The following is a 143114-nucleotide window of genomic DNA, read 5'->3' as shown; positions in this document are numbered from 1 at the left end:
GATGACTCAAGACCTCCTTGGCTTTACAATGGTTATGATGCTTTTATTCTTATCCCTTTATAGGCATTTGGGTTCACCAAAAGAAGACCCTATTCCACCCATTTTCGTCCTTAACTCAATGTATATTTCCAACTTCACCACAACAAATGGAGAACTTGATGCCACTTGGGACGCCAAGTTCACGGTCATGAACACCAACGTGTCATCCATCTACTTCAGAAACATTGATTTCAACATATTCTACAAACAAAACCCAGAAGATGCTCTTTCTGCTGCCTCTTCATACCCTTTTTACTTGGACAGTGGGGAGTACGTGAAACTGCACTTGAAGTTTACCACAAATGCAGGGACGGGGTTGGATGATGATCAACCATTTGTGAAGAATCAGTTAGTGGAGGAGATAGGCAGAGATAGGGTCAAATATGGGTCTTTGAGTTTTGGGATACAAATGAAGGTTCAAGCAATTTACTATGGAGAAACATGGGTGTCGGATGTCGTGATGAGTCCTCATTGTGAGGACTTGATGGTACAGTTTCTGCCTGATAAGGGTTCAGCAAGGTTAGTCAACCCTAATAGGAACTTCTCGGTTCCAATTGAATGGAAACCATTCTCATTCTTTTAAGTTGGATAAGTAGGTTGGAAAAATGTGTAAAATTGAAAAAGTAGCTCCACGAAAATTGTATCCCTTTGAAGAGGTTGTATATATGCAGAATTTTCATTTGGAATTCTTCGTTCACTATAGTAATTTTCACATTATATATATACATGGTTACAATTCCATTGAGGATGAAATTAATCAAAGAAACTCGTGAGCTTTCTTAAGATCAATCAAGTAAAATACTACTACCTCCGTTCTTTATTAACTGTTTACTTTGAAGAAAAAAATTTGTCCTTATATATATATGTCTATATACTTAGCATTTCAAGAAAACATTAAATAATGTTTTTCCTAATAGTACCCTTATAGTAATAATAAATGAGGAAAGATAAAACACATTTTGAAGGGTAAAGTAGGAAACCAAAATAATACTTTCTGAAAATTAACAAAATTAATTACACTCCTTAATATGTGTTTTTTATCTCTTCGATCGGACAGTTAAATAGGAACGGAGGTAGTATTAAGCAAGGAGATACTCATAATCTTATTAGGGGTTGTTGAGTTGTGGATTGGCAATTCACATTGGTCATTTAGACAATCTTATCTTATTATCAAATTTAATACCAATGTTAAATATATAACCTTGAGTTGAGTTGAACCACAAGTTGGGTTAACATAAAGAAATATAAGTTGTACCACAAGTTACTCAATAAAAATTAAAACCATATCGGATAGCAAACGCTTATACATACTACCTCAGGTCTTATTTATAAGAAAATATATTAGTTTAAGAAAATATATTTAATTTAGTTTAAATGTACTACCTCCGTTCCTTATTAATTGTTTACTTTAAAAAAAAATTTTTATATTATTTGTCCAATTAGAGTTTCAAGAAAGCATTAAATGATATTTTTCCAAGCATTAAAAAAGTGGGAAGGAGAGAGAATAATTATTGATAAACATTTTGAGAAATGTTAAAAGACATGAAGGTTTTGTGTCACGACAGGGCACGAACCAATAATACGGTGACACGTGTAAACTTTTTGAACCTCTCTCTTCCTCTTCGTTTTTTTTTACCTCATTTCTTACTTTTGATTTTTTTTTTTAATTTCAACCTCTCACCTTCCGGACCATTCTTCTTGGATCCGTTTTCTTATTTTGAGACAAAAAATCCTTAGATCTACATCAAGCACTGCCTAATCGCACGTCGAACCACTGTTATCAGCATTCGTGAGCTTGCTGGAACCTCTTCCATTCCATCATCGTGGAGCAACTCTAAGGTTGGGGCTGAGAATTTGTGTTGAGCCGTGACAGAGGTGAGATAGGGTGGTTTAGTGGCTGGTTGGTGGAAGTGGTTATGATAGTGTGTTGTTACTTTTGGTTGTCTGCATTTTTTCAAAAACAACCTGATGTCGAAGCAGATGTTGTAACATCGTGCTGTGACATTTGTCCCTGCGGATCTGCTGTGTGTTTGACTGGTTTTTCTAGAAGCTTTGGATTGATTTCGTGATAATCAAGTTAGGGTTATTGAAGAAGCTTCTATTTGTTATCTGGAATATAATATATTGGAATCAAATCTGCTGAAGAAGATTTGATTTGGTTTAAATTGTGAAAGTTGTTATCTTTTGTTCAAATCTTATTTGATAAGATTTGTTACTGGTTTAAAAGATTTGTTCCAGATCTGTTTTGTGGACTCTATTTTTGTGCAAGCCCATTGAAGATCAAGGCATGTTGAATAACGACTATTTAAGGAGTGTTAACCCTAGTTGTTAAGCGTGCCTTGGGCACCCAAGGATTGGGTTTTAGGATTGTATTTTGTGAGTCCTTGTTCTGTTATTTTGTACACCACTCTTCTGCCTCCATTGATCTTCATATGGCATAGAGTTGACCTGTTTTAGTTGAGTTGTAATCTCTTCAAACATGTGTTGATTATTGTTACCAATCACTGTGGCAGTGATTGAGAGAAAGTGAGAGAGGCTCTCATACTTAGGTCGATATACTAAGTAGAAAAACACTGGGTAGATTAGGAAAAGAACTATGAACTGAGGTGTTCATGAGTGTCTGTAGTTCCTAAATCTTGATATAGTGGATTTCCTTTCTTTGGGCGAAGCCCTCCAGATGTAGGTGATGTTGCACCGAACTGGGTTAACAATTCTCTGTGTTCTTTATTGTTTTTGTTGATTTAATATTGTGCTGCACATCAGTTGTCGAACCGGTTGTCACAGCATCGCGTTCGACATCTGTCCTGTGCGAGAACCGTAATTTTATAGTGGTTCTTGTGATGGGTGTTACGACAGAGACTGTGACTAATGGAGGTAAAGAAAGCTAAGGTTCCTTGGCCCGGTTTGGTGGATGGCAGCTGCTATAGGAAGAAAGATCCAGATCTCCTCGGTTGGTTATGATGAGTTGGAAGAAGAACACTGTGTGGCACTCTCCCGTTTTTTCATATTATTTTATTTTAAAATAAATCCTTATCAAGTCGTGCATCTCGTGCATATTCACCTCGTGCCATATAGCAGTGCTCGGACATTTTACTAGTTAGAATTAATAAGGGTATCATTAGAAAAAAATAATTAATATACCACAAACTTTCATTTGGTTCTTATAAAAAGGATCAAGATTAATTTTTCTTCTCTTTAGTTCTTATAAATAGAACCGGAGGTAGTATTTCATATTAAATAATGATGAATATGAAAAGCACAATTAAATAAAAAGAAGTGTTTCATCTATAAAATGGATGGAGCATCTTAAAAACGCTAACCATCGATTGGAACATCAACATCATGATTGAGAACCCTAACGACAAACTGTGAGGAATTTTCTCTGATTTCAAGGTGAAATTGGCGCGAGTAATCGACGCTGTTGCGGTGAGTTTGATTTCGAATTTCGAGATGGATAAGAAGGAGGGGAGAACCTAATATGCACCATTTTTAGGTGGTGTAATTTTACACCACCTACTTTGACTGGGTATAGTAGGTCAACACATTATATTTTTTAAGAAAAAACATCATTAAAAATTTTTCATATATTAAATATCTTTAAAAAAAGATGTGTTGACCTGTTATAGTAGGTTAAAAAAAGTGGTCTAAAATTAGACCACTTTAAAAGTGGTCCACATTAGGGGTCACCAAGAAGGAGAATAAACAATTGATGTGAGTGCGTCATCAAACGCGGCGAACGACATGTCATTTCAGAAGTTAGACTTGAATTTGTGGCCAAGGAGAGAGAAAGTGGGTCTATCATGTTTGGGTTGAGCGTCTCTTCGATGACGGCGTTTAATTCTATCTCGCTTTCCACAAGAAACGCGTTGGTGCTTGCGGTTTATCAAGGGTTGAAGGTTGTGTCTTAGAATAACACTGGGTCTGACACGTTGGATAATGAGGGCAATTCTGTTAACGACCAACTTTTAATGTGAAAAATAAATGCATTTCAAATTCTATTAAATAATGAGGGCAATGTTAATTGCCAACTTTTAATGTATAATGTTAAATATTACTACTATATATAGACTTGGGGGAAGGGTGGTTCAATAGGTGAGCTAAGGGAAATGAAGGGATTTACATAGTGAAATATCAGGGTTCAAATCATGGCGAAGGAACTAATTTACTACTACCTCCAGTTTATTTATAAGAAACAAAAAAAATCACATAGTTTAAGAAATGTAGTTAAACTAGTTAAAATGCATTAAATTTGTCTTGAATTAAAATAAGCTTCTGAAATTACCCTTTATTATTAGTGTTGGAAAGTATGAAGTAAATAAAATATAATTAACGAGACACATTTTACTAGTTAGAATTAATAGGGTATCATTGGAAAAAAATAATTAACATAGCACAAACTTTAATTTGGTTCTTATGAAAACGACCAAGATTTTTCTTCTCTTTAATTCTTATAAATATTACCGGAAGTAGTAACAATTAACAAGTAACATTTACCTATAAAATAAACTATATATAAACTTGAGGGCGCGTCTAATATGGTCAAAGAAATTTTTGTGTAACATTGCACAACCCAGCAAATTGTCCATTTTACCCTTATTTCAAAAATTAATTCCATCTTCATCCTTCCCATCATCTTAAACCCAAACCCAGATCTGCCTTCACCACAAAATACATCTTCATCCTTCCATTTTTTTTTCTCACCTTCATGCTCATCTCTAACAACCAAAACCCAGAATTTTTTTTTTATTCTTTCACCTCCTCCCTTCCTCCACCACCAGAATCCCTCCCTTCCTCCACCTCCTCTCCCCAACAACCACCTCAAAATCTGCTCGCCGTTTCAGATCTGGCTTCACCACAAGCACACATCTCTTCATCTGCCTACTCTCCACCACCCTCCCTTCACCACAACCACCACAAGATCTGTTTCCCCCACCACCCCAGTCACCAGCAACGGAGCCGCACCCCCATAGCCACAACCCTCCTCGCTCTCACCTTCTACGCTGCCTCTGCTGCCTCCGTTCGACGCCGACGACCTTCCTCGAATCGGCAAGGAGCGTGGAAGTGCGGTGGTGGCGCGGTTGCAGATGAGTGGCGTGGGAGGAACAGAGAGAGTATGCGACTGGGAAGGAGGAGTGGAGCGCGGTGGCGATGCAACAGATCTGACGAGGTGTGTGGCGGTGGCAAGCAGAGGAGCGTGGTGGTGGCGATTTTGAAGGGAGGAAGGGAGGTGGTGGTGGTCACGATGGTTGAGAAGGAGGTGATGGTGGGTGGGTTGGGGGTTGGTTCTGGATTTCCTGGGTTTTGAAGAAAAGAGGAGTGGAAAAGCTATGCTTGCTTTCTTTCCCCTTGTCAATTGACTTGCTTATTTTCATGGTTTTGAACAGAAAAACCATGTTTGGATTGTGAAATTTTTATTTAAAGCTTTCATTTTATACCGTGCAACAATTGATGAAACACAGTTTAATAGGGACCCTTTAATGGTTGATTTGTTTGCATCTAAATTCTGAGGTAACGTTGCCATGACAAAATCAAATAAATGAATTGAATGAAGAGTTAGGTAGAAAAAGAAGCTTGAGGTTGGGGTTTGATGTTTTTCTTAAACTGGATTTGGGTGGGATGATTTGGGTTGAAGTAGATGAAGATGAAGGGAAGGATATAGATGGGATTAAATTTTTAAGTAAGGGTAAAAATGACAATTTGTTTGGTTGTGTAAAGTTGCACAAAGCTATTTTTGTGCATATTAGATTTTCCCTAAACTTGATTAAATATTTTACTTGTCTTTTTTTTTTTTGAAATTCTACTCAGTTAGTTTTATTTGAGTTTTGTCTGTAGAACTCCAAAAGCGGTGCAAGGTAAGTTTAGGAATTGTACAAGTTCCAAGAAGATCTCTAAAAGGGGCCCTGGGGGTACTAACCTAGGGATCTGAATTTCGTCCTTAATTTCAGCGCAAGAGCATGAACGCACACATTTCAATTCAATATCTTTTTTTATGGAAGCTGGCCCTATAATTCATATATCTCGCTGGGCCATATACCAAATAGAATAGTAGTTATATGGCTGCACCAAATGAAGACAAAGAAAATAATGACCAATAATATGCAGTGCTAATTGAAAATTGAAACTAACCGGCCAGTTTGAAAATTCCTTACAGATACAGCATTTTGCCCGAGTAAAGATATGTGATATGTCTACCTACCCCATGGATTGAACAAAAGTTGTTTTTAAACAATTAAGAATCGAAATTAAGAAGACGCACTGTTAATAATTAGCTAGTGAAAGAAGGTATACAAAATAATGGCAATAACTGGGTAATTCAGCCTGTAGAGTGGGCTAAATCATTATTTTGGACGAATAAGATAAAAAAATATTGCATAGTAGTTGTGAAATGCACCAATTACAATATTTTCCTTATTTTCTCTTCTTTTTGAGGAATTTATCATTTTCTCGTGCTTTTGGGCTGCTCTATGTGAAGTTTCTGTACTGTGCCCACCGACAAGTTTTTCTTCCATCCATTAATTAAAAAGAAAGCTAAACGTGAGCATGTGGTAATGAATACTCGCTCCGTTCCTAAATAACTAATACTATTTCAAGCTAAATTTTATTTTTAATTATTAGCCACTTTAGAAAGTTCAAAAGAGCATTAATTATACTTTATCAGTTGTACCTTTCATTTATTGGTGGTAGAAAAGTTGAAAAGTTAGAATTAATATTAGAGATAAAAGGTATAGTAGGAAGTTAGATTGTAATTTTAATAAAACAAGAACATTAATTGCTATTTTTTAATATTTGTGCAACAACCTTAAAGTGTCAGTTATTTAGGAACGGAGGGAGTAATGTTTCTTTCACACCTCTCTTAGGTGGAAAAAGGTGGAATGAGAAGAGAGATATGAAGAAAAGAATAGGAATAATGTTGTATTAACATCTCTTGAAGGTGAAATGAGGTGGAATAGAGAGAGTTAGATAGGAAGAAAATGAAAAGAAAGAGAGAGAAAAGTATGATATGTAATAGATAATAAGATGAGAGAGATAAAAATAAAAATATATGGAAATGAAGTGTTTTGAAAATGAGGTGTGTGTATATATCATTGTTGAAAGAAAAGTAAGAAATAGAAAGTATGAAATGTGATAGATGATAAAAAAACAGATATATAAATAAAAATATGTGGAAATGAAGTGTTTAAAAAATGAAGTGTGTACATATTATTATTGTGCGGTAATAGATATATATAATTCAAACTATATCGGTGATAGGTCACATCAATTAATGGATGAACCTGAATGAGGTCTTAATTTTTGTTTTATTGGTTGGCTCATTGGCTTTGACAATAGAGCTTAATGTATTTATATGTACGAAGGTCATCGAGAAAATAATTAGAAAATTTATAAAAATAAAGTAAATTTGGGCATTGTGAATATTCATATATGGTTGATGATGATGTAATGGTGTATATATTTACTTGAATTATAAACTATTCTTACACCAAACCACATCTTTCAAAGTTCAGGCAGCTAAGTAGCTAACTACTGCGTGAGACATACAGCACGGCAGCAGTGTGTAAATTTGGCTGCGAATATTAATCCTTTCAAAAAAGTTAATATGAACTTGACTAACAAGCAGAGGTTGTTTACATTTGATTTTCAAAGAAGAATTGCCCCGTTGCTGCTTCAATATAATGGTTTCGAGCTACTTTCTACAACTATTCTACCATATAATAATATTTTAATATTTTATGAATAAATTGAGAACGAAAATGTGCACCTCTTTTAAGCTTTTCATTAGTTAAAACTTAAAAATTTTAGAATATATACTGAAAGGGCCTTTGAGCAAAAGACAAAGAAAAAAGTGAGAAGGTCTGCAACCACAGTTAATTTTGGTCTCTTTACTACTTTGGCTAGTTATCTTCGTTGTTATTGATTTAAATACTGGATGGCTGAAATCGCACATAGTTTGTAGTGGATGATCTTGATCCACAATGGAAATAGAGTTCGAATTTTTCTTCCTTCCGCCTATGTGATCGATGCATTGAATATTCACTAAACTTATGTATATTCTACCTTGGTGCTGCATGTATATTTTCAAACCTCATTCAGAAAAAAAACAAAACATGGTCGGTACCAAAGTGGCTGAGCTGGGAGCTTTTCTGTCATAAGTGGGCCCTAATATAAAGTGTCGTTAGGATGTTATTTTCATTGCGTATTGATTCATTTACCATTTAATTACTTTATCTTTCCTCACATTTTCACTCATAATCTATTTTTATCATTCTCTTCAGCTCATATTACAACAACTATTATACATGTCCCCGAGAGTTAGTTCAAGTGGTAAGAGCTAGGGGACATAAGGGTGGGGAGGGGAAGGTTCAGGGTTTGAATTCTGGAAGGGAACTTTGAAGGGAATTTCTAACTTACTAACAACTAACCACTAACATTTGTCTATAAAAAAAAATAACTATTATATTTATCATTTTTCTCATTTTTTCCTTACTTGATTAGGTGAGGGTGTGTATGGAGCATCGAGGAATCATTATCTTTCCCAAACCAAACATCCAAAAGATCCTTTGATTAATGAACATAAATTAATTATAAACTTTAATTTTTTATTCATGTGAGATCATGATAAATTGAAAGAAAAAAAAGACAATTATGATTGTTGTTTAATTTTATTTATGTTTTTTTTACGTCGGAAATATAAATTGTACTCTCAAAGGATTGATCTATGAACCTCCCCTACATAACTCATATATTGCCTAACTCTTACCACTTGAGCTATCATTCAAAGATATTTTACGTCTTGTTTTGATAAAATGTTTTTTTTTAACTTCACTTCAACTATAATGGTAATAATAATAATAATATTATAAGTGCATAGTTTTCTTTTTGTCTAAATCCAAGCTTGTTGATAAAGTTAATAATCTAATTAACCAAATACTTTAAATAATAATCATGTAAAAAATAATGAATAATTATATTTTCATACCTCATTTTTGAACTGTAGAGAGATGAAAGGAGATAGAGATATGAAAAAATGAGAGAGAAAATAAAGATGTGATGATATGTGATTTAATTGATAAAAGATAGAGAAATAAATAAAAAAATAAAGGTGAATTCTGTGGTACCTGTGAGAAAATGTGGGTGTGGTGCCTCCATTTGGTTTATCAAATAGAAAAGAGACATCTGGCAATTATTATATCAAATTTTTTATTTTCCATCAATTTCCGTTTATTCTATAAATTCAAAATAATTTATGATATTAATTTTGAAAAGGGTTTTTTAGCAATTGTTAGAGAGTTGCTTCTGGTTAATATGAGTTTTTACCATGAGGGAGATTTAGTTTGAAGAATGAAACAACATTGTTGGTTCATATTCTATTGTTCTTGGTTCATCCTCAACACACCAGTAAACCCTAATCTCATACTTCTTCATCTTCAATTCTTCATCTTTCAGAAAGGAGGACCCAAATATCACATTTTTCCTCTTTCATTTTGGTTCTCTTTCACCGATCAAGTGCTATTGGTGGTTCATCTTCCTTAGTATTTGAAATCTGCTGCTCTGCAACTTCTTCTTCTCTCTCCCTCTCTCGTTAATTTCAAGCTTTTTTTTGTCAACAAAGTAAAGATTGTATTAAAGTGGGGAGTACTAAGGAGACTTCAAACCCAATACAACAAGGAAGAAAAAAGGAGAGAAAGAGATGAAAGGGGATTATATACAAGAATGATGACAGAGCACAAGGTACACATCTTCCCTGCAACAAATACAATCATAAATCTGTCCAAACACCCCATCTCCCTTTAGGAATGGAAAGAGGTCACAAAACAGGCCTAAAAAAAACGCAGACATTCCTCACATCAATGCCCACACACCACTTGCACCTTCACACAATTGCAAGCCAACAGAAACAGGGCACAGACATTGCAGACCACAGTAACCATTATAGAGCTTATTACCCAAAATTTCCATAAATACCAAGACTTTAATTCACAAATCTTCAGCAAGAGAGTTAAAAATGATAAAAATCAAAACTTTAATATAAAAATGGAAGACCCAGATGATAAAAATCAAAACTTTAATATCAAATCTGTACAGAAACGGAGGAAAACAAAATGGGTCACCCGGAAATTGTAAATGGGCATTAAAAATCCGAAATCAAATAGAAAACTGAAAAAAGGGGTCGCATGAAAACGGAAAAAACAAATGGGTTAACACTAGTTGGGAAGAAAAAAAATAGAGGAAACAATTTATTTGATAAAACCAGTCTTTAGATACAGAGAATAAGGTCGTGGGTGGTGAGGTTCTGTGATGGTAGTCGTGAGGCTCTGGCCGTGGGTGAATGTGTTTGAGGTGGTCGTGGAGGATCTGCTATGGTGGTGCGAGGCTCTGAGACACCAGCTTGACGGCGCAACAATGGACGACTTCTAGGTTAGGCGGGGCAGTAGCTAGGGTTATTGTGTGGAAGTGTTAGTGAACATTTTTACAGTGGTAACTGATTTAGTTAGGGACAAGTTGGCAAATATATAAACTTTTTTTTCTAAAATAATATTATTTAAAAATCATTTCAGGATAAATGGAAAAAACACATCATTTAATACATGTTTTGTTGTTATTGGTCCAACTAGGCAGAGGCATCATACCTGCATCTGAGAGGAGGCACCACAGCAGGCACCAAAAATAAAATAGAAAAGAGGCGAAGGTGAATTAATAATACACATGGTCTCCTCCAAAGTGAAGGATTTCCGGTGCTCCTTGTTTGAATGGTCAATGAACCCATGTATGTGTATTTCTCAAGTCTAAATTTGATGTAGCCATATGTAGGGGATTATGCAGTTTGTGTTTGTTTGCTGCAGTTTTTATTAGGTTCTCTTAGTGTTTCTTTCCCTTGACTCTTTCCTCTCCTATGTATTGGGTTCTAGTAACCCTTCCTAGCTTTAATACATTTCATAGCTTATTAAAAAAAATACATATGTTTTGTAATAGCTTATTCACTTTTTTACGTCTTTTGCCTACTTTGTATCTTTGTAAGTTTGATGGTTTTACGAAACGTAAAGCATCCTTTGTTGACTTGGCAAGCATAAACAATAATGAGACCATGCCATCATTCAAATGGACTAGAACTAAACAAAGAAACATGACAAGAATTGAAATAAAAGTTTCTAATCCAGCTTGCTACTCATATATAATAAGCAAATTGGCCTAGACAATTTGTATTCATTTTATATAATACACTCTTTTGCTACGTAACATGATCTTATCATATCTTATGATCAAACTGAAATTTTTTATATTTACTTATAATAAATCAACTAATAATACTTTGTCGACACTTATTTTCCATTTATACATGGGTTATGAGATAAATTTTAAAAAATTAAATAAGTAAATATGATATGTAATGTAATAAAAAATGTAGAAAGAAATAGAAAAAAAATATCAAAATCAGATGAGAACAAAATGAAGTGCCAATAAATCTTTACTAGGACCTCCAAAGTGATAAGCGATAAATTATTTCTCACTTTTGTGTCCACCATTTTTTCTCACTAAAATTGTCCACCATTTCTCACTTCTATCATATACTCAACTTCACTCCCAAACTCTGAATTCCTACTCCTCCAAAACCAGCTTTTCTATACTCTCTTTTTCTTTCTCTCACTCCCTCTCTAGTGCATTGAAAGAAACTTCTACCGCCACTAGCTCCACCGTGCAGGATGTCGGTGAAGACGTGCGACCACCACAAGGGGAAGAAGAAGAAAATCTTCCGGCGAATCTTCTGGGGCATCGTGATCTTCCTCTTCATCGTCCTCGTAACAATCCTAATCATCTGGGCAATCCTGAAGCCCAATAAACCCACCTTCACACTCCAAGACGTAACCGTCTACGCCTTCAACGCCACAATGGCCAACTTCCTCACCTCCAACTTCCAAGTCACGCTCTCCGCCCGCAACCCCAACGACAAGATCGGCGTCTACTACGACCGCCTTGACGCCTACATCACCTACCAGAGCCAGCAAGTCACCTACCGCACCGCCATCCCTCCGTCGTACCAGGGCCACAAGGAGATGGACGTTTGGTCCCCGTTTGTATACGGCACCAACGTCCCGGTGGCTCCCTACAATTTTGTTACTCTAAGCCAGGACCAGGCCAACGGTAACGTCCTCGTCACCGTTAAAGTTGACGGCAAGGTTCGATGGAAGGTCGGCGCTTTTGTCACCGGCCACTACCACCTCAACGTCCGGTGCCCTGCTTTTATTACCTTCGGCGCCAGAAGCAACGGCGTCGCCGTTGGTGATAGCGGCGCCGTTAAGTATCAGCTCGTCCAGCGCTGCTCCGTCAGCGTCTGATTGATTAGTTGGTTGAACTTCCGTCAACGCCGTTAAGTTTTCTATCACTTGGAACTTCCCCTGTTTTGCTCTGTTCTGCTCTGTTCCTTGGTATTAGTATTTACATACGGTCTTAATTTCTATTCTACGTATTTCTTCTGTATTGATTTGTCTTTAGCTATTATGTACGTAAATTTATTGGGGTATTTTGGAATTGTACATTTTAATTACTACTATAGAATAAAATTGCACTTGGAGGAATTCATATTGGAATTTGATGAAGGAGAAAGACATGTACTATAGCGAAATTACACTTTGTAACACGGCTATTTGATTAAGATGAAATAAATTAGAACCTATTTCATAAGTTTGTGTCAAATTGGATGAAAATCAGTTTGTGATGAATTGGCTTTTGCTTTCTTCTAATTCTCTCGAGAATACTCATGAATTATTCGAGTTTTATTTGGCTTGAATTTTTATTAGGAGATACAGGAACTCATGAGTCATGGAAACAATACATTAAGATAACCATGGTGCATTTTTTATTCTCTTTTCTTGGTTATGATGTGTATTTCCTTGTCTATATTCTCCTGGGCTTGTATTATTATAGAATCAATAATGAAGAGTAAATTATTTGTAAAAATGTAGTAATGAATTTCCTAATGTAAACTAATTAGGACATGCGCACTTAGAAGTTAAGGTCAATGATTGGAGGATTTGTTTACATTGGTTTCACATGGAATGACATGGTATAGTGGTGGTTCTTTTCATCACCCTTACCTACCTTGCCAATTTATTAATAATGGTGTGAAAAAAAGGGTTTGGTTATGTCATGGCTAGAAATGGATGGTTTTCATGTTGATTTATGCAGACAATCAAACCAGAGGTTGGACAACTCAACAGAACACATGCATGCTTAACTAGCATTAGGTAGTTTGAAGGCATGTGGTAGATCTGCACCGTCAGGGGAAGCTTCTTAATTTGATTCGTCAACACTCAAAAACGGCCACCATGTGCATGTTACTTTGATTACGACTCATGACGACGCTCCACTCGATTCTCAATTTCTCATCAAGCAATATTCATTCTGAATTTAGGCCTCTCCTCCATACATAGGAACGTTACCCATGTATTATTGTATTTCCCTTGCTTCTAACATACGTAATTATCAATCACATGTTCTCCCTGTGTTTGGTAGACCATATGCATAAGATAAATGTTTGGTACACCCCATTAAGGGTGTTTAGACACCTAGGGAGAGAAAGCAACATAATAGAGAGAATAAAATAAATGTGATATATAATGTGATATGATTAAAAATAACATAATACATATTTAGATTGAGTGTTTCAATTCATAACCTCATCTTGCTTGCTAGTATACTCCAAAATTGTTCATTTTGTTTTGATAGAGAGAAAGTAGCGTCACATAACTTTGCTAGTACGCTTCATGGAAACGAACTATGATAATCGTGGCTTGCATTTTGAAACTTTAGAGGAAATAATGCAAAGGTGGAACTATGAGGAAACAAAATTAAACCAGCAAGGGGACGTGGCAAGAGGTGGCTAGAGACTGTCATGTGGTGGTCGGATGAACACCATGGATCTCCGTGGTGAGACCCGACAATGAAGTGGCAGCAAGGCGAAGACTAACACAATGGAACCAACAAAGGCTAAAGCAACAGAGTGTGGGAGGAGAGGGTGGAGATGAATAGGGGAAACCTAGATTAAAAACAAAAAACGCTTATTTAGTATAAAAAAACATTAAAACCACCTAGTGTGGTAGAAACCCACATATTGTGTGTGTTGGGGGGGGGGATACCTCTCTAGTGGAGGAGGGAAACCCTTAAGAGAAAGAAGCCACCGAGGGGGTGGCGGCACTAGCTGGATTTAGGTGTGCAAACCCTAGCAAACAAAGCATGAAAGACGAATAGGGTGGCGATGGTGGAGGGTTGTGGTGGTGGCTTATACATCACACTCTTATCATGCATTATCCATTATCTATATGGTGAATTAAATAAGTCATCATTTTAATGTATAAGAGGTGATTGATATATAACTTTATACAATACAATGTTAGCACCAAACAATGGATAAGTCCATTAATATATTGTATAAGCTTATACTATTATGTCTAATATGACGTGTCAAATTTAAAGGATTGATTTGGAAATAAACTCAAAAAATTTGTGTAAAAAAAATCAAAAAATTTGTATTTTATGTTTTCCTATATACATCTGAAAGATTAAAATGGTTTTGGTATATTGATTTAAAACATAATACATTAGAAAAAAAAGGAATTAAATGTAACTAGGATTAGAAAAAAATTAAATAGATGATGCACGTATTTATAAAAGAAAGACAATTAAAAGAGAAATTATGAAAATGTCTGATGAGAAATATGACGACAAAATTCTCTTATTTCATTCGTGCATAGCGCGGGATCAATACTAGTACTCTTATTATTATTAGGTTAAACTGCACTTTTTGTCCCCGACTTTTTCGAAACGTGTGATTTTCGTCCTTAACAAAAAAAATTAGCAGTTATTGTCCCCCACTTCTACTGTCGTTTGCACTTTTAATTTTCTGTCCAACTCCCGTTAAAAAACTAACGTTTTAAGCTTTAAAAAATTAATTAAAAAACAAAAAATAAAAAGCCTAGAAACTTATGATCTTCATCTTCTATCTCTCTATTATCTTCGTCGTCTTCAAACCCAAAATTCATGAAAAATCAAAAAACCCCAAATTAAAGAATCTCATATGCAAATAAACTAAAACCTTCATCCATCAATAATGCCCATGAATTAAATTGGACACCAACTTATCTATGTATATATATATGTAAAGGAGACTTGAGTTTTTTGCACTTCTTTACATTAAATGAATTAAATAGAGAAACATTTCATTTGTATTAATACTTTTAATAATACAATTAAAAACTATGTAAAATTTATCAAGTCACACATTTCCTTTGTATTAATACCTTTAATAGTAAAATTAAAAACTAAATAAAATTTCTTAAGTCATAATCTATTCAACTACCTACTAAATTGTAAAAGTCATTTTGAACCTTTGTATTAAGTACATTAAATTAAAATATCAAAAATGAATAAAAAAATATTAAAAATGAATAATAAATATCTTAATAAAAAATTGATTTAAAAATATATATGTGTGGATGCTTGATTTCCCTTAAGCAATGTCTCAGGTTCGAGTTTTGTGGATGAAAAAACCTCTCTGAGAGAGTTAACTCAACATGATGTGAAAATTCTCGGCTCGAGCAGGATTGCCTATATAGGAGGATACCTCTGAAAAAGAATAGATGTAAGCACAAAAAAAAAGAGTTGAAAATTATTTGTTTGTGGTAGGAAGTTTAACATGAGTTAATATAATGATTTAAAAAATATTTGTTTTTACATAAAAAAAAATTAGTCATTTCTATTTTTATTTTTTAATTTAATTAACGTAAGAAAATTCATTAAATACATTAAGAAGTAAAAGCGTCCTACATTTGTATTAAAATACATGAAGCAATAGTAAAGATTTTAATAACTTTTTTTTAATCTGGTTTTAATTTTCTGGGTTTTGAAGAAGAGTGATGAAGAAGATGTGGAAAGAAGAAATGAAGATGAAATTTTTTTGAGTTTTCTAATTTTTTTATTAATTTTTTTCCAAGAAACCTATAAGTTTCTGGACGGAAGATCAAAGTTGCTAACGGAGAATAAATTGGGGTACTAACCTAAAATGCAATTTAATTTTATTAGGGATCAAAATTGTGCGAAAGGTAAAAGTGAGGGACCAAATATTCAATTAAGCCTAATAAAATGAAAAAAACAAAAAAAATTATATTGTCAAAATCTAATCCAATACCTACATTAATTAATAATATTTATAAACTTGGAAATTGACTAAAAAATTTCATTAGTGAAGAATATCAAGAATTAAACTTGATTTAGAACAAAATAATATTATCAATAAATAATTTAGATAAAATCGTTTCAATTTAAAAATGACACTATTAGACATTTACTATTAACTATAATGTATGTTGTCTTATTTGAAAAAATAATCTTCATATAATTTTTTGATCTTATTATATATTAGTAAAAACGATTTTGAGGAAGCTTAATAGAGAAAAATAATTATGACCAAATTTGAATAAATTTAAGTTAATCTATTTAAGTTATATCATATTATAGTTGTAAAAGTTAAAATTACTTTATTTTTCTCGGTTTTGAAAAGTGTAAACCATTTTCGGAAATTGTGGTTGACCCTTCCAAAATATGACTTTCTCGGTAAAAGGTATAAAAATATGTTCATACAAGTTATTTGATGGTATTAAAAACTTATTTGACTGAATTATTTTTCATATTATTAAATAAAAAATCATTAATTTTTAAAATTATTCAAGGTTAATTAATAAATATTAATTATTAAATTTGAGTAATATTAGTTATTTATACAAAGAGAACTCTAATACTATTTACTAAAATGTCTTTTTTTTGAAATTATTGAAATTTCTATACACAATTATTATATTTTATTTTATAATAATAAGAATATTTTAATATTTATGTATTAATTTAAACTATAATCAATTTTATATAATGTTGTAAATAAACCCGTACAACGTGTTAGTTATTTCTACTAGCTGAATACCCGTGCACTGCACGGGTGACTTTATCATTAAAATTGTCTAGCATTTTTTTTTAAGTTTTGTAATTTTAATTGCACAAATATTTTTTAAAGAACTTTTTTATTGCATAAATTTATAAATGTTTGTTAGAAATATATATTTAATGAATTAAACCGTTAAAAAATTTAGTTTTTTTTATGAGTTTATATATTAATATTTTCTTAAAAATAATAGATGTTAATGTTAATTTGGAAAGATCTTTAGGATGATAATTTTACGTGTGATATTTAAATTTAATATCATAATAATAAAAGAAATAAAATTAAGGGGTTAGAATGATAAATTTTCTTGGTAATTATTTTCATAGTTATCAATATATAAAATTGGTGTGACCTGCATTTATTCATAAGAGGAGCCCGTTTTGTCGTTTGCTGACCACGTTAAGTTCCGTAGAGGACGAACAGGGGCTTGATTTGCTTGTGTGAACAACTTTTAAAATAATATATACATTTCTTTTGTTGAATTTATAATATTTTTTTGGTACATCGGAAAGATAAATTACACTTGCGAGAGATTGATCCCAGAACCTTTCTAGCACTTACCACTTAAGCTAACATAATATGATGAAAAAATAAAATAAATTAAAAGGTAAGTTGTTTCTTAATTTGATTTTCTAGGATAAAGTTTATTTTCGAAAATGAAATATATATATATATATATATATATATATAATCTAATGTTGAGAAACAACCCCTCTCAACATGGGTAAAGTAACTAAGTCAACAGAATGCCGACCAAAAATCCAGCTACTACAACAAAATCCTCCACCACTAAAAAACCCACAAGCATGCAACCATGCTTTAACACCCAAATCAACAACCCCTAATGTCACCGTCTACACTCTAGGAGAGTCCCCATTTGAAATCGTAGACAGCGATAGGTTCAACTGGATGGTATCCTATCAAGTCACACGACACCTGCAAAATAGATCTAACTTAGCTATGCAAACCAAAGGACCCAAGATTCTAGGATAAAGTTCGTTGACTATTTCTAAAATAAGGCAGAGTTTATTGTATAGGATTACTTTTTGGCAAAGCAAATAATTATAGGACTTCATATTCGAATTTTTAATAACTTTTTTAGTAATAACATTTGTTGTTTTTTTAAAGGTAACATTTGTTGTTAAAAGTGTTAAAAACATTATAATTTTTTATGTTCTTCGTAAGTTTTTTCAATATCTTTTTTGATTAATTTTAATAAATTTTATTTAAAATATAATGTGTAAGAGTTTAAATATGCCTTTAATCGTAAAACCTTCCATATTTTTTTCTAATGGACATGTTTTTTAGAAATAAATTTTATTAGGGTAAAGTAAAGCTTCTTTATTCAGAAAATAAATCGGATGACCCTCCTCAACCCATGCATGAACATAATTACATAAAGCTAACTTTGATATACAGTTTGCCACCACATTAACGAACAACTTCGCATGAACCAAACTGCAGGAGGCTAAAACTCGACTAAAGTCCAAAAAATCCTCCACAATCATCCGCGAGTAGGAGCGTGATGCCACTGGTGACTTCCGCCCATCCTTCAAGAAAAGACTATATGTTTCCAAAACTAGAGATGAAAACCCCGACAGATAGCAAATATGAATATCCCATTTCAAGAACAGGCTCTCGGCTAGCATAGGATCCAACATAAGTCATATCACGCTAAAGTCATTATCTAACTCTAATAATCGATTATAATTAGGTAGAAACCAGCAAAATACATGATAGATTTTGTCTAATATTAACACTTGAATCTATTTTTTTAATAATTGTTGAAGCATTGAATTAAGTAATCTCATATATTTTATCATTTATAAAAAAATTGATAGTATATTTAAATCATTTCATATAATTTTTAAGTATTATTTAACAAATACCAAAAACTCAAAAACATAGAATTTTTAAAGTTAGTAGTATGAGACATAGATCACATCTATAAATTAAATTAAATCCTAAAGTATAATATTATAATATTGAAATCGTTCATGGTATTGGAATTGAAAAAAAAATGTATGTGGAGAAATAATAGACCTTGGAGACAAATGTTTAAAATATTAATTTAAAAGATAAAACACACTATCTCATGGGTAAGAGAAGAAAATAAATGTACACATGCACCTATTGAAATTGAAGAAACGATTGAGTGTTGTCATTCACTAAAAGGCGAATAAGAAGAAGTGGAGAAAAACATGTGTATAGGAGAAAAGGATGTGAAAGTCTCTATCTCATCAGCTTTTAAAATATTGATGATGATTTATTTAGTCCATTAATTTAAAGAATTTTAGAGAACCTTTGGTTTTAATTAAAATATTTTCTAATTTACTAATGAATACTTGTGTTTTAAACTTGAATATTTTTTTCACCAAAACAAATTTGAATCTTTTTCAAATTCGAATTATATTAAGTCATAACCTTCCTTTTATAGCTTTCATATTTATTAATTATTATATTTTAAGCGTAAATAAAAATAAAAATATAATTATCTCTTAAATATAAATATTCATTAATTAAGGACATTCATGTAAAAAATTAAGTTAACAAACAAATTAAAATTTACAGTCTAACTATAAAAAGTATGAAAAATGTTTATGATTCATGAACCAAGACTCGGTTAAGGAGAGAGTTATAAATCTAGCTATTTTATTATCAAGATGAACATTCATAATATAATAAGTCATCCCTATTTTATAGAGGTGTCTAACCCTAGATACATGGATTTAGAATTGCTCATACAAACATAATCCGCCCATAAGTGGGTGGGTCACCTAAACCTATAAAAACATATATCGCTATGATAAGATAAATAATACATGAATCGCTAACATCACGTAAGAAATACATAAATAGTGTGAGACCACCCATATATGGAATAGGATGATTGAGTCATGATTAATGGTTCGCCACATGTGAGATGGCTCGCATGATAAGGATTTGCTCACCAAGTAAGCAGGGTCACACGCCAGGTAGTAAGACCGCTCGCCTTGTAGTGCTAGAGTCGCCCAATTAACAAAAAAATGTAAATATGAATTTCATTGTTCATATAAATTAAAGTAAAATCTAGGAAGTATGAATTAAGAAAGAGATAATTCAGTTATATTTATTCCATGAAAATATTGAAAAACATGTTGCACTTTCCATGTGTTAATGAACATCTAAAACAACACAAACCAACAAAAGATCAAAATTTTACAAAGAGAAAGCAACAATACTCATAATAGTGAAATAGGAAGATGAAGATTTCGGATGTGAAATGCAAAAGTAAAATATAAAAAGTGCACATAACCTTTTCTGCAAAGAAACTCACCTCTCTATCCATCTCACAAATGCATTCTTTCCAACCTTGTCTCACAATGTATCAGACCTTTCATTGAAAGCGTCAAAACATCCCTCAAGCTCTCATGCCAACAATTTTTAAAATAAGTTGAGAAAACATTAGTCTGAATAAAAAAAAAGAGTTAAAAAGGGATTAGAACAATTGATAAACTTACTCATGCAATATATATATTTTTTTTAGAAAGCAGAAGTATACTCATGCAATATATAGCACCAGAAGAAGACAAAGATGAAGTTGGATGAACCTTTCAAACTGACGACATAAAGGAGGTTGAAGAAACAAACTGTGAGAGATTAACGTATTTGTAAAGATAAAAAGAGAGGAAATATTTTATTTTTGGTACAGATATGTTTTTACAATAAAATATTCACAAATATTGCACTTTTTTATATATGATGGACATATTCAAAGTTAAGAAAAAATCAAAAATTTACGGATGGATGGGGTGGATATATATTTTTTTAATGCAGATTTAATATTGAATATGTATTCAAAGTTAAGAGAAAACACAATAAAAAAAAAAGTTAAGAGAAAACAAAATTTTACAAATTTAATATTGAATATGTATTCAAAGTTAAGAAAAAATAAAATCTTGCAGATTTAATATTGAATAACAAAATTAGATTTAGGCTTAATTGCAACTTTGGTCCCCGACGTTTACCAATGCCACAATTTTGGTCCCCCACCTAATTTAATTACATGGATGGTCCCCGACGTTGTAGGCCGTGTGCAACGGTAGTCCTACCGTTTATTTCTTAATGGAGGAGGTTTACGTGGACGTCCAGTTGGAGAGAGAAATGAGGTATGAGGAGAGAGGGAAGCACGTGAGTATCACGTGACCCTTATCTGAACTCATTATACCCAAACCCCTGACCTCCCTGGAACGAAGAAGGTAACGCGATTTAGATCCCTAGGATTTCAGATTTGGGTATAATGAGTTCATATAAGGTTCACGTGAATTCACGTGATACTCACGTGCTTCCCTCTCTCCTCAGATCTCCTTTTTCTCTCCAACTAGACGTCCACGTAAGCCTCTTCCATTAAGAAATAAACGGTAGGACTAACGTTGCACACGACCTACAACATCGGGGACCATCCATGTAATTAAATTAAGTGGGGGACCAAAATCGTGGCATTGGTAAACGTCGGGGACCAAAGTTGTAATTAAGCCTTAGATTTAATATTGAATCACAAAATTTGTATATTTTTTATTGGGATGATATGCGGGTGACACGTTGCAAAACCAAACACAATAAAAAAAAAGTTAAGAGAAAACAAAATCTTTCAGATTTAACATTGAATATGTATTCAAAGTTAAGAAAAAACAAAATCTTGCATATTTTTTTTTTGCTTTCAAAAATCTTGCATATTTAATATTGAATAACAAAATTTGTATATTTTTTAATGGGATGATATGGGGGTGAACCGTGGCAAAACTTCTAGAAAAAAACCTTTCTTTAGTATATTATATAGATAGTTAAAAATATTTTAAGTAAACTCATGCGTTGCAAAGGTATTATATCTAGTTATCATGTATAACACAATTTATTCGGAACCCAAAAGTTATCAACTGCTTCAAAAAAAGGTTATACATCATGGCAAACTAAAAATAGGGAAGTGTTATAAAGCACGACAGAAAGTGGCACTAATATGCACGATTAGTTTAAATTTGTGATGTTTGACCAATCACCCATGGGTCAAAGAATGTAAAAATTGGAAAAACAAAATAAACAAAATAACTAAACACCGAACATGTAGTGGTCGTGCGTTGTTCGTCTATGTACTGGTAGTAAGGTTATTAATCTCTAAAGATAATTACCTAATCTCGTGGAGGGGAGGTAATTTCGTAATGTAATATCGTAACATAATTTCGTAAGAGATTATCCATGCAAAAATAATACTTTTAAAACCATATATAATAATGATGAAATCACACTAATAGTAATAAAAATTATTCAAATCATCCAACAACGACAATTAAAACCATGCAAAAAATTAACAAATATCCAAATTTAAGGTACGTAAGTCATAACAAATTAATGAAATATCAATATAAATTATGATAAATGTAAGACAAGAACAAATAGGTCACTAGAAGTTATGTTAGTGGAACGAACAATGGTTGTGAATGCAAGAATGAGGATTGATTTTGTTAAAAACCTTAAATTAGTGGCTTAAATATTTGAAATGCCCATGTACTACTCATTTTTTAATATTTTAGACCAAGTAAGCTAATCTCGTAATCTCGTGATATTACAAGAGATTAAGAGATATCTCTAGAGATCATCTGAGATATGAAAAAATAGTTATTACTCCATGCTGATCTCATTTTTGGTACCTGATATGGTAATCTCTTACGAGATATCTTTAGCGATTGACAACAATCGTGGAGATTATTCAAGAACCAATTAAATTAATCAACGTCTAATAGAGAAATCATAAATTAAAAGGACGTAAAATATAGAGTTTAATTTTAATGCACTGATAGCAGTGTTTTAAGACTCGGCTCGGTCATCGACTCAGTGAGGGTACTGAGTTAATGAGTCATTGATTCGATTGCTTAACTCGGTATATATTAAAAAATATATAAAAATGTCCATTGCAATGTAAAGTTAAAATAATAATAATAATAATAAAAGACGAGTCTTTATCATCAATATCGGCATGGTATAGTGGTTAAGTCTTTGCCATATTTCCTTCAGGTTCCGTGATCGAACTCCTCTGGTACTGGTTTTTGAAATATTTCAGGTTTTTATTATCTCTAATCAAATGTTGTTAACAGAATATGGGGAAAAAATGAAAAGCCCACTCTAATCAAGCTAGTAACCAACTATTGTGGACAAAATTTAAAACAAAAAGTGAAAGGCCCACTGTATTAATTAATAACTTGTTAGGAAAAGAAAAGCCCACAAAATTAAGGAAAATAATTACCAAAAAAAAGGGTGACTCACCGGTCTGATCGAGCTAATCATCGAACTGGCCGGTTCAAACCGGTTCCAGTCGAGTGGCATGCACAACCGATCAGATGTGACACTCGGACCGGTCTAGTCACCGAGTTCCGGCCTAACCGGTCAGACCGGCCTGTCTGAGTCGAGTTTTAAAACACTGACTGATAGTGTAAGATTGACAACAATGGTTGAGATTATTCAAGAACCAATTAAATTAATCAACGTCGACCATCATTATCCAAGAAACTCATTAGAGTTTCTAATTTAAATTTTGGTAATGTCCCGTCATTTAAACCACTTTAATCAACTCTACTCACTTTTTACTCAAACCCAGCAACTCTAAAAAGTTTCTAAAATGGACCCCACAATATACCTCACTTTTTATAGTTTTATTATTTATATTTCATTTTAATTAATTCTTGTTTTTTATTTATTTTTTAATCATTAAATTTGGAAGAGAAACTTTGAGCAAAGCAAAGAAACTTTGGAGCAAAGTTGCTTGTCACGTGGAGAAACTTCATTTTCTGCAACAGTTAAGAAACTTTATTTCAGATGACGTTACAAAGAAACTCACAAAGTTTCTTTGTTGCAGATGCTCTAATAGAGAAATCATAAAAGGACGTAAAATATATACTCTAATTTTAATGCACTGATAGTGTAAAGTTTTACATCGTCAACCATCATATGTCAAATATATGTCATATCAGTCAATTTATTTAAATAAAAAATCTATCATTTTCACATTCACGAAATCTAACGATTGACGGTATAAAAAAAATTTACACCATCAGTGCATGAAACTTTTTCTCTCACTAACATTTTTTTGCTTTTTGCAACAGTTCAAAAGTGTAGCCAAAGATACGGAAAATGTTTCATAAATTTATGCAACAGTTTTCGATTGTCTCATATTCCGGCGTTACCTATTACTTTTAGCAACAAATTCTCGTACTCTATTGACCCTATGAAAAAACGTAACCTATTGTGTGAAATAGGCAAAAATTATCACGTCATAACTGATCCCCATTATAAAATAAGGAACAATATTTATTTAGTGTTGTGAAAAATTGTGTTGCCTAAAATAAATTCTTTATGGCAACATGCACAAACTGATCCCTGATGTATTTTAGACAATACTTTTGGCCTATTGTATAAAGTCATAAACCAATGTTACCAAAAACATGAAATGGTATAGTGTGTAAAATACATGAGTGGTCTTAAATCACTCATGAGCATAAATTAATCCAATCTTAATTGGACAAACAGAAATTAAGATTAGTATGTATAGAATTTCTTAATTTTCTTTTATAATCATTCATATTGGTCCAGTGGTTTTAAATGCCTCATTTGTGTTATTTTAAATAAATTTTCAGGTCGAAGAAAGTCTAACACAAACTTGTTTACTTTAACTCTATAATCATATTGGCCTTATCTATAGATAGTTTTATTTTAATTTACTAGCCTATAAGTTTGTGTCAATTTAGTTTTGTTATTATGGAACATGCCTTTATATAAATATGCTAATAGACCAAACTAGGCTCTCAACAAAGCCAGGCTAGGCATAGGAAAACCTATTAGATAGACAATATGCTAAACTTATGACTTGAATTTTTTAAGCAGATTAGACTTATTTATGTTAAGTCTAAACCAATTTATTTTTACCCAATTTAGAGTTAAAAATTTGTCTTTATAACTTAGAAACTTCAAAATTCCCTTCTTTAATATCCAAATAGGACATTATGGATTAAGTCATTTGAGATTTCCTCAACAAATACATTCCCATCAATTACTCTAACCCAAACACCCTTTAAAAGTTTTACTGGTGCAAAAAAGATACATTGGACTTCATGGGAACAGGTTTGCAAGAATTCCAAGCTTGGTGGCCTCGGTTTGGGTTTCTTAAGCTGGCGCAATAAGGCTTTGCTTCTTAAATGACTATGGAGATTCGGAAACTAAAGGCAAACCTTATAGAGAAAAGTCATTTGTGTCATAATCATGTTTTTGCATTCTCAAGCGGAAAGCATTAGGCAGTTTTCTCCAATTCTACAAGATATTCTCAAAGTAGCACTGGAAGATACCTTGATTGCCAAAGCCTTTAGGGATGGATGTTTTTGCAGTTTGGGATCAGGTCAAAATATTCGCTTCTGGGTGGACTCTTGGGTTGGCCTAGAGCCCTTACACATTCAATTTCTGAGGCTGTTTGCCCTAGCTTTGGTTTCATAAGACAATTTTTTGGCTGGAAAACGTGAGTCCTTGTTGTTATGTACGAAATGATCAACAGGGTGATCCCGTGCCGCGAAGAGAATAAATTAATTTGGACGGGAAACGTTTCTGGCCTGTTTTCAGTGAAAGGGCTATTGATGTATGTGGAACCAAAGTAGTTCAATTCTTTTGGAAATTGCTTGAGAATCGCATAGTTACCCAATCTAATTTATTGGTGTGTGGTGTCCTCATTGAGAATGGTGGGACGTGTGGTTTCTGTGGACTGGAAATAGAAACCTCGACTCACCTTATGCTGCTTTGCTCTATATCCGGGAGAACGAGAAGGAGTACTATGGTGCTTTCCAAAAGGCATCCAAAATTTGATGCTAGAGTGGCCTGAGTTACGAAAGAAGACTGATAGCTTCCTTTGGGTCCCTTACTCCATTTTCTGGTCCATTGGGTTAGAAAGAAACCAGGTTTTATTCAATATATCAGTCCATCTGTTTTGAAATTTACATCTATCTAGAATATCTTCATGGGTTCATGGATGGTGGAAAAAGTGTATGTTCTCATCCTATGATATTGCTCAACACTTTGGTGATATTAGAATCAAACCTCCCTCCCCTAAAATTCGTTCAAGTATATGGAATGCCCCAGAGTTGAGTTTACTTAAAGTTAACGCCGATGGCTCCTCGAAAGGCAACCCTAGGCCTAGTGGGGCAGATGAAGTGATCCGGAATCATGCTAAGGAATTTGTAGGCTGCTTCTCAGAGGCTTTGGGAATTAGATGGGTCTGTGAAGCAGATGTAATCGCCATCCTTAAAGCCCTTCAATTCTACAAGGAACATGTTCTTCGCCACCTTGTGATCGAATGTGACTCCACACTAGCAGTGGGTTGGACCAACAAAAGCTAACAAACCTTGGAAGCTAGGAAACGAACTGGACATGATTGATATCTTAAGAGAGGTACTGGAAGTCGTGGTGGTGATACACTTCTTCAGAGAAGCTAATTCCATTGCAGATCACCTAGCCAAATCTAGAGTGGAGGAGATCGACTCCTCTTAGTGTTTTCTTTGGTCCAAGCACAACTTGATTATGCTAGTTTTTGTTAGCAGCTTTTATTTTGCTTTTGTTTATGCTACTCTATTGTGTTTTTTGATCCTGTTTTGCTTCTTGTTCCTGTGCCTACTTGAGAGGGATGGTCTCAAGGTTCTTATCTTCAATATAATAATTTTGTTATTTCAAAAAAAAATTAACCTTTTTAATTTTTATTTATAGTTTTTCCAAAGCATAAAATATTTATTTATAGTTTTGGTTCATTTGTTGTTGTCTTATATCACACATCCTCATGTCTTAATATTAATTAATTTCCAATAAATGATTTTTACTCGATTCAAACTTCTTACCAAGAAGTAACTTATTTAGACGTATTGAACAGTTTTACATTAATTTGAAAATAATCAAATAAACATTTATATAGAATAATACAATCAACACTCTAACCTGAGTTCTGAGATATAGAGTTCATCCTAAGTCCTAACCCAAATGAAACATGTAACAATGACAAGATGTTCATCCACTCGCCACTAAAATTTTTCTACATAAAGGCTAAGCGATAAAGACGCGTATTTATTTTCTGAAAATGTAAACGGGATCAAACGTCAAAGTTTTGGACCAGTATGATCATAATCACAACACGAATTGGGTGCTAAAAATGGTAACCCAAGCATTAAGCAAGCCATATATATACTCCTGTGGAGAATTTTTCTTAATTTCTTAAGATATTTTGTTCCTTCGTGGTTGTTTCTGGCCAGTGAAACTTTGCACTGGTCAACACACAATCCCCTGTTTGATCATTTCTTTTTACTAGTCATCAAAATTGAATTTGGCCTCATCAAAAACGCGCACGTACTCACAAACGCGTTAATTTACATAGAATTTTCAATGCTTTCCTTATCTATATATACTCACCACTCTTTCTTCCTCATCACCATCAAATCAAATCAAACCAAATCCTCTATTGCAATTCACAACTTCTCTACAAATATTTTCTGTTCCATTCATTCATTCATCACTCAACTCAACAGTAAACATGGGCAATGACCAACAGCCGTTGAACGGCGCCTACTACGGCCCTGCCATTCCGCCGTCAGGGCAACCACGCCAAAGCCACCACCGCGGCAGAAGCTGTTTCTGCTGCCTCTTCGGCGTCTTATGGAAGATTCTCATAACACTAATCGTCCTTGTTGGCCTCGCAGTTCTCATCTTCTATCTCATAGTTCAACCCCGCCCCTTCAAATTCTACGTCAATGAAGCCAAATTAACTCAATTCGACTACACCAACAACACACTCCGCTACAACATGGCTCTCAACTTCACTGCACGCAACCCCAACAAGAAACTCAGCATCTACTACGACAAAGTGGAGGCTTTAGCATACTATGAGGATTCCAGGTTCGCCAGTGATGATGTCATCACCCACCTGAACTCATTCCGGCAGTACAAGAAGAGCAGCAGCCCCATGAGCGCCACATTCTCCGGCGAACGAGTGATGCTACTCGACAGTGATCAGCTTTCAGAATTAAGCAAAGACAAGAGTGCTGGTGTTTATGACATCTTTGTGAGGCTCAACTTCAGGATCAGGTTCAGGCTCGGGGATTTGATATCCGGCGACTACAAGCCTAAGGTCAAATGTGATCTCAAGGTTCCCTTCAGTAACAATGCGACCTCCACTTTCTTTGCGGTTACCAAGTGCGATGTTGATTTCTGGAACTGAGTATTGGACTTTTCTCCATCTATGCACACTTGGAATTTTCTTCCTTCCTTTACCCATTCTTTTCGATCGGTTCTGGATTATACATTTGTCATTTTTTTATTCATTCCCTAATAATTATATGATGTAATATATACATTTTCATGCAATAAATTTTCTTATAAATAGTTCCATACATGTCAAGTTGGAGAGCATACAAATGAGTATCATCAAGTATCCAAATAAATCCAAAGTAGATCATCCAAATTTACACTCATTCTTTGCTCAGTAACCCACGAATTTGCTTCTTTATAAGCATGTTCTACTGAAATACAATGCATTTCTACCTTGATAAGATCAATAAGATTCAAATTCTTTAAGAGCTCAAGGCCTAATTTCCTTAAAGCAGACCCATCCTAGCTACCGCTAAAGTGGAGCTAGTCACTCTCAATAACAATTCTCTTAAACTGAATTGTCAGCAAAATAAAAGCGCATTGGAGACCACAGGATATGATTACTATCTTGTCATATCTTATCATGTCCTGACCACCAAACAAACCCTTACACATGATAGAGAAGATAGGATAAGGGATATGATAGTGTTATCTTGTTGTTACATTGTTGTCTGCATTTTGTCAAAAACAACCTGATGTCGAAGCAGATGCCTTGACATCTGATTTCGTGAAGCTAGGACATCAGTCCTTTGCTTGGAACGTGATGTGGGCCCTTGAAAATCTTATGAAGATATGTTTTTTAAAGTTACTTGAGGTTCAAGTAGCTGTACCAGAATGGTTTTAATTGTGGGTTGTTATTTGTTGAAACAATCTCTATTAAAAGATTGGTTTCTATCTTTACGTTTGAATTTGGCAACAATATCTTGAAGATTCAGTTTTGATTTGTTGCTGCAATCTGTTACTTCAGCCCAAGAAAACCCTAGTGCCCAAGCCACTGCTGCTAAAGTTTATAAAAGGACAAAGAACTAAAGCTTAAAAAATCACCGAAGCTAATAGAGAGAGATCAAGTGTTTTAGGGTTGTTCATTGTTCTTTGTCCTTATTTCTTGTGAACAAACTTTGCTCCCTGATTCTATAAAGCAAAGTTGTGTTCTATGTTCTTTGATTCTACAAACTCTGATTGTTGATTGTTTGTTACCAATCACTGCGGCAGTGATTGAGAGAAAGGGAGAGGAGGGGCTCTCATACTTAGGTTGAGATACTAAGTAGAAATACACTGTGTAGATTAGGAAGTGAACTATGAACTGTGGTGTTCATGAGTGTCTGTAATTCCTGAATCTTGAGATAGTGGATTTCCTTTCTTTGGGTGCGAACCCTCCAAACGTAGGTGAAAGTTTTTTACTAAACTGGGTTACCAATCCTCTGTATTCTTCTTTTTTAATTTGCTGGTTTTGTTACTGTTAGTCAATTGTCGAACCGGTTGTCCCAGCATCGCGTTCGACATCTGTCCTGTGCGAGAACCGTAATTACAGTTATCATATCTTGCTGGCGCAACAAGCAACATATTACAACATGATGGGATTACTGCTATCATATCATGTCTGATTATCCTGTCCACCAAACGAGCCCTAAGATTACAAAACAGATAGTATATATATATATATATATATATATATATATATATATATACATACACGCATGTGTGTGTGTGTTTTCTTATTTCTCATTGTTCATGAAGTGAACTTTGGAAAGACCTGGCTTTTACTTGCCTATATATGTGTCAACAAAACTAACTTAATTTCCTTAATTAGCACAAGTATCCAAGTGTGGGATCATGTATTTAACTCGTTCTGGTTGATACTTACATAGTAACTCCATGTTATGGACTTATGGATAGTACTTTCCTTGTTGAGAGTGATTAATTTACGGTCCTCTAAATTGTGATTAAATGGAGTAAGTCATCACCATTTTTGCATTAATAGTTAATGTTAGCGTTAGTCGTAGTCGATGCTAAATAGAGTTAATTTATACTACTGGTGTTAACTTTTAGGAATTTGCATCGGCATATGTCTCTGCGAGTGATAAAGGTTTTTTCCTTGTTAGTACTACTTTTGAACTAAACCCTTATGATTCAATCATAGCAAAGCAGATACGGGTTTATCGTCCTCAGGGATTGTGTGAACATTAGTTCCACCAGTTAAACATTGATCTGAGCGGATACAAAGATGTTTGATAAATTGTTTTTGTGATTTTGAATATAAAAGAAAACAGTAAAAGAAGGTTTACTGAGGTAACAAAGAAGAAAACGTATTTAGATATGTCGTCACCTAATCCTTTGATTGTTTTCAACTCAAACACTTATGTAATGGTTCATTTCACTTATGATGCCGAGAGCTATCCACCTAACTATCCCTAGCCTAGGTGAATCTATCAGTTGGAATTCCTAGACGTAATCCCTTACCATCTAGAAAACCCAAAAGGAATAATATAACTCAAGTTCTCTCTCAAAGACATTCCCAATGACCAATCTATCCTAGGCTTGCGAATCTCCGTTCTCACCCGGAAACTCCTGTTAGAACTCAGAACCCCACCTGTCACGTGGAAATCCACTATTGCTCTTACCTAAGATATTCTCACCTTAAGACAATTGGTTCAGTGATTGGTTTCTCTCTTGAACCGGACATGCATTTATCTCCCGATCTCATGCTAGTCCTCGGAAATCTAACGCAAATCACTGATACTTGAAGCACATAAAGCAAAACTTTAACACACAAATTGTGACCTAAGACATAGGTGTTCTACCTTCATTGAACTAAGCATACACTAATTCATATCAACCTTCCGATCTATTTATAAATTAGTGAACTCTTTTGATTATCAATTGATTGGTTAGAAGCATGAAGCATAGAAAGAAACACCATACATGAAAGATTATCATTTACATTCATGAAAAGAGTTTACAACAAATCAAAGAATCAAGTTTCAATAATCTAAATACAAAAATAGAAACAACATGTACAAGGGATAAGGAAGAAGAGATGAAACCCAGAAGAACGACGAAGGATCTACGGCGATGGAAGCTTTCCCAAGCTTTCCATCGCCTCCGAGAGGTTGTCACGGTCCTTCGGCGGTCGCCGCCACGCTCCGGAGCTTCAATCTTTCAATCCTAGACCCAGGGACCCTTCCTCCATGAAGCCCAGCCTCCTATGAATGTTTTAGGGAGGAAAAAATGGAAGAGATATGGAAGAGATTTCGTGGTCTGGCCTTTTATAGAATTTCTGGCCGACCTTAGTTGGCTCAAGCCAAGCTAAGTTGGCTCGAGCGAACCTTTCTTCATGCTGAAGTAGTTAAGACCGCCTTCAGTCCGCTCAAGCTAACTCAAGTTAGCTCAAGCGAACTATGCTGAAAATCTACTGTAAAGTGGTGGCTTGAGCCAACTTTTGAGCGAACTCTTTCCTTTGCTTATTTTTCAGCTCTGTTTCCAGTCCGCTCAAGCTAAATTTGAGCCAACTTTCCTCACTTTATTTTCTTGCTCAAGATTCAAGCCTTCTTCAAGTGATCATCTTACTCCTACATCAAAATTAAGACATTAAATATTAAAAGCATAATATTTACATTATTTTTATGCTAAGACTAAATATTTTCTAAGCAAGCTACTTTGGGGATAAAATGATCAACAATGCAAGCATACTAGTCAAATAAGTGCCTATAATGATAATGAAAAACACGTAAAAATTGCACTTATCAGCGAGTTGAGTCAGCTTTGAGTCGGCTAACCCGATGTTAATACATAGCTTTGACCCTTTTAACATTCATGCAACGCCGACATTAAGTCGGCGTTAAAATAGATGTAGAGTTATTTTTGACTTGTTACTGTTAGTTTTATAGGCGTCTGTTTTTTATTAACGCTAATCGACAAGCTTGTTGTGCGAATTTGTGGCTGAGACTGCTATTCGAAAATGCATGCATATTTTGTAATCAATTTATTATAAGAAATGTAATTATTGATATGGATTCCTCCCTCGCAGTTGGATGGGTTAATGAGAAGCAAAATCACCCTTGAAAGATGCTAAATGAGTTGAACAAAATTGATCATCGATCTAAGAAAGGATCGACATTGGATATATTGAGATGGTCCGCATCATTCGGGAGAAAAATAAATTGGCTGACTACCGGGCCGAGCAAGGGGGGATAGAACCCCCAAGTTATGGACTTATAAATTAATGGAAATCAAGCATAACTCTATAATACACATTTGAGAGGGATGTTCCCAAGTCTGCTCAATCTTTAATAAATTTAGGGCCCGTTTGGTACGTTGTATAGTATAAGGCCTGATAGTATAAGACCAGATTGTATTAGGCCCGATAGGATAAGGTCTGATAAAATTTTAATATTATACAACGTTTGGTCATACACTGTATAATGTGGTAGTGGTGGTATTGGAAGGTGATTGATGTATAAGCGTTTATACAATACAATGTGAGCATCAAACAATGTATAAGCTCATAATGTATTGAATAAACTTATACTATCACGTCTAATACGGTGTACCAAACGAGTCATTACGCTTTTGTTGTTTAAAAAGAAACACAAAATGACAGCGGCATAATTTGCTATAAATTAGGTTATCTATGTAATTCAAGTGTGTAATTTTTCCTCATTTTAAGTAGCCAATGATGTTCAAGATAAATGATTTTTTATTTTTATAAATAATTCTTTTAGCATTGCTATTAAACACGATTATTGAGCCCACAATACGACATGATCAAATTCATGACAAATCAAAATTTTAAATAATATAATAAAAAAATATGATGCTAAAAAATGAAACCTGAAAGTATAAAGACATACAAGGTCGTGCCTTGTTTGTCGCGTAGAACAACATTTTCCTAATTCTTTGGTGCACTAACATTAAGTTTTTTTGAAAGAACTAAGATGATGTTAAGTTACCGATATAAGTAATACACAAAAATTACCCACAAACTCAATATAAATATGTTAAAAGAATGGTAATGAATTCCTCTTCTTAAAATCGATCTTCAAGTGTATATAAAAAATGAATGCTTATTCCCGTACAGGGGGCGGGCTAGTGGATACATTAAATTAAAAATGGCGACAAGGCTGACTCCAACAGCCGTATGAATTTTTCTTGTTTCCCTTGTTCGTGGTTGTTTCTGGTTTCTGGTTGTGAGTTGTGGCAGCGTAAAGTAAACTCGTTCGACAATCTACATCAACTTTGCATCGGTCAACACATTGAAGCTAGCTGCATTCATCAATACCCTTATAGTGGCAAGTAATTTAATTTAATTAGGCAAATGTCCAAACGCGCAGACTTAATTATTCGATCATTCTTAACCGCGTCCTACTCCTATATCCAATTATATATTATATATTAATGGCTGCCTTCAATACTTCTACTTCTATATATACGAACCACTACCTTCAAACCAAATCAAATCAAGTCCTCTCTATTACAATTCATCACAACTTCTCTTCATCTCAACCTTCACTAATTTTCTCCGCATCACATCACACTCACATATAATCTTGTGTTCAACTCATTGATCATCAGTAGTGCTCAAGATTTTCAGACATGGCCAATGACCAACAGCCGTTGAACGGCGCCTACTACGGCCCCGCCATTCCGCCGTCAGGGCAACCACGCCACAGCCACCATCGTGGCAGAAGCTGCTTCTGCTGCCTCTTCGGCGTCTTCTGGAAGATTCTCATAACACTCATCGTCCTGGTTGGCCTCGTAATTCTCATCTTCTATCTCATAGTTCAACCCCGCCCCTTCAAATTCTATGTCAATGAAGCCAAATTAACCGAATTCAACTACACCAACAACTCCCTCCGCTACAACATGGTGCTCAACTTCACCGCCCGCAACCCCAACAAGAAACTCAATATTTACTACGACAAGGTGGAAGCTTTAGCATTCTACGAGGATTCCAGGTTCGCCAGTGATGATAAAGTCATCACCCACATGAACTCATTCCGTCAATACAAGAAGAGCAGCAGCCCCATGAGCGCCACTTTCTCAGGCCAGCATGTGATGGTGCTCGACAGTGATCAGCTTTCAGAGTTAAGCAAAGATAAGAGTGCTCATGTTTATGACATTTATGTGAAGCTTCACTTCAGGATCAGGTTCAGGCTCGGGGATTTCATATTCAATAACGACCTCAAGCCCAAGGTCAAATGTGATCTCAAGGTTCCCTTGGATTCTAATGCTACCTTCACTTTCTTTGCGGTTACCAAGTGCGATGTTGATTTCTGGAACTGAGTATTGGACTTTTCTTCATTTTGTTTTGTTTTTCTTTGTTTAATTCGTACTTCTAATAATACTTGAATGTGATTCTTTTATTTTATTCTTCATTCTTTGATTGTATGATGTGTGTAGAGCAATAAAACTTCAGATTTTGTATTCTAGTATATTGTCTATTGTTTTAATTTATGGTTCGACTTCAAAACAGATAAAGTCTCTCTCTGTTTTCTTATATATTGCTTAATTCTTCAGTTCTCACGTTACCATCTCCTAAGAGAGAAAAAAGAAGAAGAAAAAAAACTCATCTAATCCTTAGCCAATAGTTCAATTTTCAATATTTTTAAAGACTCATCGGATCCTTAAGCATTAGTCAATAGTTCAATTTCTGGGCAGTGTTTATGTAGAATGATTTGTTGGTCGAGTTTTACTTACTTAATATGATATTTGAATTTCAATAGGATTAATTAATCTCATGACGGACGGCAGTGAGATAAATTAGAGACTCATCTAATCCAATTGTGTTGGGTGTTTGTTTTTCTTGGTAAAGTTTGAATTTTTGTCTAAGTTTGATTTTTTTAGCTAGGTCGTGACCAAAATCAGAGCTTGAATATGAGTGGTTATGGTGAAATCCGGTGAGAATAGGAGAAGAAGGTTTGAGTCGAGAAGAAAATCTAACATTTTAGATTAAATTATGGTTCCTTTAAAATTCGTAAAATTGGTTTTAGTACCTCAATGACATGTCACTCATCACTCCATCTCTCACATGATGTGGCAAGGGATGTAAGCTTGCCACAAAGTCACTCATCGGATACATGAGCAACTCAAACTCGTTGATGACTAAAATTTAAAAAAAAAATCAAAAGTTAAAGGACCAAAATGTACCTTTTCTCCAATGAGGGACTAAATTTGGATGATGGTATAGTTTGAAGGATCGACCAGAGTTAACCTAAAAATAAGTTATAAAATATGCTCGATCCTCAATCGGAGTTGACATAAAAACTAGATATATAGTTAATCATAATAATAATAATAATAATAATAATAATAATAATCTTATATCTCGTCTTTTATTTTTCTTCATTGCCTTTAGTTTTGTGTTTTACGGGGCTCTGACAGAACTTTTACTAAGGAGGTTAATCACTATTGCGGATAGTATTAGTGACGATTAATAATTTAGTTACTATTACGAATTTGTAATAGTGCCGATTTACTTGAGATGCTTGTTTAGCTTTTGACAGAGTCGATAGTTCACTGAAAATAGGGGTAACAGAGCAAGTGAATGACAAGATTTTCAAGAAAATTAGGCTTGAGTCTTAGTTTTCATGTCAAGTATGCTTTATTTTTTTATAATTTTTGCTTGTGTTTTTGTGTCCGCATGTTATGTTGGATTGTGAATTTGTGAGTAAGCAAACTAGCTATGTGTTATGAATTATGATGTTTCCTTTGGTAGCATTGCCATAGAAGGAAAAATATAATCCATCAAGGAGAGAACGTAGCAAAGTTAATCAGAGAAAAACAAAGGAAAATCAACACACAAAAAGGCCTTTTTGTGATTGTTTTTTTAGCCCATTTTCACTTGTAGCACATTGTTTATTGCTTTATGGAGTTTTATTTTCTATCTATTTGATCATTTTGATGTAAGTGTCTAACAATTCATTTAAAAAGAAAAACTTATGGAATATGGATGACCGACCCCTTCCACAGTTCAACCTTCTCTGCCTATTTAATTAAACTTCACATCAAAGCCATTAATTAACATTAAAAATTATCCATGTATAATAAATTAATAATCACCCAGGAAATTAACATGAAAATATCTACCAAAAAAAAAAAGGAAATTAACATGAAAATGAAAGCATACAATAGTCAATGCCTGTGGAAGTTAGCAGGTTGGGAAGTTTCAAGGAAACAGCCTTGTGTAGACGGCAAACGGTGAAATTGTACACGGCTACACGCGCCGCGCGCACAGTTAACAAGCAATCCAAAAGCAAGCGCGTTTTAAGAAGAAATCAGAAAAAATTGAACTACTCCCACGACCCCACAAGCCGTAAAAACAACGCGCTTTTTCAACTTCACCTCTTCATTTCCTTCATCTATAAATCAAAATTCCCAATTCCAATTATCACAACAAAACAAAGCCTCTTGCATTTCCATTAAATTTTTTAATTAAATTCACTCATAACTGAAACTCTGCCCGCTTTTCAATTCATCCACCATGTCAAACCTGAACGGAGCTTATTACGGCCCCGCCGTCCCTCCGCCCAAAAAAACCTACCACCGCCCAAGCCGAGGCGGCGGCGGATGCTTCGAGTGCTGCTGCGGCTGCATCTTCAGCCTCATCTTCAAACTCATCTTCACCGCCCTCATCATCATCGGCATCGCCGTCCTCATCTTCTGGCTCATCGTCCGCCCCAACGTCGTGAAGTTCCACGTCACCGACGCCACGCTCACGCAGTTCAACTTCACCGGAAACAACACGCTCAACTACGATCTCACCCTCAACATCACCGTCCGCAACCCAAACAAGCGCCTCGGGATCTACTACGACTACATCGAAGCGCGTGCGATGTACCAAGACGTTAGGTTTGATACCGAATTCTTCGATCGGTTCTACCAGGGACACAAGAAAACCAACGTGATCAGTCGCCAGTTTAAGGGTACGCATGTGGTGCCGCTCGGTGCTGAGGAGACGAAGGAGTTGAATAAGGATAAGGAAGATGGGGTTTATGGGATTGATGTGAAGATGTATCTGAAGGTGAGATTCAAATTGGGCGTTTTCAAGACCAAGACGCTTAAGCCCAAGGTTACTTGTGAGCTGCGCGTTCCTCTGAAATCCGCCGGTGGCGGTGGTGGTGGTGGTGGCTTTGAAGTCACCAAGTGCGACTGGGATCGTTGATGGATTTAATGGCGCCGCCGTTATCATACCCGACCCGACCCGATTCTATATCATCTTTTGGTTTGACTTTGACTCTTGATGCGATATATTTGTTTATTGGTTAGAGTTTTTGGCCATTCAGGGATTTGAGTACACATTATATTATGATTATTATGCATTTCATTATAGTATCATCCTCTGAGGCTCTGACTCATTCCATTAGGTGGAGGGGATTTTTAAATTTTGGTATCTTACTACTTGTTATTTGTTCATAAATAAATATATATGATTTTATTTCTTCTCTTTCGTAAACTTGTTTCCCAAGTTGCTTGTGATTGCCAAGTGAATTTATAGATTGTTTTGTTAGTTAGAAAGTAAGCATACTTTACTTGATATATTCAAAAAAATTAAAGTAAGTGGATTGATGGAGTGATTGAATATTAAGTTGATTGACGTAGTGATTGAGATCTTTATCTATTAAATAAATGGTTCAGACAATCAGGTGATTTCAACTCTTCAAAATAAGAAAATAATACTCTATTTATACAAATATCTATTGAAAGTAATGAAATTAAATTGTCTTTAACAATATAAGTTAATGTACTTGGAAATTTTAAAAGAAATTGTCTTTAACAATATAAGTTAATGTACTTGGAAATTTTAAAAGACGCAAGCTACCCGGCCTATGCGAAGCCTTTATCTTGAGAATCTACCAACTTCAGCCTTTAAGAAAGCTGTAATGGATGACTTCAATAATCTCTTGCTATATGTTGGTGTACATCATATCCAACAAGCTCAACCGTGTATCAGCTGCACTGTGAGTTTGTAGCGCAAAATGTGAAAATTTAGTTTTACCCCTATGATGCAATGGGTTTGAGTTGTTTGTTTCCTTACAGCTGAGGATGCATCAATTGCTCTTTCTTTTGATGGCAGTGTACTGTGTGGCTCTGTTGTGAAAATTAGACGCCCTAAAAGTGGACAATGATAATACAAATTTAATCAAGCTATAAGTTTAAAGTTGTCATGCATTTGACTGAAGAATGCATATGGAAATTAAAACAAGACAGTTACAAAATTTATTTGTCTTTATAACTGTATAGTGGTTATAGAATTCAAGCACACCATCAAATAAAAAATTGGGTAACTAATAAATTTATTAGCCTTGATTGCCATGGTAAAACATTGAAAGAAAAGTGGTGAGTAAAATAATATTTATTAATTGGGGCTAGGAAATTTGTTATGCTATAGAGCATTATGCAATTCAAGAGTAAGTTCTAAAGACCTTAAGAGCAGTTGAAGGTGAAATAATAGCAGCATCAAGTGTACAGATTATTTAAGGTCTCAGTCAGTCAAGGGCATTTATTCTAGGTAAGCTCCTCTCTACTATTATTGATCAAATTCCCTTTGCAGGTAAGACATTGAGTTGAAGAAGTGAAAGAGGGGAGAGGGATGTGCCTTGGTGAAAAAGCAAGAGCTTGGAGCTGCTAAGAAGAAAATAGTAGAGAATCGTGAGATGATCTACAATAGGACTAAGCAGTGCATGAAGGAGTGCAATGAGAAAGAAAGGGAAATGATTCAATTGAAAGGCTGATTTTATGTTGATCCTAATGATAAGTTGTCTCTTATTTATTATTGGAGGATTTTGCAGCTATTGCGTTTGAGACAGATTTTTAATGTTTTTTTTATTGAAGTTAACAAACCAACAATGAAAATGCTGCATAATGCATAGTTGAGCCCAAATATGAAGAGTTTAGGTATGGAAAGTTGAACCAACAGAGAAGATATGGAAAGTTGAACAAGCAAATAATTGCTCTGGCTGATAACTCTGTTATTGAGGGGGCTCTGGGTAAGTATGGCATTATGAGACCTTATCCATGAGATCATGATTGGTGGACTTCATTTTAAGGAGGCAAACAACCTTCCTTCGACCATTTTAGCTTAAGGCTCCTTTGGGGCACTTGAAGAAGAAAAGGAACCACTATGTTGAAGGGGGTGATGTCGAAATCAGAGAGAATGAATTAAACTGTAGTAATTAATTAGGGCTAATAAATCTTTAAAAGGCTTTAGAATAAGATTAAACAATTTTGTATTTGAAATTTTGGAAATAGCACTTTTTTGGCTTTCAAAAATCATTTTGCTAAGACTGAATTTGTTTTTCATATTTTAAGTGTACGTGATGAGTTTCATATGTTATTATATGTCTATGAACATTAATAATATAAACATGAAAACTACTGGCTAAAATTTATTTATAAATGGTCAAAATTCAATGATTAATGACAAATAATCATAAAATTAGAACAAAAAACTATGATGAATGTGTTGTATAAGGAATAAAAAAATAGAAATAAAAATTTCAATAACTAAAATAAAGATTAAAGGCTAAATAGCACTTTTGGTCCCCCACGTTTCAAAAATGTGCAATCTTAATCCCCCACGTTTAAAAATAGCATAATGGTACCTCAACGTTTAGCTCCGTTAGCAGTTTTGGTCCCTAAGCTAATTTGCCGTTAGAAACTTAACGTTTTTGTTTGACATGGCATTTTTTTTTTCTGATGTGGCATTCAGACATAACATGTGAGGATCACGTGAGTCTTATCCTAACCTAATCCATTCCCAATTGCAACTTGGTTCCAAATCGCGACGGTGACGACCAAATCGAGAGGAACGAAGCCCGGCGGTCGTGAAGGAACTGCGATTGCGAGTGTGAGAAGACGGTTTCTGGGTAAGAAGGTCATCGGTGGTGAGAAGGTGGTCCGAAGGCAAAATCGAGAGGAAGGAAATGGCGACCGACAAAAAAGGTGTGTCGAAGAAGACCCCTCGAAGGCCAAAGAAGAAAACTCCGACAAAAGAGACGGTGGTCCCAGAGACGGTGGTCCCAGAGAAGATGGTCCCAGAGAAAACTCCGTTTTCAAAATTGGACTTTTGGCTCAATGGAGATTTGCCCGCAAACTATGTTTCCAGGTATATATTTTATCCTTTTCTCTATCTTGTGAGTCATGGTTGTTGAAGGATTTAAGTGCATTGATGTATATTATTTAAGTAGGTGCCTTTCCTAGTCAGATTCTCTATCCTTTTCTCTGCTTTGTGCTTGCATGTGGTCCACGAGATTCCCTCTTCCACTAAAGTTTACAAAGTTTATTGTATTCTATTGTATTGTCTCTTCTGCAGGCCTACTGCTCCCCATAAGATAACCATGAGTGTGTATCATGGGGGTGAATTGACATTTGACCCAACTATGCCCTATCCAAGTGGGCTTTGCGAAGTCTGGCATCCGTATGATGTGGATCTCATTTCATCCATTGAATTGGGTAAGATTGTAAAATACCTGGGATATGCCAGGTTCAAATGTTTGTGGTATAGGCATGTTCAAAGTGATGGCTCTGTCAGCTTTAGTCCACTTTCCAATGATGAAGAGGTTAGACAATTCATTGAAGATGTTAAAGATATAGCTGAAGTTGATCTATATGTTGAACACATAGTGGAAGAGGCAGATATTGTTCCTCTAATTGCTTACAAGAGTGCTGAAGATACTCCTGATGTGTTGCAAGTTGATTCTGATAGTGATGATGAGGTATTGCAAGACAAAGAAACTGAGGCTGTTCAAGTGAAGGAAGCTGAGTCTCAGGCAGTACAAGACAAGCTTCCTGAGGTTGTTCAAGACTTTGATGGTGAGGTAATTCAAGAGAAGGAGACTGAGACAGTCAAAGAGGCTGAGTTAGTGCAAGACAAGGAGGCTGAGGTAATGAAATTATGAATGAAATTTTTGTCTAAGTTGAAATAAAGTTAATATAATCTTTAACTTGTCATGAAAAAATAGCTTGATCCTGTGTTAATGTTTATGATAATCCTCAGGTTCTTCAATCTGAAAGGGGAATAGGTGCCGAGGTAGTGCAAGACAAAGAGGCTGAGATTATTCAAGACAAGGAGGCCGAGGTAAGGAAATTATGAGACAATTTATGAATTAAATTATGTTTAAGTTGTTTATGTAAGTTATGTAAATTAAATTATGATGAACAGGTTGATGTTGTGGAAAAAGACAAGGGGGTAGATAAGGGAAAAAGAAAGTCCAGTCAGGTTGTTCTCAGTGATGAAGATGATAATTCTGATGCTGAATTTGATCCAGATGATGAAGACACACCCTCTGATTTTTCAATGGATGACAGTGATTATGAAGAAGATTGGGATTGGCTCTGCGTGCTTCCTAAAGAGTCTCTGTTGAATATACCTGAGGCCACTCCAGATCCAACTTTTGCAGAAGATTCTACTGAGCCATATACACAAGCTGTGAATGAGTCAAGTAACCAGGAGCCCAGTACATATGAGGACTTTCAAGATGAGGATGGTGATTCTGAGGACTTAGAAAGTCCATCAGAAAGTAATGATGAAGGAAAAGGTTCAAGGAAATATCCTAAGTTCAAGCCTACTGCAGATGAGGATTTTGTCCACCTTGAGTTAGGTATGACTTTCAACAACAAAGATCAGTTTACAGATGCTGTCAAGGATTTTGCAATTCAAACGAAGAAGAATCTGACAATAACAAAAAATGATAAAAAGAGGGTGGTGGTTAAATGTGTTGATGAGTGTCCATTCTACATGAGAGCAAGCAAGACTCCCTCAAGGCCTACATGGCAAATTGTAAGCTTCTGTAACAACCATAATTGCTGCAGGCTAGCCACTAACAGGCAGGCAACGACATTTTGGCTTGCTAAGAAATTTATGCAAATTCTGAGACACACACCAGATCTGAAAGTGAGGGGCTTGATAGAGGAGGCAAGGCTCAGGTGGGGCATTGTGATAGGGAGGTTCAAGGCTTACAGGGCAAAGGTGAAAAGTCTGGAGATGTTGCATGGTGCAAGTATGGAGCAATACAGTCATCTGAGGCAGTATGCTGCTGAATTGCTGAGAAGCAATCCTGGGTCCACAGTCGTTATAAAATCAGCAGTGGGAGTACATGGGCCAGTCTTTGAGAGGATCTATGTCTGCTTTGAAGCTACTAAGACTGCATTTGCCAAGCATTGTAGACCCTTAATTGGGTTGGATGGCTGCTTCCTTAAGGGACTGTATGGTGGTCAACTTCTCACAGCTGTAGGCAAAGATGGAAACAACCAAATGTTTCCAATAGCATTTGCAGTAGTGGAAGCTGAAACTAAGGATTCCTGGACTTGGTTCTTGAACATTCTTCTACATGATCTGAATAGTGTTAAACCTCAAAATTGGGCATTCATCTCTGACCAGCAAAAAGTATTTGGTTCTTTACCTCTAGTCTCATTTAAATTTAGCCTTTAGTTTTATTGTGTGGTTTGTTGATTAACTTTTTTTATTGTTAGGGATTGGTGCCTGCTATTGCTGAACTGGGTCCAGATACTGAACACAGATTGTGTGTCAGACACTTATACAGTAATTTCAGGAAGAGGTTCCCAGGAGAAGAGTTGAAGAATGCTTTATGGGCTGCTGCAAGGGCTAGCACAGAACCACAATGGAAAAATGCTATGGACAACATGAAAGAATTGAATCAAGATGCTTGGCTGGAAATGATGCATGTACCTCCTAAGATGTGGACAAGATCAGCTTATAGCACACACACACACTGTGATCTCCAGGTTAACAACATGTGTGAGGCATTTAATAGGACCATCCTGGAGCATAGAGACAAGCCTATTATTACTCTGCTTGAGGGGCTCAAATTTTACCTCACCAATCGCATTGTGAAGCAGAATGATCTAATGCTTAGGTGGAGAAATAGTCAGTTGTGTCCACTGATTCAGAAAAAGCTTGATACAATAAAGGACTATTCAGAAGGCTGGAGACCTAACTGGAATGGTGACACTGTACATGGACTATTTGAAGTTGAGAGGGACAAGGATAAGTATGCTGTCAATGTTGCTCTCAGGTCATGCGCTTGTAGGAGATGGGACCTGACTGGGATTCCCTGTGTGCATGCTCTGGCTTGTATGTGGTATAATCACCATGTTCCAGAGAATATGTGGACATGGCATACAGGTTAAGAACTATCAATTTTGTCTTAATTAATACTGCATTATGTTGATAAACAAAGTTAAGAACTAACAACTTGTTTGTATTTTTTTCAGAAGGCACACATTTCTGAATACCTACTCCCACATAATCCTCCCAAACAATGGGCCCAAATTATGGCCAGAAGTGGAAGCTGCACCTCTAAATCCACCTTATGTGAGGAGGGCCCCGGGAAGGCCTAAAAAACAGAGGAACAAAGCAAATGATGAGCCTAGGAACCCTAATAGGCTGAGGAGGATTAATTCCACTGTGAGATGTAGAAGGTGTGGAGAGCCTGGACACAACAAGAGAACCTGCAAAGGTAAAACTGCAGCTGATAGGACAATCCCAGTAGGAGGCAATCAGGTAATGAATTTAATTGTGCTTATCAATTAAATTTTGTTAAAGTTGTGAATTTACTTATGTGGATTGTATTTGATTACAGGCAAATACTCAAGTTCTTCAACCTGAACAAAGAAGGACTCAAGGTACGGGGACTAGAACTAGAGGTCAGAGGAGGAATGCTCAATCTGAACCAGGGGAATCTTCAGCTCAAGGTGCTGCAAATTATCAGCCTGCACCCACTCCTCCAGCAAATTTCCAGTCTCAACAAACTGCTGCTCCATCTTCTCAGCCTCAGCACATAGCTACTGCATATTCTCAACCTGCACCTACTGCGACAACATCCCAGCCAAATGCACCAAGGAGGAGAGGAAGAAAGAGGAATGCAGAAGCAATTAGTGGCACTCAGTAGTGTTTTGGATTGTGTGTTCAGATTAGTGTTTTGGATGGTCATGTAATGAACCTATTGTCCTGTGGATGGTGTTTTTATATATATGTTTTGGATGGTCATGTAATGAACCTATTGTCCTGTGGAAGGATTTATGTATCTTTCTGGTATAGACCAATTATGTAGTGTTTCTGGTTGTGTTTTTGGACCAACTTTGTTGAACAGTATATAGCATTGTTGGTGGCTGACTTTGATTATATATGACAAATGTTGGTGGCAGTTTATTAGTTTTTGAGGTCAAGTTATTTTTTGAGGTGAAGTTATTTTTTGGATACATTTAACCACAGACTTAATTGCATAACATTGATCTTAATAGAAACATATTGGCCAAACATATTTGATGAAATTTCATTTCTTGCATCAAATTGAAGTACATTAACTTTCTGCTTGGATTTTTTCCCATCTAACTGCAAGTACATTCACTTACAGGATACATGTTCTGCCCCCCTTACTTATCTAACCCCAAACTAGTATTTCTACTTCCTTACATAAGCTACCAACAACACAAGGATCACAAACATTGACATGAACAAAGAGGCAACTAGGATCCTCTCTTTCTTCTGCAGCTCTTCATTCTTCTTGGTTAAGACAACAATCAACTTCTTCTCCCTAGCATTACAATTGTCATCATCAGCATCATGCCATTGGAAGAAGTTGCATACCTTCTTACGATGCACCTGTAATTTTAAGTTAGTTATACAGATCAGGGAAGAAGAAATTAGTCACTGATTCAATAACCAATTAACCATACAAACCTCAAACAGCCCACAACCATAAAACCTCCTTCCACGATTGACCCCAGTCCATGTTGTCACCAATGGACTTTGAACACCACAATCACACAGCACTATGAAGGTGTGAAAAACGACTAGAAGGGGGGGTTGAATAGCGTTTTTAATATAAAAACTTTCCCCTTAAGATTTAAAGTAAATCTTTTCGGTTTCTCTAAGATAGATGGTGCAGCGGATAAAGATAGAGAGAAGAGAGAAGCACACAAGTATTTTATCCTGGTTCACTTGATAAATCCCTCAAGCTAATCCAGTCCACCCGTTAAGGTGATTTCTTCCTTCTTAGAATGAAGGCAATCCACTAATCAGATAATTGTTACAACTGCACTTGAAACCTACAAGTGACTAACAATACACTGACTTAGCTATCACTAAGATTCACTCTCTTAGTCTTCTCTAGGATCCGATCAACCTTGATCTCCTAAAGGAATCACCACTAAGATTCACTCTCTTAGTCTTCTTAAGGATACTGACCTACCCGGTCCCTTAAGGAAAATCAAACAACTGTTTGAGGTTGGTGTTTACAAAGGTTTGCTTCTAAATAAGCTGAGTGTAAACCAAATAAGAATAGATGAAGAAAGTAGAGGCTTGAATCTTTTCTTGTATTGCAGCTCTTTGTTTTCTCTCACTTAGCTTTCTTCTTTTCTTCAGCCTTTTATAGTCCAAGGTGCAAAGGATATTTCTGTTGAGAGAATATGACCGTTGGAGGGCATTTCTGGAACTTCCAGAACCTGCTGTGGCTGAACCTTGGTAGGTAGGCTTTTCAGAATAGTACACTGCTCTTGTACTTCTAGATAGAGACATTTGCCTTTAACCATTGACTTCTGATCAGAGTTATGCTTCGTGTTGGAACTTGTGAAGCTTGGTGATCAGAGTCAGAGGGATGCTTGGATCCTCTGACCTTCGTAACTTCTGCTTCTGGACCTTCAGAGCTTCTGGTCCCTCAGAGCTTCTGGTCTTCAGATCCTCTGATCCTCAGATCTTCTGATCCTCTGATCCTCTGATCCTCAGATCCTCTGATCCTCAGATCCTCTGATCTTCAGATCCTCTGATCCTCAGAACTTCTGATCCTCTGTTCTTCTGATCCTCAGATCCTCTGATCCTCTGATCCTCAGATCCTCTGATCCTCATATCCTCTGATCTTCAGAACTTCTGACGAATATATCTTCTGGTGTCAGAATCAGAACCTGTTTGTCAAAACACTCAAGACAAACATTAGAGTATCATAGTTGTTCATCCACAAATAAATACTTGTTATCATCAAAACATAGAGTTGTACCACATGACCAAATCTTGATCTTACACACTACTCGTCGCCTCGTCTCAGAACTAGTCGAGTTGGATGAAATATCGCGAAAGCCAGACAACCCATGATAACCTTCATTTCTTCTTTGCGATTCAGGTACCCTGCAACTCGAATCAGCTTCAAAATCCCTGAAATTAGGAGTGGCTGAAGATCCTCCCATGGTTAGGTTTCGCGATTTTGGGATTTGGAGGAGAAGAAGAGAATTAGGGTTCGCGATTTTGGAATTTGGGGGAGAAGATGAGAATAGGGTTCGTGATTTTCAGATTTGGGGAAGGAGATAATCATGTGAGGGGCATGTGAGCTCATTAAAAACCGGTTCTCTCTCCTAGTCTTAATGCCACATCAGAAAAAAAATGCCATGTCAAACAAAAACGTTAAGTTTCTAACGGCAAATTAGCTGAGGGACCAAAACTGCTAACGGAGCTAAACGTTGAGGTACCATTATGCTATTTTTAAACGTGGGGGATTAAGATTGCACATTTTTGAAACGTGGGGGACCAAAAGTGCTATTTAGCCAAGATTAAAGGTTTGTGCATTGTCACCGTAAATTTTGTCTATATAGATCTCCGATTGGTTTCTGCAATAAAAGCAAAAGTTATGAAAATGTTATTAAAATTAGTTTTCAAACTTCATATTATTTTTCCCAAATTATTTTATTTTATTTCAAGAAACTATCTTTAAATAATTTTTTTCTTTTAATTCATAAATTATTTTTTAGTAAACATAACAAAAATAACACAATAACTATAAGACATCATCATTAATTTGATTCTTGGATCTAAAATAAATTTAGTTCTCTTAATCAATAAAATATCATTAAAAAAATCTCATAAAGCCTAAAATGAATATCCCGTGCATCGCACGGGTCAAAAGTACTAGTAGTAAGATAATAATTAAGTCTTCGTGAAGTAAGTTTATATTTCACATCAGAATCACAAAGCAAACAGGTGCACCAATTTATGGAATCAGTCAGAGGATATACTATATTAATATTGTAAAATCATGAATATAATGTATAATCAAATTGAACAACCTTTAAGGAGTACATCTGTATATGACTATATAACACATCCAAACCTCTAACCAATAAACAAATACTAAGAGAAAGAGACTATTATGTTTAAAATGTATGCAAATTAAGAAGGTTGTCTAAATGACCCATGATAAAGTTTGGGTTAAATAACTCACAATCCAATCATATTAGAGATAAATGAGTTGGAAATAAATTAATAAATAAAATATAAAAATTTCAACTCACTTATCTCAAATGTGATTGGATGGTGGGTTATTTAACCCAAACTTTATCATGGGTCATTTAGACAACCCCAAATTAAAATTATAAATTAAAGTGTGAAAGATTGCAGGGAAGATACAAGTTTTCACTTAGATGACAAGAGCTGCCCACATAGTCAGCATCAACATACAACTTTTCTGCGAATATAAAGTCTTGGAAAAAATTATTTTCTATGCATTGCTACCATTTGTATATTTTATTTTTGACAGACACTACCATTTTGTATATATTAATGAGTGATTTAATGAGTGATATAAATATAAATTAAGTATATCTCTTCATGTGAGAGAGTGTTGTTATTCAAATGTAACAGAATTTGAAGCTAACGTTTCAGATCTTACTAATTCTAACCTGACATTTCCGTTCTTCTAACCAAAAATCATAATCATCAAAACATTTCAGGTTTAAAAAATAAAACCCCTAATTCCACCATTAAAAAAATCATAGTGGTTCTGAAGGTGATGTTGGTCTTCAAGGTGATATTCCTCTGAAAGCTATTCAACAACCTGTGATTCCCATTGAGCCCATGGGACTTTTTGATGGTGGTTTCCCACCACAAACCTCAACTCAGGTTGCAGTCATGCCCCCATCACAGCTTGCATGCACCAATTTTTAGAAAGTCTACCACTTATCACATTTACTGAACTATTAGCTTCTAATATGAAAATTGTAAGAATAAGCCAAGCAAATAAGTATAGTTGGAAAATCCTATTAGGCAGAAAATAACAGGAAAATAACCAACTGGTTTTGTAGTCCACCTTCTTCCAACTTGATTTCCTAAAATTAGCAAATTAACTACGTGAACTACTTATATCCTGCCACTGTTGAAGTTTTTCCTGGCCCAAATTTGCATTTGTCTGAAAAATATGGTTCATAAGCTTCACCTCTTATTCTCAATTATGTTCATAACATGAGAAAACAAAAGATTCCCTAACAAACTGATATTTTTTCCTATCTTTCCACACCAGAATTAGACCACAAAAAATCATTGCATAAAGCAACACTTCAATTAGGCAATTTTCTCAAATAAGAAAAATATGGAAGCATATGCACAAAAGTGCAGATTTACCTCTCCCAATAAAGCCCTTCAATAGCTTTCCCACATGAACATCAATGCAATGCAAATCTGATGAAAGAAGTCATAGCACGCGCCCAGATATGATGATAAGATCCAATCCTGCCATTCAAGCCTATCAGGCAAAACTATTCAAATAATCACAAATCTGAGTCCTCATTCTCAATGAGTTAAATCCACAATTTAGCCTCAAATCAATTAAACGAACTTGGGTAGATTCTTGTTTTCCTTTCTAATCACTATTTGCAGCTTCAGTTTGGATCCTTTATTCTCTGATCTATACAAAATCTCAAAGCTCTACAAAAATAGTGTACAAAATCCATTTCCAGTGGCATATGAACCTGTATAGGAAAATCAGCTCTATGTTATTGTTGCTTGGGAAAACATCATAAAGGCAGCTCTTGAAGCTAAGCAAAGAAAGTGGAGGTAATTAATACTTACAGTTATTTGTTATCACGATGTGACACTGCTTTTCTATTATGCATAATATCATGTATTAGGACACTTGTTGGCACAATGGATAGCGAGGAGCTGAATCTGATGCTTGTGACCATGGTCAAAAGGGAAATCAAACAATTTCAATTGAATATAGTAGTAAAAATAAGTCAGAAGGAGATAAAATGTAATATGGCTAAATAGGAACCAAAATCTAAGCATGTACTTGCAAACACACAATCAAAGATAATCTATGTTACCATCTTTAGAAAATTAGAAAAACAAAAAAAACTATTAGCAATAACATATTTTGAAATAATACATACATAAATTATTAACATAGGACCTCCATGCATCCAATCTTCTTCCACGATGCTACAAAAATTCCAAAAGATAAACGAAACATAGAAATAAACAATGGAAGTCGTAATCACTGAAAATAGGAACTCAAGATCAGTATGCAAACATAATTGAAGAACTTTTGAGAAATCATCTGTTTATTATTTCCAGCAAAAGGTACATCATTGGTGTTAGAATAAATTAATAAAAGACAAACAATTCACTCATAAAAGAGGTAGAATACTGATGAAACTTAAAATTTCTAAATATGGCATGTCATAATATAGCTCCACAAAAGTAAGATGTTAACATGACGTGCTCCCAATAAAAAGTTCAGCCAAGAAAAACATAAAAGAAGAGAAGATAGCGCTTTGGATCCACAAAGGAAGGACATGAAGGAAGAATCAAAGGAAGGCTAACAGCATAAGTTCTACCTGGCATTAATAGAGAGAACATTGGAAGAGTTACTCACCGGAAGGTAGAATGCAACTACGACATCATCATGTTCATCATCGAATCGGTGAAGAAGGGTGTGGCAATAGGATCAAGTTTTCTACCATCTGTCAGAATAAAATTACCAAACAATATTAGAGAAAATTCAACAGTGACTGAAATAAATAAAAGGTACCAACCAAGGAGCAAGGAGGTTGAGAGAATTGACATTGATGGCAGGTACGATGGTCCCATTGATTCAGCAACCATACAGACAGAGCAGAATTGAAACCCCAAGAAAGGCTTGAAGGAAATTAAGGAACTTGAGAACTAAAGCCAGGAAGAAATGAAACACAAACCTAGCAGCAGCACATGAATGATCGAGAAGTCATGGTAAACAACTGTATGTCTGTATCTGAATCAAGAGAAATCGGGAAAAAAACAGAGCGGTTGGAAATTCACACTACAGATTGATGGAACAGGGATAGCAACTCAAGCGACCATGAATTGCGAACGGAACATGGCAAGCGCAGGCAACATGAAGGGCGAAATTTTATCACAGCCTGAAACTCTGAAAGTGGGACAATCCAACAAAGGGAGAGATGTCAACAGAGATCTAACCTGGCTACGGCGAAGGAGACATCTCGACGGGGCAGAGTGGACTGCGATTTTGGTGATGAAAGCGACGGAGAAGCATCTGAGAGAATTGAGTCCTCTACCGCAAGCTATCTCTCTGATGCTGCGGATCAGTTCCCTTATTACTGAAACATAACGAATGAGGTTAGAAGAAGGGGTGGAATGGAAACCGAAGCTTTGATTGCAGAACCAAAACGTAAGCATCAGAAGAGGTGGTAGAAAGAAAACGTAAATCCTAATTCCAAAGCGAATGCGAGAGGTTGCTATTAGTAAAGGTTTGGTTAAGACTAAAAGAAGACAACCGTAAAGATTAAAGCAGTGGACAGCTGAGATTGAGTTCCAATTTAATTATTTCAAGATTGACTAAAATATCCATGGTAAAATTGTAGTTCATGTTCATAAATATATTAAATTACTAATTTGCCTTCAAGGTTGCAGAAACTCTGCTTTTATATAGATTATAGATTATAGATTATAGATAGATAGATTAGAGATTAAGCATTATATTAATTTTACGAGATATATTAGAGATATATGATATCCAAAGAAACAAAGCTTAAGAAATGCAGTGTATAAAGGGGTAGTAAGTGGTACAAGTTTTGAGGAAATTTCCTCTCTAACTAAAGGTGTATTTGGTGATCAGGATAAGAAGACATGATACAATTGCAATCATATTCTTCTCTAAACAATACACTTGAAATTTTGCTTTTTTTTTTTCTTATTATTCTTCTCTTTTAATTCACTTTTTACCCTTGTGACATGCCTATTTCACATTTGTCAAAAAAAACACATTAGTTCTATAAATATAATGAAATATCTAGGCACACAATCATATGAAAAACTAGAAAAATCGTGCAATTTTAACGAGTACACCCTCCGGTCACTATTATAAGCAAAAGTTAGCTTTGTAGGTTCATTCAATAAATGATGTATGTGACAATTTTAATGACCACATACATCATTTATTGAATGAATCTAAAATACTAACTTTTGCTTATAATAGTGACCGGATGGTGTATCTTCCAATTGAGTGAATAACCAAATTCGCCACAGAAGGTGTAAACGTTAGGAAAGTTGGTCCTTATAAGAAAATACCTCTCGAAAATCTTTGATGGTGTCAAACATCGATCAAGTTATTTCATGGCTACCCACTTGTTAACAGATGTTGTCGACCAAGCTCATATGGCCTTTTACTTGGATGCCACTGAGCACCTACGTCGCAACTTATCCCTCCCATCCAATCTTTCACCCATCAATTTCTCCCTTACCCCCCACCGCTCTCCCTTTTCACCCCTTCTCTATCCCCCACCACCTCCCTCCCCCATTTTGGAGGGGGAGAAGAGGACCACTTTATTTAAAATTATGCAGGGGCCAAAATAAAAGGGGGGAAAGATTGAATGAGAAAGATAATTTACCATGTAGGTGTTCAGTGACATGTCCAAGTGGCACTAAGCATGCCACATCAGCTTGCTTATTAGTATGTTTGGGTAGCAAATGATTAATTTGATCGATGTTTGACATAATAAAAAATTAAGAGGTATTTATTTCTTCAATTAACATATATAACACTTACACTTTTTAAAACAAATTTTACTATTCAGTGCCTCTAATGAATAGATTTGTTACATTATTTTAATGAATAATTTATTTTTCCTACTAAAATGGTAATAAAATCTTTCATTTCCTTCATCTCTAAATTCCTCAGTTCATGTTCATAACGAACCAACTCCCCTCTTTTTTAACACATAAATAAAAGAAATCGTCACTTTGAAGTGCTAGCTAATTGTGTCTTTCAACCATCAACTATGTACGAGAAACAATCCTACTCAAACAGAGCCTTGGCTCCTCCTAAGTATTTATTATTTATATTATTTATTTTTTCTGAAGAATTCTATAAACTTAAAAAAAAACTCATATAAGAATATATCACACTAATATTTGTTCCGAAATTAAAAATTAAAAATTGAAATTTAGGCTTGACAAATAGAATAGGAAAAAGATAAAGAGCACGACTACATGTGGCACGAGAGGCGACGAAGTGATTTCCACCGTATGATTAACTGATTTCCACTATACATAGATTTAGTTTTTTCAATCGGTGATTGTAAAATTGAAAAGTGCACTGGTTGTGCCACAGGCACTACGCCAGAAATGATATTCTAAAACGCCTCATTTAAAGCGCTTATTAGACAGAACGCTTTAAAATTTTGATGAAAACATTATAAAGCGTTTCTGATAAAAGAGCGCTTTAAGTATAAGGCTAACTGTAGCGTTTTTTACGAACAAATGCTTTAAATAATCGGGGAAAAATCCATAGACGGTTTAAATCGTTTTCTTAAATAAATGTTTTAAGTCTTTTTCTCTTAATAGCGTTTATCCTGTAGAAGCGCTTTAGAATTTATAGGTTACGTTCCGAAAATAAAAAAATCTCTCGAAACCTACTCATCACGACACACCCCCACTCCCCCCCCCTCACTTCCACCATCATCATAGGAAAAAAAAGACCCTCCCCACTCAATGTCCTCCGGTCCCCGATCCCTCCAATCTTCGAGCCACCCTTCAGATTCGCACTCCCAAAATACCTTCTGCCGCCACCATAACCTGCCATCCAACCGCCGTCAACGACCCATGTATTATCAGAGGCGCCGACCCACTTTGCAACATCGCAAGTTCTCCTTCCTTCTCATTCGCCTCTTGCCCCACTCTCCCCTGTTTTCATATTTGTCTCGTGAGAAGCTCCAAAGTCCAACCGCTCAAATTTGCCTGCTAGTCAGGTTTTCTCCCTCAACACCGACCACCTCTCTTACGGCGCAGAGGTCTCGCGTGCCATTGACAGAAGCACGTGGCGCAGCAGGACGCAGAGAGGTGAATGATTTCAGACGTGAAAAAAAGCCACCATCATACACGCTGCGATTGAGAGAGAGTGATGTTGCGAAGCTGATTTCAGATGCGATGCTTATGAAGGCTCGCAATTTGGCTTACCTCCGTGGGGGAATCAACTTGCTTATGGCTCTTAATGCTCGGTGTTGATTGGTGTGGGTAATTTAACTCTATACGTTCCAAATTCTCTCAGGTTCGTTCAATTTTGAAAGTTTAATCCACTAAGGAAAGATGTCATATTTACGGCTACAAGATAGTTTATGATTTTTTTTATGCAGGGATTAGGCAAACTATGTCAAAGGTTATGATTCTGGGATTAGAAAGTGTTGGGGTATTATAATTGAATTATTAGTTGCTATAAGGAGAAGACCAAAGAAGAAGATCCAAGGTTCTAAATATCAGAACGATATCTTGATATCGTCCGATATATTGCGGTAACGGCGAGGAACGTTACCGATACAGAACGATTTCTCGGTGCTATGCAGAATCACGTGTAACGGCCGCAACGTAACGGCGTATCGGCCGCAACAGAGGCGTTACAGAGCCTTGTAACGCCGTTACTGCCGTGACTTCTTCTTTTCCTCCAAAAAAACCCATTTTCATAATCAATTTTAGAGAGAATCAGAGGAAAATCAAAGGAGAATTGGAGAATCTTGTACCAAATTTCAGCTTTTTCTTAGATTTAACTCAGAAACCTCTATCTTCCCTTCTTCCTGTGTTCTCTTCCTCTTGCTCTCTGACTCTGAGACTTTGACCGTGAGAAGTGAGAACTGAGATGAGTTCGTCAGTTCGTGCTCCAAGCCTCCGACCGACCGGCGCAGCCGCGCTGCCACCCAAAACCACCGTACACTGTCCGCCACGCTCTCGTCTTCACTCTTCTCTTCTGTCTCTTCTTCACCCTTCAAGTTCAATCTCTTCAGATTTGTTGTTGTCTTCTCTCTGGCTTTTGGGTTTTTGTTGATCGTGTTTTGGAATGGGAGGAGAGTGGAAAGATTTTGATTTATTACTCTTAAAAAAATGTGGGGTCAGTTTTATTATTTATTTTATCATATTTTGATTTTCTGATTTCCCTAAAATTATGGCCATGATTTAGTTTTTCCCTTCCCTGGAATTGATTCTGAATTAATTTGTTTAATTGTTTAAAAGGGTGTTGGTTTGGGCTCATAACAGATTCGTTGAATGGGTTATATGGATTTAAAAAAAAAACTGAAATGGGCTATATTATATGTAGTTTTTTTTTATTTGATTATCTAGCTTTTTATTTGATTATCTAGCTTAATAGATCATATGATTCTTTTGAATGATTCTTATTGTTTGATTTATTTTAATGTATGAATTTTATTAAATATATTAGTAGCTACTAATTTATTCATATCAATCATTTTTTAATTATTTTCTTTACTTTTTGGCATCTTATGAAGATTTAAAATATATGTCATGAGTTTTTGTATAATGTAGATGTTACTATTATGATCAATAATATAGGTTATATAATAATATTTCTTTTTTCACATGATTTATGCATTTTAAACATAATTTGTGAAAATCTGAGAGTCATTCACACCGCAACAGGCGCAACACATACCGCAGCAACGATAATATTCGTTATCGCGAAAACCGCAACGCGACCGCGACCGCAACCGCGACCGATATTTAGAACCTGAAGATCTAAAAGCAATGGTAATTCATGTTTATTATTTTATTAAGATACTATAAGTTTCAGGAATTTGATTTAAGGCTAATACTGCTTCATCATTTAGCAAGTGGATGCGACAATTTTAGGCCTTTCATACATTTCTTCCATGGGAGTGTACAGATTCTAAATGGATATACTTCTTATAATTTGTTTTAGGATAGACAATTATTTATGAAACTGTGAGAGATTTTTTTACAGTTAATGAACTGAACTATAAGAAAATAATATGATCCTGTTTCTAGCTAGTCATTTCATTTAGGTGCCCAATATCGTTCGTATTCAGGTCCGCATACTAAACTTGGGATGCATCTGGCAGTGCTTTCTACTTATTTTAGGTATCAATTATATAACATCTAATGTCTGACAACCTTTGTTAACTTTTTCACTTTCAAGGCAGCATGTTGCATTGGAAGGAAGAATTGTTGTTGGCTTTCTGGTGTTGCTGGTACTATTTCTCTTTTCTTCGAGTAGCATGGTGAACTGATGCGATTGTTGATCCTGTTCTGTTTTGGTTCTCTCTTTGATATGGTACTGGTATGCTTTCTTTGTTCATGACTGGGGCTGTGTATTTTTTCCCATTGGATTCTTGCTGCAAATCTAATTTGCGAATGGGAGGGACCTCTTGTGCTCTTTGACAGCGTCTTTCGAGGCTTCTGGAGTCTCTAGTCCTTGCTGGTTACTCTCTGCCTTTGTTTTTTCTTCCGCTTTATGTCCTAGTTGTCATTGTATTCCTTACTAGTGTCTTAGCATGTTTGTATGCTTTTTATTTTTTCTTTGTTGTAATGTCTGCACCTTCCCTTGTATTGTTTGTTGTACAAAACTCTCATGCTCATTTCAATAAATCCTTGCTTTGTCGCAAAAACTTAGGCCAAGGAATAACAATAACAAACCAACCTTATCCATCTATGGATTATATATATTTTGTTAGTTTTCTTTGGTGAATTGGAACTATCACATGTGTTTTGACAATTGATATAGTGCTGCTTAATAGTATCATCAATCTCTAAATGTTAATACTTGAATTTGGATCTAACTTACCATTTTTTGTTGAACTAGGTATAGTTGGCTTACCTGCATTTTTTTTTACAGGACACGTTATACTACAGAGCTTTTTTTAAGAAAGCGCTATGAAATGCTAACATGCTACAACGCTTCTTTTAAAATGCATACACGCTACAACGCTTTCTTTAAGGAAGCGTTGTAGAACTATACATGCTACAACGCTTCATTAAAGAAAGCATTATGGAATGCATACATACTACCACGCATTTTACGAAAAAGCGTTGTAGGATATCTCATTTTCTACAGCGCTTTCTAAAAAAAGCGTTGGACAGTACTAAAGCGGTACATGCTACAGCGCTTTCATAAGCGCTTTAAAACTGAAAAAATAAGCGCTGTAAAATGCAATTTCTGGCGTAGTGAGGTGTGCTATTGGCTGTCGTGCCAAATAGCTACGTACGCTCAAAAGAATAAGATGTCAAATATACTCAGTAATAATATTAATTAAATTTCACAAATAACTTTTATACATTTACTCTTATTTTCGTTTTCATCGCACTTTATACAATTTTAAATTTATATTTCTATTTCTATTATTTTTTCTATATCATTTATAATATCTCTATAACTTCTCTTTATTCTATTTCTATTATATCTCTTTGTAGTAAAATGGGTGTCAAATAAAGATGTGTGTAGTTATTATTGTTAGGGTACTTATATTGTTATGCATAGAAACACCTTTTAGAGAAAACACATTTTTAACACACACATAGTGATGGTTTTTATTTATGAAAGCTAAAAATCACCATTAATGTGTACGTCATAAAGGTATTGCGCCTAACCTATTTGCTCATAAATCATAATTGCATATGTTAAAAATCACGTGTCAAAAAGGCATTACCCCTAACCTATCACTACAAGAAAATATGTAAAGGCGAATAATTAATCTAAGGCAGTTCTAGTGAAACCGCTGCAATGTTACTTGGAGGCAGTTATCCCAAACGTTGTAGATTATGTACAAATAAAGGAAACACTTACAAATTCAGGGTGGTTTTTCTTTTATACCATTGTTATTTAAAAATTTAAAATATACAGAAATTAGAAGAATCGATGGTGAATTGGTGATGATAGATGTTGTCACTTTCGTAAAGCTAATTCGTAATATTAAGCATTCTCTATATTATGAACTTATCTTCAGTGAACAATTCAACACTAACCTACTTATTCCAAGATTAGATATATTTCGTTGCATTCAAATTATTATTTATCAATTTTTTTAGAAGAAAACAGTTCTGGAATTTCAAGCATTTAATTAGTAAATATTGCAACAGTTATGAACCGCTTTGAAAGGGGCAAAATTTTCACATTAGCATGTTGCGACTCAAACTGGCACACAATACGGGTGAAATGAAGTATATTCTACATCGGTTAAAAACCACCACAATATAATTGTTGGCGGTTATTCAAGCAGTTGGCAAGTCTGCCGTAGAACGATCACACTCGTATTTGCAGCATTTAAGCAACTGCCTCCGACATACCTTTTGCGGCAGTTCAAACACCGCCACAGTTTGCTGATTTTTTTGTATTTCACCAACCATTTTCGTGTTGTTATCGTTTCATTCATCAACATATACATATGAGCCCAGGGCTGTGTATAGAGATTTTGGGGTCTTAGGCAAAAATGTTTTTATTTTGACAAAAATCTTAAAGAGACCGAACATATCATATAAATTATTAATTTTCTATATTAATCTTTCCTTTTTTTGAGCTGTGAAATCATTTATTAGAGTTTTATACTCCAACATAAGTAAAAAATTATGAACAATAGAACATGAAATACAATGAATGAATCAATGAGAGATTTTGCAACATTTTAATAACAAATATCTCATTTGATAATTCATTTCAACGTAGAAAAATGAAAAAAAAAATTAGAGAAGAAACAATGAGTGCAAAACAAACTAATTGTTATAAAATTTTCCTCTTGTAACAAAAAATAACTAATTGACATTATGAGTAACACAATTTATTTTTTTGAGGTTTTTAAATGTATAAACAACATATATTTTATTTATTATTTTTTCTAAAAAATGTAAATTTACTAATACAAAACAATACTATTAATAACTATCAAAATTGCACTTCTCACATTGCACTTAAGTTCTTACATTGCATTATCCATGTTACTGTTTTACTACTTTTTTAAGTCCCATTAATATAACCTATATACACACCAAAAATATTTTGGGGGCCTTAGGCAATTGCCTATTTTGCCTAAGGCCCTACACGACCCTATATGAGCCCCGTCCAGCCCTGTCCCTCGTATGTATGTAAGAATATATAAATAATAGCCGCTTATAGACGTATACATAAAATAGTTAAGGAAAATGGATAAATTCAACAAACAAACACCAATTGAAGAGACAGAGCCATATTACCCTGACATAAATGATCAAGATTCAATGCTCTCATCTCTCACAATAAACATTACTTTTACTTGATATGTTTTCTCTATATATATATATAGACACACACACTCTCACCATGTACAAATGCTGTCAATACGTAAATGAGAACTTTCCCCCATTTAAAAACAACTGATTACATATGACTTTTACCCCTAAAAAAGTTGCATGACTTTTGGATGCAATAAGAAACCTGTTTATCTTCCTCTCTCCTTAACTTTTTTTTCTTGCATGATTGCGTAATAATGTTGATTTTTTCAAAGTGGAAAAGAAATTGAAATATGCATTTTAAGAAAATTTTTTCCTTAAAAAATGTTTTTCATTTAATCCATTAGACTAACATAAATCTAATGGTTGTAATTAAATTCCCTGTAGTATACCCCCAACCTTACGATGGTGGAGGTGGTGGCTGACCTTTTAGCAGCAGTTGTTGCCCCAGATTTCAATATTAAATTAGACTTTTGTTGTGGTGTTTTGGAGAAAATTTTGGAAACAACTAACAAGGAATTTATACTAGTTCAATCAGCTGGATTACAATATTTCCTCTCTCTTTTCCCACCTTTGTTTAGGCTTTTAAGCCAAGCAAAAGATTTGGCAGTTTTGCTTCAAGTTACATCTTTGCTACAAAATTACATGTGGAGAAGGAATCAAAAGAAAAGAGATTAATACAGCAAAAGAACTAACAACAGAACTCATTGGGCATTATTTTCTTAGTCCAAAAGGGTCAACTCTTTGGGCTTGGATACCTCATGGGCCCTTGGTGGACTATATGATCCAGCTGGCCCGCTCTATATCAAATACCAGCCTTAGTTCAAATATAATAAAAATAATAATTGAAAGCCAAGAGTTTAGAATTATAAAGTCCTTTTTAAAAAGGTTATAAACCATAGGAACTTTATTAAAGGTTTAATTGATGCATCTTCCGGACACGGTGATGAAGTAATGTAAGACATGGCAAGGGAGGACGTGCTTGCAAATATATTATATATGACGCTCAAATCAGTGTATGCAAATTGAGTAAAGTTTAATAAAATGAGTAATCCTTATATAATTAAATGATGAAACTTGTAATTGATGTGCTTGAGCTTAATGAAGCTTTTGATAAGCAAGACTTATGAGATTATGACTATGCTTGATAGCCTTCTAATGCTTAGTGATTGTGCAAACTCTGATTTGTTTGGCCGGCTATTGGACGAGATAAATCTTACTTTAACCATTCTGACTGACCCACACGATATTCACCTGATTGTGAGTCTTTTGGGGTGTTCGGTCTTTTCTCTCACTATAATAAATACTTACATTAAGGGATCGGAAGAAACCTGTTATTGTTAAATCATGGGAGTTCCATGTAACTCCAATATTGTTGATGTTAATATTAAGCTAGGAAGTGTTAACTAAGAAGGCTTGTGCAGCTGGTGATAGAAACACATACAGATACATGTCTTGCACTTGGTTATTCACCATGTTATGTAGGGAACCTTGAATGTCCCACACCCTAACGTACATTAGCAAGTGCAAGCCCATTCATATTCTCCACCCTCATTTTCCTTCAATTATTATCTATTTATTCGGTATTAATATCGAGTTTCTTTACTTCCAACCATTGAATCTAGTTATTTCAAAGTTACATGTTAATATGTTTCTGAATTCTGAGGCACAAAACAAATTGAATGTGTCTCTGTGCACACACTGATGAATTTTCTTCTGATCGATCTATACCGACTATACGTTATATATATTTCACTCACAACTCACATGTATATTGTGAATTAATTTCCTCACTCGATGACACACACGCACACACTCTGTTAATTAGCATTGCAAGGGAAAACATCATTTTCATTTCTCTATTCTGGCACTCACTGAACAACCCATACATACCTACCTTAATTACTTCACTTGCACACTATGGGGTAGTGGCCCAATTAAAACTACATAAAAACGCACTAATCTTCAAGTGCCCCTTTATAACTATAGACATATATACTCACCGACGTGGATTTCAATTTCTTCCATAAAGCCAATCCCTTTTATGAAAGTTATATGTTAATTCTTTTAAGATTGAGAGAGCTTTGTTTTCCAATAATTTCCCAACTTTGTAGCCAAAACAAAAAAGTAATTATAAGGACAATAATAGTAGTTCACTTGTCACAAGCCCAGATGACAAATAGCGGAACTGTAGCAGATAAGAAAACAAACAAACTTCGGTTTCAGTGGTCCTGGTTTCATTAATTTTTTTTGTCTTCAGTAGAAATGGCAGCCACTAGCCAGAGTGTAACATTGTTTTGTTTTCCACTCCATCTAATTCTGCTCACTTCATTTGTCCATTCACATGCAAAATCAACAAATCCAGCAACATGTAAAAATGTTTGAATTTCTTATAAGATAATAAGGAAAATAAAATTGCCTTGTTTAATGTAATTAATTGAATTAGAGGAAAATTGTTCCCATGTACCAAAAAGGAAATGGAGGAAGATATATAGGCGAGAAAAACTGGTATCAATGTATATTTAAGCACATTATAGGTTGTCACACAATTCAAAACAAGGCAAATTTAGCAATTATACACTATAGCTTCTCCTTACACGTGATTGTAAGATTTTCTGCACTAGAATCAAACACAAACACACTATAATCCTAATAAAAAAAGAACCCGTGAGTGATATGCATGACTAGCGGTGGAGACAGTGTTCAAGACCCAGTAAAATCTCTGACAATATGACCTAGAAGGAGCCAAATATGTATGGGAGCAATTTGGTTTTGCCTTCCTATACTGAAAAAAACTCAATTCAAAGTTTCAAGGTGCAGTGCAATACAATTCTAGCTTTAACTACGAGAGATCCCACGAGAGTGTAAGAATAAAGATCTCAAAATAAAAAGTTAACTTAATATGACTAGAGATTTTATAAAATTTGTTTTTGATGAAGTTGTTTCGGCTAGAAGGTTGTTGACCTAAAAACATCTTAACGGACCTAAAAACGTCTTAGTTGACCTAATTAAAGGTGTACACCTAAGTGTTTATTAGAAGTTGTTTCTCTTACACACCACCATCATTCTTAGGACATTCATTATCGCACACCGTCATCAACTCCGACAAAAGATTTCATTAGATTCTCAGTCCGAACACAAAATAATAGATTGTGCTATATCAAATAACTGCAAGCGGTTCATTCACTTGACAAATACAAACAAAGAGAAACAGTGGTGAGCAACCTAAGATAGCTGGCATGACATGAGATTAAATTTTTACTCTGTCGGTGATCAACACTAAGCGCACATGTAAAATTTAACAAGTAGCTAGAGGCTGCTTAATGGGGTGTTGAACAAGAAACGCGAACAACGCAACGTGGAAGATGGAAACCGATCATAAAAGAAAGAATCCACCCCTTTACCTTATTACCTTCCCCACGCATGAAAGCAAACTTTTCCAAAGAACATGCTCTTTTAGCCAAATTCAGGAAAGAAGAATGCACCAAGAGATTAAAGAATATATTCATTCATGTGCATGCGCCTCTTTTTCTTTTCTTTTCATTCACAAATTATATTAGTATATACTATGTTTGGATCAATCTAACTTCTACAAGAAGCTTCTCCCAAAATTGATTTTGCTTTTAAAATCCCCATAATTGAATTTGCTTTTTACGATTTACCAACAACATGCACTCAATTGCACATGCTGAAGTCAAATAGTTATTATAAGTCCTCATCATTTAATTAATTTCCTTTAATTTATACATATTCAATGAACCAATCACATGCTTATTCATGCAAAATGTTATCAAAACATCGATCCATAATCTGTGTTATTGACAATTTTTTGCATCATTGACAAGAAAATAAATCAATAATCAATGAGTTTTGCTGCATACTCCATTGACCAATTAATCAACTAAAATAATCAACACCATTGACCACCGTGAACTCAGTGGCGCCGCCGTGGCACATGAAACAGTGTCACTAAGCACTCTTTTGACAATTCTGCTGCCGAAAACCGAACCGATCATTTTCCAAATCATACTCAACGTAGAAATTCTGTTGCTGGTAATTCCCCAAGATAATCGCCGGACCACCAGCCCTCGCCGTGCCGGAGCTTTCATCGGAGATAATGGTCAGGCACGCGACCTCAGAATCGTCGACCAGGGAGAAATAATTCGAGAGAGGCAGCATCATTCTAGCGCCGCCTTTGAACTGAAACATCAACTCCGGGATCGGCACCGTTTCCGTGCCGGAGAAATCGAAACAGAGACCCAACCCCGATTGTGCCTCAACCTCCTTCGCTCTGGAGAAATTTGAAAGCTGCTTCTCGAAAACCTTTGCCACCAAATCGAAGATTGGCCTCTCCATGAAGGTGAAGGTGGTGCCGGAATCCACAATTGTGCCTCCGTTGCCTACGCCGGAGGATTCCGGCACCAGCAAATTCAACGGAATCTTCACCCTCTCGCCGCCGATGAGGATTTTCTTCAGCCCCACGTAGTAGTATTCGAGGAATGCGGTGTTGTTCCCGGTTGGATTCTTCCCGAACGGAGTGTAGCTGACGTTAGGCGTCTTGGTGTCGCCGGTGGAGTCAATCTGCAGAACTAGATCGCTGCTCTCCGGTTCGTCGTCGAATCGGTGAGATAGTAAACAATGGGAGAATTTCTTGAGGCCTAATTGGGTCGGAAGCGACTCGATCCCGCGTCCGAATCCGGCAATCCCGGAAGGTTGCCGGATGGAGAGGATCGAGCATCCGACCACAAAATCAGTAACGGTTTTCTCTCCTGGAAAATCGAGGTTTTCCAGGAGAAGAAAACCCGAGGTTGAGCCCAAACCGTATTGGACTATATAAGCAGGGCATGTCACGTTGCTGCAATTCTGAGATTCAGGATTGCAGCCGCGGCAGCGGGATTGAGCGTCGGGGCCGAAAAGGTAACCGCATTTGGGGTTACCGCAGCCGAGGAGCTTGGCGGAGGAAGAGTTTCTGGGGATGAAGGTGGGGATTTTGCCGATGTTGGGGAAGTTGCAGCCGGAGCAGAGGTAGCGGGAGGAGCAAGGGAGCCAGACGAGGCTGCTTCCGGTGTCTAAGACGAAGGAGGAGGTTTGTGGCGGTGTTCCGAAGTTGAGATCTATGGAGTAGCCACCGTAGCTTTTGGGGGAAACGGAGGTGTTGAGGGGAGGGGTGTGGCGGTGTTTGAGGTGGTGGGCTCTGGTTAGGGAAGCTGAAGCGGTGAGTTTGAGAGTGTGGAGGTGATCTTGGGATATGGTGAAAACAGGGGAGAGTGGGAGAGTGATTGTTTTGGGGTTTGGAGAAGAAGAGAATGTTGTTGTGATTGTGAATGAGAGAGTGAAGAGGATGAAGAGAATGTAAGGACGAGCCATTGGAAAACTCAAAGTGTGTGATCTTCCTAGATTAATTCTCTGTGTGTGAAGGAATGAAATGAATGAAGGGATTAAATGTTTCTGTTTGGGTTGAATGTTTATAAATGATGTGTGTGTGTGTGTGTGGTACTAGCTCACAAGTCAGGATGTGGGGTTGGGTTCAGGGAGGTAACACTTGATCTTTAGAGAAGGAGAATTTAACAGCACTTGCTACCCAACGGTAATGGTGGACTTTGAGTCTTCTTGACGCGGCCCAAGACTTGGAATCAACTGCTCACACACTTGCATATTAATAAGTTGGCTTAATTGCACTTTTGGTCCCTGATGTTTGACCTTTGTTTAAAAGGAGCGATTTTGATCCACCAGAGATTAATTTGTGACAATTGAGTCCTTCTGTTAGTTGTCATCCAATTCCAAACGGAATATTCTTATTTTGATTTCATTTTACTAATTACACCGCATGTATTAAGACTCATCCGTAAATAAATAAAATAAAAAAGAAAATAAACAATAATAATAATATAAATTAACTGAAAAAGAGATTAAACCCATCATCAACCCCTTTCCCTTGATTTTGCAAACCTCGTAAAAAAAGCATATGGCAGCACCCTCCATTTGCATCCTTTCATAAACATCCAGTAACCAGCCAAGCCAAAATCAATCTCTGCCGTAACCCATAAAGCGTACCCGAACCGAGATCTATGTCGTAATCAATCCCGATCGCGGAAGTGACCTCGCCGGAGACGTCATCCACTGTGCCGGAGGCGTCGAATCCCTTCAAAGCTCTAACCGGATCTGCCATATCCGCCACTCTGCCCGCCACAGCAAGTCGCACCTGCACCACCGTCCCGCGACTTCGCAACCATCGAATAACGCATGGTTGCCGCCGCATTCTCTGTCAAGCTCCTCACCGTTGTCACCACAACAATCTCTTCATAACAAGTCCCATTTCCACGAATGTTACCTCATGTCCACAAAATACCCAAGCCAAAACTCAGATTGGAAAGTAAGAGGATGAGGGTGGTGAAGCGTTTCACCTAATTTCCAGAAGATCCATCGATTGCACCTGGGTTTTGATTGAACGAAAAAAGGGTGAGAAACTGGGTTCGATTGCAAGGGAAAAGGGTTTCGATTGCATGGTTCGACCCTGTGTTGTCGCGCGTGTTCCCTTCGACAAGGATCTGTTACTTCAACATCAAGGTTATGGTGATGGATTTTGTGAAGTAGAGGAAAGGGGATTACAAGAGGAGGATCAAGAACTGAATGGAGTTGCAGAGGGAGTAGAGGATCTATGATTTGGGTTCTCTCCCACCTTTTCTTGCTGGGAATGTTGAGGTTATTAATAATAGGTGGAAGATGAAGACTTTAGTTTTGTGGGTTTGGGTTTTCTAGTGTGGTTTTAATTTTCTGGGTTAGAGTTATGATTTTTTGGGTTTTGTTTATGCAGATGAAGATAAGCATAAGGATGAAGATGAAGATTCAATATGTTGCCTTCCCTTTCTCTGTTACATTTTTTGATAAAAAAAATGTTTTAATTCTTTTTATCTACATGGCATCTAAGTGGTAAAATATGTCAGGCCATGTCATTAATGAGTGCCACGTGTGTAAATTCTGTTTGAAATTAGACGGCAACTAAGGGAAGGATTCAATTGTCACAAATTAATCTCTGGTGGATCAAAATTTCTCCTTTCAAACAAAGGGGATTCAAATTGCACAAAGGTCAAACATTAGGGGCCAAAAACGCAATTAAGCCTAATAAGTTAGGTTCAGATATCATATTAATATGTAAGTAATCTCTCACAATAAATTATTTTTCATAGACATTGTATGGGATAAAATTATGCATCACTTAAAGAGCTCGGTTATCTATTGAGTACATTATACCTACAATCATAAGAGATTATGATATTTATAATAATAATTCACTAAGACACATTGCACTCACACTCATAAAAGGGATTATGATCTTTTCAAAAAAAATAAAATAAAAGGGATTATGATACTATGATGTTATGTTAAATTTCTCTTGTGTTTCCTACTAATGAAATTTTAAAATTAGGGAATATAAGAGAGCTTTATCATTAGAGGATTTTTTTTTGGTAAAGTTCGTAAAGAAATATAGAGGATCTAAATCCACTATAATAATTTTGGTTTGAGATTAAAAAAACGCGGTTTAGGACTTACACTTATTTCAAAAAAAAAAAAACCTAAACTACCAAATCCTTAAAAAATTAATGGAGGGTCTTGAGAGGGTTTTGAAGAGTTATCAAAAATTCAAAATCCTTCAAACCCCTCTTCTTAAAAACTCAATAACAATAAGTGAGTTTATTGGAAGTCTCTCTCTTTTCTTCCATCCCCTCTAAAACTAAACTCGCAAAGATACTCCTATATGCTTGGTTTGTTTAGTACTTTTATCAAACAAAAGTTGATGAGCTTGGAGAAAGATCTTGTATAAGAAATAATTGTATTTTTTTCTTGTATTTTAAATCCATTGCACCATAGCTCAATTGAAGTACCACACTTTCATTAAACGTCCTTTCTATATGTCTCTGCCCAACTCCTCCCTTGCCACCGTGGTACCAGATTCCCCTTCCCTACGTTGTCGGTCTTTTTTTTGTCAAGCATATTTTTTTTTGGTACATCGGAAAGATGTAAAGCATATTTTGAATAGCACCCAAATAGTTTCCTGACGATACTTATATTATATGAGAGAAAATCTCAAAAAGAATGCAAACACAAAAGAAAACTAAGAACATAGCAGACATAATGTAATGGGGTTTTTTTTATCAAAACAATGTAATGGGTTTAGATGGTAGACACAATGTAATGGGTTAAATACTTTCTTTCTTTTGGTATGAATCGATATTTTTGGTCAATGTATGAACGGGTTGAAACTTTTCTTTTTTGGTGAAGAATGGGTTGAAACTTGAATTGGGGTGTTAAGGATTTCCACGAATGCAATGTAATGGGCCAAAGTTGAATGTATTTTAGCCCATTAGGATAAGAACTACTCGGTGACCCACCTATTGGTTTCAAAAACGGACTCAAAATGCAGTAACCAAATTGGACAAAAATATTGGACAAAAATAAAAGCTTAAAACAATGAATGTCAATCTCTGGTCCGTTTTAAAAAAAAACAGCTCTGCTAGGGTTAGAAACAAGAGTGCAGCGCCGTTCTCCCCCTTGGGGGCTCCTCCCCCTTGGGGGATCCTCCTCCGCTAGGGAGGTTCTTCTCCTGCTTAGTAGGTAGGTCTTTTCTCCCACAATAGGTGGGTTTCTTCCACAGTAGGTGGATTTTCTACCCAAATAAGTGAGTTTGTCCTTGCTTTCTGGCTTTCCTGTTTTGCTGGCCACCACCCATCCGTTCATGCCGCCTCTGCCTCCACCATGGCCGTTTTCGCTTCCTCCACTACTCACCGTGTGCGGGGACGCAGATCTGGTTACAAGACGACGCGGGTCGCCGCCATCGCAGCCGTGAGTGCTCCTTCAACCTAGGTCGAGGCCCCTGTTCCAATCGTCTTTCTCTGGCAGAGCTCTGGGTTGAAAAGGGGTGGTTTGTAGCTGTTTCAGTTCTGTGGATGCTTTGACGCGCCGCCGTACCTTTGTCGTCACCGTACCGTAGCTGCGCCTTCTCTGCATCGTTCGCAACTGCCCTCATCCCTCTGTTCTGTCCTGCTACTGGTAGATCTGCAGCCTCCCTTTTTTCCATGGTGATAGTGTTGCTAACTTGACTCCTCTTGGTACCGCCGTTGAAGCTTTGTTTGCTTCTTTGAAGGCTTTTCAGTTTGTGCAAATCCGACTGAGTCGGTTGATTTGCAGTGGAGCAGTTGCTTAAATTTGTAATTGTAATCTTATTACTGTTCGGAAAGTCAAGTTGCTTTGCTAGTGTTCTTAGGTTCTCAGGGTCTGTATGATTTTCTTAGTTTGTTTGGTTGCTTAGATCAGCATGAGTGAGCATGCCTTAAGCTTAATTTGTTATCTAATTATGCATCGCAGAATCACGTTTTGGGTTTAAGTCCCACTGATGTAAGTGCCGTTAGGCAATCTTTGAATGTTAATCTTTGTATCGTTGACAAAAAAAAAACAATGAATAATCAAAGTGAATTAAAATAAGGTCCCGTAAAAAAAGAGTGAATTAAAATAAGGTAACATTCTGCTACGGCGCTACCTCTAAAAAAATTGATGGTTCCCTACATTCTTACTTTAGTATGTGACATAAATTTTTAGGGTTAAATAAGTTTTTCGTCCCTGACCTTTGAGCGAGTTTTAATTTTCGTCCATTGCCAAAATACGCCCTCATACTTTACGAAATAGCTGGGATTAGTCCTCACCGGAAAAAATGAACTCTGGTGGCTTGCCAGGTGTACAGCGGCGCTGATGTGGCACACCACATGTTTCATTTAGTGACCAAAACCATTTTTTTTAAAAAAATGGGGACCTAATCTAATTTCTTAATTAAAAAATTTAATCAAATTTTTTTAATCTTTAATCTCTCTCGTGTTCATCAACATCATCTTCATCAATCCTGAATTACCCATAACTTAATCATCTAAATTCTTCACCAACATTTTTCAACATAATTCTTCTTCTTTAACGTCTCAATTTAATTACTAATTACTAACACTAATTTACCCCAAATTAACATAACACCAAACTAAGTTAAAAAATTTCAAACTTTCTGAAATGCCCAATTCAATTCCTTTTACCTTCTCATCCCAAAATTCCTTCTACCTTTTCATCCAATAAACTCAGCAAACGAAACAAAACAACAATATGATGTAGTTACGGCTGGGAACCTATGCATCACCGATTAAATCCCACTTCAAACTCAAATCAAATACTTCTTTCAAACTATCTCTCTCTCTCAAAACTCCTAAAATTGAAGCTTCATTATAATTTATTTCTGGATTTTTAGTGTAAGATACGCAATGCGAAATCTTGTGTCTTCTTCTGTCACTCTTCCATCCTTCTTCCCCCGCAAGGGTCGAACAATGTGAGAAGCATAAAAGCTTCAACTTTTGCCTCATTTGGTTTGGAGGTTTATGGGTTTGAACGACGTTGTTTTTCAGATTCATATTGTGACTCATTGACAATAGCATTGTTCTTTATCTCTTGAGAGATAGATTCAGATCTAAAAATTCAATATCCAAAGAGTTATGATATATACACACCTCTCAACTTCTTTTCCACCTTCATTTCTATCTATTTCTCTTTTCTCTATCAATCAAAGCACTTCTCACATCTTTACTTTCTCTCTCCTTCCTTCATATCTCTCTCTTCCCCCACCTCTCCACACCTCATTTTTGAGGTGTGAAAATATAATTATTCTTCTGAAAAAGGTAGTGTCTTGGGTGGGGTTGAGGAAAGAAGGTGGGTGAGAAGTATGATGAAATGTCCATACTTCCACACTAAAATGAAGATGAACACCATATTCAAAGCCCTAAGTCCCAATCCCTTATGTCGTTGCAAACTACATACACACTTCCATACTTACCTTGCATTTGATTCTAAGGTTGTGTTTTTAGTATTTTAGTATTGATTTAATTGTTTTTGGTGACATTGTTCAGTTCTCATAACCTTTGTGTATTTCTCTGTTGATGAAGAACACCATAAATGATGAAAGATTAAAGATTAAAAAAAATTGATTAAGAATTTCTCATTAAGAAATTTAGATTAGGTTCCCCATTTAAAAAAAACTGGTTTTGGTTCCTCAATTAAACATGTGGCGTGCCACGTTAGCGCTGCCGCACACCTGGCAATTGGCAAGCCATCGGAGTTCGTTTTTCCCGACAAGGACTAATCCCAACTATTTTCCAAAGTTTGAGGTCGTATTTCGGAAGATTTTTCGACGAGAGACGAAAATTAAAACTGCTCAAAGTTCAGGACGAAAAACTTATTTAATCCAAATTTTTATAATTTATAAAATATAATCTAAATATTTTAAAAATAGACTTTTAGATATTGTTTTTCTTTCTTTATAAGTGTATATGAGCAACCCTTTAAATTGTAAAAAAAAAAAAACCCTTAAAATAAAGTAAAAATAAAGAAAGACAAATAAGAATTTTTTTTGGATATGCAAACAAATAGGAGAAATGAAAGTGGACAATTTTTTTTTAATGAAAGTAGACAATTAATGATTGAATGTGATTTTTTTTGAATATATTAAATTTGGGTCGGGAGACCTAACTCAACCTAAAAGTTAACTCAAGAGTTGAGGTTATTATATATTTATAAAGACTATCTATATGTCATATCTCTAATAAGAATAATGTTATATACACACCTCTCTTTGAGGTGTAAGAGGTGGAATGAGGAGAGAGATAGGAAGAAAGAAAAAAGTAAGAGAAAGAAAGTATGAGATGTGATAGATGATAAGAGGAGAGAGATAAAAACAAAAAGAGGTGGAAATGAAGTGTTTTAAAAATGAGGTGTGTATATATCATTACTACTCTAATAAATATAGACTTCTAACACACAGAGCATACGCAATAGGCTCACATGAAAGTACTTTAATCAAGTGAAAATATTGCTGTCAAAATTAAATTCCTACCATAATAAAACATAAATCATAAAAAATTAATCAACATCTTTTTAGGTTTTGTTTGTCTTTAACAAGAGATTAATGAATATGCACTGTCAGTGTAAAGAAGTTTTACACTGACGTCCAATCACATTATGTCACATAAGACTAAGTAGTTACAAATCTTTTTAATTTTAATTAGTAAATTAATAAATTGTTGATGTGGCGGAAATCAATTGGGTGCATGTGTAAAACAAGTTTACACTGTCAGTGCATCTCATATTTTCTCCTTTAACAAATATCATTCGTTTATAAAATATTGTTGCATTTTTTTATTAATAAATTTTTTTTGTAGGTTACATATTAATAAATATATTTAGAATTTAATATTATGCTCTCATATTTTTAGGATTTTTAGCTTACATATCATTACTATTTGAAGAGTTTAATTTCTATGTAAAGACGGTGTAGAGTTTTTTTTACACCGTCAACCAATGAAATTTTAAAAATATAAGAAAATTTTTATTTTTATTTAATTTCATTAATTGAGACGATGGTGGATCATCAATTTTTTTTCTAACTCATTTTTCTCCTTTTTGAAACAACATTTTATCTTTTATTTTTTATTCTTATTTTTTTTACTTTATATCAATCGCTGCTCTCGAAGAACTCAAATTCATCTTTTCCAACATGACACCAATCACTCAAAGTGCATAAATCAAGCAAAAGTGTAATCATCACTTGTCAAACCAATCAAACTCATGGTCATGGATCATTCCCACACGGCCACACCCGTACAAAAAGTCAAAAATAAATGAGTAAAATACGCTTACCTCCTTCAAGGTTTGTTAGAAAAATACTCCACCCCATTCTTATTTAAAATATACACTTCACTCCTCTCATTTTATCATGTTAACTCCATCCAAAAGATGCTAACGGAATATTCCATTCAAATCAAAATTATTTAATATAAACTTATTTTTCCATTTCTTTTTTTTCTGGTTATTTTGTATTTTATTTTTTTCAAAAAAAAAAACCTCACTTTCAAATAAAAATCGTTTAACGTCAGTTTCATTAAAAAAGAAGTTAGTTTCAACAAAAAAGAATATAACATCACAATTACTAGTAATATGCAGTTTATAAAAGATTTTTATAAATAGTGAATTATATAAAAATATTTCGAAATTAATTTCATACTAATTAAAATTTCACCAAATAAATACTAATTAAATTTCTTTTTCCTAGATTTATAATAAAAATGTTGCTTATGAATTCAATAAGTAGTGTATGGATATTATTTAATAAGATTCTCTTATTATATATCAATAACATCCCTCATTTTCAATTACTAAAAGTAATATATACTTTAACATTTAACATGTTATAACCAACGCGATCATATAATCCAAATTAATTAATTAATTAAAATAATAATATAACTTTATATTCTTTTATGGAGTGGAAGTTTAACGTACTTTTACCATAAGTTTTAATTTAAAACTATTTCATACATATTTATTCTTGAATTATTTTATAAAATGGTTACTTTATATACCAGCTCCAACAGCATGTAAGCATTGAGAATATTTGTTTGGTCAAATATTAGAAAGTGACGTTTTTTTCTAAAAAAAAATAACCAGAAAAAAAAGGAAAAATAAGTTTAAATTAAATAATTTTGATTTGAATGGAATATTCCGTTAGCATCTTTTTGAATGAGGTTAACTTGATAAAATGAGTGGGGTGGAGTGTATATTTTGAATAAGAATGGGGTGGAGTGTTTTTCTAGCAAACCTTGAGGGGGGTAAGTGTATTTTACTCAAAAGAAATATATAGATAAAAACAATTTTGGTATTTGTTGGATGTTTCAATCTACTAAACACTCTTCATAATTGTAGTTGTCTCTTTTAATTAAGATTTTTTTTCCTTATCACTAAACTATAAAAAAAAAAATTAAAAATAAAATATGAAAACTGTCCCTATGAAAATTATTTGTATTGTGGGTTGGTGACTTCAGAAATTGTACACATTGTATTCTACATAATTTTCTGTTGATAAGATTTAAGTCATACTCATACTCATGATCTTAATTTAATCAGGTCTACAAAAACTTTTGCACTAACCTAGTCCCCTTACAAATGTTTAAAAAAAAAAAAAAAACCTAGTCCCTTACAAAACAACAGTATTTCCGTGTAACTAAAACTTTTTAAATTTCAAATACTCTAAATGCCAGAACCAAATACTCTATTTCATCATTAAACATGTGTATAATACTATAATACAAATAAGTAATCCAATTTATAATATGTATAAATTATTTATATTTGATCAGCGTGTTCAATCGTAGAAATACATGCACATGTATGAAGGGAATCCCTTCCTCTGAGACTTTTATTTTTCTTGTCATTTGATTTTGACCACATGCATGGTCAAATAATTATCTGATACACAATACGTTAGTAGGTTAAACTAAGCCCCTTTAATAAATGTTAGAATGAAATCGTGTAGTTATTCAATTCATTATTCTATAATTTTTGTTCATTGTTAATTTCATAGTTTGCAAAATGACATATTAGTTTTACGGTTATTATTTTCTTTTTTTGAACGAACGGTTATTATTTTCAATAACACGTGATAATGCTATGACCAATTTAAAAAAAAAATTATACACTTACATAAATTTTTAATGAATTCCTTAGATTCCAAGGGAATATACGCCAAGCTTATCTAATAATTAATAAATAAATGCTTCGTCTATTGAGTAAGTTGTTGAAGGTTTGATTCATGATGATTCTGAAGAAAAAAAACACATTTTAGTTAGTCTATATTGTTTAGTGCGCTGACTGTTGGACGAAGATTAATCATACAAGTGCTAATTTTGAGATACTTTGGTTAACACAGGAAAACTATATATAATAGATACGTTTAATGAACAACTCATTCAATAAATATATTAGTGTTTTTTCATAAACTAATTTGAGAGAATCTTAAAACAAATCAAAAATATGAAGAGATAAATATCATTCTTATTCGTTAATCTTTTTTTGAACGCTTCTTATTCGTTAATCTAAACAAATTTTAGGTAGCTCATAACCTATATTTATATAAGCTCTCATAAGTGTTAATTAATACGATAAATAAATTAAACTATTCCAATTGATTAGGATGTGGGTTAGGGAGCCGGGTATATAAAAACACATCAATTGATTAAGAGAAAGTCACTTTGTTCTCATTCTCCACCCTCTCTCTTCCCTTCTCTTCTCTCCCTCTCTTTCTCTCTGTCAGTGACCGATCAAACATCAAACTGATCAAAGGCATGGCAGAGACTAAGAAATCCAGGTTCAAGAGGATTTGCGTGTTCTGTGGGAGCAGTCCAGGGAAGAAACCTAGTTACCAAGAAGCTGCTGTTGAACTTGGCAAGGAGCTGGTAAAATAACACTTTTCTAAATCTAAAATTATTTTTTAGGGAGAACTTTTTTATGATTAATTTCTGGGTTCTCATAATTGTTTCTGAGAAAAAACAAATGCCATTATTAGATTCAATGATCTTTTCCTTTTTTTTTGACCCCTTAGCAACATTAAGCTTCTATAGCTTGTTCCACAGTCAACTTAACTTTTCCCCTATATAAATTTTGAAGATAAAATCCATAGTTTTTTATCTTTTCCTTCATGTTCTCTTCCTTTTGTGGTTGTTTCTATATGTTTTTCAAATAAAAACTCATAAACAATGTCTAGATTCAGAAAGTGGGCTTATGATTGTTAAGGCATGTGTGAGATGGTTTAGGGTTTGATTTTGTCATGAGAGAGACACACACACACACAAACACACACTCTTCTGAAAGATTAATGCTAGCTGTAATCTCCCTGTCACTTGTGCAGCCTTCTTGCATGATCTTAATTTGTGAGATTTTTTATTAACACTCATCAAAAAAAGTTTCTCTTGGGGGAAAAAAGAGCCAGGTTTTTCACTTTTTTGTTTTTTTTTTAAGGAGCCAAGCATGCCACCTAGGTATGATTGCTCTATGAAGCGTGTTTAGCCTTTAGCATTCCCCCACAAGCTTCCATCTTACTGAACCTCCATCTCCATGATCTCACTCTTACTACCATTCCTTGTTTTTGTTATTTTAAACTATAGTATTTACTATATACTATTATTTTTCGCATCTTACCCCTTTGGTTGCTATTGTCCACACACTCCACTTGTTATTATAACTTTTTTATTATTTTAGTTTTTAGGCATGCCCAAAGAGTTGGTTTGGTTAGTTTAATAGTATTAATTGTTTTTGATGATGAGTGTGGTGACATGCGTGTTGTTGGTTTGGTTCTCAATGTGTGTTGTGAAGGTGGAGAGAAGGATTGATTTGGTGTATGGAGGTGGTAGCGTGGGGCTGATGGGTCTTGTTTCTCAGGCAGTTCATGATGGTGGGCGCCATGTTCTTGGGTTTGTTCTCACTCTCTCTCAGCTAGCTTAATCATTTTTCCTTCTTGGTTTTCCCAAAGAAGTACTGATGTTAATTTGTGTATTTCGGTTTTACTACTTGCTCATGTGTGTGTTTCATAATGTTTAATGTGAAATGGGGTTGCATACTTGCACTATAAAACATCACGGGATCAAATTAATGTTGGTAATTACTAATTACTATAACGTGAGACATTTTATTTTCTTAATCCAAGCAAATTAATAGTAAAGTGTTGAGTTTGTATTCTTTTAACAAATTAATTGGAAGTGTGACCTTTACCAGTAGTGAGAACTTAGAAGGTTCTTGAGCAGCTTTGCTAGCTCCTCTATTAGATAAAGTTGAATCCCTTTTCGCGCTTACAGAAAGAGACACTAGAACGTTTTTGCGCTGCAATTGCCACTTGGAGCCAACATGATTTTCATTCCTTTAGTTTTTTAATAAAAAAGACAAGAAAATTCTTTTCTTACGCTTCCAAGACAACATGGATTCCTTGTCCCACGTTTTCATTAGTTTAATCATCTTTTACTTTTGTCACTAAAAGAAGATGGTCCAAAAGAAGATGGTTAAGTTTTTCTTTTTCTTCTTTTATAAATCATAAACAATATCATCACTCCCCAAAAATAAAGAAATTGAACCTTTTTCTTTAATTAGTATTTGCATTGTGGTTCTTACCATGAGCTCTTTTTGTTTGTGCAGGGTTATCCCAACAAGTCTCATGCCAAGAGAGGTACTTGATACTTTGCTGTTTTCATTATGTGGTGGTAGCATCAATAATTAATAAGTATAATTTGAAGTTAAAATAATGCTAGTTTAGACTAACGTGGAGGTTGGTGAATTAATGAAGAATCATGATATGTAATATATTATGTGGTATTCACCATGGTTGTGTTGCAAATGCAGATAACAGGTGCTCCAATTGGGGAAGTGAGAGCCGTGTCTAACATGCACCAAAGGAAAGCTGAGATGGCTCGTCAAGCTGATGCCTTCATTGCCCTCCCTGGTAATTAAGGATTTTAAATTACTCAATAAGAAAATATCAGATCATATATTTTTATATACCTATGTGAATCAAACATTTTCCTTTGATCTTTTTTAGCAACGCTGGGTTCTTATTTTTTAATCAACAGGAGGATATGGAACCCTTGAAGAATTGCTGGAAGTAATAACTTGGGCTCAGCTTGGGATCCACACCAAACCTGTAAGATCATCTAACTTATTCCTCATTTTCTATCCCTGGTTACACTATATTAGTCGTTTTGGATTGGTGGTGACTCACAATTCAAAGCACGGTAACTTCTCCTCAGCAATGAACTTCATTGACCAAGATTCTGTATTACACAACTATAGCTAAAATGATCTATAAAATATGTGACGTACGTAACAGATGTATAAACCTTTTGGGAGATGCCTAATATCATAATAGGAAATTAGGAATCATGGATTTTATAAATTGTAACAACCAATCTTCATTAATCATTAGCCTCTTGTGATCTTCCTGGATTAAATTCTACCATTCAAATACAAACTAGTCAAATTCCTTTAGCAAATTTAAATTGCTTCCACTTGACACATGATAACCATTCATTGTCGATTCTGTTGGAGTGTGTATCATGGATCAGATTTTATTTTAGATAATTAGCCAAGTTGAGTGGATATCCCTCATAGAAATAAAATGCGTTATCAGCTCGAGATCCATATGGGTATTTATAAATATGTTCATCAACGTAGGAAGCTTCAATACCCTCAGATTGATTAATGAACTTGTACATGTGGGTATATTTTAATCATATTAGGATATTCACTTGATTGAATACCCTCTGACTTTTTGTATGGTCAACCATTGTCACGTTACATTATTTAATGTCAAAGGTTTGAATGAGAGAAAAAATGTGACATGATCAAAATTAATACTATCTAAATGCACATGTGTTTCAAAAAAAAAAAATTAAATGCACATGAAGAAAAAATGAGAAAACATTAACATGTTGGTCAAAGAAGATTGATGGTAAAATAATATCAATTTGTTGACTTTGTGAGATGCAGGTTGGTCTGTTGAATGTGGATGGATTTTACAATTCCTTGTTGTGTTTCATTGACAAGGCTGTTGATGAAGGTTTTATATCCCCCACAGCTCGTCGCATTATCGTGTCAGCTCCCACAGCCAAACAATTGATGCTAGAGCTCGAGGTGCGTCATTTTATAAAATTAAAATGATCAATGTTTTGTGGTTCAAGAAACATGATTCCTTTTAATTTACTCTGAGCAAAGCAAGATTTAAAAATTAAGATGAGGGTATTAATACAACTGGTTTATAAATAATAGAGTAGTGGCTAAATCAAGTGGGCTTGAAATGGAATTTAATTATATGATTAAATGGTTTATGGAAGCAGGAACATGTTCATGAGCAAGAGGAGTTTGCATCCAAATTGGTGTGGGAAGACAGACTAACTTACGTGACTGAATCAGAAGAGTTGCCATGTGATTAATTGACCTTCTTTGCGGCAGATTAAAACATGAAACATGGTTTTTTGGGTTATCATGTAGCAAAATGTGGGTATATACAAGTCACCTTCATATACGGGCATAGGGACCGTAGAATACAGTTTTTTTTTGTTGCTAATCTTTTTGTTAACGCCCCTAGTATACGGCAAATGAGGGTGAGTCTCAAATGTGAAAAATATTTGATTAAATTAATGTAACCTTTGACTCTGCAATGATATATGTGGATCATTCGCTGTAACTTTAGTCTCTAGCATTTTATTTTATGCCGGCTCAGTGGTCTCTCGGAACTAACCATGAAGAGTGCACATCCAACTCGCGTATAACTTCATATAGATTCTCTGGTATAACAACTTTTTTTTTTGGAAGGCTCTGATATAACAACTTTTTTTTTTGTCGAAGGTTCAAATTCATTCAATACCCAAAGGTAGCCCAACGGCACTTACAACTGATCATTATACATCATACATATTGAATGAAGAGAATTGGGTCATAAGCCCAAAAACTTACAACAGTTCATTAACACTTAAGCATTTGACTACTTAGAAACATCTAAACTGAGTTAGAACTAAGTGAGATTTAAGGGAACTATTGCAAGTACAAGCCCAAAGATCAGGCCCATAGTATTGAGCCCAAGAAAACTGGGCCAAACAAACCCTAGCTTCAGGGACTCCAAACCCTAGCCAACAGAGGTGGCAGAACAGTGGCGGAGGGGAACAACTGAGGGGAACAACTGAGGCTCCAAAGCTCAAACCAAAGAAGATCTGCTGCAAACGGAAGTGAAGATTTGATATTGAAAAACTTTAGAGGTCACTTCTTCTACCTTGCCGGCTCTGCCGTCAGCAATTTTGCTACAAGGCCATCCTCAACATAGGTGCTCAACACCTCTTTTAGAGGGGAAACAAACCGCAATAGACCAGATCTGGAAGAACAATAGATGAGGCTAAGAGGTACCGTCTTGAACAATGGAAGCCACAGTTGAAGGATGGGGTGGAAGTCATGGCCGTGGCACCGGAGGAAGCAGCGAAGAAGCCTTTGAAGAGACAGAGGTGGCTGCTATAGGTCTTCAGAGCAGAACCAGCAACTGAGCACGTATATGGCAGAGGCGGAGGAAGCGGGCGAGGCATATGCGGTGGTGGAGGCGCGGGTGAGACGGTGGAGGCACAGCCTGCAGCACGGTGGCGACCGGTGGGCGGAGGTGGGCGGAGGGGACAAGAGGTAGCAACAAAACAGGGGAAACTAAAGGAAAAAGGAAAAAACCCACTTATTGGGTAGCATATCCACCTACTGTGGAAGAGAACCCACCTATTGTGGGAGAAAACTTCCTACCTAGAGCAGGAGAGACCTCCATAGAGGAGGAGAAACCCCCAAAGGGGGAGGGAGCCCCCAAAGGGGGTGGCGGCTGGTTGTCTTTGTTCAAACCCTAGCAGACTTGTTTTTACCTACCTACGTTTCCTTTTCGTTTTTTTTTTTTTTTTTCAACTTGAACAACATTGCTAATTGAAAAACCAGCAGGGAATGTGTAATCCATTTAAAAAAAAAGGAATGTGTAATCTGGTAGGTCCTTGGTTAATGGGCCACTGATCTCTAATAGGCCCAAACAAGTTATAGTGAAGCCTAAGAAGTCCAAATGAATTGACCCAAAAAAAAGTCCAAATGATTCTTCCATTCTGGTTTGCTCTTCCACCATGCACAAGATTTTATAAGGTAGTGGATTGTTAGTTAGAGAATATAAAACAAACATACTTTATCATGATACATTGGTGTACTACTAAAAAATATAAAGTTTCTACTTTATTAAAGGAATGTAAATTGGATTAATCTAAGTGAAATTTATTAAAATTAGGCTTGCTTGGTTCCAGTCAATTTCAATATGGTGAAGCTGATTATTGTTGCAGAACTTAAGGATGATTTTGCAACTCCATAGAGGTGCTGATAAAATGGATATAGCCCTGATTCTTTCACATCACATTCTTGTATCCTAAGAAGGAGAGGGTGTGTAGGGAGCAAAAGAAAATAATGGGAAAAACATTTTTGAAACAGGAAAATTAATTTCAAATCTGTTTTCAAAAGGGACAAATTTGATTCTTGTATAAGTTCCCTAAAGGATCAATCCATAAGAGAAAAAAATAGTTCATAGAAGGTGTAAACATGCTTTCTGGTATCACCGTCCTGACAATACATGTGAAATGATCAGTAATAAGAAGGTAATTACCTATTAACGGCATTCTATTAAATCATCCAGTTCAGGTCATCTAATCCAAGTTGATTGGAAAATTCTGGTCCCCAACCATGATAAAAGTACGACACAGAAACTTAACTCTATAAGCTAACTGATTTCAGAGATCTAAAGTCTTCATTCAGCAAGAAATCATAGTATTCCTAACAACTGGTAAGCAAAATAACAGCTTCTGGGAAGCATTATTCATTCTGGATTCATAACATGAGAGGATCATAATTTGAGTGTGACACATTTAAACAGGCGGTCTCATCATATTCCTAGGCAATGGTGGCGACCATAGAAGCACCTAAGCTGTAGAGAATGTGTATCACAAAGTGGAAGAATTTTTACTTACATGTCTTATGACAGCTAATGCAGTATCAAACTGCATAAACATAAAGACACAGTAGTAAGATCAACTAACATATCAGCAAGTATTGCAGTTTAATATTTCAATATTTGAGTGCCATGAGTTATTGGTAATTAAGAAGATACGGCTAGAACTTCTCTCCCCGATTCATCAACCAAAGAACATTATTTTTCCATTACTAGAAAGTTCAAACTAGACAAGACAGAAACTGTAATACTCTGCAAAATGATGGCAATATGGATAACTTAACTGACAACACAAACAAGACATGAACCCGTAATTTGTCCCGTGAATATGGAGCAAGTAGTAAAGGACTATGTTGTTTGCCTGTTTCGTATGGATTGTACATTTTGTGCATATAATTTGACATGTTGAATGTGGGCTGTTGATATTGATAAAGGAAAATGTCGAATGGTATGGAAAATTTTTGCACCTTTTATGCGAAAAATCTAAGCTTGAAGGAGTTTTTTTTTGTTGCATTTTCTTCCCAATAATTTCTGCAAATCTCTCGTATTTTTAGACACATTCTGTTGCCTCTCAAACATCCATAGTATTTGTGTCATACCAAATATTAAAGTTCAAAGATAAATAAAAGGAAAGAAGAAAGAGAAATGGGTGATGATGATGATGATAATGAGACTTATGAAAGGTTACATACTACATACACATGTAACTAACATTACCACGACATAATCAAAATAGCACAAATATACAGAATTGCAATTGTGATTTGTTTTAATTGTTACTCATTCACTTCAAAAATTGCAATAAATAAATTCTCTAAACTAGTGAATGGGATAGTTGAACCAGCCGCGAGTCATAAGCAGTACCTTAAAAATTCTCAGGACTGTCATCCAATTGTTTCTCGTCTTCTATATCAACCTCCAAAATCTCCTGCAACCAAATCATAAAAAGGGAACAAGTTCTGTAAGCATGAAGCTTTGAAGTGCTCAGGCTTTGAGTTTTCGCAACTTGGGTAAAGAAAACAACAAGATATGACCTTGAATTGTATCACGGATACTTACTTAGTTTAGTGGGTAGCTACAATATTATGTTTATATTGCAGTGAACATATAATCTAATTATAGCATGTAGCTTCTTCTTATAAATGATTATGAGGCTTCCAACATCAAAACCAAACATGCTCTTAACATAACAAACAGAAGTACATGTTTTTTGCCATATAAGAAAGAAACACAAGAGAAGAGACATACAGGAATCCTCTGTTTGAGATAATTAGCAATTCTGGCCAAGACCATGGAACGCTCATGCCAGAACCGACCCTTGAGGCTAATCTTCACAAAAGGTCCATCCAATTCGGCCAATTCAACAATTCCTGAAAGATAAAACAACATCATGCAAATGCAATGAAATCCCCCATTTTTACTACATAATCATATGAACAATAACTCTATATCAAAAGACAATGAAATACCTGTCATGCCAGCAGAAGTGTCAAAGATCTGACCGAATTCCCCTCGAGCATCGGCTAAAACCTGCTTCACGTTGCTTTCTGTGAGGTCAAGCGGTGGTGGAGCTGAAAGAGCTGCTGAGAGAGGTTTCAGCTTCCTCTTTGGTTTACCATTTTTCATGAGGTGAAGAAGAGAATTGTGCATGTGGAATTGGGTTGTTTTTAGTGACGGTTTTGGGGTGTGGTAACTGATGGTGGTGCGTAGAGACGGAGTAGCTGATAACAGTTTGAGGGACCTTCTTCCATTATGGCTATGGCTATGGATGTCGAAGCCACAACACAGACCCTTCTGGAGTAGGGACATTATCTGTTTCTGCTTCTCTCAACAACGTTTGAATGATGTTCAGTAGCTGTCTAGCTGATAACTTGTTCAATTTTCTAGTATCCCGGAATTTATCTTTATAAATATAAGTGTTTTTTTTTATACAATTCTCTCTTATTCATTAATAGAATAAAAATAAGGCAGTTATTGAATTTTTAAGTTCTAAAATGATTGAAGAAAAGCTTTCCTGAAAAACTGGGGGAGGGAGTATATTCAAAAACTTAGACCTATGCTAATATGGGTTATTAGTATGAAAATACAAGTTCTTCACTTGGCCAGAAATTGTGGCTTATGCTACTATTTTGAAATGATAATATTTCCTATTTAAACGTGATTTTCATCTTACCATTTGACTTGTTAGTATGATTGAGTTAGAATTTCTCTTTTTCTCTAAAGTAAAGACTGAGAGTGTTTAATTAAGTTATAGTTAGTGTGTGTACTACTTACTATGGACTATGGTGATGGTTGGTTAAGAAGGTAAAAATAGAATATTGAGTACTACTTACTAGTTCCTGACGATCATACTGACCTGGTAACATTCTGGTTACACCTAAATTCATCATATTTCTTTCTAGTCAAGATCTCCTTGCTTGATAAAGTCACATAACAATAGCTTAGTGTGTGTTTATATATGTTCAACGTGTGGCTTTTATCCTAAGTCAATAGAAGAGTCTCATTCGCTTTTTGTCTTGAAGTACATGCTAAACGAATATCCGAACATAGTCTTAAGCTCCCATATCAAAGCATTATTCATACACATTTTAATAAACAGAAGAAATGATAAAATTAATACATAATTCACTCCAAAATCCAGGTTACACCAGCATGCATTTATAGCAGACCCTGCCGCTTAAAATACAAAAGGACTCAATACAGATGAGCAGATGCTACTCTCCCTACACCGCAGCAAAGTAATCTTTGCTAAGTTTAGGGTCTGGCTTCATGGACTTCTCACCAGGCTTCCACCCAGCAGGACAAACTTCATCTGGGTTCTCCTGCACATACTGCAAGGCCTGCAAGAGAAATGCATACATGGGGGGCAAAATATTATACAAAGAATCGAAGGGTAAGAGGAAAAAAGTTACAAAAAAGTGATCAATCTAGGTGCTATTCTAATTAGGCGTATAATTACCTGGAGTGTTCTCTTGGTCTCATCAACACTTCTACCAATTCCAAGGTTGTTAATGGTAGAGTGCTGGATAACCCCTTCCTTGTCAATAATGAACAATCCTCTCAATGCAATCCCCTAAATCATTGAAAAATTAGGAACCGTTGAGACAAAGGTCCAAGAAGTGGAATGGAAAGTAGTAGTTCACAGCCAATATTACATCACTTGATGCAAAATACTAAAGCTACATTGCAATCCACAGAACATAAAACTAAAGCATAAAAGACAATTGAGTTGAGAGGAAATGTAAATGAATAGACAGTTTAGGTCATGAGGTCAAAACATACCTGGTCAGGAATAAGAACACCATAAGATTTTGATATAGATTTGGTGACATCAGAAACTAAAGGATAATTCAAGTCACCAAGACCCCCTGACTTTCTTTCTGTTTGAACCCATGCAAGGTGCGAGAACTACAATAATAACAATGGCACCACTAGTCAAGAAGAAACAAACTTTGGAAGCGCCTTTGGATTGGACATACAAACATAATTTTCAATGTAGAGAAAATAGTATATTACTATATTATAACATAAAGAGCTATATTTTTTTCGCACGAATACATGTGTAAGTTGGATTACTGTGTCCCAATCTGCAAAGCCACGTCCAATACAAATCTTATGAATCACACTATATATGCAGTCAGTTGGTCAAGGAAAACACATTACCAATTATCTAGTTTTATTAAAGCTGTTGCCTGATATTTGAATTTACATTAGTTATGAAGTAATTTCCTTTAACCAGACATTCTATGCAGCAAGTTGCAGAGAAAACTGAATATATAATATAAAAGGACCCATACAGATTTGCCAATTATGCTTAGAACTCTGACTTTCAATCTTAGCTTCCTACAAAATGAATCACTAAGACCCTAAACTAAGTGAAAACTGTAAGTGGCCAAGTCTTTGCACACCCTTTATTTTCTTTAGTGGCAAGAATAGGCAGGCAGAAGTATGTCATATCAAGAAAAATAAACAGCAACCAAAGGAATTTTTTTCCCATCGGATCCGTGGACCAAACAATGTCATTTCAAGAAACTTTTGGGGAAAATTTTATATTAGACCCAGTAGTGGATGAAATAAAAACTAAAGAAAAAGTTAAAACTTACCACACTGTCAACGGAAACACCCAATATCTCTGTATTTATTTCCTCAAATTCTGCATGCCGGTCACTGAAAGCAGTGATTTCTGTAGACAGGTAACAGATGTTAGCGTAACAAAGAGAAGATTTAGCAGCCACAGCTATAGTTTAGTTAGGCATCAACTAACCTGTTGGACAAACAAATGTGAAGTCCAATGGGTAGAAAAAGAGGATAACATATTTCTTCCCAATGTATTCAGATAGCTTGACCTGAAAGAACAGAGCTTTAGTCAAATACAATTCCTAAAAACCAAATTCTCCAAAAGGCTTTTTTTTATACTAAAGAAGTAATGAGAGAGAACAACATTTCACAAGCCAACAATCTGTTTAAATTTACTTGGGCTAGCAGCAATGTACCTTGATAAACTCCTGATCAAAAACAGCCTCTGCTTCAAAATCCGGCGCTTTATTCCCAACTAATGGAAGTTCACTCTTTAAAAAGGGGAAAAAAATCATAGGTCAATTCAGAGAAAAATCATGCCATAAAACTTAAGTTTTCAGCTTCAGCAATGAAGTTACAACAGTCTATATGTAGATAAGCTCAACAATGCTGCCAACAGAAATTCAACCTTTCAACACAATAACAAATACACAATCATCAATGGTGTTCATGTTCACAGTTCAGTCACAAAATGTCCATAAAATTTAGCAGATAATTGAAACTAGTGAGAGCCCCATACAAGAGAGTTGAATCTGAAACCAAATCTAATCGAATAAAGAGAGAGACTAATAGACCAAAATTGAGAAACACAAACAGAAATATCAAATAAGATTAGGAACATTCAATTTTCATTGTTTTTTCGTGCAATGTAGAGAAATAATAAGCAAAAAATGGAGCTGCAGAACAAAACTAGTACTAGTTAAATGCAGAAAAGGGTTATGTGAAGAACTTACAGAGGCCCTAACAACGAAGCTTCTGGGAGAACGAGAGGAGCGGTTGAAGGAAATGGAGGGATGGAGGGAAGTGCGCAATGGTTTGCAGAGAGAGTTGGAGAAATTGGGGAAGGAGAGAGGAGCAGAAGAAGAAGAAGAGGATTTGGAAGTGAAGAGGATTTTAGGGTTTGAAGAGAGAAGAGAAGCAGAGGGAGCAGAACAAGCCATGGCTAAGTGAGTGTGAGGTAGACGAAGAACAAAGTCTCAGGATAGAGAGATAAATATCCACACCTGCTTCTTGTTGCTTCCTACAACTGGTTCGGATTCGCCCAATTTTTTATTTTATTTTTATAATAATATAATAAAATAAAATTTTTAACACCTAAGATTTATAAAGTCTCACAAACACTACATGAGAGTTTTACCCACAAAATAGTTCAAATAAATTCTTCCAGACTCTTTAATGAATGTGATAGTAGGTGTAAAATAGTTTTACATTTACATCTAAATAATGGTGTCAGGTACTAAATACTTACATTTATTTTTAATTTTAATTAAATAAACATATTTTTTTAATGTGACGAAATTTAATTGGATGTGTGTGTAAACTTTATTTATAATATCAACTAGTTGAATGATCCGTGCAATGCACGGGTGACTGTTATTATATAATATCTAAAATTTATGTTTGAAATTTTTTATACTTTTTTTTTCATAAAAAGCTTTTCATAATTTTTCATTCCACAAATATATAAATGTTTGTTAGAAAAAACATTGTTGTTAAATTAATCTCTCGCAATTATGACATGGGTGTGATGAAGGTCAAAAGTCTACCTAAGACATTGACTCCTAGAAATTGAACTCTCAACCTAAAGATTCAAACAATCACGGGTTAGAAATATATATTTAAATTTGATTTTTTATGGATTCTACATATTAATATTTCATAAAAAATAAAATACTAATGTTAATTGCGAAAAATCTTTTGGATCATTATTTTACATAAGATATTTATGTTTAGAATCTTGTTAATAAGAACTCGTTTGATATGTTGTATTAAGTATGATAGTATAAACTTATACAATACAATACATGACGAGTTTATCCAATATTTGATGTTAATATTCTATTGTATAAATTTATTCATCAATCTACTTGTCTACATGAAATGATGGGTTATTTAATCCACCATATAAATGATGAATAAGATCTGATAATATTGTGACATGAATTACTTGTGACCACCACCACTCTCCACCATTGCAACCACAAATAGTACACATTCCGCCATTGTCATGCCACCGTTGTTTCGCTATCGCCACCACCAACCACTGCCAACTCCACTCCCATAAAGACCACCACCCTTTACCACCGCCACCGCCTTACAACACTGTCGCCACCACTGTCACTGCCACCACCACAACGAACTCCACCACACACCTCCCCCACCACCCTCCACCACCGCCATTACCACTACCACCACTCTACTGCCACTATCCCCCACTGCTGCCGCCACCACGACTACCAAAAACACCACCCTTCGCATTTGCCACCATAGTTGTCGTCTCTGCCACTGTCATTGCCGCAACCACCATCCTACAACACTACCATTATCACTTTCAGCACTACTGTCGCCGCACTACCACATCCATATTCCTTCTTAGAATTGCTTCCACCACCCTCACTATTGCCACTACCACAACCATCACCCTACCTCCACCATTCTATCACAACCACTACTCCCACAACCACCACCCTATGTCACCACCATCGCCATTATCGTCATCACTTCCCTTCACCACTGCTACACCATAGTTACCACTACCACCCTTTATATCACATTGTCAATACCACCACCACAAACAACTCCCGAACCCCTTAATAATCGCTTCCACCACCCTTCACCGTAGAATATACCATCCAAATTATAAGGTACATAATTTTGAATTTTAAACATCATAATAATAATAATTATTATTATAATAATACTAATAATAATTAATAATAATAATTGTAATTGAAATTTTAATGAGAGAAACAAATCATACACAATGAATTTAATAATTTCATTAATATCATCAATATGTTTAAAATTGAAATTTTATTATGTATAAAATATCTGTAGATGAAGTCATTTTTTAATGGAGAGAAACTTAGTCAACATGGTGATGACACATGACATGGAATAGAGGAAGAATAATTCTCTTTTTTATGTATAACATTAAATTTTCAAATAAGTATTGATCATTTTTTGTTTGAAGTTTTCGAACCTTATTTTGATTTAAGTTAATAGTTAATATTAAAAAAACCATATTTTTATTTTATACTTTACTTTAAAAAAATATAGAATTTTATTGAGTTAGGATTAATATTTTGTTATTAATATTTTTAAGGGTATTAATATTATAAGGTTAAGAATATCAAATATATACATAATAAGACACAAGTAGTTTATTAATATTTTGCTCTTAAAAAGAGAATAAAAATCATTATGTTTCCTTGATATTAAATTGCCTAGTAAGTGTTGATACATTATAGCATCACTAATATTTCTTTCAAATTTAAATTTCAATATAGTGAATAAAAATTTAGAGGTTACATTTTTATTCTAGCGGGATCCTGAATTATTTGATGTTTGTACATAATATTTTGAATCATTATTTCTATTTAATTATTTCTATTATTCAAATTCGGATTTATGTATTGGTTGAAACAAAAACCTAGAATTAAAATTATTTTTGAATTAGGTGTAATAATTATTTATTTATTTCGTATAAATATAGTTTTTATATTTTTTAATAAATATAGAATTTGTTTTAAATCAGATTTAGATATTAAAATGTGAATAGAATAAATAAATTAAATAATATGAACCATATGATGACACAAAGAACATACAAAAGTGATTAAAGATGAAACACTAAAATGTTAAAAAAAGCAAGGGAGAGAAGAAGAATATGTGAATCAAAAGTAGAAGAAAGTGAAAACTCTTACCTTATAAAGGGAGAATGAACAAAATGATACCTAATTATTTCAGAAAAAAATTGTCAAAGAAAAAAAAAAAATTTATGAATATGAAAGAACATGAAAGAAGATGAAAGTACTTATAGAAGCACCATGAAATATAAAATGCATTTTTTTCTAATTAGCTATATATAATACCATTTAAATTAAATGTGTATTCAATTTGAATTTCATATTTTTTTTTCTGCTTTTTGATTATTTTTGTTTCATTTTCGAATTAGACAAGGCCAGAGCCATCTCCGGGGCACCGTGGCTCATCTTTGACCACTACTTGGCCGTCAAGCCATGGACGCCGGATTTTGTTGCGGCTAACTCAAAGATCAGCACTACGTTGGTGTGGATTAGAATCCCAGGGTTGGGGTTCCAGTTCTATAACAATAATGTCCTTCTTACACTTGCATCGGCAGTGGGAACTCCGATTAAGGTGGATTTAAACACGACGGATATGCAAAGAGGCAGATATGCACGCATATGCGTGGAAATTGATCTGATGAAACCTGTAAGGGGGGTAGTTGGCCTTGAGGGGACGTGGTACAATATAGAGTATGAGGGGCTGCACCTTCTATGCCACAAGTGTGGTTGCTATGGTCATCTGGCAAGAAATTGTATCTCGCCGGTGGCATCGTCATCGACTCAACATGAGGAGGGGCAGACTCACGGAGCTTCATCAAACCAGAATAGGCCGCCGAAGGCGCCTGCAGATGCGGCGGCTGGTGCAACTCAACAGGTAGCAGCGCCAGAAACCCTAGGAGCACAAAGGGCCACGGCTATGGAGGCAGTTACAGTTCAGGCCGTGATTTCAGCACCAGTCAAACCAAGTATTAAATGCCCAAAATCTGCGCATGGTGATTGGTTAGTGGTTGAGAAACGCAAGAAAAAATTGATTGCTAATTCAAATGCTAATCAAAAGGTGCCAGAAGTTAGCAAATGTGAGACCCAAGATTTTAAGCTTAGAATAAATTAGTGAATTCCTTATTAACGAATAAGTTCGATGTATCGTGAAGGGAAACCTGAACAAGAGTTTATTGGATGAAATAAATTTATGAAGGAGAAGGTTCAGGAAAAGTTCAAGGATTGTATCAAAACCGATAAGAGTTATAGCACGACTAATATTCGCCTAAGCCTAGGTCAAAGACACTAGTAAATAGCTAATTTACACTTTAGGACGCGATGGAAACTAATTCCAAAAATCTTCAGAGAAATGTTAGAATTTCTCTTATTCGTCTATAAACAAGTATTTCGATGCGAATCCCTGGAATGTACGAACGTCAAATTCCAATTCTCGGAAGTTTGCCGAAACGGAATCCCTGATAGTTCAAAAACCCTAAAATCGACGGACGATGAAGACTTTTTCTATTCGGAGCTTCAAATAAAGATTTCATTCGCGTGCGCCCACTCTAATCAACGTTCCAAATCTTTCTTCAGAAGGAAGTTTCTGCATTCGAGGTTAATATCATAAAGTGCATTTTTAATGCCGGTAAGCATTAAAAACAAGCCTCGAAAACCAAAAATCATACTGATATTTCTTTGAAGAATTAGAAGATTCAGCGGGAAGAATATCGTGTCTAAAATACGTTGGAATCAGTAGGAAAAATCGGAATCGCGAAATAATCATTTTTCCGCATTTTCCAAATCCTATAAATAGGTGGAAAATGAAAAAAAAAACAAAAAAATCCCAAAACACACACACACGGCCGAGAGCTCTTGGAGGAAAGGAGGACAAGTGTTTTTTTCCAATTCTTGACCGATCGTCGTTCCGTTCGTTGCTAATCGAAGACATCGAGGTATAGTTACTATCCCTCACTTCTGATCGTCAGATCTGTCGACTTTTTCTATGTTTTTCTGAGCTCAAAGTTTGGAGCTTTTTGTAAAACTGTCCAAATAACTTGATTTCAGTGTCTAAACTTATTGCCTACGTGCTCTAGAGCATGAATATCCAGTTGTTTTCGACTGAATCCTGCCGAATCGTCGCAGAGGTTCAGTTTTCTGAAAATACCAATTTTCTAACAGAGGTTCCGCTTTTTGGGTCAAAAACTCTCGACTAAGCTTAGCTTCAGTAGGATTAGTTGTTATAAATGTCGTTAGGATCGAGCTCATCAAATTTGTTTTTCGAAATTCTGATTTTGAGTTTCCGAGCTAAAAATAATGACCAAAATACCCCTGCGACAGTTTTCGACCCGATAATTTTTCTGAGAGTTTCCCTGGCCTAGATATCGCCTAAGAATACCTAGGAATTGATTTAGACCGAAGAAAAAGTTCGAAAACCCTATTTTCCATAGTGGCCGAAACCTATTTGCTTGGATACCGTGTCCAAAAATAATTTTTGGGTCTCTATGACCTGAGCCATTGCGTAGCTCTTTCAATTGCCGAAATTTTGGCGCCGGTTTCGTGTCATTCCGAGTTCTGTAGCTCAGGTTATGCACGTTTTAGCGAATAAAGTGTTTTTGTACAAAACCTGAATCGAGTCAAAACTCATCCATTCGGGGAAAGCCCTTCCTTTCGTGCCTAAATGTTGTACTCTGAAGCTTCTTGAGCTTAGTCGAACATTAGTTAGGATTGTTTCGACGGTATCGACTTGTTTTGATTCATTATTGCTTTGTTTGCTCAAAGGTTCGATTGTGGAAACTTTGGGATTGACTGAACAAGCTTGTGAGGGAGACCTACACCGCGAGACTGGAACAACTCGAGGTTAGGGCAACTTACTTACTAGCTATTTTTGTGTGTAGGCGTCGATAAATTCGACTTGAATGTATTGTGATCGTGAGTGGCAACTCACCGTTATTAGTTAATGACCTAGAGTCGACTTGTTCGACTTATTTGTTAAATTCTGCACAAATATTGCATGAACTGTTCTGAAAAATGTTTTCTGGAGGCTTCGGCCGAGTGAACTTATATGAGACGTGTGTCTCCGTTTTCTGAGAGGCTTCGGCCGTTTACTGGTTTTTGTCTTATCGCTTTCTAGTGGACATGACAGGGTTATGTTTTGTAGCACTGCATTAATGTTTCATCGCTCAATAGAGTTTGATGTATTTGTGTTTAAGATTAAATTGTGCTGACTATATTCGTGCATTTAATGCGACTTTCGGAGTGTGGATTACACTTATCTTCGTCATGGCAATGACGGGTTTGTATTGGGAATATTTGATAGGTCGAACCAAGGTTCGAGCCTTTATTGTTTTAGGAATCGAGACCTTCCCGAGGAATTACTTGGGTTTATTGGGATCTTTTTACTTATAGAGTTTTGAAACAAACGAAATCAGAACTTGATTTGTAAATGAAATTCATAATACACTAATCAAAGATAGAACACTTTTAAATAATGATGATAACCTCTTGGAAAAGACTTAGGATGTGAAAATGGTTTGGAAAACGGGAAGGGTCGACAATCTAAGTGTGAGGAAAACTTTGAGTGCGATAACACCTTTTGTTTCTTTAGTGGTTTATCTAGCCATCCAAAGGAAGAGCCTGGGATGATTGGAAAGTCCCCAAGTGCGAGTGCACCATCTTTGCTCATTGAGCAGCCTTTCGGCCATCGAGCTGATGAGCCTGAGTAAATTGAAAAGTCACTGAGTGCGAGCAGCATTCTCCTTGTTCGTTGAACAGTCCATTTGACCATCGAGCTGGTGAGTCAAAGTAACTTGAAAAGTCACTGAATGCCAGATGCATTCTTTTGCTCATTGAGCAGTTTGGTTGGCCATCGTGACGGTGAGCCCAAGTGACTAGTAAAGTTACCAAATGCGATTAGCACTTCTTTGTTTACCTTAGGGTATTGTAGAGACAATGTACTCTAGCTAGACACGCGTGCCTTGGTAAGGACGATTCGTTGTTTGGCTAACCATATTGCATTCATGCATACATTTCTTGGAAAGTGTGCTGCTTTCCGAAGGACGATCTCAGATCGGACTTCAACGGAGCTAGATGCCCAAATTGAGCTAGCTGCTTCACAAGAGCGTGCTGCTTCCCAGGAGCGTGCTGCTTCATAAAAGCGAGATGCTTTACAGAAGTGAGCTGCTTCATAAAAGCGAGGTGCTTTAGCGGAGCGAGATGCTTGGCTTGTCCCATCCATCGAGATGGTGACATTTTATCCGGATCATCTTTTGAGCATGACATTGCACTGGCACGCCATGCACCTAACTATACTTGTTGATGTTATTGTGATTTGTTGCTGATAAACATCGTTATATATATCTTGATGACTTTATGTTGATAAACATGCTATGTATCAACCTTAGGGTAGGCAATACATGACTTATATGTATATATACAACATATATATACCCCATTTATCACATGTTGTTTGTATTATCTATTTTATTCCGTGAGTTGACCCTAGCGCCTTGGCTTTGTTTGTATGTTTGTGTTTGGGCGGTCGGCCTGCTGCTAGGCGTCCGTCAGTCGATTCGTGATGACTCGTCACTCGAGGAGGACCATGAGCGTAATGACTATTACTGAAGCGTTCGACGAGGACCCGGACTTCAGGCCTGATCGAGGAAGGGTCGATGGAAGTAGTGTGGGATATGGGTGGTTAGAGTCTTTGAGTTTGTTGTTAGAGTCATAGCTCTGATTCGTCTTTTGTACTTTTGGGACAGGGTAGTCTCCGACACGTTACTTTCGTGTGGTTCTCCGTAGTTGGGAATCCCATGGAGTAGTCGGTTGTAGAGGTCTAGAGGCGGCCATCTGGGGCTGACTATTCCTTTCGGTCACTTGTTTAATATTTCGAACTAATTATACTTTCTGAAAACTTGTAAACCTTGCCGTCACTGGAGGACACTCGTGACGATGTTTTTAGTTGCAGCAGGACATGTAATAGTATTGGGTTGAGTCTTTATTTCGACAAGTCTTTTTATTTAAACAAATCGAGAAAAAAATACCTGCTTTTTCGCTTTATTTTATTTTTGGTTACTAAAGTGACGCCACCGAAATCGGGGTGTTACAGCAAAGTTCCAAAAATTGTGGCAGGGAGCAAAGGAGTTAAGAAGCAATCATTGGGGGAGGAAAACAAGGGGCCCAAGAAAGGAAATAAATTGAGACCAGTGGGAGAATCTCCTGCCACGGCCAGAACTTCATGTTTTGAGCCTATGCAATTCAATGCCGGAGTTACTAATAATAATGGCATTGTAGGAAATACGGGTTCGGTGCAGGGGAAAAAAAGAATGCGAAAAGAAGGGGCCCATGGGGATGGGGTCCAGACCCAACTCAGTAAACCGTTAGGGTTGTTGCCAGGTGGGTCTACTATACCACAAGCAAAGGTGATTGGCGACACTACTATCTTCATGGCATCAGATGGTACTCAATCAACTATGCCATTAGTGGCTACAGGTGGCAGCAGATATCAAGTGTTGGCTCAGGTAGAAACTCAGCAAGAGGATCAAACCATGACGCAGGAACTGACGGGGAATGCTATGCCATTCGACCCAAGGGAACATGATGCTACGCGGACGGGACTATGAATCTTGTCATAGTCTCAAGTTCCATTGCAATTATTTTGTTTTTATGGATAGTAGCAGATTTAATATACTTGCATGGAACATTCGTGGAGGCGTTGGAGTCCGTGGACGACGACGCATGAAGGACTTGCTACAGTCATATCATCCTTCTCTGGTAGCAGTGTGTGAAACGCATTGTAGGTTCCAGAAGGTTGAAATTTTTAGGCAACAAGAAGGTTATGAGCTCATTAAAGAAGTGGAGGCAGTGGGTCACAATGGTGGCATATGGGTTCTTGCCCCCATTGGTAGAACCTTTACTGTTGCTTTCTTGGAGGAAATTAGTCAAGCTATTACGGTGGAGATTGAACTTGATGGGAGGAGGTGGGCGTGTTCGGCCTTGTATGCGAGCCCCAATCCGGTCAAGCGACGTGAACTCTGGGATTATCTCTCTGAAGTTCGACAACGGTGCACCATTCCTTGGCTAGCATTGGGGGACTTGAATGAGATTTGCTCCACTTCCGAGGTTGTGGGTGGGGAATTCTCCACTACCCGAGCGACTCAAATGTTGGCGATGATGGAAAACTGTAATTTTATTGATCTGGGGTTTATGGGCCCAAAGTTTACATGGGAACGACGTGTGAATGGGAGAAGGACAGTTGCAAAACGTTTGGATAGAGTTCTTGCGGATATGTCGTGGCGATTGTTGTACACCGAGGCCTATGTGGAGCATTTAGCACGTGTGTATTCTGACCATTCACCCTTGCTCCTCCGTCTTCATGCTCCGAGCGGAGACCGTGCATCCAGGCCGTTCCGGTTCCAAGCGGCATGGGCATCTCATCCGTCCTTCGAGGCATTGGTGGACAAAAACTGGAGGATGCCGGAAACTACAGTACTAGGGAGGCTTAACAGGGTCCAGGAGGCAGCCATTGAGTTTAATAAACAGGTGTTTGGCAACATCCACCAACGGAAAAGGAAAGTTGAGAGGCGCATTCAGGGTATTCAGCGAGTCTTGGACTGGCGGGGATCAGAGGCTCTCGTCAGATTGGAAGGCACACTCCAGAAGGAATTTGCAGATATATTGTATCAGGAGGAGATGTTATGGTACCAGAAATCAAGGGAGAACTGGGTTCGATTCGGGGATCGGAATACCAAGTTCTTCCATGCTCAAACTATTGTGTGTCGGAAGAGAAATAAAATCCATGGTTTATTCATGGATGATGGAACCTGGTGCACTGAACCCGCGTTGCTTCAGGAGGAGGCAAGGAGGTTTTTTACTAACTTGTTTGTCGATGACGTGCAGGTACAACGAAACTCTATAATGGAAAATCAAACACCAACCCTGTCCTTAACGGAGAGGGAGGAATTGGTTGCTCCAGTGAAGTTGGAGGAAGTGAGGAGTGCGCTCATGTTAATGCATTCCTTCAAGGCGCCTGGTCCTGATGGCTTTCAGGCGTTCTTCTACAAACAGTATTGGCACATTCTAGGGGAAGACATTCATCATATGGTGGCCTCAGCGTTTCAGAATGGTGGAGCGGATCCGGAACTTCTTGCAACGCTTCTTGTCCTCATCCCTAAGGTGGAAAGCCCAGTGAGACTCAAAGAGATGCGACCCATTAGCCTCTGCAATGTGTCTTACAAGCTAATCACAAAAGTGTTGGTGAACAGATTCAGGCCTCTCCTGCATGATTTGGTTCACCCACTTCAAGGTAGCTTTATCCCCGGAAGAGGCACAAGGGACAATATTATTTTGGCTCAGGAGGTGATGCATACCATCCATACTCAGAAGAAAGGCGGTGGTCTTGTGGCGATTAAAATTGATCTAGAGAAAGCCTATGACAGGGTTAACTGGGACTTCCTTCGTGCAACTCTCTATGATTTTGGGTTTCCCCAAAAAATTGTAGATCTCATCATGTGGGGTGTGAAAACCCCGAGTATCTCAGTATTATGGAATGGGTCTAAGCTGCCGGCGTTTACACCACGGAGAGGCCTACGTCTAGGTGATCCCCTCTCGCCCTATTTGTTTGTGCTTTGCATGGAGCGGTTAGCAATTCAAATTCAGAAGTTGGTGGGGAATGGGTCTTGGAAACCGGTACGCATTACTAGGGATGGTGTAGGAATCTCCCACTTATTCTTTGCAGATGATGTCTTGCTGTTTTGTCAAGCCTCTAAGGAGCAGTTGAGTCTGATTAAAAACACATTGACGGAGTTCTGTGCAGCATCTGGAATGAAAGTGAACCTGGATAAGTCTCGCATGTTCTTCTCGAAGAAGGTCCCTCAAAGGAAGCAACGAGAATTAGCTACTCTTACAGGTATCTCTAGAGTTGCCAACTTGGGGAAATACCTTGGTATCCCATTGTTGACGGGTAGAGTGAAGCGAGACCACTTTGCTCCTCTCATTGATAAGATCACAGCGCGGCTCGCTTCTTGGAAGAATAGCCTCCTCAATAGAGCGGGGAGAGTGTGTCTAGCTAAGTCCGTCCTTACTTCTTTACCGGTTCATACTATGCAATCATTATGGCTTCCTGAATCAGTGTGTGAACTTGTGGATAAGCTTGTACAGAATTGTGTGTGGGGTAAAGGAGGCAATGGCAGGAATTGGCATCTAGTATCATGGAAGGAATTGACTCAGCCTAAAGCCAAAGGAGGTCTAGGGATAAGGAGCACAAGGGAGAATAATGAAGCTCTCTTGGGGAAAACGGTTCATAGCATGTTGCATGAAAAGGATAAGTTATGGGTACAGGCCTTTGCTCAGAAATATGTTCCTAACGATTCCATTCTTACGGTTCAGAGGAAAGTTGGGTCATCTTATGTGTGGAATGGGATTTTGAAGGCCAGGGATGCAGTATTACACGGCTTTGGACCAAAATTGGGGGATGGTGCGTCGTCGTTATGGTATGCTAACTGGTTGGGTTCAGGACCGTTGGCTTGTAGGGTTCCGTTTGTTCACATAACGGACACGCAGCTAACTGTTGCTGATCTGTGGAGGCACGGAAGCTGGAATTTTGATGTTCTATACACTCAGTTATCGCAGGAGATTAAGGATGAGATTAAGGTTGTTCCGGTTCCATCTGTCCAGGTTGGAGAGGATAAGATTTTGTGGCGAGAAGCTAATGATGGCCGCTACACGGTGGCATCGGCGTATAGCTTACTGAATGAGGATGATGAGCATGAGTCGAGGTTCTGGAAGCTCATTTGGAAGGCGAATGCTCCGGAAAAGGTTCGCTACTTCCTCTGGCTAGCAAGCAAGAATGCACTTCCGACGAACAGTAAGCGTTATCGTTGCCGTCTAGCGAGTTCACCAGCATGTACTAGGTGTGGCGCTGCAGTGGAGGACGTTGATCATGTTCTCCGTCGATGCCCAAGCTCGATTTGGATATGAAGTCAATTTGCAAACAATTTACCCCGGGTCCAGACGGCGCTGCAACTTAGGGGTTGGCTTTACACGCATCTTCAGGTACATAATCATGCTATGTTTTGTGCGATTGTGTGGAATATTTGGAAATGGAGGAACAGCCGGGTTTTTGATCACGATCAGTGGCAACCCATGGAAGTTTTACGGAGGATCCACGTCGATACTTCAGAGTTTCAGCGGTGGGGAAGTGGAATGGTTGATCAGGCGCCTGTGGCGGTTCAGGGAGGCGACTACGTGATGTTACATACCGACGGAAGCTGGTGCCAAGGTCTTAATCGAATAGGAGGTGGTGGAGTGATCAGAGACAGTTTGGGTAGGTGGGTGTTTGGCTTTACCATGGCAGCTGGTGCAGGTGATGCCTTCAAATCTGAGGTTGCAGCAGTGCATAAAGGGCTTCTCCAGGTGTGGGACTTGGGGTTTCGCCATGTGCGGTGTTTTGTGGACTGTTCTGAATTGCAGCAAGTTCTAACAGATGACAGAGATGTCCAGAATTATTGGCATGGGGAGGAGATTACTCAAGTCCGTGCAGTATTGGCCAGGAATTGGAACGTAACTGTTGCTCATGTTACTCGAGATCGGAACGCTGTGGCGGATGCTTTGGCTAAATTCGCGCTGAATGTGAACGAGGATTGGAAAGCTTGGAGGTACCCACCTTCAGCGGTGGTGCCCTTACTTTGTCAGGATGTAGTGTGCTAGTCTGTTTGTTTTCTTTCTTTCCATTTGTACCAAAAAAAAAAGGATTTAAAATATTTTTGGACTTTTAAATAAAGGCTACATAAAAATTGGAATTACATTAAATGATAGGCTTAATTCCATTTTGGGCCCCTGATGTTTCATAAATGAGCGATCGGGGCCCCCCGTGTTTAAACGTAGCGGTCAGACACCCCAACGTTTCAAAAACGTGCGATCCAGCCCCTTCTGTTAAGTTCCGTTAGTTTGACCAAACGGAGGCGATGACGTGGATTTTCATTTCCATTTTAACATTTTTTTTACCCAGAAATTTCCCCTCAATCCAGAAACACGATACCCCCAATTTTTTACCCTAATTTCATTCATCCTAACTTAGCAAGAGAGAAGAGACCATTTTCTTCATATTCAAAACCCAGCACTCATAATTCCCTTCATCTTCTTCCTCCTTTTTTTTTTGATAAGCCATGTATTTATATATAATAATAATTGACTACACAAGTTGTGTAAGTCGAAGAAAACATTACAAGAATAAAATGAGAAAAGATACAGAGTTAAAGAGATGAAGAAAAAGCCAAAGAAAGAATTGCTAAGGGGCCAAGAAAAACAGGGAAACACCAGAGAAGAAACAGAGTCTACGAGGAGAACAAACCAGAAAAAGCCGAGGCAATTATTCAACCAGTCAAGAGTAACCATCTCCCTTCAAGACACTAGCATGCACCCAAATCAACGCCCAACGACGAAGCACTCAACACCAGCAAATAATTCAAGAACACAATATCACTCAATACATCTTCTTCCTCCTTCTCCTCCTCCTCATTCCATTCCCTCCCAACAACACCATCACCAACGAAAACCCCCACAACACCGTCACCGCCAACCCCACTCACCCAACACCGCCACCAGCTCCTCTAACCCCCACCCCCACCCCCTTACACCACCACTGCCAACTCCCCAAAACCCAATCTTCTGCCCACCCCAAAAAACTTTTCTGAAAATCCCCCAAACCCACCTCTCACACAAAGATTCGAGTTATCACACCCAAGGAGATGAAGCAGAGGTGACGGAGGGATGGATCTAGAACTCGCGGTAGAGGCAAAGAAGATCACGAAGGAGGAAGGGAGATCTACGGTGAGAAGGCCCACGACCATAGTGACGGGTTTGGTGGAGGCGCGACACCCCTACCGTGGCAGCGTGGTCGAAGCTCGGTGGTCACGGCAAGCGAGGTGGAACAATTTGTCATGGCGGTGGCGGTTATTGATGGCTTCTGGTTCTGTGTTCATGCCTGAAGGAGAATTATGGGTTCAATTTGGGGAAAAATTTGGGGGAAGGGTTAATGAATGGGGGGGGGAGGGAATTATTATTGTAATTTATTTTTTTAATCAGACTTAATTAAATCCACGTCATCGCCTCCGTTTGGTCAAACTAACGGAACTTAACAGAAGAGGCTGGATCGCACGTTTTTGAAACGTTGGGGTGTCTGACCGCTACGTTTAAACACGGGGGGCCCCGATCGCTCATTTCTAAAACATCAGGGGCTCAAAATGGAATTAAGCCTAAATGATATTAAATCGGGTGAGTCATGATTGTATGTTGTGACAAAAAAATAGAATGAGTTTTTTTTTTCTTGGAGGGAAAATGAATGAATATGGAGGTGCCATGTGTCATAGACCTTCTAGAATAAAACCTTATTTTCATTTATATATAGATGCATATAGACTCTTAATCTAAGAGTTATTTTAAGTGTGTCTAAAAAATATTTTTCAAACATCACTCCCCTAAATAATATGACTACTGAGACGATTGCTAAATATTGGAACTGTTGTTGGTAGAGGTGGAAATAGGTTAGACAGCCTACTGATAACTGCAGTATGACTCAATTACTAAATAGACAAGCTTAGATATTTAAAAGAATCTATTTAGTTATACATACGGGACTCAGGTTAAGGAAAATATATATTTGACCTAACTGATCAACCCGTTTATTTTTTTAATTATTTGTATGTTATTCACCTTCCACATTCCAGCCCACTAATGCAACAAAAAAAAGGCTAGCCCAACCAAAAACCCTAAAAGCAAGGGACAATTTGATTAACGTTTTCAAAAATTGTTTTCTGTTTTTAAAAACCTATTTGTTTTTAATTTTTTTTCTCAATTTCAGTACTAAAACTAAATTTCAAAACAGTTAAAGATGTTTTTTTTCCTTCGGTTTTAGTTTTCATATTACAATTATTTAAATGTTGGAAAACATTTTATTCAAACAGTTAAAAAAAAAACAGTTTTCAAAAACGTGGCTGAGAGCCTTCTTCAGGTTCATTGACGCTGCTGAGTAGTGGTCAAAAATCATCTTGTGATCTCTACCATGACCTTGATCTTATCCATCACAATGTCAAGCTTCACTATGAAAATTCCATTACCCATATCCATAAGATCAAAGTTCTCAGATAGATTCCTTATGTACAACGATTTGAACTTATCGTCCCTAGTAGACAAACCATTGACGTCTCATCTCAAGGTGTGCATAACTCCTTAATCACATATTCTTCCACAAAGATTTTAGGTAGAAGCCTATTTTCATTCTTGAAGTCCACTCACATCTTTCCTTGCTCAATCAAGTTAACACAATCCCTGAGAGAATAAGCTTTTACTCCCTTAGGAGCTTGTCTTTGAAAGATACTTTTAAATGTCTCGCCTCCACAGTTCGACAACTCCTTATTAACCTAAACCAAATTCTATGACTGAAAAGAAAGACCTTAAGCCTCCATTGATACCAAGTTTTAGCAGAGCCTATATCACTCCCACATTATATGATACAATTTTAACAATTACATGATGGAGAATCATAAGAAAAGAGAGTGAGCAAAATCAAATGATATTATTGATAAAATATAACACCCTTGTTTGGATTGGTTCAACATGGACATGGTCTAGGGAACCAGAATCTGAATTTTGGAAAAGATAAAGACAGAAATATAAAATAAAAGAAAAACATTGACAATAATTGCCATTATGAAAATGATAGAGCGTTTCCTTTTTATTTATTTAATTTAATTTTGTATACATATGATAGGATAGTGGTTCATTTGATTTTGAATTCCCTAATTTTTGTTTAATCCTAATATTCCTATTTCCACCGCGTGATTGTCGTGCTGCTATGGGCGACTCCACTGCCACCCCCATCACACCAACCCTCCACCGCCGCAACTCTATCGCCGCCGTCACGCCAAGCAAATTTTCCCGGGAAGCAACGCCGCCACCGTTGCGCACCACCAGCTTGGACCTTGCCTCCCTCAAGTCCCCTTTCACTTCCTCCGCCTACACATCCCTCAGGGACATGCTCCCTTCTCCCTACGCCGCCGTCAACTCCCCAACCGCGGCTTCCGCCGCCAGCTCCGGCTACGAGATCTCCATCCGCAACCATCTGGTCAAGCAAGCTGCTTGGGCTTACCTCCAGCCCATGTCCTCTGCTTCCCCGGCCTCCTCCTCCTCCTCTGTCCCTCGGTTCCTCCGCCGTCTCTGCCACCCACCCTGCTCCGCCAAGCCCCTCGTCACTTGCTTCAGCTTCCTCTATAACCACCTTGTTTCGGGTGTTGCCTCAATTTTCCATCGAATACTACACACTCTCAGGGGCCAAGTAACCACATGATGATGGTGATGATGATGATACCCTTCTTCACAATGGTGCCATATTTATAGCCCTTTGCTTTGTGTAAGATTCTCTTCAAGATTTCAGATTAGGATACATATGTTCCTCAATTTCTTTCTCTTGGAAATATATGTTCAATTTTCAACCACACTCAAAAACATGGGTCAGGTGTTTGATCATTGATGATCTTGGGTGTGGAAAAATCAGATTTTATCAGCATAGAGCTTGTATGTCTTTCTATGCATTTGCTTCTCAAAGTACAAATGAATAAAACAATGATCATTTCATCATGTTTCCATAGGGGCAGAAAAGATCAAAGCAATCATTAGCACATGTGTTATGTTACAAGTAGAGAGCATTAGCAATGATCAATGCAGAATGATGATGATTTCTTCAATTTTCCCTTACTTGACCTGACAGGATTATGTACAAAAATGTTACAATTCTCGAAGTAACTGGCTTCAGTTGAGACTGTGCTTTATGATCATTTCATGATCTGGTTCAGGCTACTATGTTGTGGTGGATCACTGTTTTGCTTTGTGTTCATAGGGGACTTGGAAGCTCCTACTTTTTCTTGCGGCCTGAGAAATTACTTTCATAGTTGTCAAATAAAGCCGATCGTATATCAGGCAATGGTGGGGCACTAGGAGCATAAGGATCCTTCCCATCTTTTTTCTGCAACATAGTAATATCATCAGTAACAGTACTAGTAGCAGAGATATAAACATCTAAAAATGACAAGGAATGACATACTATTGTGTTTTTAGTGATGGGTCATTAGGTAGCTCCATGTCACTAAGTTTGACAACTACAAACTACAAAAGTAGCTTTTAAGTTGCAACTTTGTTTGGTTAACAACAATTAAGTGCATCTTGGAAACCCTTCCATAATTGATTTAAAATTAATTTCAGGAATAGCTAATAGCATGTTTAGATTAACTTTTTTTTCTTCTCATAATCAATTCTGAAACTTATGAGCTACACTGAAGTTTCTCCCTAGAAATTATTCTGACCTCAAAACCAATTGTAGAAGGATTTTCAAAAGTAGCTTATTTGTGTGTGTGTGTGTCAGAATTGATTCTAAGGTAATAGAATTTGATCCAAACATGCTGCAGATACTCAATTTAAAAATGGTTCAAAAGTTGGGATGTTGCTGTAATTCACCTTGCTGGAGTTTTTGCTGGAAATTTTCTTAGACTGAGCAGCCAAGTAGTCGAGGAACTGCCACAATGTAGCCTGCCCCAGCTCTGTGCAGTTTTTCCAGTAATAAATTGCCAAATCCCATCCCCTAACTCCCCACTCTCTGAACATCTTGTCAAAGTCATATTCATGCTTAGATACATAAGGTCTCAGCACAGTTTCATAAACATTTGTTGTCCCCTGCATTAAGCAAATTTTTTACATCATCTAACATGGAATTCAATTCACCTTCTTTAGTAAATGAAAAAAAAAGTTGAAAACAACAAATAAAGTGTAAAGAAAAAGAGTATGTTAAAGGAGATGTTTGCCAAAAGCCATGATTCTTACTGTTATCTTCTTACCTTAGTTTTGGGATACCACAAGTAGATAAAAAGCGCAAGCTTCATCTCGCCATACATGGGAAGCCTTCATAATAATTCAGAAAAGCTCAGCAAGTTAATTTATTGCACAAATCCAAATCAAAATTGAACAATATACAAAGGGTTAAAAATTCAAGCACTCACCATCCAATTAATATATCTGCAAAATTTTCTGTTACTGTGAAAAATGCTACAATGATCCTGCAATTTAATGATGCACAAAGAAATGTATCAGAGTCATTAACACACAAATCAAACAATCACATATAATAATTCAACAAAAAAATTCCAGGGCTTAAAATGCTACACATGTTCGTAATGGAGCACATGGTTCTGTTCTCTCTACAGGTTTGACCATCATTTGAATACCACTAAAGCAGATTCCATTCTTGGCAAAAAATCAAAGACTTGTTTTTTTATTCTTAATCATTAGTAAGGTCTATCCCATTTCTTCTACTTTATAACCATCCTACTCACTATTCCAAGATCCACATGTTCAGAATTATTATATAATCTTCACTTAATCTAAATTATAACAATCATAATTGGACCATTTCAAAACTATAATATTGCAAGAGAAGAGAAGGTGAGTTGTATTACCAGTATTGACACCAGAAGCGAAGTTCCTCATTGCTAACCCTGTTTCTTTCCACAGTTTTATAGCATTCAAATCCAGGATATGCATACCCCAAAAGCAGTCTGAAATCCAAAATCGAATAAGAATATTTGTTAACATGTTAATTTATCTGATAAAATCTTGAATTGAAACAAGAACAAAAAAATTAATAGTAAAAAGTATGCATACTCACATAAGACATCGAGTAATAAAATCCCCTAACATTTCCAATCACGAGATCACCGACAACAACCGCCTCAGAAACTCTGAAACCAAGGAAGCAAGCAATCTATCAAAATTGTGAATCAGTTGGAGCATTTGCAGTAACTACAAGAAGAAAATGCTATATATTTTCTTCCAAAGAAATTTACAGAACATGACAGAGATTTTGTTCATCTTGTACCTGTTGTTTTTTTGTGAATATAGTTGATGGAGTTGAATCTTGTTGAAGAATGAGTCTCTGAATTTTCTGTGCGAAACACAATGATGAAGAAGAAGCAATGAGAATAAAGGTAACTAAAATATGGGGAGCATATTTATAACACAAAAGCATTAACGCAGTCATGTTTTTCTCACTTTTTCATGAATATTCAAATGCACGGAAATCATAAAGAGATATTACGCGGGGTTTTCTTGGCACGTACGCTTCTCTTCAACTCTTCTCCTCAAAGGAATTCACCATTTGGCAGTTAAGCAATGCACGCAATGGCATGATGGCATTTCCGTCATTTCACATGGAGGATTCAACCGTGATTTGTTAATTAATCGGTGCAATGGTTCCTTACTTTGATTGCTTCTATAGGAGTATAATAATAGTTTTGCTTTGAATTGACCAAACATAATTGAGGAGATAGAGAAATAAAGGTAAAAAAATGGGAATTTGCTAGCTTAACTTATGATAATGTATTAATGTAGTAGCAATGAGTTTGTTCGTGAAGAAAGGTTGTTGAACAAACTAACAAAATTGTGATCACTAGTGTTTATCCTTACGTGTTTGCCATCACTCAACCCTTAGGGGTAAGAAGCAGCAAAACAGGTGATTCGTTGAGTTGTTTTATTATAATTAATACAGTACATGCAAAGATATACTTTTCATTTACTTAATTAATTAACCAATCCCTGGTCACTAATATTATGATATATTATCATAGTTGAACTAGTGATTTGACTAGTTGAACGGGTTTGGTTCCTCGAACTTCACTAATCATGTCCTGGAGAAGAGATGATAGATGCATTTCTATAACAAATGTTCATGATGTTTACTTTAACACATTTTAATATACATATATTGCTTATCAGGAATAGGGCTTTCCATAGGTTGGGTTGAATGGATTTTTAGGCTAATCATGACCCAAACCGATCATAACTGTTTGAGTTGGATTTTGTGAATTTTCACCTACAAATCTGAACCAACCCAATCCGACAATCTTCGGGTTGGTTTGGATGGATTGATTGGATCGCTATATTAAGATAAAAATAAATCTGAAATATTGAAAAATATTAAGAAATAAGTACTTCAAGTCTCTAATATGCGATTACATCATAAGTTAATAACTACCGTCTACACACATCTATACAACAACACATAACTAAACAAGTACTTCAAATTTTAAATATGACAAGTAATTATAAATAAATTAGTCTTCAAGTCTCCATAAATTAATTACATACCCTATTAGTAGGTTAGACAAAAATTAAAATTATTAAAAATATATATTAAATAATATATTATTATTACATGATTGGATTTCGGGTTGAGTTGGATGGATTATTATGGAATCCAATATCTGATCCAAAGATGATTGGATCGTAATAAAATTCATCCGGTTGACACGTTGGCCCAATCCAACCTGCATTTTTACCATTGGATCAGATTGGGTTGACCCAACCCATGTGCGCCGATTCATGAAGCAAGATTTACATTAATCTTCTAGCATTGACCGGATCACGTACAACACAATTTACTTTTACCATGACCAATTATATGCACTTTTGGGCATTTGATCAGTTGAATGAAATTTATTTAATATATGTCACGGGACCTATTTGGTTTTTCAAGTTTAAACGTAAAACCAAAATTATTTCACTTTATTTTCTATTACCAAGTTTAGTAGAAGTTAAGCCGTGAAATGTTTCATATTATCTTAAATAAAATTTTAAATACTAGAGTAAAGTGAAAATATAGAAAAATTATAACTAAAAATTAAATAGAAGCTAAATAGATCATTATTTTTACTGTTCAAAACTTTAAAAAATGAAATAAAATAAAAGTAATATAACAATGTGTAATTGAACCTAAAAATAGAAATCAAACAGCAGGTGCATAAAGCTATAATAATAAAAGTGATCAGATGATGCTTGGAGTAAAAGTTTAGATGAGATATGGTTTGGCTTGTACTCATCCATTTGACTTTATCCTTGTGCATATATCCAATTGTGATGCTTGTACGATTTAATAATTACCCCTCATTGATCAAGCAATTTCTTTGGGGAAAGGAAGTCCAAGAAATTAAATTTGTACAGTATCTACGATGTCTTTGTCAAAGTAATTGCTGCGAATGCAACGGGCCTTCGGTAGAGTCCAAGTTATCAACAAGAAATGACGGAATACAGTCCCGGGTTTCTATTTATCTTTCTAGAACCAAAAAATATAGATGGTCAAACTCAGCGACATATGTATTTATGGGCCATTTTTTTCTGTCACTAAAGACTAAGTCTAAACAAAAGCATAAAACATTAAAACATATGTCAATTTGATTGTCACTAGAGTCTATGTATCAAGATTGAAAACATATTAGTTTGACATAGGTGCATAAGGATGTAACTTTTGCCTTATTGTGTATTCTTATTTTACGTCTTAACTGCCGTCTAATACATAGGTCAATTGATAGGATTTTTTTTTTGGGTGTATTTGTTATGAAAAATGTATTTTAGAAGCTTTGCTGGAGTGGTATTCAACGAAGGTTAGCTTTCCTATCTAATTTACATTCCTCCCAATATAGAGATCTTGATCAAACTTTTGAGAAGGAAGATATGCGTGGTTTCAAAGGATCTCAGATGTGGCTGAGAATAATTAGAAGCCTATGTTTATTTTCTAATGATGAATTGTGATTTTTTTTTTCTGATGATGTGCTCATCTTTCCTAAAGCTATTGTTTCCAAGGCTACACTTATTAAAAATGTGTTGGTTGTCGGGCTTCTGGTCGTAGAGTCATTGAGAAAAGTCCAAGTTCATGGTGTCTGCGACCGTTTATAATTTGAAGAAGGAGATGATAAAGTTGTTTTCGTTGTTGCTTATACTTTTATCGTCATAAATTTTATTTGGAGTAAATGGGAGAGTTGGCGGATGCAATAGGATTCTTAGAATAAGATCACTCTTCCAAAGAAACAAAGAGGATTAAGTATTAGGCGTGCTAGGCACTACAATACCACTATCTTGGGGAAAAAGGTGCAGAGCATGATGCATGAAAAATATAAGCTTTTGGGCATTACTTTTGCATAATAAGTATTCGAGTGAGAGGACTTTATAGCCGCATCCCGTTCTATTGGATCTCCGGTTTGGAAATCGATTTGCAAAGCTAGAGATATTCTAAGGGTGTCTTAATGTCGTCATCGTTTCGGAATTCACACACAAGGAAAAATGAGTATGAAAATGAAAAATAACACATCTCCGAGTAAATTTTTTTTACATAAAAAGCAAGCCTAAAGACAGACAGTTAATGAAAATGAAAGTTATCCAAAGTGGCCCTTAGAACAAAATGCAAACTAATTAAGGAACCGAATTGCATCTAACTACCTAAGTAAGTAACACACTCAAATCAAATGCTTCCTCGTATAAGTATTGCTTGTCCCACCGGGCCAACACTCTCTCACTCTCTGCCACTACTGTTCCCATTTCCCTCTTCCAGTTCCAGGTACCTTCCCTTTCAATGCATCTATCTCCATCTTCCATTTCCACATGCAATTCCTATTCAGCCTAATTCTAAATTGATCTTCATTCTCGCAATTTTTTTCTTCCAGGACAAGATTTAGTGTCAAGTGTTCGAACAAGAACATGGCTGTGGACAATGATTTGCTTGCCAAGGCTAGAAAGCGTGCCAATTTTCGATTATGCAATGTGTCAGGGTATGTAATTTTCAATTTTCATCTCCACCTTGAATTTGACAACAAATTTTTCAATTTTTTTTGTTTGATTTTGTTCAGCTACACCTCTGAGATACTGGAGATTCAAGCTGATACACCAAGTCTGCATGTTCTGTTCATTCCTGGAAACCCAGGTGTGGTTTGGATTCATTGTTCGCGTGCTCATGTTTGGATCTTTATGTTTGTTTAGTTGTGAATTTTGGTGTCTTTGGTTTCTGCAGGTGTTATTTTATTCTACAAGGAGTTTGTGGAATTTCTATATGAGCTGCTTGCAGGAACTGCATCTGTCACAGGCAAGTTTCTTCTTTATGGTCTACTTATAGCATGAAACTTTGGTTAACAAATATGCTCACTAGTCATGTTTCTGGTGACCTATCAGCTATTGGACATGTCTCTCACTCAAGAAAGGTACATGCATTTGTTTTGTTTGATTTGTCTGGGTGCCATCGGCACGTCTCTTATACCGTGTTTTTGTTGCTAGGACTGGGAGCAAGGACGGTTGCTCTCTTTACAAGAGCAAATCGATCATAAGGTAATTTAATGCTGCTTTAATATTTTTATCTTTACATGTCACTCGATGCTGTTCGCTGCAGTAGACATCAAACAGTCCCCTGCCCATTTTGATGCCTACGAAAAAATACTGAATACGTTAGGAACTGGAAGATCTTATGACTTAAGAGTCTTTGATTATCTGAACTTATTATCTGTGTATTGTTGAATGGTATGGAAACAATGGAACAAATTAATTCATTGTAATGTCAGCCCAAACCCAAAATAAGAATTATTATCTTGTAATTGTTTCTTATAGCATGTCTCGATGCATTACTATTTTTGGGGTTAGCATGCTGATATTTCTTCATATTCAAATCTCATATATTCCTGTATTTATTTTTTGGTTTAAATTTTTCATCCATTTCTTTAACTTCTATTTTTTTATGATTGGCATTCTTTCTACATTCTTGTTTCGATTCACTTTAAACAGTGTATTGGTGATTTGTTGTGTAATGGCAGTCCTCACTTTTGTTGTATGTTTTTGTAGATTGACTTCATCAGAGAGGAACTGCAAAATATTGAGATTCCTATATTACTGGTGGGTGCTTTTACATATATTCCTCTGATATTCTAATCCAGTACCATGTTATGTTGAAATTGTAACTCGTAAGAACTAAAATGTGACATTGCTGTATACTGAGCAAACTCATTTCTCCTTTGAGAATAAGGATGGTGTTAGAGATACTGAATTAAGAACTTGTTTGCATGTGTCAGCAAACATCTTTCTATCCACTAAAAGAGCACAACATTTGATGATCATAATTGAACCAATTGAATCTGGTTCTTAGCTAATATTAATTGCATGGAATTGTTATCTTTGTTTGGATAATATATAGATATTGGTTTGGGAAACCATTAATCATATTACATGAGGGGTTCGTTAAATTCTACAAGTAAAATTTGTGTTACCCATAAGTTGTTCTGCATATAGAGACGTTTAATTTTGTATATTGCAATGAAATTTTGGTAGCTAATTCATTTTTTTTTTCACCAGGTTGGGCACTCTATTGGTTCATACATATCTATTGAAATATTCAAAAAGTCTCCACAAAAGGTGATTGTAACCCTGCATACTTAATTAAGCACAATACATCTTGTCCCCTGTTCATTACTTCTGATCATTGTAAAACCGTCTTGCATTTCTCCTGGGCTCTGTAGGTGAAATATTGTGTTGGCCTTTATCCATTTTTGACATTAAACCCACACTCAACAACGCAGTTAGTTATTGCAAAGATTGCAAAGTAAGTCTCATCCCCCTTTCCCAAAGTCAAAAACCTCGACATTGCCTTCTTTGTCTGAGATGACATAGAGCTAGTTGTGACATGATGAATTTAGTGATCATCATTTTGACCTGATTCACACTCTATTTCTTACCTTATAGGATTTAATTTACATAATTTTTCTTTTATAATTTGATCTGAACCTAAATTTCAAATAAATAAAAGAAGGGTAATTATTAATTTTACCACAGCTTATTAATGATAGTTTTCATTTAACAATCCTAGAAGTTATTTGAAATGACTAATGATACATAGCGTTTCAGATCCCATTTTGTAGCTGCTGCTCTTAGTTACCTTGTAGCATCATTAGGATTGTTGCCGGTCCAGGCTTTGAGGTTTATTGTCAGAAAATCCCTTGGGAAGTCATGGTCTGCCAGTGCAGTTGAGGCTGCATGTTCTCACTTATCACAGGTTAGATTTACTGCTGAAATAGGTGCCTCAATATAGGTCACCTTAAGTATGTAAATTAGCTATTTCGCCCTTTCTTTTATTATTGATAATTTGATCCCTTTACTTATACTTGGAATACTAATGCAAAAAACATAAATTTATTTGCTGGTTTATAGCCTTTTTACTGTGGGGCTGCATCTGCATCATTTTTTTTTTGTATTTATTCTCTACCTTCAATGAATCACAGTACCACACCATGCGGAATGTCCTCTATATGGCCATGACTGAATTCGAAAAGGTAACGTTTCTTCCTTAACATGATTCTACCTTTTAAACTTCATAAATTTTAATAAAATCTTACTATTCAGTATTTTTTGTTTCATTTTCTGATTTACATGACATATTTTAAGAATTGGTGTTTGACAAAGCAGTGTACATTTTTTGATTCATGTAACTAACCTTACCTCGTGAGAAAAGGCTTTAGTTGTTATATATGACATTGTTTTAGATTCTTGTTACCTAGTTGATAAGTACAAGTCATTTTTTCTTAAGAAAATTGATCTGCATTCCTACATCAAGGGGTTAAATACAAATTTATCACACTCCATCCATTTGATTCTGTCTCTAGAATGTAATTCTTCAAAACAGGATTTCATTCTTGTATTGACATGGATAAATATGAGATGTCGCAGAAAATGGTACAAGGATACAACAATTTACAGATAAAAAAATTAAGTTGTAACTAACAATGTAGAAAGTAACAAGAAAATTGACGGGGAGCCAGGGCATGTTTCTTCAAGGCACCACGGGGTAAAATATCCATAAGTTCTCAATATTCAGATTCAGTGATATGCTCAAACTACTTCATCAATGAAGTTTGAGAAGGCTCTTAATAATCATAGCTGCTTGATCTGACTGATCTCTCATCTGTACATTCGTTTGTCCTCTGTACTTTAGAGGAGAGATGTTCCCTTTCAAAAAAAATTGTGGATTTTTTCATGTATGATTGTAGCTATTTTGTGACGATGATGGTGGGTTCTATACTCAACCTTCTTGTTAACTGGGAGACCAAGCCTACAGTTCCTATTTCAAAGTTCAATAAAATTTTAGTATTGCTTACATTGTACAATGTTAAGTTGTATTGTTTCTGATAGTCTTTTTTTTATGTTAGTTATCAGAGACACCAGATTGGGCATTTATAAGAGAAAGGAAGGCTCAATTTGCATTTTTATTTGGTGATGACGATCACTGGGGCCCACTTCACTTGTCGGAAGAGGTATCATATTATCTATTTTGTTTACGTTATTATCATCTGAAAGCTTTTGCATCTCAAAAAATCGGACAAAGAAGATTTGTGCCTCAATCCATTTTGAAGACGGGAAAGTTCAATTAATTTGTTCTAGACACACATGATACTTACCATCAGTCATCCTTCATTTCTCTTTTTGATATTAAGTTTACCTTTTTTTTTCTTGATTCATCTTTTAGGCAATTGGTATCTTTTTATATAAACCGATAGCAAAATAAATGTTGTGAGGCATTAAAACTGATGATGCTTTACTTTTAACTTTTAAGGTATACCCGAAGCACTTTTCTTTATCCCTATTCTCTTTGTAGCTTCGAGGGAGTGGTCTATCTGTAGCTTAAAAAGGAAGTCTAGAGTTAAAGAAACTAACAACCGTCAGCTACCACCGAAAGTGGGCTAAGTTGGCTCTTCCAGTGTGCTTTATGTATATCTCTCATGTTTTATGAATTATGAGTGAATTAGGCATGTAATGTTCAGAGACAAGACATTATGGTAAATATTCCTACTATTGAGAATAAAGTTAAGTAAATTTGATAGAGTCCGGACTCCGGATCCAACTTCCTATCACTAAGGTGTATCATAGGAAGAATAGGGGTTAAGGGACTGTTTTGTAATAGTTACTTGTACTAATGGCTGAAGGCAGTTAGTTTTTAGATTGAAGCCAGTTAGTCTGTTAGATGCATAACAGCTGATAATTAGTTATCTCTCTAAAAGAGATTGTGAAGTAGTTAGGGGGATTCATTTCGGCACTTGGGAATCAGTTGTAGGGAGAGTGATTACCTCTCGAAGGGAATCAGTTGTAGGGAGAGTGATTACCTCTCGAAAATCAGTGACACAACTGTACACAGTTCATTGATCAATATACAGTCTTTCTTTCTTCTTACCTGTGTTTCTGATCGTGTTCTACCAAAATCTGTGTTATTGATGCTTTCGTGTAACTTTTGTGGTGATAAGTTCCTAATACCAGTTTTTGAAAGCAACAAATTTATGTCTTCCATCCTTAATGGACTTGGAATACTGCATATTCTTGATACCAACATTAACTTTTGTGCTCCTGTTTCTTTGATAAGCTTCCCTGAGTAATTTCTGTTTGTTCCTAAGTTATCTTCATCACTTAAGGAGCATTGAATGATTATTGCGGAGTAATTTATAGTTTATTCATGTTGCAGATTTCAAAGCTGGTTCCAGGTATTCCCATATCCATTGAACGAGAAAACCACACCCATGGGTTCAGTTGCACTGAGGCTGGTTCATTATGGGTGGCCCAGCATGTTGCAGACTTAATCAAGAATCAGTGGGCGTGTACAAACCAATAAGGTCTAACTCTCTTGCTATTGGCTTGTGTCATGTTAGTGTTTTCTAAGTTTTAACCACGGAAAGAATTTAATCACTGATAAATTTGAAATACTGATGGCTTAATCAAGCTGAGCTGCATTTCGTTATCAATGCAACTTGTGCATTTGTTGTCTACTGTTTATCATCACCAAACTGTATTCTATTATGACTTTGTAGCTCTCATCACCATGTAGTAAAACTACTTCGACGACTCTATTTTAGAATGTGAAATACTGAAATGTATATTTATAATTGTTGATTGAAAAATCAGTATAGTAGCTATATTATACATATGCACATATTTTATTACAATCTCGACTATTGATTTTTCCACAAGATAATTATAATTTCAGACTTTATCTTCTAAAGCCTACCACTTAGCTGAGATATATTAGCCACTGCATTCTATGACTTTGTAACACCCATATCCCAGTTTTTAAAAGTAAAAACCATTGCCAACTGCTTTTGTCTGACCTTTTTCTTTGCGAAACTTAGCATACATCCCTCATGTGCTCATCATTGATTGGCTGCACTTGCATCACTTCTCCAAAGGAACCCTTGTTATTTTGGGTCAACAGACCCCTACTTCATAATGGACTGGTCCATGAAAGAAGCCCTTTAACAAAAGATGCTTTGACAAGAAAAATTGTTTGGAAAGTGTTAAATTAATAAAGACTAGCGAGGTGGGACAAGTTAGTGTCTGGGAATCAGGAAGGGATTGCCAATTGCTTGGTAGTAGTAGTAAAGACTACTATTAATTACTCTATGGCCTTACAACACCCACCCATGTTAAGCTATAGAGACCAGAAGGCTACCATTTCATTTAGTTAGATCAGTGGCTGACCTCTGTGTTTTAGGTTAAACAGAGGTTTGGTAACTGAGCTTGGTATCATAGATTGGTAAATGCACATCTCTTTTAGCTTTATGTATCCTTTGATGCCCACTATTTTAAAGTTTTTGCATGCAAACTCTTGTGCACAGTATTACATTCCATATTATTTTTTCCCTTTAGAAATGTGCTTAGTGTAATATTGTGACACTATAAATTAATTTGATAAAAGCACTCATTATAATAATGACCAAGACAATGTCATCGATGGCAGGTAACATCAGTGATGAGGATCAGCAAAATCACGAGTGTCTATCAGAAAGTTTAATCTAAATTAGCTTGTACCTCACCTCATGACTACAACTTGTTGTTCAAACAAATGGTTTTAATCACCCTTTCCTAATTTTACTTAATACTTAGTAGACAGGTTTCCTGGAGTTATGATATATACACATCTCTTCACTCCTTTTCCACCTTCATTTATATTATTTATCTTTTATCTATCAATCAAATCATCTATCACATCTTTATTTTCTTTTTTTTTCTATCTATCTCTTCCTCCACCTCTCCACATCTCAAAAACGAGGCGTGAAGATATAATTATTCGTTTCCCTTCTATCTGCATTTATGCTATAGCCTGTACTGTGCCACAAACAGTGCTGCTTTTAAAGGGTAATAAATTCATGTTCTCCAACGTTCACAAGTAATTATTATCATTTCTCATTTCTCATTTATGCATGATGGGTGTGTTTGCATTGGTTTGGTTTATTGATCAGTAAAACTTCTGATGTTCAACGTTCTTTCAAGAAACTGTTAGTGCTTACTTCCTCCCCAGCTAAGCTTTGAAAATGAACCTCCAATTGTATTAAGCTGGGTACATGATTTGCTTTAGTTTTGACTTTTGCTGGCACAAGAGATGGCTGATTGCAAATTAAAACACTGAAATTGGAATATTCGTTTAATCTTGCTTGCCACTTGCCATGAAAGAACACAAACGTGATCTTAAAGATAGTTTAATTATGCACTCCCTTGTGAAAATAAATATTTTGTATTATAATTAATAAATTGTATTTGGAAAAGTTGATACCTTTTCATTTGAGTGGAGAAAGAGACTCCTCAATACTATTGTTTTACTGTTTACTTACTAGTTTGTGATCAAGTTGTAATAACTAAATAAGATGCTTTGTATTAGAAGGGTATAAAAGTTGTGGTAAAATGAAATAATTTCACTCATTATATTTATTTTCATTCTTTAAATAGTGTCTACGTTTAACCCAAAAAAAAATAGTGTCTAGTGTCCACGTATGAAATTATACGGAAGCTGTGAAGATTGATAGAAACTACTTTTACTGATTAATGCCCATTTATTATAAAATTGAGATTTAGATAATTAATCTAAAGATTAAAATAATATCTATATATATTATATAATTAAATTCATGTGTTTTTTTTAAATATTGAAAATTGAAAAGAATGTCTAACATTTTTAGAGAAAAAACTTAATATACTTTATATGTTTAAGTATTGATTTGGGTATTTCCTCTTTAATTAATCCAATTCTTCATATTTTTGGACTTTTGTAGGCTCGACAAAGGTTACGAACACTGTAGAACTCTGAACTGAAACTAGATTGAATTTGAATGAAAATAGAGACTCAGATTCTCAATGAGAACCAGAGCTCAAGGTACAGAAATGGTGGAATGAACCCTAGTTCTTCCTCTGGTTGTTCGAGAGACCAGTCTCTCCACAATTACCTACTAACTAAATAACTACTCGTTAACTACCCCCTTCCCTTTATTTATACTATCTCCCAGATGTTAACAGAATGCATCTCTAACAGAAATTGCCAGCTGGCCACTAACAGAAACAACTAACTTGCCAGCTGGATACTAACTAACTATAACAAACACATTAAGCTGTGGCTTTCCCCTTGTTCTTTCTCTCATACACCTTCTTGATTGGAGGCCTATACTCATCAATACCCCCCCCCTAAAAGCTTCACCTTGTCCTCAAGGGGAAAAGTGGGGAAAGCTTCATGGAGCTGAGCAGCAGATTCCCAACTATTCTCACAAGCAGGTAGAGAAGTCCACTGAATCAACACCTCAATGTGCCCCATAGTATCCTCCCGAACAGCCACTACAGCTTCAGGTTCAGCGACCAGCTCATGGTCCTCATTCAAAACCTCAGGTAAAGGTTGAGCTTGAAAATCAGTCCCTATGGCCTTCTTTAAGAGAGAGACATGAAAGACAGGGTGCACCCTACTATGGGCTGGTAAGTCCAATTTGTAAGCTACTGCTCCAATTTTAGCTGCAATAGGATAAGGACCATAATATCTAGGACTCAGCTTTTCATTCAGTTTCCTAGCCAAAGACCTTCTTCTATAAGGCTGCAACTTAAGGTAAACCAAGTCCCCAATCTGGTATTCCACATCCCTTCGATGCTTATTAGCATAGGTTCTCATCATATCTTGGGACTTCAGAAGGTTAGCCCTGAGATCAGCTATCAACTCATCCCTACCCTCCTGCAATTCATTCACGGCAGCAATGTTGGAGGGAATTGTAGTGCCCTGTAGTAGCAGTGGTGGTTCCCTACCATAAAGGGCTTGAAAAGGAGACATCTTAGTAGACCTATTATAATTGCTGTTGAACCAGAACTCAGCCCAAGGTAGACAAGTGACCCATTTCTTTGGTCTGGAACCAGTAAGACACCTCAAGTAGACCTCTAAGCATCTATTTACCACTTCAGTCTGACCATCAGTTTGAGGATGGTAGGCAGTACTGAACCTCAACTGGGTACCAGAAACTCGAAATAATTCTTTCCAAAAGCTGCTGAGAAACAGAGAATCCCTATCTGAGACTATTGTTGCAGGGAACCCATGTAGTCTCACAATTTCTTGCAAAAACAAAGCTGCTACCTCAGGAGCTGTGAAGGGATGGCTTAATGGAATAAAATGGGCATATTTAGTCAACCTGTCCACCACCACTAGGATTGTATCCTTGCCCTTGGATTTAGGTAGACCACCAATAAAATCCATAGACACATCGGTCCATACTTGTGTAGGAATTGGCAATGGCTGAAGGAGACCTGCTGGGGATAAATTGTCAAATTTATTCCTCTGGCAAGTGTCACAGCCAGCTACATAGTCCTTAATGTCTTTCTTCATGCCCTCCCAATAGACCACTGCAGCCAACCGCCTATAAGTTCTGAAAAAACCAGAATGCCCCCCCAACAAGGTAGCATGGAATTCCTTACACAAAATGGGAATCCTAGAGGATTGCTTGGACAGCACCAGCTTCCCTTTGTAGAACAGCTTGTGGTCTCTTAGAGAGTAGCCTTTGTGAGCTTCTGGATCCAGAATCAGATCCTGCACTATTGCTTGCAATTTAGGATCCTGTAACACTTCAGTTTGCCATTCCTCATAGTCATTAACCTTGAGGACTGAGAGTGCACAGTAAGAACTTCTCCTAGACATGGCATCAGCTGCAGAGTTGTCCTTTCCAGGTTTGTATTGTATTTCAAAATCATAACCTGAGAGCTTAGAAATCCACTTGAACTGTTCTGCTCCCAAGACCTTCTGCTCAGTCAAAAATTTCAAACTTTTCTGATCTGTCCTAATGATGAAGTGCCTCCCCATAAGGTAATGTCTCCATCTTTGGACGGCTCTAACCACTGCCATTAATTCTCTCTCATATACTGACTTAGCTTGGCTCCTATCTGAGAGTGTAGCACTCCAAAATGCCAAGGGCTTTCCTTCCTGAGACAACACTGCTCCCAACCCTGTACCAGAAGCATCTGTTTCTAATACAAAAACCTTTGAAAAATCAGGAACAGCTAGGGTGGGTAATTCAGTGAGAGCTTGCTTGAGGGCTTCAAAAGCTTGCTGAGGGCCTGGTCCCCACTGAAAACTATCTTTCTTCAAGAGCTGTGTTAATGGCCTAGCTATTTTTCCATAGTCTCTAACAAACCTTCTATAGTATCCAGTCAGCCCAAGGAACCCTCTCAAGCTTTTCAAATCCTTTGGAATTGGCCACATCCACATAGCTTCCAGCTTCTTTGGATCTGCCGCCACTGCTCCAGCAGTCAAAACATGGCCTAAATACTCTATTTGCCCTCTTCCAAACACACTCTTCTTGCCATTGATTTTTAAGTCATGTTGTTCCATTAGCTGCAGTACTTGTGTCAAGTGTACTACATGGTCTTCCATGGTCAAGCTAAAGATCAAAATATCATCAAAAAAGACTAGTGCATGCTTCCTCAAAACTGGCCTCAACACCTCATTCATTAAGGACTGAAATGTGGAGGGAGCATTGGTGAGGCCAAATGGCATCACCAAAAACTCATAGTGCCCCTCGTGTGTCCTAAATGCTGTCTTTTCTACATCTTCAGCCTTCATCAAAATTTGATGGTAACCGGATTTAAGATCTATCTTGGAGAACACCTTTGCTGGACCAATCTCATCTAATAGTTCATCAATAACTGGGATAGGAAATTTATTGGGGATCGTGACCTTGTTCAAGGCCCTATAGTCTACACAAAACCTCCAGCTACCATCCTTTTTCCTCACCAATATGACTGGACTTGAATAAGGGCTAATACTTGGTCTAATGATGCCTGCATTAAGCATTTCAGCAACTAATTTTTCTATCTCATTTTTCTGAAAATGGGGATACCTGTAGGGTCTAATGTTAGGTATAGATGCCCCTTCCTTCAAATGTATTGCATGGTCATGTCTTCTTTGAGGTGGCAGTTCAGTTGGTGAAGCAAATAATGCTGGAAAATCTGCCAAGACTGCTTTTAATAACTCTGGAGTGTCTTCTGGTTGGGCCACTTCCTTTTCTAACATCTGGCATTGCAGAACATACCCCTCACCCTGTTGCTGAATGGCTTTGACCATTGCATTCAGTGAGGCACCTTTCCTCAACAGCTCAGGTTCACCCTTGAGTACCACTTTGCTGTTCCCCAGCTTGAACTTCAAGGTGAGCTCTTCAAAATTGGCCTTTATATCCCCTAGGCTTGCAAGCCATTCCAAACCCAGCACGACATCTACACCTCTCAACCCAAACAAGTAGAAGTCTTGTGTTACCATGAACCCTTGGATCTGCACACTAACATTCTTGCAAACCCCTCTACCTTGCACCTTATGTCCATCTCCAACTTCCACTGTATAAGAGGAAGTTTCAGTAATCTTTAGTTCCAAAGCTCTTGCCAAAGTAGCTGAAATAAAGTTGTGTGTTGCTCCACAATCTATGAGCACAACAATAGTAGTTTCCTGCAATTTTCCCCACACCTTAAGTGATTTCCTGGTAGAGAGTCCTTGTATGCTGTTGAGTGATAGTTGCTTATACTCCATAATTTCTCCTGAATCTTCTGGCTGAGCCTCTATAGTCTCCTCTTCTTCTTCCTCACCTTCCTCCTCCAGCAACATGACTCTGAGTTGCTTATTCTTACACACATGGTTTGGGCCAAATTTCTCATCACACCTAAAACATTCCCCTTTCCTTAGTTTCTCCTTCATTTCTTCCCCAGTAAGCCTTTTGAAAACCCCTCCCCTTGCTGGCTTGCTCCCTACTCTATCACTAACACTTCCACTAGAGGATTGTACTGTGTTTTGAACAACACTACCTACTCCACTCTTCTGTCCACTATCAATTGTCACAGTTTTCTGATAAGTTGAAGCTTTAAAAGGTGGTTTGTAAGAAGAATTGTACCTGCTAATGCTGCCAACCCCTGCTTTACTCACAGCCAGGTTCTTCTGTTCCACCATCAATGCTTTCTTGACCATGATTGCTAGAGTTCTAGGCTCATAGAGCTTGATTTCTGCTGCAATCTCTTCCTTGAGTCCATTGACAAAAATGTCCATGTAGTGTTCTTCTTCAACCCCTCGCAACATGCCTGCAAATCTCTCAAATTGAGCCACAAATTCCTCTACACTTCCTTCTTGCTTAAGAGCTAGCAACGCAGCAAAAGGACTTGAAGCAGATGAGAGTTGGAAACGTTCCAGCAACGCTTCCTTGAACTTGTCCCACGTAGTTACCTGATTACAAGTCTCCCACCATTGGTACCAACTCAACGCCCTTCCATCAAGAGCCACCATGATAGCTTGCGTCTTCTCTTCCTCTTTCGCTCCCTTCAATCGGAAGTATCTCTCCAACTTCTGAATCCAACTGTACGCATCTTCTTCTCCTTGGAACACCGGAATATCAAGCTTCCGCCACCGCTCCGCTTGCGGATTCTCGGTGCGCGGTGTTCTCTCCTCTTCGTGTTCTACTCTCTGGCCTCCCACGCTGCCACCATTCACCGTTCGCTCTTCCCCTGTTTGCCGGCGATCTCGCCCGCCGCTGCCTCCGTCATCGCGTTCGCCGTCGAACTTCCTGGACAGCGATTCTACAATCGCTTCCAAGGTGCGAAGTCGCTCCTCTACACGCTCTCTCTCCGCCGCACGCTCTCTGCGATCTTCCTCTCGATTTCGTCGTTCTTCGTCGCGGTTCCTGCGCTCTTCTTCCCTGTCGCGATTCATAGCCTCGATAAACCTCTCGATCGCATCAACTCGAGATTCCATTCTGCTAGCTACCATAGATCGATACCACAGCTCCTGGATGGAGCTCTGATACCAATTGATGAACACTGTAGAACTCTGAACTGAAACTAGATTGAATTTGAATGAAAATAGAGACTCAGATTCTCAATGAGAACCAGAGCTCAAGGTACAGAAATGGTGGAATGAACCCTAGTTCTTCCTCTGGTTGTTCGAGAGACCAGTCTCTCCACAATTACCTACTAACTAAATAACTACTCGTTAACTACCCCCTTCCCTTTATTTATACTATCTCCCAGATGTTAACAGAATGCATCTCTAACAGAAATTGCCAGCTGGCCACTAACAGAAACAACTAACTTGCCAGCTGGATACTAACTAACTATAACAAACACATTAAGCTGTGGCTTTCCCCTTGTTCTTTCTCTCATACACCTTCTTGATTGGAGGCCTATACTCATCAGTTACGTCGACAGTGCAAAACTGACCATATTTGTTTTCTCTGTCCCAGGATTCTCCTTTTGTCCAAAAACAAAATTCTCAGGATTCTCCTTAACCATATTAAACTAAACTAAAAGGATAAATTCCTAACAAACAAAATTTAATATTATAAAAATGAATAAAATTTAATGGAAAGATGTTGATAGGCAGCACGGGTTGACATTCTAAACATGAAGTGATAGGAAAGGATAAAAATGATAGATATCCCCTCCATCTCTTATTATAAGACTCATTTTTGTCTCACAATAAGGGGTCTTATAATAAGGGACGGAGGGAGTATAATACAATTATATAATTATAATTTCTTACTCACTTTCTTTCTTCTTTTAAAAAAAAAAACTCACTTTTTAATTAATTTTATTTTCACTCACTTTTATTTGCTATTTATCTTATTTCTATCACGTTACGCAAAATATCTCTCGCTTATTGTTGCCTCATGAAGGGGGTATGAGCACATACCACATTGAACTAACTAAAAAGACCATCCAAAGAGGACATACATTTTTACCCGAAACTTTAAACATTGAATTTGTGAGCCTTATTTTTTATATATTGTTCAACCCTTTCATTTTCATTTATCCAATGTTGGGTCGTGACATGCTTTAAAACTACGAGAGAAATCGACGGTGGGCTAAAAGCGAACCACAAATGACGGTTGATCGTCACATTTTTCACCAAAAGTATTAGGATATTGAGTATATGAGCTCTCTCTTGCTTATAAACATTTTTACACTATATTTTATTAAAGTGAGACTTCTTAATTCTTACTCACACTTGATATCCGGACAATTTTCCTAAGTGCAAATCAATTTTATACGAAAGCCTTTTACATACTTGTTCTGTGTTGAGCTTGGTCATCAAGTGAACACGTTTCCTATCCACATTGTTAAGAAGATTTTTGATATATCATATGTAGTCATCATTGTGTCACTAAACTTATCTCTCTCCATTTCTATTTCTATCTGTATCTAAGTGGAGGTTCAATTTTGATGTTTATAAATTGAGTTTGATTATACTTGGTAGTTGTGTCTTAGAATCGGGATTGAAGTCCGCTTTCATGTCAGCTGATACTTGACATCAAAGATGGATCTTCCAAATCTCATATTTAATTCACAGTTTCTCTTTATTTTAATCCCTTCCTGTCTTCTTCTCACAGCAGGACAAATAATCAAGTTGAATATCCAAGCCATGCGCAAAACCTCAGATGGTTTTGATCCTCAATGCACGTGATCAGATGGCCAATCTTCTAGATACCTCGGTGAACATATTTTTATCCCAAAAAACCTGCGGTCCAGATCATTTTGGACTCAATAAAGTTTCATCAAGCAACAAGTTGGACCATAATAATGTGCTCGTACTGTTGTAGGACCTCTTTAGTTCACATGCAATGCAAAACTAATCAACATAGATTAGGATATATGAAGTGATTTGATAATGTTAACTGAATGAATGATTGTGTCTATCTCTTATTATAAAGTGAAAAATAGATAAAATTGCAACATGAAAAAACTGGCAGAATCTTTACATTTAAAAGTATCTTAATTTAAATAAGGGGTTTGACTCATCTAAAGTGAGTGACTTACTTTAATAAATAAAGTAAATCATCACAACGACATTTTATTAACTTTTAAAAGTACGTAATCGTTATTGATGATTATAATGACTTACTCTACTATCTAAAATTGACTTTCACTTTAGTGATGTCAATTAAGATCCCCTTCTAATACTTCTCATCTCAAGTCTCATCCCATCCATCCCCATAAATAAAAAGCCACTTTCCAAAGCAACACCTCTCCTTAACCGAGGCAAACTTGTTCTCTTTCTCTGTTTCTTTCTTACTTTCTCTTGTTCTGTGTCCTCCTGAAACAGAACACAGAGAATACAGCAATGTCTTCTTCTAGCTCCAGCAGAAAAAAGCTTCACCTGAACAACGTGTCTGTGAAACTAGGTTGTGGTAGCTGCAGCAGGAGACCAAAGCTGTTCCGCTTACTATTCCAAACAAAACCAAAGAACCCCACTTACCAGAAACACAAACTTTACAACTATGACTGCAGCACCAGCACCCCCACCACCACAAACACCACCACCACCACCGCAACCACATTCTCTCCTTGCTACGTTGATTCCTCACAGCAGTTTTCCGATTCAGAGACTTACAAGGCCACAAGGACAGTGGGTGGTTTAGGCAGAGCAGGCAGAGAAGGCGTGGCGGTGGAGAAAGACTCCGATGACCCTTATCTGGATTTCCGGCGTTCCATGCTTCAGATGATTTTGGAGAATGAGATTTACTCCAAAGATGACCTCAGAGAGCTTCTGAATTGCTTTCTTCAGCTGAACGCACCATATCACCATGGTGTCATAGTCAGAGCTTTCACTGAGATCTGGAATGGAGTTTTCTCTGTCAGGTCCAACTCGCCCAGGTTCCATAAGCCACGTGAGTTCTGAAGTAGTGCTCCCAATGTGGTCGTCATCATCAACAATGTTTGCAAGTTTTGTGAATACTTGTGTTAATTCAGTGCTCTGTAGTGTGTACTAGGTTTAATGTAGTCCTACTGATCAATCACAAGCTTTTTTTTGAGTTGTGCTATTGCTGATGTTTGATGTAGTAGCTAACATGGTATTGTAGTACTTCATTTTGATAATCCAAATGTAAAAAGGGAACTATTGTTTGTATCTGTTTAGAAGAGTACTGATAGTTCTCGTTCAATGCAATCAAATTACCCCAAAAAGAAAAAAAAAGATGACTGTGTGCATGGATTGGTTTGGATAATCTCTTAATAGTATGTTTTGGATAACTTATTTTTACTCGGAATCAATTTTATCATTCAAAAACTACTCCTAAAACCTTCTTCATATAGTTGATTTTAATTTTTGAATTAACTTTGGAAGGATTTTCAAACATGAACTAAGCAAACTGAGTTTTTCTTCTGTAGTCTTAGCTACAAAGCAGGGTTGAATTTCCATGGAAATGACTGCTCATAATATATCATGAGAAATAATTTGTGTGTTTACCTCAATTTGTCATGAACCATGTGGTGTTGTAATGTAGTCACATTTCACAATGGAGGACTAGTGTCCACTGGGTCTGGTTCCTTGAGTTTTGGTTTTGTGTGTGGGATTTGGTCAAACTCAAAGCAGTGGCTGAGTTGTGAGTGGTGTGGCACTATGGCGATGGTGGTGGGAAAAGATAGACATTGGGATTTGAATCATAATAATAATAGGACTGGTCTGAGGGACGAGGGACAGATGGTTTAATGCCTTTCAATGAGATGAGAATAGAAACTTTGGAGACTGACATCAGTGCATTTTCCAATGTTGCTATTAAAGTGAGGTGCTCTGTTTTCAGTAGTATACTTACCACTTGGCATCATAGTTGGCAGTTGCTCTTGTTTTTGTTTTGAGTATTGATTCATATTCATTCATTCATTTTTAATTTTATTTTCACTCTTAATCTTTATAATCTCTGGAAAATAACTTATGTGGTAAAAGTTTAGGAATATAAGATGATACGTGCAAGTTTATGGATCAATTGTAGAATGAAAATGATTAAAACTCCCTTTCCAAAAATATATTAGCTCATTTTTTCTTTTTATTTCTCACTTCTGTTTCTATTATGACTCTCACTTATCACTCTTATCTACATCTCATTCTCATGAGTGTATGTGTGTTTGGTGTGTGGCTGAAATATTATTATTTTGTATTTACTCGTTAGAATTTGTTTACACATATGTGTATAAAGATACGTTTGTACGCAGGGACGTATCCATGTGTAGTGTTATGAGGGCACTTGCCCTCACTTAAATTTTGAAAAAACATTAGAAAAAAAAATTGAGTAGTAAAAGTATGTGGTTTTTTATGGCTTCTTTGATAAAAAATGTCTTCACTTATGTCTCACATTGTTAAATGCCATCACTTATGTCCAACATTGCTAAATGCCCTCACTTGAGTAGTAAAAGTATAGGGTTTTTCATGGCTCCTTTGGTAAAAAATGCTCTCACTTGTGTCCCTTTAGGTAAAAAAATTCATCACTTCTAATAGTATATGTTAATTTTTTTTTGCGAATTTGTATGAATATTTTGCCCTCACTACATCAATTTTTTGGATCAGTCACTGTTTGTACGTACTTAAAGATAAAAGAATCTTAGCACTCAACTATTATGGAACACACCCTTGGCGTGTGGTTTGGTAACACACGGTGAACAAACGTTCCATGGCATGAGAATTCAAGATTGTGAATTAAGATGAAGCAAATGTGAAAGAGGGTTAGAGAGTGTTCGCGTTACGTTCAACCGAATGTAAATTCAAAAACTTTGGTTGCTCCTACTTGCTAAAGTATCAACATATTCATACTCTTACTTTTTATCAAGAAATACATTGATGAATTATAAATGTTTGAATTTACATTAAATTCAATGCCGAACTTTGTTTGGGTTGATGTGACAAAAATCTTACTTTTTCTTTTTCTTGGCGCGTTGAAAAACATATATTCTTACTTGCGTCAAACAAAACAAGCACTACATTTTTGAAGTTGTAAATAAGTATCTTGCATAAATCTCTATTTATTTACTTTAGTGGATTACATTAGTGATCGGATTATTCTGGTCTCGTGACTCATAGAGTGTTGATTGAGGGAAGAACATAAACTTATCATTATGCAGCGCCGAGGTACCTATAAAGAGACTCCAACACCCATGTTAGAGTGATTGAGTTGGCGGGTAGGAGAGGAGAAATGGGATAGATTGTGTGTGCCTTCCAATCTTCTAAGACTTGCCTTATATAGTAAAGGGTATAAGAATGTCGAGGTCGCAAGGAGTATTCAGTACAATATTTAAAGGGTTCGTCAGATCCTCTTAACTCTTAGTTTGATCGAACAGTGAAGGGTAGGTTTCATATTGTCGATGTGATTTTGAGCTTTGCACCTTGGTCGATGGGATGCAATCATTTGATGTGACTTGGTGAAGGGAAAACATCGACCCTTGAAGTCTGGTCTGGGGAAGGGGACTTAAGAATGACATCGGTGTGTTTCCATGCTGCTAATTGGGTTAGAAGAGTCGAATTAGCACCGGGAACAATGCAGTTAAATACCGAGAGGCTAATTGATTGTATGATCACTCTAACGTGATCACCATACGGTTTTAGCGCCAGGATTTGTAGGCTTCTTGCAAGTTGGGCTGCTTGGTCAACGATTTCCTAGGTGCTATAGGGAGCTACGTTCATGATCGGTTCACAAGTGGCTCAAAAGACATTTGAGGGAGTGCATGCTTGTTTGGGTACTCTCACGACAACCAAAACAATAGTCTCCTAACTCTGGGTATGCATGCCTAGAGGTACGTAGGCTGTATGGTTCTCGACTTGTTGATGGTTGCCTAGAGGCGTTACTAGTCTTCTCTACCGACTGGCTAATCGCTAAAAAGGTGCTAGTATGGTTGGGATGATCCGTGGGGTAGTGGAACCATTAGCAATATGAAATTTTGATTTTGCTGATATACTTCAAAAAAATGTATAGGTTGGTAATCTTACTTCTTCAAACTAAAGTGCTTCAGTGCATGCATTTAGTTTCCACTATGTATTTACTTAGGCATTGATAACATGGTTGCAGGAAGCTTTAATTGTATTTAAACCTGTTAACAGTGTAGGGTCAAATCAATGATAAAGGTCAGCAAGCATTTAAATCTGGCAGAAAAGACTTTAATTTCTTCATTAGTTACAATGAGACTGAATATTGGAACCCATATTTCAAGCATTAAAGAACCTGTGTAAAATTAGATTTTGAAATAAGTATAGCGCTATGTAAGTTACCACTTACCAACACTGTGACAACTTCCAAGTCATGAAGATTAATGTTACTTATATCATGGACATTAAGGAACCAATTTCATCAGCAGTATATCAATGAAACTTCTGCCAGTTAATATCATGAACTCTTGTCATATCAATAATAAAGATGACGATTTTCTGAAAAAGAAAAGGAAGATTTGCTTTTGTTTTCCACAGTAATATAGAATCATTGATGATTGATGATGTACAAGGATTGAATGTGATGTGTTTCCCAGGGATGGTAATTAGACTGTGTAGCAGGGCATCTTCTTCATGAAACTGGAAACACAGGGGCCATCATTCAAAGCAATCAAGAACCTGACCACATCTTAATTTGTGATAAAGGTGTGTAACCAGCTTAGCAAGCTGTCCAACTCAGTCTCATCAAATAATTGCTGAGCAGTGTAACATGTAAGTTGCATAAAAGGCAAGTGTGTCACTCACGTTCAATGTTAGAAAGTAGAAACTAGAAACACATTATGTTTATGAATTGGCGTTTGAAGATTTTATTGCCAGAAAAAATGCAATGAAATTAATTAAGTTGCTGATATCACTCACATCAATAGGAGTTAGCAAGTGACATGTGACTCCTTAATGACATATAAGCAACCTGTGATACACTTTTCTATTTTTATAATCACCTACATGTGAGCTTTAATTTTATCATAGATTTAAATACATTTCTTTTAAAATAAATGATTGTATTTCACAGATTACTTATTTGTATAATTAAGAACGGTGTAGTAGTTAAACATTTCATCTCTTAAGCAAGTGGTTGAGAGTTTAATGTCTCTTTTGAATGGAAAAAACTTGTTGGTCAGCTTCTTACTATGCTTAGTGCGCTAAGTGTAAGGTGATAGATTATCTTAGAACTAATAGTTGTGGAAATACCTTAATTAAGACAAAAAAAATGACTTACATAAATAACCCAAGGAAAAACTTGGTTAAATACTTAAATCACATTAATAATAAATGGACCAATAATATTTAAGATAAGTAAAAAATTTACCCACTTATCTTAAATATTATCAGTGCACTTAGCACTACCATAATTTAACCTATTTTTTTCAAGGTAACTCCTTCCATAAACTACACAACATCTATTTGGAAGAATAGAAACACTTATTTTAGTATAAAGGTTATAGTACACTTATTTAACTACAAATTCAAAACTAATTTTTCAATGAATATATATAAATGTTTATATGGTTCAAATTCTTATATATGATACTTTCAACAACAACAAAATCATATAAGATGATAGTATATATAGCTAGGATAGAAACAATTTTTTTCCATTTGAAATCCTTCAGGTCCCCAGGGCTAGTAAAGCACTAAACTTAGCAGGCGACGATTGAAATCAATGTGATGGTATTTGACTGTGCTCGCTGACAAAAAATTACTAACATTTACTATCAGCCATTCATTTTTTTTTATAAGCAATAAGAAATATATTGAAATGAAGTATAAGAGGTACTTCAACCCAAAATACAAGTAGGGAAAAGAAAAGAGAAAATAATAGAATAACAATTGACATAACATCATCTGATAACCACCTACTCATAGCGAAGCCCACCACCCACCACCTCCCTGAAGACGGATTAAAGAGAACATGCCTCATTAAAAAAGATCTCGTCAAAATAAGCCACAAAACATTCTACTCTCCAACGGGTCTATTTAAACCATTTGGGCCGTCGCATAAACCCATATCCTTTTGAGATATAAATCGTTTCGTTGACAAAAATAAAACAGTTTTAGACAAAAAAAAATGACAATGGTTCAAACAAAAAAAAATTACATTTGTATTTCCTAATCAGTTTTTAGACTATGATGACTTTCATTAATTTTTAAAATAATGTATGTCTTCTTTGGGAAATGAAAATATAATGTCTTTTACTTTATTTTAATATGAAAATATTAAAGTTACAATTCATTTTTATTTGCCACTTTTAAAGTTTTGATAAAAAATTAAGTAATAGAATTAAATTTTTCATTTGTTTTTTAAAATTTTCTGTTACATAACTCTCTTAGTAAATAAATTAATGATAATTGTGTAAACTATTAAGTTGCGTAACATTTAATGATAATGTGGAGGTGGCAGAGGGTGGTGACAACAACTATTGATGGTAGTGATAGTGGCAGTGGTTTGTGGTGGTTCCACTGGAAGTGACAATAGTGGTGGAGGTGAATGTGGAGATGACAATGGTATATGGTAGGGCTAGTAATGAAGGAGGAGGTAGGTGGTAGCGGTGGTTTAGATTTTCTTCATGATTTTAAAAATTGGATGAAACCATTTTGAAATTAATTAAAGAATCATTTCAACTCTATTTTGCCAAACACGTTTTATTTACAAATTTACATTTGAAAACTAAAAACCAAAAACTTTAAATCACCTTTATGGTTTTCCACGATATCCCCACAACCGACAGTCAATAGACTAATTGATCTCTTTGAGTCTCAAAGATAAGTGGGTAGACATCTTTCAACAACGCATCGCTCAGAAATCTTGAATGCTAAACTAGATGTTTAAGGAGTTCAGCTATCTACCAGCTATGCTAGGCCTTGTTGGTTTTTGCAACTGTTGGGGTGATATAGGGAGCTCATGGACCATCACTGAAGACCATCAAGAGAACCTAACACCACATCTTAATCCAAAATCTTAAGGCATTAGGATTAGGTGTTTGAGTTCTCACACTTATACCATAGTAGCGACCACCTTGAATTAGGGAACTCAGTCTAGGCCATGTTTATTTTTGCAGCTGTTGGGGTCAGTGACAGATCCATAAATTTTGAGTTGTTGGGGCAATATATATACACACATACATATAAATAAGTAGGGGCAAATTATACATATAGTAGTAGAAAAATAAAAATTTTGTAAGGCAAATATTACAAGGAACATACACTATTAAGGAAATATCACAAAAATTGTGGGGGCAAATGCCCCCATAAGCTATAAGGTGGATCTATCTCTGGTTCGGGTCATATAAGGAGCTCATGGACCACCACCGAAGATCAATAAGAGAACCTAACGCCAAATGTTAATTCAAAACCTTGAGGCGTTAAGTGTTCAAGTTCTCACAATTATACCACATTAGCAACCACCTTGAATTAGCCCTAAGTAAGTGTAGATCTCGGTCTAGATATATTTTCAAAATAATTGTATGAAAATGTGTATTTCATCCAGCCCATGAGTTTTATCTCCAACTTTGAAGCTGACCAAGTTACTATGACACCCCATCCTTGTCCTATATAAGCATTTATGTTTAGTAGCAATACTTTTTTATTTTAGACATATAATTTTCTTTAATTTTTATTCAATCAAAGGAAAATAGAAGATTTTTTCTTACTTTTCGCCCTTTTATCCAATCCAAATCCAAATAAATACAAAATCACGATAGTTGGCAATTTTCTCTGCATATTTGAATAGCCAGTAAGGTAATGAATGAACGTCCACACTATTGCGCAATTTCCAAAAACACATAACTAAGGGCCAACCTGGGATAGTGAATTGCATTTAATGCAAAGACCACAGAAAGCAAAGCAATGAGAAACACCAAGTTGGGTAAATCGTGTTTGGTCATACTTTCTCGTGTAAATTAGTTTTCTCGGAAAATGAGGGTATCATTGTAAGGTCATTATCTCACTAAATACTGAAACAAACAAAAATTGATTATGGTTTTTGAAGTTTGTATCCCGTATTGGTTTCCCCTAAGCTTTTATACACAAGTTAAAACCTGCAGTGTGTCTGTTTCTTTGTCTTTTAGGGGATCGATGGAAGAGTACTAGTACTACTAATTAAAAAAGAAGCAATTTTAATTATACTATTAGTACTTGATTATTTCATGGTCACTCCCATATACATATCATAACAATAACATGAAGATGAAGGAGTGACACATGAATTTCAACTTAACTATGTTCATGGTAGAAAAACATGATAAAGTCAGATTTTGATGAACATATATAAAGAAAGACTTTACTGTTGTTTTCTACTAAGTACTTAAACATATATACCATGACACTGTTTGAGTACTCATTGTTACAGGTGTAAATAGATGTTAACCCATTTTGGAACAAGTAGGTAAATTATCACATTGCACTTATCTTAAACATTAGGAAGGTCAATAATGTTTGAATTTTCTTTTGAATCATGAGATCTTGTCTTTGGTTCACCTTTAATGCGTTTCATTGTTTTGAGTTAACAATTCAAATATCAGCTATAGAAATGGACATAAACTATTAAAATCTGTGCCTGCCTCTCTGGACATTTAAAGACAAAATAAAGATTCACCCAGTTAGCCGTGAATATAAAATTAACCAAAAATAATAATTGAGTGCAGGTTTAGAAGCTTCAATGCTACACAGGAATAATCATATATAGGCAGGAATCTAAGCTTAAACATAAAAGTAAAATTGTGTTTTTTAACGTTAAAACAAAGCAAGTTGGAGCTAGTAAACTTATTTTAATTTAATTAGCTATTGCATTTAGTGCTACGTTTGAAAATCTCTAAGATTGGTCCCAAGCGTTTCTCCTTATCAGAATCTGAGCAAATTAAGGTCGTTTTTTCTTTGTGTGTGTCTCTTAGTTCGTTAATCCCAATTACACATCTCAACCATTTGAATTTGTTTATTTACACGATATGGTCGTGTTCATTAAACATTAATTAAAAAATTAAAGCGGCCGATTTTGTTTTTTGTATTTTGATATTTGAAATGGTTGTGCAGTTGATTACAAAAGAAAATGGCCAACACCAATACAATATATATTAAGATTGATTTAAATGATACATGTTTGATTTTACATAAATAAAATTTCATTTCAGATGAAAATTTGGTTATAACAAAACTCAGAGCTAGAGTAATACTAGAGATTTCCAACTCGAACAAATTTACAGATATTAATTTATACATGTTACACACACGAATTAACCATTTTTATAGAGTCCAATAATTCTCTTCTTTTTCTATTTTCCTTTTTGTAACATTTCGAGGGATGATGGAGATGAGGGACTAGTAGTAGCCGGAATTGGCAGAGATATTTCATTTTTGTTAACAATTAATTCAGAGACGATATTGATGGAACAAGTGCATGATCTTGATATATATTCTCTTCATCCTCTCAACAGTGTGGCCTCTCTTGTTTTTCACAACAACCACTAGTGTTCTTGAAAGTGAGTGACAACGATTGAAGTTCTTTAGGTGGTTAATTGGGGATAAGGTTTCCTATCAAGCTACACAGAATTTTCATTTTTTTTCATTTTTTAAAATTAATATAGTGAGGATTTGAAAATTTCAAATTGAATCTGAACAATTATTTTGGCCATTGCAAAACTGAATGGCAGATTTCTGTACTCTTTTGCAGGGGCAGCTAATGTTAGATTCGAAAATATGAATTACATTCCAAAGCACACATATATATATGATACAAGAGACAATGTTTTTCAGCACAAGTAGTGTTTGATAGATATATACAAAAAAAAATTCTCAGCTTCTTTCTATGGCCCAATTAGAGTGACCATCATATAATGTTGCTTGCTGCTGCTGCAGGCGCAGAGGGAGGAGATGAGTTCAGCAGGACCACGCCAAAACTCTGCGCTGGATTTGTACCCATCATTTGATAATGACTTCATAATTCAAAAACTAACGGCTCTGATCTCCCTCACTCAATCACCTCTAATGAACCCTTGAAACTAAGTGCGGGTAGGTACACGTGCTCGTTGAGAATTTAAGTGTGATTTATAAGAATCTATAAAATGAAACAAATATAAGAGGTGTGATCTATAAATTTTATGTCTTAACGTTTTGCGGTTAAGATGTGGTATCGATCTTCTCCCACGAAAATAAAGCACATTTCATGTAGAGGTGCTTATTTCTTAGTGCAAGAACCATAGCGATGAGAGAATTGGTGACAATCAAAATGTCAATCAACTATTTTTCAACCATCAGATATTGATCGAACAATTCACATATAATTCAAGATCTAAATCACTTGATGTTAATTCGGTGTGATTCTCCTAATTGTAGGAAATCTAAATCCAATGGACGTTCATTCAAAAGTTAAAACTTGTAACTTCTTGGTCTAACTGATTCTCCATTAAAAAAACCAAACACGCGCTTACATGTTAAGCAATTCTTTCCACATTGATAAAATTGACATAATAATTTTCTATACAAACTTCAGTATTATGTTTTTTGGTATCTGAAACAAACTTGTCTCAAATAGCATCAAGTACTATTGCTATATTTAATCATCTGCAGAACATAGCAGAGGAGCGTTGGCTTGCAAGTTGCAACAAGTTACCCGCATGGAACTTTGTATATGTCATAAATTATAGAATGCCGTTGACGCAATGCACTTAACCTTATTTTCATCTACAATCTTCATCTATCGTACATTTATTAATTACTATAAATGTAAATGAATGACCACATTTCTGCTGCAAATAAACTATGTTCAGATTCAGAAAAGAAGAGTGACACTCTATCTCAGTGAAAGCAATAAAGCATTATTTATTGTCACTTAGCCACATAAATATAGATTGACAATAGATTTATGACTTTACACAAATGGTAAGCATGATATTTTACAATATATTTAATATTTAATCACAAAAATAGGAAACTCCAGTCCTATGTCTTGACAAGCAGTTAAGGAAAAATGGAAAATAGTCAAAATACAGAAAGTTAGACAATCTCAAATTTCCCCCCTCGCACGGTTGCATTTTCATCCACACGTGTGACTCCATGAACACACAAAGAAACACAGATTGTGTAACACAGAGTGTGAGAGCTTGGAACCCGTGAAAGGAAAAAAAAAAATGACACAAAATTACAGATTGTATATCACTCATTGGTGTGCATACAAACCCCGCTAATATCATATTCAGATCAACTTTTCTTTCATCATAAACAATTCTCAGATACATAATCTACTCATAGACATTATTTTTTCAAAATTGACTCTGACTTTAGAATCAATTGTCGAAACACATACTAACCTTAAATCAAGTATTTGAAGATGAAGACGAAGACAAAACCTCATCTTCCAGATTAATCTCCTCCCTAACTTGTTCTAACAACAAAGATGAACTAGGACTAGGAGCATCAACCTCCTCCAAACAAGAAACACAACGAGTTCTACAAGAAGAAGACGAAGCAGAATTGGAACTATAAAATGATAAAGGAGAGGAAGGAGAATGGGAAGTGGAAGTTGAAGAAGAAGAAGTAGAGGTTGAACTTGAAGTGGTCGACAATGAAGTGGCAAATGCAATAGCAACCAACAAATCAACAAAAGCACCAACAATATATCCATGGTTGGTTTTATCATTGACCCTCAAATACCAACACAAAAGCTCTTGAAGATGCTCCCAATCTTTCACTCCATGAGCCTCCACCATCTCCTCCATGGACTTCCTGAAATCAACGTAAGGATCTCGTGAGTCCACGGACAGCACCACGCTATCTTTGAACGGTGGCAAGGTCGCCGTCGCCGTTCCGGCTGCTTTAGTCTCCAGTATGGAGCTGGTCTTTTCCGGCTCGAAGAACAAGCGGTCCGCGGAACGCAAGCCGCGGATCACGGTCTCCACAGAGTCTGATCCTCTTGTTCTGGAATGTTCTAATTCATCGGAGGCGGCGGCGGTGGTTGAGAAGCTGGCGGACTCCGGTGAGACAGTGAAGAAGGACTCTGAGGTTTCAAGCATGTCCATGGTGGCATCCAGGTATGCTGAATTGACGGCTCTGAAAGAGAGTGTTCTGGGTTGTTGATGACAAGATGGCCAAGGCCATGAAGAAGAGGAGGAGGAGGAAGAGGAAGAAGACTTGTTGTTATTGTTGTTAAGTTCTGTGATTCTCATGAGAAGAGAAGGGATGAGCTTCATTTTCTTGCCCATTGTGGTTATGTGGTGAGGTGAGGGAAGATGGGGATGATTCAAATGAATTTTGGAGGTTTAGACATGTGAGTGAGATGAGTTCATTGAGGGCATTAATGGCAAGTCAGATGTGGCTCCTGGTTGTGGGGGGAAGATTTTAAAGGAGAAGTGGTGGGGTGGGACAATTTGGAGAGCTGTGTGCTTGGTTGATGGGGTCACCTCACATCACTGCTTCTTCTTATTAAATTTTTACAGGCTTTAGAGTAAATGCAACAATAGTATCCTATAGGGTTTTACATTTTTTTTTTTACAATATTTGAACATATTTTTAAGAAAAAATCAGTTCACATATGTCTTACCTCCAGCTAAAAGTATTTGATTTTAGAATTATTAGTGGGCTTGTAACAAGATGGGTCTTGGTTAAGAGACTACAGATAAAAGTGATTTGAACATTATCTACAGATTTTTACAAGATAACCTTAAAATAATGGGTGAGCGAGATCTTATACTCTCAAATGGAGTGTCATTTCATATCTCAATGCAACCAATGAAATTATGACTTGTCAATTAAAATGTACATGTGGATGACACAGTTTTATATTGATGTGACACGAAATAATACACCATTTAGAGACATAAGATCTTCATCCAACTAGGTTCATTCATTTCAGGGTCGGTCTAAGGGTAAAACCACCCAAGTAAGGACTTTATGCACCAATTTTTTTTTACTAAGTAAAAAAGACTCCAAAAATTAAAATTAATAAAATCTTATCTTAGGTCAACCATGTCTCAACAAAGGTTAAATGAATTAGCTTTGTTATCAATTAAAGAAGAGTTATTAAATCAAATTGATCATGATAATTTAATAAATGATTTTACATCTCAAAAAGCTAGAAAATAAAAAAATATTTTTACGTAATGTTCTGGGAATGAACATTGAAGAGAGGTATAGTACCTAGAGGTAGAGGGATTGTGCTAAGAGAGAGTCAGAATGAGAGAGAGTGTGCTGAATTTCGAGTGTTATTTCATCCAATGAGCCAAAAAGTCCCCTACACTTGATAATTACCTCCTATTTATAGAGCTTGGGTACTACCTATTGGGCCAATTGGGCCTCCGAGGTCAAGGCCCATCTGAAGGCCAGGGCCCCGCCTTAGGGCGGGATACATGCTGGGCGTTGCCCCTCTAGGGGCTCGCCCAGTCCACTAGTCCACAAGACACCGAGCTCGAGGTACGAGAGCTAAGGGTGTCTTTTAAATGCTTTTACATATGTCTTACAGTACACCAGAATCTGCACTGCCAACATGGCTTGAGAAAAGAGAAGTAAACTATATCGCCAACATGGCGTGAGCAAAAGGAAACTTGCATTTTCAGTTACCCAGTCCACTGACTTGACGAGCAACCCGAGCTGGCAAGTCCACTAGTCCACAAGCGGCGAGAACGATTACTTCGTATTGGCGATAAGTTGGAGCAGGTGCATGATCGTTCGCCGGCGGAAAAGGTGGCAGGCATGGGTCATGTGCTGATCATTCAATCACCGACTGGCGGTAACCCCGGCGAGCGACTGAACTTTGTTGTTGGTGTCACCTGCCAGGCGATGGTGTTTGATCTTTATAATGGCGAGGCTTTTCGCGCTTTCCCACAAACAATAACAATTGGGTTTGACAGCCAAAAGATGAAGGGCGAGCGCCCTTGGTCCGCAAGTCCACAAGCTCGAAGCAGGAGAGCGAAGTGTGTCTCCAAACTGTGACCGTCAATCTCTGTCCCCTTGTGATTCCCCTAGCAAGTCGCCCGTTGCCACTTTCCACTTGGTACGGCGTTCCTCGGCTGGCGGTTTCGACCAACGCGCAGGAACTATTCCCAAGTTTCTAGTTGCAATAGCTTCCCCGCCTAGAAGATCACTTAGCCACGCTACTTGGCGGGATCAACAAAGGATGTATAAAGCGTGTAGGTCGCCGACATGGCGCAAATGAAACACAAACCGCCAATAGCGCAAGGAAATACGCAAATACATGAATCTCCGATTGACGCGGGACCTAGAAAGATGGTGTACAAACGCCTACAAGATTAAGGAGTCGTGGTGGCCCGCCTTATATGACGTATCTCGCTGAATAGAAGCTGGCTCGCCTGATGACATGGTCTCCCGCCAATCTCCCCCGCATCCGCCCCTCGTAGCATCTTCATGGATCAAGTTGCTTCCTGGGCGAGCCCCCTAATATGGCGAAGGGACTCAACCAGTCCACAAGACACCGAGCTCGAAGCATGAGAGCACAATGTGTCTTCAAGCTGAAGTCGCCGCCGCATCGTCCCTAGGAGAAGATCCGCCCAGCACGCATGCTCCTTCACTCGCCATAGTCTACAAGTCCACCAGACTCTGTGTCCAAGTCATGAGGAGTAGGAGTGTCCTCACTTGCCGCATCGCCATCACCATCTTGCTTTAGCCTTATAAGAAATTAGTTTGACTTGCTCGCCACTCTCAGCGTAAGGCCGCCACCATTTTGCGGTAGGTCGCTACCCTCATTTTTGGCGGTAGGTCGCAACCCTCTTGCGGTAGGTCGCGACCCTCTTGCGGTAGGTCGCTACCCTCATTTTTGGCGGTAGGTCACGACCCTTTAGCGGTAGGTCGCCATCCTCTTGCGGTAGGTCGCAACCCTTAGCGTGAGGTCGCCACCCTTTTGGCGACTTTTGTGTGTCTAAAAACTGAGTCTTACAGGTCGCCACCCATAGCGTTTGGTCGCCACCCTTTGGCATGAGGTCACCACCCTAGCGGTAGGTCGCCACCCTTGGTGTGATCGTCCCATTTCGGGACTCAAAGTGCTTTGGGTTCCAATGGCCAGTTGGATTACCAAAGCGGTGCTCAGTAGAATGGGCAATTTGTACCCCACACATCGCCAATGAATCCGGTGGTTACGTGGGCTTTTCCGGGGCTAATTTAGTTCATCGTGAAACTTGTTTCACTTTGTAACTAAATCGCGCCATCAGGAGCTTGTCCCACCCAATAACAAACCGCTTATGGAAGAGTCTTCCAAGTTTCATAAAACTTTAATGGTGTGCCTCAATTCACCCACTCCTTCTCTTTGATCCGATTTGCTCCTCTCTGTCTGAATCAAAACCAGTGAAGACAATATAACTTCTAATATCAACTTCAAAATAAGAAAATTAGGAAATACAACAACTGAGAAGGGAATCAAATGAAAGATGGAGGAAAAGTTTGAAGGAATTGGAAAATTTGTTGCCAGCGATCTTAACCATAGCAACGCTTTACTCGCCAAACTTCCACGGCCAAAACAAAACGTGCCCGCCAGAATTCCGCCGCCAGAGTAAAACGTGCTTGCCAGATTCCTACGCCAGCGACGTTCTCCCGCCGCCGAACTCCATCGCCAACAACACTTGCTCGCCGCCTAACCTCAAAACGTGCTCGCCAAGCCAACGTGATCGCTAGAATTCCAACGCCTCATAAAAAAAAAAACGTCTCGGGATTGGCTCTGCTCTTCATGTATTGTGCTCTGGACAGATTCCTCGCCTTCGTTCTTTTCTTCGTCATTACCAATCTGCTCTCCCTCGCCTACATGCTTCCTCGATCTGAAGCTTCACCTCTGTTGACGCTCTTCATTGTCGGTCTGAACCGTGTTGCTCCGATCTGCCATCGCTGGATGCGCCTTGAAGAATCTCGATCTGTCATTCTCTCGTGAACGCACCTTGTTCTTTCCCCTCCGCCTTGCCACCGATCTGAAACTCCTCCTTTTATCGCTGCTTGGGCGACGTGTCGCCCTTTTCCAACTTCGCGCGCTTTCTTTTGAAAGCGTCGTCCTCCTCATCAAGAATATAAGTGCTGGCGCGAGCACGCATCTCCTCCATCGAACGCGCCGGCTTACGTGTCAATTTGCTGTTCAACCCTCCCGGTAGCAAACCGTTTTTAAATGCTAAAGCACAAGCTCGAGGCTCCTCGTCCTCAACCTTGACCGCCGCTGCGCTGTACCTTGCCATGTACCCTTTCAGTGATTCTCCTTCTTGCTGGCGAATATTATATAGGTCGTTGATCGTCACCGGCTGATTCTTATTCGCCGAGAATTGCACTAGAAACTTGGATGAGAAGTCTCTGAATTTTGAAATCGATCCGCGCGGCAAAGTTGTGAACCACGCCATCGCCGTCGATTTGAACGTCGATGGAAACATCCTGCACTTCACCGCATCTGACGCCGCAATTATCACCATCTTCGTATTAAAATACAGAAGATGATCCTTCGGATCGGAATCTCCGCTGTAAGAATCCAGAACTAACGTTTTCATGTTATCCAGAATCGCCACACTCTCGACATCTTCCGAGAACGGACGGAACTCAGCCACGGAATCTGCTTCTCTGCTTCCATCACCTCGCTGCTCGCGGCGGTAGAAATCTAACTGAGCCTGTAGATGCTCATTCCGCTGCTGGATGTTGCCAATGCTGCGCACCAAATGGCGCCATTGCTCCTGCGTCACCGCCGGTTGTTGTTCCGGAGCAGGTGAATTCTCTGGTGAGCGCTCCAGAGATCCCACCTGTGAAGGCGATGGAGGAGGTGGTGGTACAGGAGGTGATGGAGGAGGAGAAGGCGATTGTACTCCTGTCGTTCGTACCGGAGAATCCAGGACCACACGATGAGGCCGCCGAGGCGGCGAAATCCGCTGTCGCATTGGTGAATGATGTTGCCTCCTGCGTCGAGTCTCCATCCAAACCAGAAACGATGCAAACTCGATCGGAAAACCAATCACTAATCACAGAATCAAAATCAGAAAACCAGAGAATTGCCTAATCACAATCAGAGGTAACTTCATGCACAATCAAACCACGTGGTCGTGGGTTCGATCCCCACAGACGGCGCCAAATGTTCTGGGAATGAACATTGAAGAGAGGTATAGTACCTAGAGGTAGAGGGATTGTGCTAAGAGAGAGTCAGAATGAGAGAGAGTGTGCTGAATTTCGAGTGTTATTTCATCCAATGAGCCAAAAAGTCCCCTACACTTGATAACTACCTCCTATTTATAGAGCTTGGGTACTACCTATTGGGCCAATTGGGCCTCCGAGGTCAAGGCCCATCTGAAGGCCAGGGCCCCGCCTTAGGGCGGGATACATGCTGGGCGTTGCCCCTCTAGGGGCTCGCCCAGTCCACGTAAAATAAATTAATGAAAAATATTTTTTTGGTAAATGGTCCTCACTTTAAAATTTGTTTTAGGCCTCATTTGATGTTGGATCGGCCCTGCTTCATTTATGTATTGCTCAACTCTTGCTTTTCTATCTAATGTGAGACTTCATTTTATTCGTACCTGTATAATTCTACTAAAAAAGAGAAATTATAATAATAGAAGGGAATGAGATACATGAAAGAAAAATTAAATTGACGAAGAATTGTCCCCGAATAATAGCTCAAGTGGTAAGAGCTAGGGGACATGTGAGTTGGGTGGGGAGGTCTCAGGATCAATCAGTGGAGAAATAGATGGAAAAAAAAGTGTGAAAATATAGAATTCTTTTATTTGATATAAATTTCATACGATTTTCTTTATTTAATGAGACTAGCCTACTTGTAAGAAAATGAGACTAGCCCAAAATCATTTAGTGAGTGATAAAGTATATCAATGAAAAAGAGAGCACTAAGAATATTTTAAAAATTATACTACTTTACCATTTTATCATTTAGTGATAAAGTACGGTTAGGAGATATGTTGCTACTCTTCACCCTACTTCAGCTGCTGGTACAATTCAAACTACTCCATATGCTGCTCTTGAGCATACTCCAATTGTTTCTTCAATTTGGCCTACTCCTCATTCTGTTGTTGGATTGATACACATGTATGTTTGTATGATTTTTCCTATGTTATTAGTGTGATTTTGTTCCTAAATATTGCAGAATTACATTTACATAACTCACGTATTTTATGATAAATGTGTAATAAGCATGTCTCAGGTGGAAAATGTGGGAAAGAGAAGGAAGACATGGGAAAAAAAAATCAGGGCAAAAATGAGCAATTGACAAATTCTACAAGCTATCAGCTCTCTGATCACCAGCTTTATTGCAAATTCGTTCACCGTGGGGTCGTGTTGAAATTTTGATGTCTTTCACAACATTTAGAACTTTAACTTGAATGATCGAATCATTAAAAAAATGTTTGTGCGAAGAGAAATATCGTGTTCAAGCGAGCACACCCTACTTTCTTTTAGCGGGTTGTGCTTATGTAATTCTAATTAATCGCGAATGATGATATGCACGGTTTACTCACAACACCCCCAAAGCCTTTATAAATATAGAGGGAAGTCCCTAGGCTAGATTGGCGCCTTTTAGACTTGCTACGAAGACCCGACCATGTCCTGAAGGCAGAGGAACGGGGAGAAACACATTTAAGGCAGATCGAAGGTGGAAAGGGCCCTTTATTAGTTGAAAGATAGATATTATTTATAGGGGAATGGAAGGTTAGTTTTGGCGGGAGCAGGCATCTGGATGGTATCCAACACAGCGGGTATGTGGGGATGTATGGCTTGGTGTAACTTGTAAAGATAGAGCCCTTCACGTGCCCCACGTGAAAAGGGTCCAAAGAGCAGATTGAGACCCTTGAGAGAAAGACAGAACTTGGAATAGACTAACTAAGTCAGGGGTACTCACAGTCTCAAACTCTCAAGTAAGGAAAATGAAAGTGATTTTGCCAATGGCCTCCAATGGTGCATTCATTTATTTTCTCCATTATTCTGTTCATAGTCTTATATTTAATGGGGTGTTTTGGTGGAGTTTAAAACCCCCAAACGTTGGTCACATTCGAAATAGTCGAAGTTGTATTTCTATTCTGTATTTGATTGAAGAGTTTAAAATCTAGTATATATTTCTGGTTGACTAATGCATATTCATGCATTGTGGTTAAGCAGAACTAGTGTGGGTTTAGTAATAATGATGATTATATTATAATTTTACAATGTTATTCCGACAAGATTAATAGATTTGGGACCATGTTCCTTTCCAATCCCAAACTTGTAGGACATGAATCACATCATCCTAATGTAAGTAAGCCTATCCAATCTACAATGAAACAAAAATACAGAGGGAAATATGCTTTCCCGGTCCCCTACCAAGGCGAAAAAACATTTTGTGGATACAATTATTTGCAACTTGGAAGATCATTTTAGAGTTCTTATAGGATATTCTTGCCTCTTATTAGTTATTTAGCACGTATAGATTGTGAAAAAATTTCTGTTTTATATTTTTAACAAGGCTTAATCCAGTTTTTGGTCCCCAACTTTTCTCATAAATATGGTTGTAGTCCCTCGCCGGAGTAAAGGTGGGGATTGGTCTCAGTTTTTGGCAAAATGATTGGCTTTGGTCCCTCCGGCCGGTTGGGTCAACGCCGGAGCTCTGGGAATCTCATGTGGCATTGCCATGTCATTTAATGAGCTTATGTGGAATCAGTGGTGAAGATGGGGTTGGTGTTCCCGGTTCAATTTAGGGCACTCCTTCATTGATGAACTGGGTGGTGTTGTGGGCGGCGACGACGAGGGTGAGTTGGTGAATGGCGGCTCTTCGGCGAGCTTGGCGATGAAACGAACCTGGCGTAGAGGTGAAGTGCGAGGACCAGAGCTTTTTTTTGTTAGAATTCAATGGGGGCTAATGGGTTTTTTTTTGCCATTTTGGTGTTTGTCTATTTGTCAGTGTTTATGCAGCAATTTTAGTTTTGAAGAAGGAATTAGAAAAATGCAGGCCTCATAATTCTCCACCAGTAATGGAAAAGCAAAATTCTGTTCAGTTTAACATCTTTCACATGTGGGCTAGTTTGATTCATGAAGATGATGAAATGGTGATGAAGAAGATCTATTTAATTTAATTAGTGCAAGTTTCAGATTGGGTTTCTGGGTTTCTAAAAGAAAGAAAAGATGAAGTAAGATGAAGTTGAGGATGATGAAGATGAAGATTGAATGAGGGTGATTAATTAATCTGGGTTTTTAAATTTTTTTAAATGAAAAAATAAAATAAAAATTCCACATAAGCTCATTAAATGACGTGACAGTGCCACATGGGATTCCCAGAGCTCCGGCGTTGACTCAACCGGCTGGAGGGACCAAAGTCAATCATTTTGCAAAAAACTGGGGACCAATCCCCACCTTTACTCCGGCGAGGGACTAAAGCCATATTTATGACAAAAGTTAGGGACCAAAAACTGGATTAAGCCTTTTAACAAAGATGTTTTCACCACAAATATATTGTTGTCTCCGAAGGTTACCTCAAGTGGTAAGAGCTAGGGACATAAGGGTTGGGTGGGGTGAAGGGTCCCGGGTTCGAACCCGGATGAGGGATTAATTTACTAACATTTCTAGCAATTAACATTTGTCTATAAAAAAAAAAACCACAAATATATTGTTTATATGAATCTTCAAAATCAGAAAAAAAAAATTGAGGTCTAATATGGTCAAATTAGTGTTTATAAGAGATAATATGACTCTCATTTAAGTTAACTTTTGGAGTAAGGTTAAGTTAAATCCAAATTTTGAGATGGTATCTCAGACATTGAATATAAATATGATAAATAAATGTTCATAATGCGTAGAACACATGGTCGTGGTGTGCCAAATCGGGGGGACCATGCGGATTGATAAATGCTGGATTCAGATATATTGACCCACTCTGAAAGAGACAAGTTAATTATCATTTTGATCATGAATTTATGAACACCCCACACAATATGTTAATTGTCTGCATTCATGTCATGCACGGGCCGGAACGATTTCTTATGTAACAAATTTCAACCCACCAAGAAGTCCAATCCTAAGATAGGCAAAGGTTTATCAAGTTCATACAAGTCCACATTGGCAATATGATTTATATACTCGGCACTTCAACTCTAGCAGCACAAGTGGCTCATTTTTCAAGTGATCCAAGAACCAATCCTGACATGTTAATGCAAAACTCTTAGAAGCCTATACAGATGCAATATTGGGGCATGAATGTAAGATATTTTTAGACATTTTTCTGATCACCCAGCCTTATTCCATGTAAGTTCCAACAGCCATTGGTTGTTTATCTATATTCATCATCCATTTACACCATGATGATGTCAAGATGTGCTAAATACATTTCAAGATGTTATCAAATAGTTCAAATTCAATAGTTTAACATGGATTTACATAATAAGTGGTTACACACGAGACATGCGATTAAAAGTGAAATTATTGAAGAAAAAAATTGAGATAACTTCCATTGTGAAGGGAAGACAAAATGAAGGATAGTCTAACTGTGAAGTAGGGAGACAAAGAAAAACTACGAATTT

General features: G+C 36.5%; 14 protein-coding genes, 1 long non-coding RNA gene and 1 pseudogene across 31 annotated transcripts; 10 read left to right on the top strand and 6 right to left on the bottom strand.

The window, feature by feature from the left end:
- The first annotated feature begins 11467 nt into the window (after positions 1-11467).
- LOC130730805 (NDR1/HIN1-like protein 1) lies at positions 11468-12717 on the top strand. The gene has a single exon (XM_057582918.1). The coding sequence runs from the start codon at positions 11739-11741 to the stop codon at positions 12369-12371; it is 633 nt and encodes a 210-aa protein (XP_057438901.1). The 5' UTR covers positions 11468-11738; the 3' UTR covers positions 12372-12717.
- A 14784-nt stretch (positions 12718-27501) lies between these two features.
- Positions 27502-28459, top strand: LOC130730804 (NDR1/HIN1-like protein 10). The gene has a single exon (XM_057582917.1). The coding sequence runs from the start codon at positions 27612-27614 to the stop codon at positions 28293-28295; it is 684 nt and encodes a 227-aa protein (XP_057438900.1). The 5' UTR covers positions 27502-27611; the 3' UTR covers positions 28296-28459.
- Positions 28460-33664: 5205 nt separating this feature from the next.
- Positions 33665-34653, top strand: LOC130730803 (NDR1/HIN1-like protein 10). The gene has a single exon (XM_057582916.1). The coding sequence runs from the start codon at positions 33818-33820 to the stop codon at positions 34505-34507; it is 690 nt and encodes a 229-aa protein (XP_057438899.1). The 5' UTR covers positions 33665-33817; the 3' UTR covers positions 34508-34653.
- Positions 34654-36600: 1947 nt separating this feature from the next.
- LOC130730802 (NDR1/HIN1-like protein 3) lies at positions 36601-37676 on the top strand. Its single transcript, XM_057582915.1, has one exon. The coding sequence runs from the start codon at positions 36705-36707 to the stop codon at positions 37383-37385; it is 681 nt and encodes a 226-aa protein (XP_057438898.1). The 5' UTR covers positions 36601-36704; the 3' UTR covers positions 37386-37676.
- Positions 37677-38049: 373 nt separating this feature from the next.
- On the top strand, positions 38050-39467 carry LOC130725855 (60S ribosomal protein L7-2-like; annotated as a pseudogene).
- Positions 39468-41825: 2358 nt separating this feature from the next.
- LOC130725844 (uncharacterized) lies at positions 41826-43372 on the top strand. Its single transcript, XM_057577038.1, has 2 exons — positions 41826-42608; positions 42695-43372. Exons 1-2 carry the CDS (start codon positions 41826-41828, stop codon positions 43370-43372), a joined length of 1461 nt encoding a protein of 486 aa, XP_057433021.1.
- A 4164-nt stretch (positions 43373-47536) lies between these two features.
- On the bottom strand, positions 47537-50761 carry LOC130730801 (uncharacterized). Of its 8 annotated transcripts, XR_009016475.1 has the most exons (5): positions 50039-50760; positions 49879-49966; positions 49394-49442; positions 49074-49169; positions 47537-48973 (listed from the first exon to the last, which is right to left on the bottom strand). It is a non-coding gene; the product is annotated as an uncharacterized LOC130730801 (long non-coding RNA). The 8 variants fall into 8 exon arrangements; XR_009016472.1 differs by having other exon boundaries at positions 47538-48973; positions 49074-49175; positions 49879-50761; XR_009016473.1 differs by having other exon boundaries at positions 47538-48973; positions 49879-50761.
- An 11496-nt stretch (positions 50762-62257) lies between these two features.
- Positions 62258-64053, bottom strand: LOC130730800 (probable aspartyl protease At4g16563). The gene has a single exon (XM_057582913.1). It carries the CDS (start codon positions 63867-63869, stop codon positions 62472-62474), a length of 1398 nt encoding a protein of 465 aa, XP_057438896.1. The 5' UTR covers positions 63870-64053; the 3' UTR covers positions 62258-62471.
- Positions 64054-73611: 9558 nt separating this feature from the next.
- On the top strand, positions 73612-77611 carry LOC130730797 (cytokinin riboside 5'-monophosphate phosphoribohydrolase LOG7-like). The gene is made up of 7 exons (XM_057582909.1): positions 73612-73813; positions 74730-74827; positions 75543-75573; positions 75747-75846; positions 75974-76044; positions 76890-77033; positions 77237-77611. Exons 1-7 carry the CDS (start codon positions 73703-73705, stop codon positions 77330-77332), a joined length of 651 nt encoding a protein of 216 aa, XP_057438892.1. The 5' UTR covers positions 73612-73702; the 3' UTR covers positions 77333-77611.
- A 1857-nt stretch (positions 77612-79468) lies between these two features.
- LOC130730798 (uncharacterized) lies at positions 79469-81783 on the bottom strand. Of its 3 annotated transcripts, none has more exons than XM_057582911.1 (4): positions 81372-81783; positions 81151-81272; positions 80767-80830; positions 79469-79951 (listed from the first exon to the last, which is right to left on the bottom strand). In XM_057582911.1, exons 1-3 carry the CDS (start codon positions 81709-81711, stop codon positions 80768-80770), a joined length of 525 nt encoding a protein of 174 aa, XP_057438894.1. In that variant the 5' UTR covers positions 81712-81783; the 3' UTR covers positions 79469-79951; position 80767. The 3 variants fall into 3 exon arrangements, with proteins under 3 accessions (XP_057438894.1, XP_057438895.1, XP_057438893.1); XM_057582912.1 differs by having other exon boundaries at positions 79469-79878; XM_057582910.1 differs by lacking the exon at positions 79469-79951 and having other exon boundaries at positions 80577-80830; positions 81372-81782.
- Positions 81784-82439: 656 nt separating this feature from the next.
- Positions 82440-85215, bottom strand: LOC130730796 (2-Cys peroxiredoxin BAS1, chloroplastic). The gene is made up of 7 exons (XM_057582908.1): positions 84933-85215; positions 84396-84470; positions 84167-84248; positions 84006-84085; positions 83185-83310; positions 82862-82975; positions 82440-82742 (listed from the first exon to the last, which is right to left on the bottom strand). The coding sequence occupies exons 1-7, from the start codon at positions 85137-85139 to the stop codon at positions 82626-82628; spliced, it is 801 nt and encodes a 266-aa protein (XP_057438891.1). The 5' UTR covers positions 85140-85215; the 3' UTR covers positions 82440-82625.
- A 15332-nt stretch (positions 85216-100547) lies between these two features.
- LOC130730795 (uncharacterized) lies at positions 100548-101396 on the top strand. Its single transcript, XM_057582907.1, has one exon. It carries the CDS (start codon positions 100615-100617, stop codon positions 101104-101106), a length of 492 nt encoding a protein of 163 aa, XP_057438890.1. The 5' UTR covers positions 100548-100614; the 3' UTR covers positions 101107-101396.
- LOC130730794 (HVA22-like protein j) lies at positions 101365-103953 on the bottom strand. Of its 5 annotated transcripts, none has more exons than XM_057582903.1 (8): positions 103903-103953; positions 103684-103749; positions 103474-103546; positions 103265-103363; positions 102809-102865; positions 102647-102710; positions 102270-102485; positions 101365-101781 (listed from the first exon to the last, which is right to left on the bottom strand). In XM_057582903.1, exons 3-8 carry the CDS (start codon positions 103503-103505, stop codon positions 101671-101673), a joined length of 579 nt encoding a protein of 192 aa, XP_057438886.1. In that variant the 5' UTR covers positions 103506-103546; positions 103684-103749; positions 103903-103953; the 3' UTR covers positions 101365-101670. The 5 variants fall into 5 exon arrangements, with proteins under 5 accessions (XP_057438886.1, XP_057438887.1, XP_057438889.1 ...); XM_057582904.1 differs by having other exon boundaries at positions 103857-103947; XM_057582906.1 differs by having other exon boundaries at positions 103474-103569; positions 103857-103946.
- Positions 103954-107049: 3096 nt separating this feature from the next.
- Positions 107050-121545, top strand: LOC130730792 (uncharacterized). 4 transcript variants are annotated; one of them, XM_057582899.1, is made up of 14 exons: positions 107050-107193; positions 107300-107404; positions 107483-107556; positions 107644-107715; positions 107802-107830; positions 107904-107954; positions 108462-108512; positions 108969-109028; positions 109133-109215; positions 109518-109665; positions 109892-109942; positions 110816-110920; positions 112120-112267; positions 121310-121545. In XM_057582899.1, the coding sequence occupies exons 1-13, from the start codon at positions 107102-107104 to the stop codon at positions 112264-112266; spliced, it is 1068 nt and encodes a 355-aa protein (XP_057438882.1). In that variant the 5' UTR covers positions 107050-107101; the 3' UTR covers position 112267; positions 121310-121545. The 4 variants fall into 4 exon arrangements, with proteins under 4 accessions (XP_057438882.1, XP_057438881.1, XP_057438879.1 ...); XM_057582898.1 differs by having other exon boundaries at positions 121307-121545; XM_057582896.1 differs by lacking the exon at positions 121310-121545 and adding an exon at positions 113389-113562.
- A 369-nt stretch (positions 121546-121914) lies between these two features.
- Positions 121915-122823, top strand: LOC130730793 (transcription repressor OFP6-like). Its single transcript, XM_057582900.1, has one exon. The coding sequence runs from the start codon at positions 122038-122040 to the stop codon at positions 122593-122595; it is 558 nt and encodes a 185-aa protein (XP_057438883.1). The 5' UTR covers positions 121915-122037; the 3' UTR covers positions 122596-122823.
- A 9676-nt stretch (positions 122824-132499) lies between these two features.
- LOC130730791 (transcription repressor OFP15-like) lies at positions 132500-134051 on the bottom strand. The gene has a single exon (XM_057582895.1). The coding sequence runs from the start codon at positions 133857-133859 to the stop codon at positions 132975-132977; it is 885 nt and encodes a 294-aa protein (XP_057438878.1). The 5' UTR covers positions 133860-134051; the 3' UTR covers positions 132500-132974.
- Between the last annotated feature and the right edge of the window lie 9063 nt (positions 134052-143114).

This window comes from Lotus japonicus, chromosome 1 (assembly GCF_012489685.1).
Source record: "Lotus japonicus ecotype B-129 chromosome 1, LjGifu_v1.2".
NCBI lineage: Eukaryota > Viridiplantae > Streptophyta > Magnoliopsida > Fabales > Fabaceae > Lotus > Lotus japonicus.
Note: the sequence above shows the minus strand (reverse complement) of the source record. Positions and strands in the feature narration are given on the sequence as shown.

What these genes read in the sequence shown, in the direction of transcription:
- LOC130730805 (XM_057582918.1), top strand. Translation starts at nt 11,739, where the DNA reads ATGTCGGTGAAGACGTGCGACCACCACAAGGGGAAGAAGAAGAAAATC.
- LOC130730804 (XM_057582917.1), top strand. Translation starts at nt 27,612, where the DNA reads ATGGGCAATGACCAACAGCCGTTGAACGGCGCCTACTACGGCCCTGCC.
- LOC130730803 (XM_057582916.1), top strand. Translation starts at nt 33,818, where the DNA reads ATGGCCAATGACCAACAGCCGTTGAACGGCGCCTACTACGGCCCCGCC.
- LOC130730802 (XM_057582915.1), top strand. Translation starts at nt 36,705, where the DNA reads ATGTCAAACCTGAACGGAGCTTATTACGGCCCCGCCGTCCCTCCGCCC.
- LOC130725844 (XM_057577038.1), top strand. Translation starts at nt 41,826, where the DNA reads ATGACTTTCAACAACAAAGATCAGTTTACAGATGCTGTCAAGGATTTT. An exon ending in TCATCTCTGACCAGCAAAAA is followed by an intron (nt 42,609 to 42,694) that starts GTATTTGGTTCT and finishes TTTTATTGTTAG; the next exon opens with GGATTGGTGCCTGCTATTGC.
- LOC130730800 (XM_057582913.1), bottom strand. Translation starts at nt 63,869, where the DNA reads ATGGCTCGTCCTTACATTCTCTTCATCCTCTTCACTCTCTCATTCACA.
- LOC130730797 (XM_057582909.1), top strand. Translation starts at nt 73,703, where the DNA reads ATGGCAGAGACTAAGAAATCCAGGTTCAAGAGGATTTGCGTGTTCTGT. An exon ending in TGCCTTCATTGCCCTCCCTG is followed by an intron (nt 75,847 to 75,973) that starts GTAATTAAGGAT and finishes TTTAATCAACAG; the next exon opens with GAGGATATGGAACCCTTGAA. An exon ending in TTGGGATCCACACCAAACCT is followed by an intron (nt 76,045 to 76,889) that starts GTAAGATCATCT and finishes TGTGAGATGCAG; the next exon opens with GTTGGTCTGTTGAATGTGGA.
- LOC130730798 (XM_057582911.1), bottom strand. Translation starts at nt 81,711, where the DNA reads ATGTCCCTACTCCAGAAGGGTCTGTGTTGTGGCTTCGACATCCATAGC. An exon ending in CACTTCTGCTGGCATGACAG is followed by an intron (nt 81,273 to 81,371) that starts GTATTTCATTGT and finishes TTTATCTTTCAG; the next exon opens with GAATTGTTGAATTGGCCGAA. An exon ending in ATCTCAAACAGAGGATTCCT is followed by an intron (nt 80,831 to 81,150) that starts GTATGTCTCTTC and finishes ATTTGGTTGCAG; the next exon opens with GAGATTTTGGAGGTTGATAT.
- LOC130730796 (XM_057582908.1), bottom strand. Translation starts at nt 85,139, where the DNA reads ATGGCTTGTTCTGCTCCCTCTGCTTCTCTTCTCTCTTCAAACCCTAAA. An exon ending in TTGATCAGGAGTTTATCAAG is followed by an intron (nt 84,249 to 84,395) that starts GTACATTGCTGC and finishes CTGTTCTTTCAG; the next exon opens with GTCAAGCTATCTGAATACAT. An exon ending in GTGTTCTTATTCCTGACCAG is followed by an intron (nt 82,976 to 83,184) that starts GTATGTTTTGAC and finishes TCAATGATTTAG; the next exon opens with GGGATTGCATTGAGAGGATT.
- LOC130730795 (XM_057582907.1), top strand. Translation starts at nt 100,615, where the DNA reads ATGGGCGACTCCACTGCCACCCCCATCACACCAACCCTCCACCGCCGC.
- LOC130730794 (XM_057582903.1), bottom strand. Translation starts at nt 103,505, where the DNA reads ATGTTAGGGGATTTTATTACTCGATGTCTTAT. An exon ending in TTTATTACTCGATGTCTTAT is followed by an intron (nt 103,364 to 103,473) that starts GTGAGTATGCAT and finishes TTTGGATTTCAG; the next exon opens with ACTGCTTTTGGGGTATGCAT. An exon ending in CCAGCAAAAACTCCAGCAAG is followed by an intron (nt 101,782 to 102,269) that starts GTGAATTACAGC and finishes ACTATGTTGCAG; the next exon opens with AAAAAAGATGGGAAGGATCC.
- LOC130730792 (XM_057582899.1), top strand. Translation starts at nt 107,102, where the DNA reads ATGCTTCCTCGTATAAGTATTGCTTGTCCCACCGGGCCAACACTCTCT. An exon ending in AGGAACTGCATCTGTCACAG is followed by an intron (nt 107,716 to 107,801) that starts GCAAGTTTCTTC and finishes GTGACCTATCAG; the next exon opens with CTATTGGACATGTCTCTCAC. An exon ending in GTTATTGCAAAGATTGCAAA is followed by an intron (nt 109,216 to 109,517) that starts GTAAGTCTCATC and finishes ATAGCGTTTCAG; the next exon opens with ATCCCATTTTGTAGCTGCTG.
- LOC130730793 (XM_057582900.1), top strand. Translation starts at nt 122,038, where the DNA reads ATGTCTTCTTCTAGCTCCAGCAGAAAAAAGCTTCACCTGAACAACGTG.
- LOC130730791 (XM_057582895.1), bottom strand. Translation starts at nt 133,859, where the DNA reads ATGGGCAAGAAAATGAAGCTCATCCCTTCTCTTCTCATGAGAATCACA.